The 144179-nt window shown below is 34.0% G+C and overlaps 5 protein-coding genes and 1 long non-coding RNA gene across 16 annotated transcripts in view; 2 read left to right on the top strand and 4 right to left on the bottom strand.

Annotated features, from left to right (window-relative positions):
* The window catches only part of LOC120772533 (kazrin), a 275757-nt gene extending 229886 nt beyond the window's left edge, over positions 1 to 45871 (top strand). For 5 of the 9 annotated variants that reach the window (XM_040101203.1, XM_040101205.1, XM_040101202.1 and 2 more), the window contains 9 exons: positions 18146 to 19051; positions 19116 to 19176; positions 19237 to 19424; positions 19509 to 20021; positions 20233 to 20394; positions 20501 to 20645; positions 33668 to 33779; positions 42456 to 42479; positions 45109 to 45871. In XM_040101203.1, the coding sequence (XP_039957137.1) occupies positions 18146 to 19051; positions 19116 to 19176; positions 19237 to 19424; positions 19509 to 20021; positions 20233 to 20394; positions 20501 to 20645; positions 33668 to 33779; positions 42456 to 42479; positions 45109 to 45759 (2762 nt within the window). In that variant the 3' untranslated portion in view covers positions 45760 to 45871. Of the gene's footprint in view, positions 1 to 18145; positions 19052 to 19115; positions 19177 to 19236; positions 19425 to 19508; positions 20022 to 20232; positions 20395 to 20500; positions 20646 to 23899; positions 26032 to 33667; positions 33780 to 42455; positions 42480 to 45108 lie in introns of those variants that run through there. The other 4 variants (XM_040101207.1, XM_040101208.1, XM_040101209.1 and 1 more) reach the window with 4 other exon arrangements.
* A 10299-nt stretch (positions 45872 to 56170) lies between these two features.
* Positions 56171 to 56692, bottom strand: LOC120771699. Its single transcript, XM_040099835.1, has one exon. The coding sequence runs from the start codon at positions 56606 to 56608 to the stop codon at positions 56444 to 56446; it is 165 nt and encodes a 54-aa protein (XP_039955769.1). The 5' UTR covers positions 56609 to 56692; the 3' UTR covers positions 56171 to 56443.
* A 1332-nt stretch (positions 56693 to 58024) lies between these two features.
* On the bottom strand, positions 58025 to 59349 carry LOC120772654 (uncharacterized protein C16C10.8). The gene has a single exon (XM_040101381.1). The coding sequence runs from the start codon at positions 59251 to 59253 to the stop codon at positions 58117 to 58119; it is 1137 nt and encodes a 378-aa protein (XP_039957315.1). The 5' UTR covers positions 59254 to 59349; the 3' UTR covers positions 58025 to 58116.
* Positions 59350 to 59757: 408 nt separating this feature from the next.
* LOC120772980 (probable hydroxyacid-oxoacid transhydrogenase, mitochondrial) lies at positions 59758 to 61600 on the bottom strand. The gene is made up of 5 exons (XM_040101893.1): positions 61453 to 61600; positions 61300 to 61393; positions 60874 to 61248; positions 60678 to 60819; positions 59758 to 60611 (listed from the first exon to the last, which is right to left on the bottom strand). Exons 1-5 carry the CDS (start codon positions 61500 to 61502, stop codon positions 59869 to 59871), a joined length of 1404 nt encoding a protein of 467 aa, XP_039957827.1. The 5' UTR covers positions 61503 to 61600; the 3' UTR covers positions 59758 to 59868.
* LOC120772981 lies at positions 59783 to 62152 on the top strand. Its single transcript, XR_005705116.1, has 3 exons — positions 59783 to 59862; positions 61780 to 62055; positions 62115 to 62152. It is a non-coding gene; the product is annotated as an uncharacterized LOC120772981 (long non-coding RNA).
* A 3883-nt stretch (positions 62153 to 66035) lies between these two features.
* On the bottom strand, positions 66036 to 114808 carry LOC120772979. 3 transcript variants are annotated; one of them, XM_040101892.1, is made up of 7 exons: positions 114717 to 114808; positions 114280 to 114362; positions 69419 to 69844; positions 69046 to 69304; positions 68432 to 68980; positions 66671 to 68360; positions 66036 to 66580 (listed from the first exon to the last, which is right to left on the bottom strand). In XM_040101892.1, exons 3-7 carry the CDS (start codon positions 69832 to 69834, stop codon positions 66255 to 66257), a joined length of 3240 nt encoding a protein of 1079 aa, XP_039957826.1. In that variant the 5' UTR covers positions 69835 to 69844; positions 114280 to 114362; positions 114717 to 114808; the 3' UTR covers positions 66036 to 66254. The 3 variants fall into 3 exon arrangements, with proteins under 3 accessions (XP_039957826.1, XP_039957825.1, XP_039957824.1); XM_040101891.1 differs by having other exon boundaries at positions 114280 to 114396; positions 114685 to 114794; XM_040101890.1 differs by having other exon boundaries at positions 114685 to 114794.
* Between the last annotated feature and the right edge of the window lie 29371 nt (positions 114809 to 144179).

Here is a 144179-nt window from a genome sequence, read left to right as displayed (position 1 = left end):
GAAAAAATCCCACAAAGCCAAACCTGATGAATACAACCACCGTATCGATGGTATTAATTTTATTTTTTTTTGGTTTCGGCTAATTTTCTTTCCTTGTTTTCATGCCAAACTCATAAATCCATGTCTTATCGGCAGTTATAATGCTCTACATGAATGTGGATTCGGAATTAGCATGATTAAGCATATCCAAAGAGCACTGTTTATGGTAGGTACTCTTTTTGAAAAAAAGAAAAAATAGCTTCATCGGAACGAGTCGAGTAAGAACGCGCTTCATACCAAAAATATCCACCAAAATCAATCGAATAAACTCGCGAGAGATGTCGGGCTCTCTTTCCATCTCTTCAACACTTCCCTGACGATTTTGGATTACCATATGTATTGTTTCAAGTTACAAATCTTAAAACGTCTCCAAGTGTTAAGTTTCATAGAATTTTGCTCAAATATTTTATTTATATTCTTTTATGATAACATATTTTAAATTGCTAAAAAGTATTTAAATACTGATACTTTATCAAAGATTTCAATACCTTGTTTAGATTTTCAATTTCTGACTTTTCAAACATTTTCCATGAATTTAAAATTTTTTTCCATACCGTTACCTTTTTTAACGAGAGTAGTGGCAATATACAATATTTCAGCATTGACAACACAAATGATTTATAAATTAAATTTATTCTAATTGCTGCTGTCACAATTTGAACTTTCCACAATTTGTGGCTAATGGCAGTATTTTAATTAGTTTTCATTTATTTATGATATTTGTGTCATTGAATATCTGCAAAAAAATGCAAATATGACTTGTGTGTGTTATTAGTGCAAAAATGGCAAAACTATCATAAAAGTGTTGAAATGTGTAGACTTTTGATTTAAGTGAAAAGTTAAATATGCATTTGGAAAATGGAAATTGTTTTCAAGTGAATTCGGAAAAGGTGTTAAATTGCCAGTATTAAGCTTGCAAGAGCAAGTTACGTGAAACAAAGTTTGCCAGTATATATGTATATGTATAAATAGTATATATAAATAGTATATATATAGTATATATATAGTATATATATGTACATATGTATATATGTAAATATATATTTGCGCCTACACGTGGCTATTATTCAGTAGTCGCAGTCAATACATACATATTCGTCTGCTTCAGCCGACATTCCTTGCGTGTGTAAAGGCATATTACTTTGCCACATTATTAATGTCACTCATACGTCCCGGTGGTCACATTTAAAATGCTCATCTTACAACCGTATGAACGAATATATGGTATGACCATAAAAATACAGACAAGTTATTATTTTTGAGGCAATTCTTTGTCAACTCACACACACGCGCATCAATATACACACAAGTTTCAACATAAATTATCATTTTGTGCCATATTAGTATTTAGCATCCACATACTTTGCTCACGTTTAACACATATTTATTTGTGGTTGTTGTTGTTTTATCCTTTTCTGTGACAGCAATTTGTTAAGATATGTGACCTATGCGTTTAAATAGGTTTGTTTGAGTTTATAACGCTATGAACTTTTGAGGGTTTTTGCCAATATTTCAACTTTATGTGTTTTTGGCCGGCGGATTACTCACCCTCACCTAACACCTTGTTTATTTATTTATGTAGAGCTATTATATTCAATTTTGTATTTGGAAGTAATATGTATGTAGTGTCATGTAACTATAAATTTAGCTGTTGATTGTATGGTTTTGTAAACTAACGCCATAAGAGCAGTGACAGTTTGTGAATATGGTTGGGAAAATTATACGTAACACCAACTTGTGCTTAGAGTTTTAAAGTTAGAATGTGTTGAAGTAATGAAAACGCTAATATGAACGCAATTTCATCTAAATATTTAAGATGAAAGTATACAACTTCCTAGAAATTATGAACTTAAATTTTCTTACGAAAAATTTACGAACATATTTTGTTGAGAAAGTAAGATCTCAAGATTTTGTGAAGGACGCTTTTTTAAACATATGTATGCCAGTAATAAGTATAACACTTATTATTTGATTCTCAGTTGTTCGAATAAGTTCCAACCGAGAGCTCCAATTTCGACCACTATTTGTAGCAATCTAGGCCGCCGATTATTCTCTTCCAAGCTGTCAATCATATTGAGCTCATCTGCGTAGACAAGGGATCCCAAATCTCTCTCAAAAATCTCCTCTCAAAAAATATTCCAGCCATTTTAAATCGCACGTTTTGTTTGCCACGCCACAGTTCCATGAAGCGAGGTATTGCGCTGACCAAAAGTTATCGAAGAAATTCATTGTTTTGTTGAGTATACTCGTATGACAAACAGCGCAGTCTTATTGTAACGTCGTCCACATCAACATCCTCCCATTTAGGCATGAAGAAGGCATTAATCATGTCTATATCGCGTTCTTCATTCAATATTATGGTCGATTTCATTTAAAAAAATATGGATCAATGATTCCCTCTGTCCATAGAGCACACAAAATAAAAAGCGAGCTTCATCACTAAACAAAATTTTTTTGTGAAAATCGCGATCGGTTACTGAACGTGCGACTCGCTGTTCATTATGAAATTATCAACTAAGTTGAACATAAATCTTAGTTGCTTAGACAAGATTGAAACTCAACTTCATTTCCAAGTTTTAAGACTGAATTTCATCTCAACGAAAAATAGATCAAATCGAAGGGCGTCCATTAAATTGCTCTTATTTTTGTCCAAAATTGTGTCATTTTTAGTCTATCAAAATAAATATAGGTAGATCCTTGTATGGAAAACTATAACACAACATGCAGAAAAAACTTCACAGTTTTCGGATAATTTCTCTCTAAGTAATCGCTATAACCTAAGCGTTGTTTACGCCAATGGAAAAGAAGGACCAGTTTGAGCATTAAAATTTGTGTTAGAATGCCGCTGTTATGATTTCACTCCAATTCAGCAGGCTGGAATTGTGTTCCTTCCATAATTTTAGTATGCTCTAGGCATCAGTCACTGGATCACCTCTGGAGGTTCTAAAAGAGTATTAATCCCACAGTTCTCTTATACCGAGTTGATAGCCGGAGTGGAAGTCGAGTAGAAAATCGTTCGGCCTTATGTGGGAACTGTGGTAAATGTCCAAGGAGCTACTCGTCTCAGTCCTTGTCTCGTCCATCGCATTTCTTGAACGACGGTGATATCAGCCTTTACTCTACCGAGGACATCAACCAGCTGGGCAGCGGCAATTTCCCAATTACGGGACAGGACATTCCATGTGCATTTCCTTAAATCGTAATCCTTAACGTTTGCAGGGGCCGTTATCAAGAGAGGGTCTCTCATCCGAGTTTGTTTTGTTCTTTTTATTGGGACTATTTTTTATGTGGCGTGTTTCACCTTCTCACTATAGCTCGCTTTTAGACGGACCCAGATAATACTTGGTCTAAGATCGGAAGTCGTCAGCTATTTGAGTCATATGTAAAAGAATCGTTTCTGACCACTCCCAGGTGAATGGCGATCAGAGAACTTTCCTCATTAGCGTGAACTCCTGCACATGGCTCCATCCTCCTCAAACTTCCTTTTATTTTCCCACACTCTATGTACTATATATGCAAAAATATTCTTGAAATTTCTTCGTTAGTAAACCAAGATTAAAAGAATGTCTAAAGAAAATAAAGTTTATTAAGTTTCATATATTTAAATAACGTGTGTAAACTGATAGCTCGTTTGTAGCCTGAACGTCAAATAACTTTATGCAATTAACCAAAAATGGCAGACATAAAACCCACACATAGTCAAACACTGAAGAGTACATTTGGGTACAAATATACATATATATGTATATATGTATGTGTAGAAGGACATGTGTGTGTAGCTGCAAAATAAGTTCGTACATACTTTAGTTTTACAAAATCATCGAAGTATGGAATTTCATATTCTCCATTTCCGCAGCAAGGATTGTGAAACATGAGCATATGTATCGCAAGGATTATCACAACGAAATGCAAGCGTCCTTAGGAATGTACGACGTTGCTTGTGTACAATATAGGGATGTAGTGAACGCCGAGGTTATGGAAAATAACAGCAAAATCTACTCAAAGTCCAAGCAGAGAGAGTTTTATGTTTGGCAGCGGAAATAGTCTGAAATGGAAATGTAAATCGGTAATAACGAGGATAATCATTTTTCTGAATGCTGTAAATGGGCGATGTGTTGGTTGCCACCCCTCGCTCCTGCCTGCACTGTAATACAAGAACAGTGATTTCTTCGCAAGAAGACCCAAGGTTGCCTGGGATGCGCATCCATAACTGCATACTCCAAGCGCTGTCAGCCAATTCGGTGGCTTATAATCCCATGCGCCGCACGCCAACAAACAGCCCGCTGTGTGTATGAGACGATAAATGCAAATCACTGCTTGGCCATTTGACTTACAGACGTCTGTCTGCTGTGTTTTGGACACATCGAATGATTTTGTGGTTGCTCTCTACTTATGGGTTGCACAGGGACTGCTACTCTTTCGCTGCAAAAGCAAGTCGTTCGTATTTCGACAACCGTCAGATGCCCTAGGTCTGCACTTCAGTATGTAATATACACGAAGCATGCGTTGAGGCACTTCGCGCCCCACTAATGCACTCTTTTTTGGTAGCCACTGTGCTTTGGTTGTCAGCATAGACAGAAGTCGTTCGCTGCTAAGCATTGTGGTAAGCTGCTATCAGTGGCGGTCCATACGGACTTCAGACATGCCATTTTGATGCTAGTGCTGATGATTCTCCTACATACAATGATGCAAAGGCTTGTTGCCTGCATGGATTTTTAATTTGCATATGTTTGTTAGTCGGTGTGTTGGTGGTAATTTTGATAACTACCCGTAGGAAAGTTTATTGCATTTTCTATCTAGAGTTTGTTAATTCAGGTACTGTATCATTATTGGATAAATATAGGGTAGTCGAAAAAGTCTTTTCTTATTTCTATTCAAAAACTTATTTTTTTTATATTTATAACGAACTTTAATCAGCCAAATATGTCCCATTTTGGTCGACCACTTTTTGCTATTTTCCCGCTAGAGACTTTATTCCATCAGTGTAAAACTTTTCTGGTTTCTCGGCGAAAAACTGCGACTAGTAATTTTCAAAGGCTTCTCTTGAAGCCAACTTTACCCCATTAAGGGAGCTCTGCATTGACCGAAACAAATAATAGTCCGATGGTGCAAGGTCAAGGCTATATGTTGGATACATCAAAACTTCCCAGCCAAGCTCATCCAGTTTTTGCCGAGTCATCAAAGATGTACGTGGTCTAGCGTTGTCTTGATGAAAGACGAAGCCTTTTCTGTTGATCATTTCTGGCTGCTTTTTTCGATTGCTTGCTTCAATCTCATCAGTTGTTGACAGTAAAATGTAGAGTCAATCAGTTCATAGTGAACGATTTCTTTCCAATCCCAACAAACACTCAGCATAACCTTTCGAGGCGTCAATCCGGGCTTTTCGACCATTTGTTGAGCTTTACCAGGCATGGGCCATAATATCTTTCACATATTATTGTCATATTTGATCCACTTTTCGTCGCCTGTTACCATTCGCATCAGAAATGGTTTGATTTCATTTCGTTTCAGCAATGAATCGCAGATGTTAATTCGGTCATTAAATTTTTCACAGACACTTGATGTGGTACCCAAACATGGAGCTTCTTTTTGTTGCCAGCCTTTTTTAAAAGGTTCAAACCCCGTTTGATGATGAATGTTTAACTCTTTAGCAATGTCACGGTTGCTTACGTGACGGTCCTGGTCAATCTTTTCCATAATTTCATCGATTTTTTCAACGATAGTTCGATCAGAGATGGAAGCGAGCGAACCATTGTTGTGCTACACCAACTGATGCAGAACGGCTCCGTCAACTTTATAAATTTCATTGCTGGCTTGCTTGGCATTGCAATTTTAAGAGTCGGTTTGATATTCCATAGTGTTGTTATTTGTCTGTAGCCCTTAAGAAAGAGACCAAAAAAGTTCGAAACTCAAGTGACAGTAATTTTTTTCTATTCCAAATTTCAAAAAGAATAGAAAAGATCTAAACCTTAGGCGACAGCAATATTTTTTTGACTTTGTTGACTTTGAAGTCCAGGCTTATCAAAAAGTTCAAAAGGAATAATATTTCCATAAAATGATCAAACAGAAGTCATATTTTTGTCAACATACATCAAAGTTTATCGTATAACTTCTGCTGCATTAGCTCAACTCATGGTGAAAGAAAAAAAATAGCAAAAAATAAAATAATTTTTTTTTCAAATCCTATAGTTAGGTTTTTCAAAATAGCACAAACTAATTGGTACTATCCATAAAGGGACGGGGAATATAGGATCTCCATTTCCTCAAAAATCAGCCTCTGTTGCTGAGTCAGTATTCCTTTTAGATTATTTTGGTAATAAAACACACATTTGCTGCGACATCAGATTTTATTTATTAACCTAACTAATGATATGTGTTACACTTCTTCTATTGTTTTTAGCAACCAATGCCATTATTATTATTTTTTGACATTTAGCGACCTAAGTAAAGATTTTTGTTAACTGCTTTACTGATTTTCCTAAAATTCCTTTCAACCCGGTTATCAGCAGTATTGAAACAGGTCAATTTACTGTAGGATATATAGTACATATATTTCAAAAAGAGCCCACATGTATGCATGACCTTTTGTGTGCCCACCATTACCGTAATAACAGTGGCCTTACACGGAAAGTAAAGCCTGCCCCATTATGTCGAATGTCCTGCGAATTTAGCTTGCAGACGTATGTGTGTCGGTCTGGCTATGTTGGCTAGCAAAGGCCAACCACTTTCCAATATGGCATTGTTGTTAGCTGATACCCGCACTTTACTTGGCTAAATGAGTGTTTGCCTGTGAGTATGCACATAAATGCATTTTTCGGCCGACACTGAGCGGCTTTGTGTCTTGCACATCAACGCATGCGATAAGACCGGCCAACTCACTATGTATGCAGAGAGCTCAGCGCGCACTCAAGCCTTTGCCAAGCTATTAAATTGGACAGTGCAAGCTGCCTGCAAAGACACACACATGCACTCAAAGCTGCTTGCATTTGAAAATATGCAGGAAATATTTGTTCCCCACAGCCTTACTTCATTCATTTGCCGCTTCAAGTTGTAACCTGCATGGTGTGGTAACGCCTCTACGTCCTGTTTAGACTCATGTCCCCGCTTCCAGTAGAAAATTCAATTTCCAGAAACCCGTACTCCAGCAGCTTTCTTGAGCTGCGTGTTGAGTTGTTGCAAGCCTGCTTTGCTTTTTGCCTGTATTTTCTCTGTATATGTGTGTACGTATGATGCAAATATGTATGGTGGTGCCCTGATTGCTTTGTGGAGGAATTTCTGATAACCCTCAATTGTAACATTGACAACAAGCAGCAATCTGTGTGTTTGCACTCCGTTGGCAACAGTTTTTCCTTACTTTCCTTTTGCTGCTGTTGTTTCTTCTCCGTTTTTTTGGAAATGTGAATTTTTAATTAAACGATTTTATTGCCTGCTATTCATTGAAGTGTGCCTAAGTAACAACAACACAATTTGTTTATGGCGTGATTTGCATGAGAGAAGCTGAGATTTCTTTACACATTCCGAGCCACTTCTGTTCGAAGCATGGTTTTGCCAAAGACACTTCAGATGCTCGCATTTATTTCAATTTTCCGTATACACGCACACGTACACATACATATGTATGTATGTATATTAGTAGATGCGTAGCTGTTCTGCTAATTGTCATTGTGGCGAAAGCGTGTGAGTATGAGGTAACCTATTTAGTTGAAAATATAGACATTGCTTTGTTCCCTGGGTATGTTTTGAAGATTGTTTGTCTAGTTTTGGTTTCATTTTGTGCCTTTCAGTTTTGCGTTTAGCTTTTTGTTTGCATTGCTCTTCAAAAAATGTTAAGCAGAGCAGATTGAATTAAATATATTGTGTTTGGTGGAAGCAAAAAGAGCAACCAAAGGGTTTTCTATTTCTTCTTATTTATAGACAAAGTCTGTCGAAAAAGAAACAGAACTTTTTAAATATAACTGTTTCTGGTGGCGCCACCTATTGGTGGGTATATGAAATAAAAATTTTGATCTCTTGTTGACATTTCGTAAAAGTTTTAAGACAATTGGATAACTACAATCGATGTTATCGATCAAAAAGTGACCGCAGCTTTTGGTCATCGGTCGTAAAATGCAAAGAGCAAATATTAAATTTTGTTTTAAACTTGGGAAAACGTTTACTGAAACATTTCAAATGATGAAAAAAGTGTATGGTGCTCAGTGCCTATTTCGTAGTAATGTGCATGAGTGGTTTAAGCGATTCCAAGAAGGTCGTGAGGACCGAAGCCATCACCGAAAAAAAGTCGTCTTCAGAAGTCAAAAATAAAGACAATGCTGATTTGTTTTTACGATTCCGAGGGTATTGTACACCGAGAGTTCGTCTCACCTGGCCAAACGATTAATGCTGTGTTTTACCCTGGTGTTATGAAGCGTCTTTTGTCACGCATTCATCGCGCTCGACCACAATACCGTGAGGCAGGGTTCTGACGCCTGTTGCACGATAATGCGTCGTGTCATCGGTCGACGCTTGTCACTGATTTTTTGACAAAAAACTACATATTAACCATTAATCACTCACCTTACTCACCTGATCTGGCACCCTGTGATTTTACCTATTTGGAAAACTTCATTTGCCCATGAAAGGACACTGGTTTCAGGACATTTCAGCTATCCAAAAGACCACGACAGATATTCTCAAGAGCATTCCGAAAAATGACCTTAAAAACTCAGTTATCCCAATGAAAATAGGAGAGCGTATTTTATTCGTAACAGTGTATCTTTGTGTCAAAAATAGATAAATTTGAGCGAAAGTTGGGCCTAGCCCCTATATATAACTAATATCAGGATGTTCGAACATCCGGCTGACTTTACTCTATATGAATGGTTTTACACCTTAAAATATTGCCCTGGCTTTGATTCTTGAAAGTTGCAAGAGTATAAAATGTTCGGTTGCAGCCGAATTTAGCCTTCCTTATTTGTTACTAAGTACCACTGTTCTATTTATCGTTACATATGATATTTGTATAACGTTAAAGGCTAAGTAAAGCTGCTATAATATTGAATAAAGATGTAGTTGTTTTGAATTAATTTCTCCTAAATAACATTGCAGTATTTTATTAACAAATAATATAATACTTTCTCCTTATTTTCCTGCTACTACAAAAACCAGTAAAACTTCAACTTTAATCAATAGCTTGAACAATATATTGGTACAACGTGTCGTATGAGCAACATCAAGTTATTATAGCGACTTTACGATTTGCTTTACTACTTTACTATAAGCCAGTAAGCATATATTCGATATTGTACTAAAGTAGAAATTTCTATTAATTTCGTAATTCTATGCCGCCTTTTGATGCATCTATTGTGTGAATTTCATGTCATACTCACGATAAAATCGCATTTTAACTGTAAAACTGTTGGCACTGCACAGGCCACACACACATGCTCAATGTGTAAGTGCGTAAGCATTTTCCAACTAAAAATATTTTCTTTTATACTTTACGCTTAGTTTTAACAACCGCATTGTATGCGGCACGCATAATGGCGCACGTGGCGTATAAGCAACCACATTCTCAAGGAAATATCTTTTTATGCCTTTAAATCTACTTTCAACACATAAATTTCGATATATGTGTGTAAATAATTTATTTTTCTTAGTAGAGCAGCACAAATTGTGCAAATATTACTTTTATCATTCACCGTTATGCATTAAATTGAATAATTTGTGGCTTATAATCATCATAATGAATTTTTCTTGGTACTCAAAGCGAAGGCGCTGAATTGTTTATGGTCCATCATGCGCTGATATTGGTTTTCCTTTGGATGCACAAAGAAATTTCATTTCAATTGAGACTTTAATAACTTTTGACTTTTACATTTGCAATCATGACTCGTGAATTAACCGCAACGCAATTTATTTGTCGGAGAAGAAAAAATGATGGTACATAAAAAATTATATATCTTATTTAATAACTCAGCCATATTTATTGTGCGTATAAGTTGAAATCATATATATTTTTTAATTGCATAAATATGACTTCATATGAGAGAGTGTTTAAGTGTGCTTCGCCTTATTTATGATTCGTGAGCATTTGGGTATAAATATAAATATATTTAAGCGCTCAATTTTTATTGATTTCGTTCGTTTGTATGGCATTTAAATTGGAATTGCAGTCATGCATGTGTGTAAGTGTGTGCAGTGGAGGGGAATATTGTGAAAACTTTATTATCAAAGAACCAGGTTTTTATTTCACTCTAAATTTAACTCAACTCAAATGCGAGTGCATAAAAATGTATGATTTTATTCTTATATTACATTCTCTTTATGAATTCATTAAAGTTTACGCTGTAAAAATATATTACGGTTTTTGCTAGTTTTCAGTTTCGCTGCAGTGTGTAAAAATTTAATGGTGGTATTCTAATTGCTGTTATATAATTTGAAGAATTTATTTCATAATTTAATTCAGCTTCATTTTGCATTGTTGATATTGATTATTTTTTCTGGAAAACAAATTTTCTAAATAAAATGTGGGTTCAGTTGAAACTTTCAGAATTCTTACGGTTTTATACACTAGAAATGCAAAACTGCTAATTAGAAATTTTTCTTCAAAATTAAAAAAAAAAAAATTATTTCAACATTTTTTAATTTTTTTTTGTAATTTTTTTATAAATCTGATTTAAATTTTTAGAAAAGTCTCTCATTTGAAATTATAGAAATAATTCGCCTCGACTGGAATAAATAAATATGTCTGATAGATGGCGCAGGGTGTGAAACATATGTATCTAAAATTTAGTACATAATGGTATGGGTTTAGTTCATACGGTTTAGTATTATTTATTGTATAATTATTGCTTACTTTTTCTGAAGGTCAAATTTTCTATATACAATTCGGGACTATAAATGCAAATCTGCCAATGATATTTTTTTTCAAAAGTTTTTCAAATTCATTTTACAAAATTTTCAAAAATTTTTTTTTTTAATTTTTTTTATATCTGAATTCAATTTTTAGCTTTCGTTTGAAATTATAAAAATAATTCGACACGCTTGGAATAAATATGCCCTATAGATGGCGCTGGGTGCGAAATATATCTCAAATTTACTTCACCACACTATGCCATTATGTATTAGTACTATTTATTGTATAACAATTGATCGACTAATAGACTAAGAAACCAACCTCCGATTTCAATAAATGTTATATGTGAATCTCTATAACACTAGATGCAAAATATTCAGTTCAAAGCCTGCTGTAAAAAAAATTTTATTATTACTTTTTACAAAAGTTTATTTTTGTAAGATACGTAGGTTGCCGTTTATATTTCTTGATCTGGCAAACCCAGAGTTTCAATCTGGCAATTCATAACTTATTCCTGAATTTTGAATGTTATAAATACTCAGAACGTTTTAACATACGAGCGCTATTCATGTTGTTTACAGAAACTTAAAATATTCAGCTCGTCCAAAAATTGAAGTAAATTGCGAACATTGCATTGTCATTATCTCTTACAATTGTCGACTTGAACTAACTTAGGAGCACTTTTTTGATGCACTATCAATAAATTTATTCAATTTTTGCGATGGTATGGTGAATCAAATCTAAGTAGTTGATCACTCCAAGACGGATTTTGCCCGAAAATATGAATTTAAGTGTAGAGCTGTTTAGCTAAAGAGAGCGAAATATCGACTATATCAGTGTTTATGTATGGATCCAATTGAAGTAGGTTGTACAAAATCGCTTGTTGATCCAAAAGCTAGCGCTGCTGTGACCAATATTTGACATTCTTGAGATTGAGATAACTTTAGGGAATAGTGGGACCAGTACACATTCAATATTGTAAGAACATTTGACCGTAAAAAAATATGTTCACGTTGGTCCAACCCAATTTGTTCATCGCTTAAAGAAAAGCTCGTATTGTCTAGAGAAATGTTAAAAAAAAAACTACGACAGCGGTGCTTCGAAACATGGCTACGAGATCGTGTGAGGCGTTGAATCGCGGATTTTCGCGTATGAGTTCGGGAGTAAACTGCAGTCGGCAGTAAGTGTACTTTCAGATGAGCCGAATCGAACAAAAGTTTTATGAGCGCCAAGCACTTCCAAGCAGCATTGATTGATTTTTGTTTTTTAAACTGGACATCTCGCAACCACACCATTAGAGCAACGCAGATCCATAAATCCTATCCTTCACACGGCTGAAGACGGATTACTCTTCACCACGATAATGCGAGCTCTCACACACATCGACTGAAACAATTGGCTTTTGAGCATTTAAAACATCGATTTGATATGTTGTCCACCCTATAGTCCTGACCTGGCACTAAATGACTTCTTTTTAATTCCATGTGTAAAAGTAAACTAAGAGGTAAATGTATTTCAGCATTTGAAGAGGCTAGGCGGTTGATGTGTTCAGATAACATGTTTTGAAAATATCTCAATGAGAGTGACAAAAATGAGTAGTTCTTGATGGAGAATAGTTTGGAAAAGCGATAAAGCGATTTTCGAAGATTACTTTTTCTTGGTTCCCGTTGGAGATGGTCAAAGCTTGCCGCTAAAAGTTCAAAATTAAAATTTTTCAAAACGGGGGCCACAATTTTGGTTTACACATTTTATTCCAGAAATGTATGCTATAGTAAAGGATAATCCATTTCGGGGTTCCTTAATTTTTTTAGTAAAGAAAACTCGATTTTGATCTTGTCATTGTATCTTAGCTTTCAATGTAAACCAGATTCTTATATCATATCTCTAATCGTTTCAGTGCAAAATTGGGAAAATCTTTAGATTTCTATAAACATTATTAATGACTTTTTAAAGTTTTTCATTCTTAAAATTTTTTGATTTAACAAAATATTCTTTTAGTGAATCTGTATTGAAAATAATATTTTGAACATTACATACGCTGTGCAAACACAGAAAATAATTTTTTAATTGTACTGAATTAAACAAATACAACTGTTATTTTTAATTGTAATAAATACTAGTTTTAATTATTACAAATAGATAATTTTAATTGTCAGAAAGAAAAAATATGTCACATATAATAATAAAAATATGCATTAGGGTGTTTTTTTTTGAACTATTAATTTTTTTCAGCCCATTATGAAATTTCCTCGAAAATACCCTAAAAAAATTCCCTGAAAATTTGAGCCCTTATTATTAACATTAAGAACTGGACCAAGGTATGTAAAAATTTTCCATTAAAAATACAGTGCAGTATCTTTAAATTTCTATAGCTCAGAGGCATTTTATAGCACCGCTTTGTCTTTAGACACATATTCCTCAGAATTGAACACTCTATAAAAATGCCCATTGCGACAAAGTCGAAACTCATTCCTGCGAGGTAGTACGGGGCTCTACAAGTTTGTCATGTACATTTCTTCTGTAGCTCTTGTCATTTACGAGATATTGGTTGTCGAAAAAGTGTTGCGGTATTTTCGCTAGTTGGCGCTGAAAGCGCGTAGTTCTAGTTTTATTCGTCGCATCGGGTCATGCTATACCTTCTTGGAAAGCTCATTTCAAACGATAATACGTGTTTGATTGATTATCGTTTCTTTTAAGTCGGACGTGAGTTATAGCGTCGCAAACATAGAGCAAAATAAAGAGAAAATACAGCATATTTCACAGTACTACTTCGATAAAGGCAAAAATGCATCTCAAGCCGCCAATAAAATTTGTGCAGTTTATGGACCCGATACAGTTTCCATTTCCACCGCACAACGATGGTTTCAACGTTTTCGTTCTGGTGTAGAGGTGGTCGAAGATGCGCCACGCTCCAGAAGGAAAATTGCGATAAAATCGCTGATTTGGTCGAAAGAGACCGGCATAGTAGCAGCCGTAGCATCGGTCAAGAGCTGGGCATGAGTCATCAAAAATTCATTTCAATTTCAATAAAAAAAAAAGAAAAATTCAATAAAAATACCGCAAGACTTTTTTGACAACCCATTATATCCAAAAAAAATGCGGATTTCGTCGAAAAATCAGGTTTAGGGCCCCGTACTACCTCGTCGGTGTGAGTTTCGACTTTGTCGCAATGGGCACTTTTGTAGAGTGTTCAATTCTGAGAAATATGTGTCTAAAGTCAAAGCGATGCCATAAAATGCCTCTGAGTTATAGAAATTTAAAGCTAAAAAATCTCGATTGTCGTGTATTTTCAATGGAAAATTTTTACATGCCTTGGTCCACTTCTTAATGTTAATAATAAGGGCTCAAATTTTCAGGGAATTTTTTTTAGGGTATTTTCGAGGAAATTTCATAATGGGGCTGAAATAATTAATAGTTCAAAAAAAAACACCCTAGTATACATACATATATGTATAATAAAGTCAAATGACAATTTTATTGATTATACATTGATGAATAAATTCATTTAATTGTTTACATGCGAAAACATCAATCAAAACTCAATACTCATGTACAAACATCAATAAAATATGATATCATATTTTCATTACGTGAGCAAATTGAAAATTGCATAATTCAAATGATTTATTATAGTTATTATCGCCATCAATCCTACAGATTACTCATTATATTTAAACTAGAATATAAAAAACAACAACAAAAATATTATAATATCAAACGATAATTTTGCCAGCATTATTATCACTGAAAATCATGCAACCTGAGGCTTGAAAAGAGCAAACACCGAAACAATGCGGCGACCTTTGTAGATGAAAAAAAAAAACAAAGTTTATTTGTCAAGAAAAAAATGCATATAAAAAAAGACAAATAAATGAAAGCAAATAAAATATGCAATATTTGACTTGTCCACCAAAGCAAACATCAAACGTTGACATTTGTAAGCCGCCTTTCGCGTTTTGTTAGCTTTGCTCCATTGCCACTCGCCAAAAAAATGCGCTAAAATGAAAATTAAAATGAACGGCGCTCAGAGCTATTCACTTTTTTCTCTGATAGTATGCAAGAAACTGCTTTAAAGATATATATTTATCACCGACACTTTTTCGAAATTTCAACAATATGAATCAATGGTTGATTGAAGTGAAAATTCAGTCTGCGCGGAAAATTCGAAAAACAAAAGAAAAAAAAATAAATAAAACGTCGATAAAAATAATTTGCATATTGCGTTGTCTACGCAGTTGCTAAATTATTGTCAATATCTTCAAGTTTGGTCACTATGACGACAGCGTGGACTCGCACAGACGACGCACTGGAAGTCAACCGATTAGTGAGGTTATAGGGTTCCATTACAGACATTAATATGCACATACAACAATGACAGCCACAACAAGTAATCACCAGCTCTGATTTGAATAGGTAGCTAAGCAGCAATAACAACTACAAAAGTCTATTGCTTCAATAGTTGCGGTGATAATCACACTGACAAGTAAAAGTTCAGTTCAGTGATTCATGCAGGTGAGCGGATTGCAAAATTAATTCAGAAAGCTGCAACCGAAACTTTCACTCAAGGCTAAGCTGCTTCGAACACATATATATAGATGTACATGCATACAGACACGTAAATATATACATACAGCCAAACATTCATTTATAACTACAATTTGCATTTAAACAGAATTTGATAGCGCTCTGTTAATGGAGTCACTAATGCAAGTTACGTATACAAAGAGGCATCCATATATCTTTGCCAGAAACCACTTCATAAAAGAGCTTAACTCGAGAACCAAAAATTGCTAAAATATTTTATCGATGTTCAAAAAACAATCAACGAACCAACCCATTTTTGACCCACAGATATACCACTATTAGGAAAGAATTATCGCTGAATTTCAATGATCTACAATACGCAATTTACCCACACATTCGGTGCCTAGAGGCTTGAGCAGTTTTTTTCAAATCAACAATTTTTAGTCATAAGGGCGCAAGAAAACATCAACCTTGATTGGAGCAATGTAATATTTACAGACGAGTCAACTTATGCATTGTGCAACTCCTTGATGTGAGTTTTGTCCAAAATGCACTTGATTATAGAAGCTTGTCTGTTCATGGATTTGGAGTTTCAAGATGTTTCATGGGATATCTGATCGCCGTTAGAACGGTAAAATTGTATAAAAAGGGCTCATCGAAGTAAGCTTAAATGGTTTATGGATAATATAAACACGATTGTATATTTTAAGAAAACAATGATTCGAAAAATAGGCGTTGGTTCTTTACTCAGTGGCAAAAAACATTAAGCGTAGCTCAGGAAATCATCGATAATTTACCGCATTCGTGTCCTCCATCCATCTCTGTTAATGACGATATTTTGAAGAAGTTGAAGTCATACAGTCGTTTACCACAATGATAGGAGACGATCTCAACACCTCTTATGGATCTACCCAACACTTTTTAGTTAACGTTTTGGGTATGAAGCGTGAAAATTCTAGACTTTTACCAAAATGACTGAATTTCTTGCAAAATCGATGGTCGATAGATGTCGCAATAGAGGTCCTTGAAAATATAGTTGAGAACCCTACATTCATCAAATGCATCATAATTGATGTTTATGAATATGTATGTACATTAAAAATGTCCAACAATCTACCGAATGAGACTTCCAAAAAGAGCCGAATACAAAAAACCTAAAATTCGCTGATAACACTGAAAGCCATCACAACCGAAACTAATAACAAGTGTATGGAAAAGAGGATTAGGGAGTTACATGTGTTCCCTGGGGCCAAAAACCGCCTTTTTGAACAATTTGTTCTCATATAAAAAATTAAATATTTAATTAGAATTCTTTATTACAAATATATAATATTAAAAAAGTAATTCTGAAATTTTTGGAAAGAAATATTTTAAACTCGAACATTACGACGCAATTTCCGGTAAAATTGAATGCGTTTTAGTTAAAATCTTAACTTAAATCTTGGAAGAAGGAAAAAAACTGAAATTTGGATTTTTCGCAGACATTTATACCAAAAAGTTATAATTTCAATGAAAATTTAGCGACATTTTTTTCAAATAGCTGTGATCAACAAAAAATCCTTTGTTCAAGTCTTTAGGAATTGTATCTTAAAGACCTGTTAAAAATTTCATGAAGATCGGTTGTGTAGTTCCCGAAAAATCTTACCAATCGACTTCTAAAAGACAGTTTCGAGAAAAACTCGTTAAGAAATTTTAGTGACAATAAAAGTGGGACACAAGTTATCAAGGCTGTATCTCCAAAACTATTACCAGGATCAACTTGAAAATTTATCAAAATACTTTAGGCGAGTTGTAAAATTTAAAAAGACATTAAAAAATTCGAATGATTTGTAATGAAATAAGAAAGAAATATATTTGCAAGTCTGGGTCAAATTTGATAATTAAATTTAGAGTAAGTAATAATGTTCTTCATCAGCTTCAAGTCTATTGCTACTTAATTTAGAATACAAATATTAGCTCACCAGTTCATTAATAATATATTATTCATATACTAGGATATATGTCTGTATGTATATGCAAATTCAAGTTTGAATATATTTGAATACCTACAACTAATGCAACCTCATTACTGTTTCACTTAAATCCACTTAGTCTCATTATACGCCTTCAGTTACATTGTAAAATAGCAACTCTATTCAATTTAGATATTTGTTTACAAATCATTCATTCCTGGAACATTGTTCCACGCGTTTGCTCTTTGTCGCTGTTGTTCGCTTAATTAGCAGCGTATTTCGAATTAATGCAATTGTTTTAGCACTGTGTTGCGCTAATTTTGTTGATCTTTGCTTTCCCACCACTCAAACAGCTGCTTTCTCGTTTAATATACAGTGCTTTCACTAATTCGTCGCTACCATGGTAATTTCATAGATTTGCTGTTAAGCTGTTTGTCTACTTTGACAACAAAATAATTAAATTTCAATTGCTATAATTAACATAATTATGAGTGATTTGAGGCGCTGAGGGTACAAAGGAATGGCTTCGTGGACAGTGCAAAGGTTCAGAACAATAACTACAATAAGCTAGATCATCAAAAACACTCTGCGAAACAAGTTTTACAATACCAATAAAGCTCAGCAAGAGAATACTAACTTATTAACACAATACTAAGTCTCTATAGCTTCTATATATCATCAAATCCAAAACGGAAAAATATAGTTTTCAGTATGCTTCTTTAATAATTCTCTGAGTGATAAGATTAAATTTTTCGTAAATAAATTTATGACACAGTTTTCATTATTTACCTTCCAGATTCACCCACAAAACTGCGCGAGGAAAACGAACGACTTAGCGCGGAAATACACCGCCTCCGTAAACTATTGGAAAACTCACCAGAGGGCGCTGTTGGCGGTGTCGACCTTTCTGACTCCAATAGCTGTGGCGATGCACATTCAACCGATGGCAGCGGTAGCATGCCACAACAACGCGTCGATCGGTTGGAAGCCGAGCTACGTTCGGCAAAAAGCCAAATAATGACATTACGCATCGAACGTAAAAAATTACGCGCCGACAAAAGTGAACTGCTCGCGCAAGTGAAGCAACTCTGCGCCTCGCTGCAAGACAAGGAACAGGAACTGCGTGATTTTATACGTAATTTTCAAGATCGTGTGCGCGAGACTGAAACGAACAATGCAAAACTGACCGGTGATCGCGAGCGCGAACGTTGGCAATTGCTGAAACAGGCGCGCGATGAGGCCGAACGTTCGTTGGCGTTGGCGCAGCAATTGAATGCACGAGACCTACAGCTGCAACGTTTGCAAGATCAACTACAAGAGGCGCGACGCCAACTAACCGGTTGTTTGTCCGATCAGGAGAGTTTATTGTCGTTCGCGCCATTAACACCGCCATCGGCCGCTTCCGCTATGATCAACCAAATGAACGCAACAGCAACAGCGAACAGTGCAATGCGTAACGACGACAGTGGGCGTGGAAATTCGAATTCACTGTCAGCGTTTAGCAGCAGCTTGAGTGGAGGTTCTGGCGCTACGGCGGGGGATCGTAATTCTTGCTCGAATGACTCGGGTTTAAGAAACAGCAGTGATCGCGAAAGCACTGGTGGCGATTTAAACTTTAGTGATGGTACTTGTGAGAATGGCCCATGTATAACAGTGGATCCGGATAGCATTTCACTGGTCTCTAGCCAAAATATGTATCAATGTAAGTGAGAAGGTGTGCGATAACTGTTTAGCGTTCTATTGCATTGTTAATATTTGCATTACAGATGGCACACCTAAGGAACGTAGTCCAACTTTGTCACCACTTAACTCTGCCGCTTACTCGAGGTACAGTTTCCTTACTAATATCTTTCAAAGTTAATGGAATTTTGCTTCTTTTACCAACAGATCTGTAGAGCAACTCGGCTCGCCCGTAGAGTCGGATGGTCCGGGCGCAGTTGCGCGTAAGTTCACACCAAAAACCGGCACACTAAGTGCACGCAATGGACGCGGCGGTACTTGGGGTAGCATTTCTCGTGTATTTGCACGCTCTCGTAATAAAAATAAAGCTCTCTCAGCAGATGGCACTGTTGAATGTAAGTCGTAAAGTCATTGAATTCATACTTTCATATCAACTAACCCACTAACCGATGCGCGTATCTATTCTTTGTCTATTTTAGTAACTCCCTATCTTTCAGACGCCGACTACTCATGGAGTCCACTCTCTGAAGAGGGTTATGCTGAGAAATTGCGTCTACTGCGTGACGCCGCACAACTGCCAATGGAGCGATGGCGCGCATCACAAGTGCTCGCCTGGCTGGAGGTAGCGCTCGGCATGCCACAATATAGCACGCGTTGTGCGGAGAATGTGAAAAGTGGCAAGGTGTTGCTTGAATTGAACGATGGTGAATTGGAAGCCGGTTTAGGCTTGGTACATCCCATGCATCGTAAAAAGCTACGTTTGGCAATTGAAGAACAACGTCGACCAGAATTGGTACGCTATCCAATGATTACACAGCTGGGACACACTTGGGTGGCTTCCGAATGGCTGCCAGACATCGGTTTACCACAATATGCCGATTCGTTTTTGCATTCGCTGGTTGATGCGCGCATGCTGGACACACTCTCGAAGAAGGAATTGGAGAAGTTTTTGGGTGTGACGCGGAAATTTCATCAAGCGAGTATTGTGCATGGTGAGTCAAGTAGTATGTAAAGTTTTGGATAGGTTGAGGTTATATAAACGTTAGATACTACGGAAAATATAAATGTAATAGTATTTTAGTGATAATTTTTATGTGTAGTTTTAATTCTCGCACAAAGTTAATAAAACCTTATTAGGAATTAATTATAAAAAATTATTTAAATTTCATATTTTCTATAAATTTTGCTATCTTTATATTTCAGGCATCCACGTGCTTCGCATTGTGAAATATGATCGCCAAACACTGGCCATGCGTCGTGTACAATCGGAAAATGTGGACACCGATCCAATTGTGTGGACCAATCAGCGTTTCATACGCTGGGCGAGATCAATTGATTTGGGCGAATATGCAGAGAATTTAAAAGGTAATATATAAATAGTGAATTTCTGGGTTATACTACTATCATTTAACTACCAGATTCTTAAAAAAATTTAAATTTTTAAAAATAAATTTACTTTTCTCCACCACAGACAGCGGCGTACATGGCGGTCTTGTCGTATTGGAACCTTCATTTTCCGGTGACACCATGGCCACAGCACTGGGTATACCACCCTCTAAGAATATCATAAGACGTCATCTCACAACGGAATTCGATGCGCTCATATTGCCCGCAAGGTAAGGCAAATTTATTTCGCATAATTATTCATATCATCTATCGTTGCTACTATCATTATCACCAAAATTTACTCGTATCTCTGTGTGTATGTAGCGTAAGTGTGTAAAGAATTCCTTTTATATTACATAAATGTGTTTGTTATCACTAGTATGTAAACATGCTAGAAAGAAAATTGTTTTAATTTTTCAAATGTTCATAGAAACGATGCCTGCGTTTAAGTTGTAAATTGTTTTTTGCGTACTTTTTCTGTTGTTATTGATTGTTAGTGGAATCTGTGTTTTTAGTTTTTTTCGTTCCATGATTTTTATTTAATTTTTAAGTATATAAGAAATTACATTTGAATTAATTTTTATTGTTATTATTTATTTTTAATTTTGAAAAATATTTTTGTTTACTTTTTTTTGTGTTAGTTCACTTTCACGCACATAGACCCACCAATAGTTTGAAGAAAATAAAATCATCGTTATTTCAAAGAAAATATCATGTATAATCACAAGATGTCTTTCACCGTACCTTAGCGCTCAAATCCCATTATTGCTCGCTTTAAACGCTTGTTAGACTGTAACTTTATTATTTTTATATCAAAATTATATTTAAAATGTACGTATACATACATATATATTTATTTGTATTTATATTTTGTTTTTTTTTTTATTAAAACTTAAAATTTATTTTGGGTTTATTTTTATTTAGAAAATATCATTGATTTCATTATTTTTATATTAATAATATTAATATTAATTAATTATTTTTTATTAATTTTTGTTATTTTATTAATATTTGTTGTTTTATTTTATTTTTTGCGCCTGTTTTATTATAATTATATAGGATGAATATATATATTTTTTTAATAATTATAAATTTTTAAGTAATTCGTTACACAACTACAAATTGGTCATAGAAAACGGATATCTGTCAGTAGCGCTTTCTTTATTTAGCAACTATATACTTGTAGGTATGTAATCGTTAAAGTGCTTATCATGCTGCCAATTTCATATAACTCATCATGCATACAGGCACACATACACATAAAAGAGATATAAGCGCCGCAAGTATAAATTTATTAAATAAGAAAAATTAATTTAATTTAATTTTTGTTGTTTTAATTAAAATATTGACCTGGAAAATATCAAAAAAAATTTATTGCACAAAATGTTTTATTACATTTTTAATTTTTAAGGAAACATTCTATTTTTACTTTTTTAATTAAAAATTTGAAAGACTTTTTTTTTGTTAGAAAATAAATTAATTAATAATTCAACAGTTCGTTTCTTTCAAAAAAGTTCAAAAGGTTTAAATTTGTTTCTTTGTAATAATTACTTTCATTAAAAAAATTGATTAAATAAAATAAAAAAATTACTTTTTTTACAATTATTTTATTATACTTTTTAAGTTCGACAAGAAAATTTTTTTCGTAAAATTTTTCTTTCCAGAAAACAATCTCTTGGATTTGTTCATTAAATTTTGCTGATCGGAAAATTATTTCAAAAATCATTTTTCATACATTTTTTTCTAATTTTGGCCCGAAAACATCTCAAAAATTTTGTATTGCACAAAATCATTTTGGTTAACATTAACAAAATTTTATTTCATATATTTTTTTGCTTAAAATTTGAACCAAAGAAATAATTCAAGAATTCGTTTCTTTCAAAAAAATGTATTCTTTCTTCAAATTTGCAAGACAATTTTTATGTGGTTTTTTTTTGAATTTTGAGAGGGAATCTCAAAAATAGTTTTCTTGCAAGCTATATTAATTTACGTTTTATTATAGACAGAAAATTTTTTTGAATTCATTCTTTCCAAAAACTGTTTTTTGAACTTTTTTCTTTACTTCGAAAACATGTCGAATATTTTTTTTTATTACAGAAAAAATGTTTTTTTTTACATTTTTTATTTTAAACGAAAATTTTTTCTTTATTTTCTTAATTTTGAACAAACGTTTTTTCTAATGGTTTTTACTCGTTTGTTTAAAATTTGAGCGAAAAAAATAATTCAACAATTGGTTCATTCAAAAAAATGTGTTTTTTTTAATTTAACAAAACATTTTCTTCCAATGAACCAAAAAAAATTGTTTTTTTTCAAATTAAATACTTTACTTTTTAATTTTGAAAGATTTTTTTTTTTTGAAACTAACTTTTTTTGGAATTTTTTCTTTAAATTCTCCTCTACAGGAAATTATTTCAAAAATAAGTTATCGAAATAATTTTTTTATCACAATCTTGACTGAAAACATTTAAAAATAAAAAAAAAAAATTAAAAAATCTATTTTCAAAATATTTGTTTTTAAGTTTTGACCCTACAACATCTCAAAAATTTTCTAAAAATTATAAAAAAAAAATAAAGAATTATTGGTATTTTTTAATTAAAATGACAGTCTTCAAAAGCCATAAACATTTTTTTCTTAACATTTTTTCAATAAACCGCCGTTTAGCGCTGCTTTGAATGTTGTAAAAAATTTACTTCACAAACAATTAAAAAAAACAAACTTCAGTCATCCAACCGACAACACTGCCGCTCTTTATTCCATTTCATTTCACTTGCTTTCGCATAAATTCATTCATATCCCTCCACCACTGCCAAGCATCTGTTGCTAACTGTGTATGCCAGTTCCGTTCGCTTTTCAGTTGCTGCATTCATATTCGCATTCGCATTGAAAATCATTTGCATAATTTCCATTACTCATCATTACTCTCTCACCTCATTAACGTCATCATGTCCCACTGCATTCGATAGAACTTCATTAGCAAATTTCTTTTTCTGAAAAAAATAAAAAAAATCGAAAAACAAAACATAAATGTGTTCTCTTTGTATGCATTTACATATGTACTAAGTATGTACTAAGCTGCTGCTAATTACTTGTTCCATTTGTACTGCTCGTAGTTCATTATTATCTTCATGTGTTTGTGAAATCAGAATGATCATACATATTATTTGTAATAAAGAATTCACTTAGATGAAAAGAAAAAAAAGCGAAAAATATTTAAATAAAAAAGCAAGAAAACCAAAACCTAACTAACCATCAACGTTTTCGTCGTTTCTTCCATTTTTCCCTCGTTTATGATGTGTTCTACTCACAAACATGCATACCTCAACCACAACAACAAACTTCATTCACCAAAAAAAAAAAATTTAAAAAAAATATAAAAAAATATTAAAAAATAAAAAAAAATATATTGAAATATTTAAAAAACAAAAACTTACAAAATTCAAAAAAATATTCAAACAAATTCTCAAATAAAAAATAATTCCGCAGATATCTTGTTTATTGTCAAATGGAAGAATTTCAAATGGATAGCACACGACAATTAATTTTAAATCAAAAACAACTGGGCAGATAAACTGTTGTTAAGTTAATGAATTCTTTGCTTTAAGTACCACATAAAGTCATTCTCGATGTTTGTTCTGACGTCAACATTTTAATTACCGCCAAATATTTGCGTACATATGTTTATGTGTGTGTTTGGATAATTTTATATGAAATTTAGATCAATTTGTGTAGCGGACGTTGAACGATACAATAATTAATGTGTAATTTATGAGTAAATATGATATGAATAACGGTCTAGAATTTGGATATCCAGTGTATGTAAATGAAGAAAAATATGTAAATATTGAGCTATGAACTCATATACCTTATGTATATGTAAATAAATAAGAAGCATATAACGTTGTGTAGAAGTTAGTGGTGAAAATAAATAGCGAAGTTGGTGACACTGTTGTTCGTAAATGGGCAAAGAAAGTATTGCTTGATTTATCAAACTTATTTTTGATAATTCATCCCACTTTCAGTAATGGCGAATCGAATGAGCACTTGTTTAAATAAATACAGACAAAGAGTAGGTGACCAAAAATTAAAATAGAAATCGAGTGATACTTACGGTACCCCCTTTCTTTACTAGCTTCGTCTGATACTCAGAGTAAAGGCCTCAGTATACAATTATCCTTTGTTATTAATGAATATAAATATTATATTTTTTTCTTGTAATTTTCACTACTCTCCTTAAAGAGCGCTGCTAATAGCTACAAAAAATGAAACTATGCGCAACACCAACGATAGCACTTAATGTCATTCCTCATATAGTACCTGTGGACGGAAAATGTATGAATTAATAGACTCCTGACACATTAATAGTCCCAGAGAGGGACATTCCGAAATCTCTCTCATCACGAAGCCAACTCTCAGCGTCATCTTCTAGACGCACATATCTCCAAAGGATATATGTGGGTGAGTCGGAGTTACTGGAAAATATGTAGGCGCTATGAACTTTCACACTGATGGATCGAAGCTCAATGAGTAGGTTATTGAGAGCGGGAGAGAAAGCCTTCGGGAGCTCTCGATCAACTCTTTCTTTTTCAGACGGGCAGACCACTATAGTGTGTTTCAAGCAGAAGTGGCAGCCATCAAGCAGTAGCAGATATACTATACTTCTCCCAAGTTGCAGCTGATCTGTTATTCAGGGCCTGAGCTCGCTGACAGTAAGCTGAACTTTAGTCAATTACATCAAGTTACTTCCATATTAAATTTATTTGGTGCCTGGTCACAACGGAAACGCCGAAATCTATAATTTCGATGAGATCGCAAGAAAATGCAGCCTTAATCAAAACCTTTCAGGATGAGAACGATGGGGTGATCGTACGCTTGGGCGTAAGATCTATGGGCTTCGCGCTGGCTCAGTAATCGTTGGTCTGCAATCAGCACTTGTGACTTTATGAAAGATTTCTGGCCCAAAGTGAAACGTAAAAGGTCCATGGAACAAATAGCTTTTATCAAGGTTCAATTGGTCGCAATAATAGCTGCCATAATTGGACACTAAACCATTGGCACTAACGCCTTCAAGCTAAATATTTTACATTATGCAACTTTTCAAAGTTGAAGGGAGGAAGATGAGGTAGAAATATATAGTTTCTCCTTCACTGTCAACCTTTCGCCAAACTAAACATCTTGCTTGTCACACTTTCTACGAACCCGGAAAATTAGTTGGAGTAGATATGTACTAACCGTCTAAATAAAGTTGTGGCTAACTTTGGGCGCTTTGTAGATAAGCGATGGTCATTTTGATCCGTACTGAGGAATTCTGGGCATCACAACGGACTATCTCTCGCTATCCAAATGAGATTATTCGTGGCCTTCCAAAAAATCAGTCTATATACCTAACCTAAACTAACTTACACCAAATTTAGCGATATCTCTTTTGAGTTTTTTTTTTACAAATTTTTGGAAAGTAATAGGATTGAGTCGATTTAAAAAAATTTATTCAACCAATTCTGTAAAAATTTTCAAAATGAGCTCCTTTTGCGTCGAAGCAGCTCCGCCAGCGCGATTTCCAAGCATTGAAGGCGTCACGGAAGGCATTCTCTGTCGTCTCAAAATGCTTGCCTTTCGGCCTTTTCAGGCAAGGAAACAAAAAAAGTTCGAGAGGGGCCACATCTGGGCTGTAGGACGGCTGCGGAAGCGTTGGGCCTTGGTTAGACCTTCATTAGGTAGCTATTCACAAGAAAGGCGGTGTGAGCTATGCCGTTGTCGTGGTGCAACTTCCAATCGGCTGCGATGTCTTGTCGGACCCGAGTAAACATTTATTCTTTGAACTTCAACCCAACAGTGTTACAACCAACTACGAATTTTCACATTCAATAAGGAATAGAAATGCAGTGTGATGAAAGTTTAAAACAAATAAAACATTTAGTATATTTTAATTAAATATTTAAAAAAGTAGCAAAAGCCAACAATGCGCTAGTATAGAACAAATGTATTTATTAAGTAATTCATAAGTGAAACGTGTGAGGAAATGGTATGGACTAAATACCATATTAATCTAGCTTGTTGATGAAAGTGAATAACTCAGCAGTGTATACATACATAATTATTGCACAAAGACTCTCCATGCTAAAATTTTTCTACTGAACGTGTTTAATTAACATTATTTAATTTTTAAGCTAGATATTATTCAAAAAAAATAAACATTTTTGGTGTTGCATTTTAAATAAAAAAAAATGTATAGGTATATATAGACTCATATATTACTGATAATAATATTTTAATTTATTTATTTGGGTGGATAAGAAAAAGAAATATTTTTTTGCTGGGTGCTCAGAAATATTGGTTGATAGACAACTCTAAAAAGGCTTTCCAGGTATGAGCTGGGTCTGCCGTGGTTTGACATGACCGAACATTTTTCTTTGACTTCACAAAATTTCATCGATTTATTCCAGTAGTTTATGAGAAAATAATTTTACAATTTTATCGTGCTCTAAATTTCAACCTTCAATAACTTTAACAAAAAAAGAATTTTGATGAAATATTTATATCACGGGGTATGCGTCTGGTCCCCTTCTTAATGAACTGCTAATTTTCAAAATCGGAGATTTTTCGAAATTTTGATGGACCACTTGACGTGATTTGACCCAGCTCTTAATTGTAAGGGGAAGGTCCTCCACCTATCTTTTCGATATTTTCTTATTACTAGTTAAACAAATTTTTGTCAAGCTTTCGACTATTCGAACAAATATTTTGTCTGATTGGTTTTATATGAAAATAAATGTTCTATTAAATGTTCTTCAACGTTTTTTCGTATATTTAACCGTTTCAAATATACCAACGGTTGAAATTTGACTATTTTAAGGCACAGGAAATTTTCTGCTCCACAAAAGTCGTCTAAATAATTTTTCGAGTCAGTTAAGCATTTAAAAGACATTCATCATCAAAAATCAACGAAAAAATAAATAAAAAATAATTATAACAAAATTTTAAAACAAATTCGAAATTTCTTAAAAAACATGGAAGTTTTGAGTCATAATAATTAATTTTTATTTCGTAGATTCATAAGAAACAAATTTTATATGAAATAATACAATTTTAACTGCTAATATCCCTAAAACGGTTAGCTCTACGAATAAAACTTCGTGCATCTTTTTTGAATAGCATTAAATTTCCTATCAAATCCACAAATTCATATATTTTCCCAAGGAGCCGGAAGTGAGGTACACATTTTCTTTCTGTTATTAAGAGAAAATAGAAAACCTTTAGGCGAAGGTTCCTCCCTACAAATTAAAAGCTCGCACTTGGCGTGCCTTTCTCAGAGGTGACTATCAACCAATTTTAATAATTTCAACGGTACGATGCGAAAACAAAAACATTAACCACCCTGGTATATATGTTACTAGTTAAAATAAATACGAACTTGAGTAGCTACACAATGGAAAAAATTATATCAATGAAATACTTTAAAGCGTAACAAAAGGGAAGCAAATAACGACAACAAAGAAACGATATTCTACGATGCATTTTTCAAATAGTTTTAATTTACAGCAAAAAATCCAAGAAGCGCTGAGATGCCAGTCTAAGCAAACTACTTAGTATATAAAATTTAAATAAACTAAGCTTATTTATAAACAATTCAAATCAAATGAAATCAAATCAAACAAATCGAAATAGAAGACTTTAACGTAATTAAAAGTAGGGAAATTTTAAATAAAAATAATAAAAAGTAAATTTGAATAATGAAATAAATGAAATACCGATAGCAACAATTCAACACTAATTTAAGCAAACAAAAACAACACACACTGGACAGCTTACCAAATATACAAACTCATATTGAATAAAATGTAGAGACGCCGAAAATATTTCGTTTCAACGCACATAATACTTTAGCAACGTACAAAATTTTTATGTATTATACACGCCCCTAAAGTTAAGTCGTAACGAAAACATAACTCAAATACGCTATATAAGTATATAAACTAGTGAACACAGCTCAAATCAAATGCTTTAGATACAATTCATTAGTTCAAAATAGAGTTAAAATCAAAAAGCGCATGAAGCGCCGCACATTTCCACAAATTAAAAGGCGAAAATCAAATGAAAATAATAAAAAAATATTAACTAAAATTAATATGCAGCGCGCAACGCCATTTGTTTGCATATACACAACTACACACACGCCGAACGCCAATAAATCGATACACAAGCAGCCATGTTGTCGTTACAACAGAAACTTACTTACTTACATATACGTACAAGCTCACTAAGGAGCGCTAGAGCTCGTGCGCTTATGCATAGTTATTCAATATAGATGTGCTCGTGTGATAGCTGTAAAACATACTCGTATAATACTTGTGCATAATAATAACAATAACAATAATAAAATAGGAAATGTATTAAATACACAATAGTTCCGGAATTCTATGCTTGCCACGTGCAACCATGCAACCGTGCAACAGAAACTCTTTTATATGCTAAGCGCCACTGTATGCAAGCATACCTGCAAATATACATATTGGTGGCAGTATGTATGGTGTGTTTGTGCGCGCTCAGTTGTCGTTGTTTAACAAACCTTTCATTTCCTTTGCAATTTTTCATTTTGCCAATAGCATAAGAAGCTTACAGTAGCTTAAAATGAGGTACTCGTTATATTGTGTATTTGAAATGTTGTTTGCTTGCTTTGGAAATTCCAACTCTCTTCTTTTATTGCAAAATTTACCATGCGCTAGTATTTATTATTTTTTCAATGTGATTAAATAATTTTTAAGCTTTATGTGGATTGCAGGTTTTAATGTAAGCCGTTTTAATGTAAACTAAGATTTAATGGTAACAATAGCCAATTGTAGATCATAGAAATCGATGAAATAAATTAAAATAATTAAAATTATGAAAATATTAGTACGAAATTTATTTTTGAAAGTAATTTGCATTAATTCACGTTAATGGATTTATGGTTAGCTACTTGGTAGGTGAGTAGCGATGATGAAATTGAATAGGTAGGGGAGTTGAAAATGTAAAAATTGAGTCCAGTGAGGTTTTAACGCTATAATCAAAAGCTTTTAATATAGTTAATGTATTTTGAAAAGATTTTTTTAGGTTATAATATTGAATCATATACAAAAAATGTTTAGTTGTGGTAAAATAAATATATTAAGACGCCGAATTCTTGCAATAAATATATTTTTTAAGGATTTTATTAAATATATCAAACTAACAGGCTTATTAATAGATGAATTAATAAGCTTCAAAAAACCTCTTCTCAGTTTACTGTTTATCACAAAATAGCACTACGCAGCTAATCTTAAAAAGCTATTTTTTTTAATATTTTTGCAAATTTTAAAATTTAACTATAACTTTTAATCATAAAAATATATTTAAAATTTTTAAGCACCAAAAATATTACCACCAATGTCAATTGTATCAAAATACTTAGTTTAGAAAACCATTTTTTATAAATTTTTTAATATTTTCGCAAAATTTATTAAACGCAAGACATTTCAAAGCAAAATGCTGTACAGTGCGTATGAGTAACTGTAACTACAATTTTTAATAATAAACATTTTAATATAATATTTATAAAATTCTTTTAGCATCTAAAAATATCACATGAATTCAAAATACTTCAAACGTGTCCAGTGCGTATGAGCAACCAACTTACTGTTTACATCATGCATGAGTTGTGTGTGGTCATGGCGTATGAGTAATTTAAATTTTGCACTTTACAATATATTGCCATAGGCTTAATATAATACAAATCTGACATATTAAAAATTAATAATTTGAATTGCTAAAATTAATTTATTAAATTTTAACATAAAAGCGCAAACAAATTGGCAGTTATTAATAATGTTACTCATACGCAGTGTGTCAGCTGCAGGGGTTATAGTATGGTATGATACAATACAAGCCGATTATAGTAATTTTTAATTTAAATAAAAAATATAATAGTATATTGAGAGCTGATAATTAACGGTAAAAGTTGAAATCAATAATTTTCATTTGTTAAACAGAGTTTTTTTATATTGTTATATGTGTTTTCGAAAAAAAAAATTTTTTTTAATCATTATTTTGGAAAAAAATATAAAAACAGACTTAATTCTTCGAATAAGGATTAGAAAAAATATTTATTAATATTCAAATTAAAAAAGTTTTGAAGTTAGCTAACTGAATTTGACGCTGGTGATGAGATCATAAGATATTAATAGATCAAATCGTATTATTTTCCACCTTTTAGCTGGGGTTCAAATGACTATGAATTATATCAATATATTTTCTATAGAATATAAATATTTTTATTGTAAACATTAAACAGAAATAAGTTAAGTACCTATTTAGTTTTAGAATTTGGACTCAAAACCTTTTAACGCCAAATTATAAAGAGTTTGAAATTTTGTGAAAGCTTTTAAGAGGTTACATGGGTTTCCTCGGGTAAAAACAGAAATCTTGCCAACCGACTTCAAAAACACAGTTTCGAGAAAAACATGTTTAAAGACGGCGCATTTGGCCTAGAGCGCACAAGTTCTCATATAGTTTCTCCGAAACTATTACTCGGATAAACTTGAAAATTTAGAACAATAATCTAGAAGTTTAATAAGATATAGATAGATAATAGAAGGTAATAAGATAATAAAATTAGATTTTTTTTAAATCCGTAAACCCCTTAAGCTTTTTAAGTCGTTATGCTGATTGGTGATCAAAGCAAAAATATATTTGGTAATAATTTCGATTTTTTAAGCCACGCTGAAGTGTCAATTTTTTTTTTAAGGAACGTCTTTTATTTTAGTAAACACCATTTTGTCAACAATCAAAATTTTTAGCAGGTCCTTGATCATTACCTTATTGGTTTTTTTGGATTTGAGATGCTTTTATGCAGAAAAATGTTTCTCAACTCCAGTTGCCAAAACTTTAACTAACCTTTCGATCATTACCTTATTCATCTGTAGGAATCACACATTTTTGGGTTTTTGGATATAAGATGATTTTAGTTAGAGAAATTTTTCTTTACAGAAGATACCTTTTTTCTGAGGTAGGCCTGAAGAATGAATACGGCGTGAAGCGGAATTCAATATTTTTTCAAAATAACTGCCTGATTATTCAATTACATTAAATTCTGTAATAATTTTGGACAATTTTTTTTTGGTTTATCAAATTAAATTAAATGCCTTTCAATTCAAGAATTCTAAAAAAAATATATTTTCTGACATGCAGCTGGTAGTTAAGGAAACGTTATTAATTTACATTTATCATTAAAATATACATTAACAAACAAAGAATAATAAGCATAAGATAACAATGTTATTATTATATTAATAAATCACAGCAAATAGCTTTAGTTGAAGTGTAATTTTTATATTTTAATTTTATAATATGATAATGTTAAAAATTATCCTTATACGCGAATATATTACGAAAAATTTACACTTACTAACGAGTTCACTTACTATATCAGGTACCTTTCGGTTAAAAGAAAATATAAATAAAAATATATATTTACTTGTTATCTTTAAATAGCTGTGTCTCTTCTTAGTACTTATACATTTATTTTCATCTTGTTTGTGCGCGTCACTTTTTAGTAAGCATATTTTACCGTTACAATTACAAATATGTCTGTTATTTAAAGTTTATGAACTCTTCTTAAAAATATATATTTATCTCACTTCTTTTCTCATGCTAAGTAGGCCAGCATTGAACTGCTCGCTTCATGCCACATAAACATACAAAGCGGTAACAGCTACCTATGTACACACTTATGCGCTGCACTGCTTCAATTAGGTTAACGCTCAAAGCCATTACATACTATTTTTCTATTTTGAACTCGTTCACATCGCTTTCTGCGTCTACAAATGCATTTGCAACACAACTTTCGCAATCAATACTATTTGGCGCTAAGTTTGCAGAACTTGCTTTCAGACCAAAACAACAACTTTATTTCTCCATTTACTTGCTTACTACTATTTATTTAAGTTACTTTTAACTCTATAATAAATAAAGACATTTGCAATTACTTGTTTGTTTGTTCGTATGTATGTGTGTGTATACACCAAGTTCCATATGTATTTGTGCTTATTCTAGGTATCTTTATTTGTCTTCTTCTTATTTTTGAACTAATTCTTTTTCACATATATTTTCTTCTTCTTCTATGTTTTTTCTTATTTCTCGTGCAATATAATACTCGTATGTATATATATGTATGTCTGTATGTCTGTATGTATTTGTGATTTGTTCTTCATTTGTTTGGTACAACTTTGACGTTGGCGTTGCCTTGTGCTATTTAATCTTTATCAATGCAACTGTTACGTGCACACACTCACACGCAACACACACACGTGTACATACATACAAATGGGTATATTTCGTATATCTCTATTGAAAACAAATAACTTTTTGAAACTTATTTATATGTATTTGCATTTTGTTTTGTTTATTTTCGCTACTACAAATTTCTTTTTCAACTTGTTGCTGTCATTGCTGTCTGTACAACCACAACAACAACAACTAAAAATCAACAACAAATAAATACCAAAAACCACAATAATCATTAAAACTGTGCCTCACCAACACCACTGCAAATAATACCAACGCTGATGAAATCGAAAAAAATATGAAAATCGAAAACATCAACAACCAATCAATCAACCGTTACCGAAACGAAATGAAATAACACAAACATTACATTTGTACATACACACTCACAACCAAATGCCACATACAACGACAAAACCAACTGACAACACACACACACATGCATAAACCCACAACTGAACACATATGTACATACCATACACACAAATATACGTATGCCTGTGCCGAATGCTGGCTATGCCATTTGCCGTGTATGTGTTTGCATCATTGTTGTGTATGTTTGTATGTGTGTATTTATGTATATATACATATATGTGTGTGCTTATCACTGTGAAATCAATACTCATACAAAACAAAATATATGCTGACAAAAACTTACAATTCAATTACGTACCAACCGAACACAATTTTGCTAACAAAATCACACTCAAACACACATGCTCACCATACATGCAAAAAAACCCAATGAACATCGTTACCAAAATGATGCAAACAAATTAAACCAAAAACAAACTGAAATCAATAACACACACAAATACCGTGTAACACAAAACATTGAACAACAACAATTAAAACAAAAAAAAAAAAAACACAACAACCACAAACAATGGACAACATGTATTTTTCGTATGGCTGTAACGAATGTGTCACGCACTGTTGTTGTACTGTTGTGTTTAGAGCAACCTTGGGCCAAGGCATACGTTCCGGTTGCGGCATAGTACCGATTACGGGACCGGGCGGCTTACAGCACTATGCCACAACTGATCGCCGCTCCAATGGCGCATTGCGGGTAAGTCCACCAGCTACTTAATTACTTAATTGCCTTCATTTTCTAACCTAACTAACCTATTCATCTGACTTACAACCATACACTATATATTCATAAACAATATAATCATTCTTTAACGCTTTTATTTTATTAAGAATTTATTTATTTTCTCTTAAATACACCGTTATACACTTGCCTTGAACTATTCATAATTGTGTAAATGTTAAAATTTTATGTAAAATAATGTAGATATTTTTTGGTATATTCTCGTTTACTGCTGATTTTCAGACTTTTTCTAAATCTATCCCAAAATTAGCGTGTTTTGCTGTGCTGCTTTTGTCGTCTTTAACGTTTTGAAAGCATTCATACAAACATAAATTATAAAGAAACTTCAGTTTTGGTTTAAAATAAAAGAAATTTTTTTAATAATTAAAGAAAAATTTACATTAAATAGGAAAACATTAAAACCCATAAAAAACAATAATAAAATATAATTAAATTAAAAGTGTAACTTTGTTGATAAATAAACTTAACAAGTCGTCAAAAGTTATTATTTATTTCTGTAAAAAGTACATTTGATGCCATTATTATATGGAACTCCATTTCTTTGGCATGGCCACCAGGTACCGCTTGCAGAAGTCCAGATGCTGAACCCAATTTTCGAGGGGTTTCAAGCATAAATCGGTCGATACTTCTAAAAATTCACGTTCGATATTCGTACGAAGTTCAGGCGGCCAATTGACTGAGTCATTTTGTGAGATAACACGTTCACCAAACTTGCTTTTCAATAAATCGATTGTGACATTCGCTGTGCGGCTTGTGGCATCATCCTGTTGCAATCACATATTCTCCAAGTTCATATCATTCAATTTGGGCCAAAAAAAAGTTATCATTGAGCGGTAGCGATTCCCATTCACAGTAATGTGCCGGTCTTGATCATCACGGTAGAAGTACGGCCGAATGACGTCGCCGACCCATAAATCGCACCAAACCGTAATTTTTTCGGAATGAAGTGTTGACTTATGGAATACGTGTTGATTGCTGCCTCACTAATTATGGATATTTTGCTTATTGATGAAGCCATTCGATCAGAAATGTGGGATGAACCTGAAGATGATTTTCTTTTGAAAATCCGGATAATTTTCAAGTTTTTGCTCATCCCAATTCACAAACATACGACAATTTTGGTGGTCAAACATCTTCAGTTCTTGCGCCAGTTTGATCTTGTAAGAATGTAGGCCAAGATCTTATTGCAAAATTTGACACAACGACGTCAAAGAGATGCCGAACGCTTGAGAACGACGTGTGAGAGACTGATTTGGGTCTTCCTCAATTGATGCGCTAGCACCAATATTCTCAACTGAATTCTCAAGAGAAATGTCAAAAGAGCGGGAAGAAATATGGCGTCGTTTGCTATCTCAATTGGTCTACTTTTTCAGAGACCCTATTGGAAAACTCGTTACAAAGGATTCCTTAAAACACTTAATTTTGACCGGTTTGTTTATGTGGCAGCTACATATCTACCGTAGTGCACCGATCTGAACAATTTCTTCGGAAATTGCACTGTTGCTTGATATACGTACAATAACTCCTGCCAAATTTCTTGAAGATAACTCCTCGAATGAAAAAATTTCCCTACAAACACTTGATATCAATCAATCAGTTTATTTGACTGCTAGATGTTACAGTAAACCGATCTAAACAATTCTTTCAGAAATTGCACTGATGACTTGGGAATAAATTCTGGCTAAATTACCTGAATATATTTCGTCATATACAAAACGTTTCCATATAAGCGCTTGATTCCGATCGTTCAGTTTATATGACTACTCTATGTGCCATATGCGATAAAATGGTCCGATATGGATGGTTCCGAAAAATGAGCAGTTACTAGGGGAGAAAATGCCTTGTGCAAGATTAATATAACGATTTTTCAAAAACCGAAGGACTAGTTCGAAAATATACATATAGATGAACGAACAAACAGACAGACACGGCTAAAATTATTCAGCTCACAACGCTGATCATTAATATTTATATTTTATAGGGCGTTCCGACGTATCCTGCTGGGTATTACAAACTTCGTGGCAAACTTAATATAACCTGTTCAGGGTATACAAATTAAAAATAAAATATAAATATATATAAAAACCTAACGTAAATAAATTAAATTACAAAAATTTTATTATCAAAAAAAAAAACAATGAAACTTTAACAAACCACTTGCAACTTTCCATCACATATTACACCATCTGCCTAAAAGCTACAAAAATTACGTTAGGAACTCTTTCACAGCTTTTCCGTTCACTAAGCCTATTTCAAAATAAATAACCATAAAAACGATATAAATAAATTGTTCCTACTCGCATCTTCTACTCGCTACAGCACCAGCTACTTTATTCATACTCGATAGCCTCAATCCGTTGCCTACAAATGTATTCTAATTTTCACTAATTTTTCTTTAAATACTCCTTAAATGCTCTGAATATTTCTACATGTATTGCAATGTGTTTACTCTCAGCATTTACCAACACTCTATTTGTACGACTACATACTTAAACTCTCTGGCTTATGTTTACTTATGGAAATTGATTTGTTAACTAGACGCATTATTCGTTGTCATTCAGATGTTGCATGTTGTAGGTTGAGAAAAAAATGTTGGAAAAGTAGTAGTGATCTAAATATACACAAACAACCAACGTACACACAGACATCTTTCTAAATAAAACTCGTCTATATAACTGTACGCGAACAAGAGGCGAGCAAAGTTTTGCTGGAATAGCAACTTGCAATATTCACCTGCCAACTTGCCAATCAATTCAAATCAAGATTGATTACACTTTGAAAAAGTTATGTCCTTAAGACGGCTAATAACAGCTAAACAAAACTCGAAGAATGTCGTTATATTTTATTATTTTCATTTTACTTTGTGGCAACCACTTAAATTTAAGGTGGGTTCCTATTAGGTACGAAAAAGTAAATATTAAAAAATTTGAGTGGAGAAATGTGCTTAGCACTGTATTTAGGTACCATATAGTATGTATGGTATACAGGTTTTGTCCGGAAAGTAATAAGACTGAGTCGATTTCAAATAATTTATTGAACCAATCATTACAATTCTTTAAAAACTTTCAAAGTAGGCTCCTTTTGCGTTGATGCAGCGCTGCCAGCGCGATTTCCAAGCATTGAAGGCGTCACGGAAGGCATTCTCTGCTTGTCTTTTCGGGCAAGGTAATAAAAAAAGTCCACGGAGCCACATCTGGGATGTATCTCTTGGGATACGTGTCTAGGTTAGGTAGCTGTTCACAAGAAAGGCGGTGTGAGACGGGCGTTGCCATGGTGTTACTTCCAATCGGCTGCAATGTCATAGAGCATTTTTGGAACCATCTTCGCGCACACATTGCGCGTGTTCATGTGCTCCATTACAATGACATGAACCACAGATTTTGGTAAATTTAACATCTGGGCAATTAGCGAATACTTAATGGATGGTCTGAATTCAAAACTTTGCGCCCACGAGTTACTTGTCGATGTTTGTCGAAGTCGTAGGTCTCCCAGCACTGTCTTCATCACGCTTTCAGCACGCTCCAAAGTACAGTCGCGGCGGAAGAAAATCAGTCCTATTATTTCCGGACAAACCCTGTATAGACATGTCTATTTTTTTAAAGAAAACACACAGAAACTTCAAATTTTAAAGAAAAATGTCGCTTATCTCTTTAAAATATTGGCCGCGGCTACGTCTCAGTTGGTCCATATGTAGAGTTCAATTTTCGATGGGTATTTCGACTGATAACTGGTGGCATGATGTTTTCATCCAAGGCCTGAATCGAAGCGGGATTGCCCGCATAGACTTTAGACTTTACATATCCCCACAGGAAAAAGTCTAGCAGTGCCATACGATCTTGGTGATCGATCGACCGGCCCAAAACGTGAAAGTACACCAAAGTGTTCTTTCAATAAATACGATCTTTGATGTGATATGTGGGAAATGAAATGTTGAAACCAAATGTCGACGAGATCGCGAGCTTCAATTTCAGGCATCAAATAATCGGTTATCATGGCGCGATAACGGTCGTCATTGACTGTTACGATCTCACCGGCATCATTTTTGAAGAAATATGGACCGATGATTCCACCGGCCCACAAACCACACTAAACCGTTGTTTATTATTGATGAAATGTCAGCTGTTGAATCTCTATCTATTTTCTCGAAAACGTCGGATCACTTTAGAACTTTTTAAGAGCCCAAAGAGCGAAGCGATGTCGATGGGGAAGGTCGGGCGGCTTCAGTTCTTGAAAAAGCTGTATTTTGCACGCTTTCAATTTAAGATCTCTACGTAAAATGCGCCAAGTCGTTCCATGCGTTAGTCCGAGTTGCTGCGAACTGCACCGTACCGGCTCTCCAAGGTCTTCGTGTACACTCTCAGCTGCGGCTGATATATTTTCTTCACTGCGTGCTGGACGTGGTCTATTCGGTCGAATATTATCCATGTTGACCGTTAGTTGTGAAAATCCGTAATAAAGTTGTTAGTTAGGCAGGAAGTTATGGTATATACAACATACGACAATACTCGACTCTCTTCTGAGTCAAAACAGCAGATAACAATTTCCAACAATAATTTCTTAAAGGGTGAACTATTCAAAAGTTTAGTACAAAATTTTGAATTTCTCATATATTTAGAAACTTGAGTCTTTGAATGCAGATTTATTTCTGATTTTTTTCTGAAATAATAGTACTGTTTTTACCAAACTATTAATAATATTTAAAGACTGTCGATAACTAAATACTCACTTAAAAATATAATAACTAGTGAAAAGTATTCGAATTGTCCAATTTGTTAGCCTTCCATGTACTTAGTATGAAAATGATGTCTCTTTTTAGAGCAGTTTCCATAAAGTCTTTCAAAACTTGTGGTTGTAGCGTTCGAATTTCTGCACCAATGTTTGCCTTGAGTTCAAGGATTGTCTCTGGCTTGTTCACATACACTCGCTCCTTTAAATAACCCCAAAGAAAATAGTCGGGTGCTGTCAAATCTGGCGATCGCGCTGGCCAAATAATTTCCGAAATTCTAGAAATTATTCGCCCTCCAAAAATTTGACTTAAAGTACCATTGTGTTTCGGATAGTATGGGCAGTAGCTCCGTCCTGCTGAAACCACATACCAGGTCTGTTTTCAAGAGCAGGACGTAAAAAATTTTCTATCATAAACCGATACCGCTCTCCATTTAATAATTTTCCATTTCAATAAAAAAATTAATAAACGAAAAAGTTATTAAACTTTTACACCCCTTGGTTTCTTTTGGCCCACCCTGTACTTTTTTAGAAATTGTTACTTTCCTCAAATATTTTTGAAGATTTTAAAGCTAAATAATTTTTTTTTTGATTTTTAAAATAGCAAAATTAATAATATCTAGATTTTTTGCTTATTAAATAATTAAATAGATGCTACAAAAAGGCACCTTAAAATAAATATTAGACATTAATATTATGCATTCAATTTAAAAACGCACAAAAAACAGCATATTTATTTATATAATGCTGTGTAAATACAAAGGATTATTTTACGTAGGTAAAACGCTTTTGCCTGCTGTGCGATACATTTAAAAATCAAAAGCATAAATACAATAATGAATAATAACTGAAAAGAAAAAATAGTGATTAAAGCTGCTCGGTTGGATTAAAATTATATGGAATTATTAACACCACACATACTCGTGCAATACAAATACATGTAGGAGAATAGCTTAGTAAGCGCATGCCAAGAAAATTAAAAATAACAAAACGAGAAATTAAAAAAAAAAAATACAGTCGTTGCTACCAAACTTTGCGAAGGAAGATAATAATTATGAAACTATTAATTATAAAAAATAACTTATATTTAAGAAAAACAGAATCGAAGTGAGATGAAAGTTTGGAGAAAACAACAAGCCATAATTTACAGTAAGAAGACAATTATAATTATATGCAGCTGTATAATTGCAATAAATTAACGATAAGAAAATAAAGCATAATGAGCTTTAATAAATCGCTGCTAAGTAATTCAATATTGTTCTTGGAAGGCCTGAGTGTGTAGATGGTACCGTAATGTAGTAAAGAGGCAATATAAGTACGTAATATGTAGCGAAGTGATAGCATAAGCAGTCAGCTATAAAAGCAAAGGTACAGATATATAATTGTTAACTAAAAAAGATGCAATTTTCTCACTGGAACTTTTAGTATTATATAATAAAGTATTCGGAAATTGCAAATAAAACGCAAAATATTTATTTTTCATCAATATTTATTTTGTCGCCTTCAAATAATCCCCACCAGATGTAATACACTCATGCCAATGATTTTTTCAGTCCTCGAAACACTTTTCATAACCACTTTTTGGGATGGCCTTCAGTTCCTTCAGCGAATTTTGTTTTATGTCTTCAATCGACTAAAGATGCGGTCCACGGAGCGCCAATTTCAGTTTGGCGAACAAGAAAAAATCACACGGAGCTAAGTCGGGTGAATACGGTGGTTGATCGATAATATCCATTGCGTTTTTGGCTATAAATTCATTACCATTGTGTAAAATCCAATAATTATTTTTAACTCCTTAAAACTACTTATTGACCGTCTGTCCTTTTGGAACAAATTCATGATGCACCAAACCACGAATATCGAAAATAGCAATGAGCATCACCTTCATGTTTTCAACGGTCTCTCGGCCGTTTTTGAAGGTTTGGTACCACACGAAGGCTTGTGTTTTTGATAAAACTGTAAACAACATTCGCAACGATACCACACACGAAATTTGGCTAGATATACAGAATTTGAGGCAAATTCCTTTTTCGATATTTTTATCAAATGCAATAATCGCAATGCACTACTGAGGTGTACCGACTTCAGCAACTGCTGTAAACAAACTGGAAGACAGATCGCGCTCATATTTGGCTAACTAATTAAGGATAGTTCTACTAACTTAGCAAAATACATTGTTTTGAAATAGAATTTACCCGGTGAATTTAAACTACAATTTCCGGGCGCTTTTTTTGTCAAAGTGTACAATAGACTTATTTTTTTTTTATTTTTTTTTGTAAATTTTTAAGGAATTTTTTTTTTTCATTTTAACACGGAGGTGTTCATCGATTATCCATAATTGGTAAAACATCAAAAAAAGATTAAAAAAAATATTATAGCAAATAAAAAAATATAGCCAAGAATTACATACAAATTTTTTTGACTCACTGTTAGCGCGCGCAATCGTCCAATAACACTTCATTAGCTGCTGGTACACCAATTATAATTGCCTTAACATACACACATATATATACAAGTACTTGTATATACGCTAAGTGTTCAGCTGACTGCTACCGCATAAACATACAAACATACATATTTACATGTCTGTAAATATTACAACGAAATAACAACGCTATTAAATTAACAGTTAATTGTGGATGATTGCATGAAATCAAACGTTAAATGACAACAGAACGTACACAGCATAGTTACACGCATAAGAATGGGTATTCAAAAAATGTAAAATGCAAAAATATTTTAAATATTTGTACACATCTGGGCAAGGGTAGCCGCTGGCACAGCTGCAGCATGCCTGTGTGTACACACTGCTTCGCTTTAATGAGCGCAACATAAATAGGTCATTAATTAAAAGAGTTTAAAATTGGTTAAAAATTGGTCGACCGCATAATGGTCTTACCGCCTACATGGCGTATACGTAATTGTGCTGGCAAATTATGTAGAAATTGAACATAATAGTGACGAATGGCAGCTGAAGCCCTTATGCAAATAAGAGGGGGTGTCAGTGGCGATGCTTATTGGGTACGAAGAATGCTACTTAAAAAACACATTTTTCAGGATAAAAAACCATTGAAATAAGGGAATTTTAATTGAGTATTAATGTCAAGAGAGTAGTTCGTGGAAGCAGCGACTTTATGGCTGTTTTACTGAAAGTGTGTCATTGTATCAGTATTTATATCGCTTTGGGCGGTTTATTCGTCAATATGAGGTTATTTTTATCTGGGCTATAATTTTTATTAATTTTTCCGAGAGTCACTTTCCCGATTATTCAATAAAAACTTTAACTACGTTTTTGGTGAGGACAAATTTTACTATTACTTACTCCAGACTGAAAACAAATACTTTATAAATCACTTGCTACATACATTTCACGACTTTCTCTTACTTCTTTGTAACTGTGCCTCAAATATATTATTTGAAAATAATATAATTCGAAGCCAATTAGCAATATGAATATAAAAGCAGCCGCACCCGTAATCTCAAAAATTGCCGAAAATATTAATTTTGCATTCCTTTTATAGCAGCAACTGCATTAAAATGTAAGAAGAAATAAATGTAGAGAAATACAGCCAGATTGAAAATTTTCTACTGTGCTTTTTGCACCCATATATAAGCTATATTCATTTATTGTTTTTTATTTCCTCTGCGTGCATAAATTAAAGTGCACGTAATTGGCTACGGCAGCGTTGAAATTATGCAAAAGCGTTGCCGTATATTTGATGAGTTTATAATTAATTGCTTTTACTCAATTATTATTCTCCGTTTTCTGTTGATTTTTTGTTTTGTTTTTTTGTTCGTATTCATTGTCTTTATTTTATTTACACCACGGTTAAAAAAAATCTTATTTAAATACTTGTATGTATGTATGCATTCTCGTTTCTCTTCCCATTCTTCTATGCTCAGCAGATATCGGCATGGAAAGGATCACAGGTGAGTTGTGAAATATTTGTTCTACATGGAGTTTTTAGCTTTTTGCTTTATCTTTTAGAAGTGATATCTGCCTGATTTCAACTATAATTTGTGCCTAAATTTTTATTTAAATTTATAGCTTTCTTAAAAAAAATTTTTTTGGTAGCTTGAGAATTTTTTCAGAATTGAATTGCTAATTTATGTTTGTTTAAAAATCTTTATCCAAGTCTACATAGTTACTTTTAAGTTTCTATCGATCTGTCACAAAGGTTTATAAAGAACCGAAAAAGTTATTATTGCTCAAAATATTAAAAAAAATATCGTTAAAAAAAAATAACAAATTATTCAGATATAAACTCATGTTTGAGTAAATAAGCGCTTTTCGGAAAGTATAAAGCTGTGGACAGTTCGAAAATTATGCAGAAACATCTCGACATCTGATCTAGATCTATTAAAATGAAGGTTAAAATTTTCTTTCCTAACGATTTTCAATATTAGTCTTGCTAACGCCGATTTTAAGAGAACAAGATGTTTAGAGACTCGAAAAAAATTAAAAAATTTCTGTTATACTTTTGAAAGCTTGTTTAATTATTGATAATCTTTTGTTAATAATTTTATGACAACCTTTACGGTTAGACCAGTTTGGTTCTTTGCGATACCAAATGGAGTTCACTTGCTAAGTCCAAGAGGAGTAGTCATCGGTTAGGGTGCCTGCACTTGAAGCGTATTATTATAGACTCTGCGGCCTCACTGTCGATACCTCTTGAAGTGTACTCGTATTATACTGCTTACAGCGTAGTTTTGCCGATGCGAGACAAGTGCACAAGATATTTGGTTTCCCTGGTGCGTTACTCTAGACATTTCATGTGGTCTTCTCGATCTGTCAGCCCCATTATGCGGGCGAGTGTCGCCACCAGACAGTGACCAGCTAGTATTCATGGTCCTGAAATTTCTTCTATCGAGTGCCGATAGGAATTTTGGGTACTTTCGCTCTACCGATCATGACTTTTGCCGTCTTGCACTCTGGTAGCCAGGTAGGTCCATCGAGTTTTACCAGCCCTCTTTTTTATGTTTACTTTGAGCCTTCTTTCCCAGTTAAAAAGTGGGAACTTGTAGTTGGTATTTGCCTAGCCGCCTTTACCCACCGAGCTATGCCCGAAAGTTCTATAAGTAAATTCCCCTGCAGCCAGTAGTCGTCACGCGGAGTTTGCTGCGCAGTTTTCAGCGAAGAAGTCTATAGGTCGCAGTTTTAATACCAGTTCAAGAGTTCAGTTTCTCAAACTCCCGTTATGCACACCGCAGCAAACCTCTGAACCTTTCCCATTGGTTTCTGGTAGGTGGATTTCCGTACGTCTGTCCGCCATACTACTCCACCGTAGAGCAGAATTGGTATTACAATCGCTGTGTAGCACTAGTGCATGAGAGTATCTGCCTACACGCATATAAAGCATTGCTGGCTTTCCTCACTCTTTCTCTCACGTTGTGCTTCCACATCAGTTTGCTGTCCAAGGCTACCTCAATGTACTTGGTGCTGTTTTTGAGAGAGAGAGTTGTGTCACATTTATAGAAGGGAACCTCCATTGAGGAATTTTAAGTTTTTGGTGGAAACCAGTATAACCGTTTTCTCCAGGTTCAACTCCATACCAGCTTGTGATGCCCAGTTTTGAACTGTATTGAGAGTGGTGATAGACACCTTCCCATTATTTAGATGGCAATGCCGTCCGCATATGCCACTATCTTAGGTGCTTCCAAGTTTCTTAGCAGTTTATTCACCACTAATGTCCATAAAAGCGGAGATTGCACTCCACATTGGGGAGTATTTCTACAGACTTTCTTGGTCATTTTAGCGTCGTTCCATTCTGCTTTTCTCCGTCCAAAGGGCTTCTTATCCAGCGTTGTATAGCAGGATCAAAACCTATTGACTGGATATTGTTCAGAATAGTGACGTTGTTGAACGCTTCAGAAATGTTCAGAAATGCTCCAAGAACCTATTGTTTATACATTTATTTAATATATTTCGTTAATATATGTATTTTCCTTGTTTTTTTGTAACAAATCGTGCAGAATTAAATCAACTACCGACTTATGTATTTACTTTGAAATGGTGTTCTGGCCGAATTTTCTTTTTAAATTTTGCCACGCAAAATACATATGTCAAACTTGTAAATGCAAAATTAAAAAGAAAAAATATTTAAAAAGAGTTTAAAAAATAATAATTTGTATGGCTTTGCTAGTCAAATACATTTTTAAGCCATTCATATTCAAAATAATACCTACTTTTATACCAATTTTTCCAAATAATGTAAGCATGCTCAATATCAGATCAGTCACTAAACTAATATTTTTCATATCCTATGAATGTTAAATTTTCTTTTTTCATATTTTTCTTTCATTGTAAACTACTTTCCTTAAAAATCCAACGATAAACCACAAATAAATATTTAAACATTTCATCATCCACCTGTAAAAACCGCATTCATTTCCGCACTTAACAACTCAGTATGCATTTTCGCACTAAAATCCAATTTCTGTTTTCTTTCTTAACATTTAGCGGTTTTCAACCAACTACAAAGAAATATTTTACTTATAATAACGAAATACTTTCGCTTCTCTTTTTTCCCGCTACGCAAACATGCACGCGCACATGCAGAGTTCTCTCTCTAAAGCCTTCCGTTTCAATACAAAATCATCACGCAGCGGAAGCTCCATTGGGGATCGTTCATCCTTCGGCAACTCCACCTCTCCCACACCATCGTATAGTAGCTCCGAAGGTGGTGGAGGAATTTACGCCACTATAGGCGGCCATCCACCACACTCCGCACCATTCTACTCCACCAGCACACATCACTTCCCGCCACCGACAACAGCACCACCACCACCACCACCCTCAACATCAGCGCCCGGTCTTGGAGCACATATAGGCGGCGGCGGTGGCGGCGGTAATATCTTCAACTATGCACCGCCGGGACATCGTGTGAGCGCACCACCGGTGAGCAGCAGCAGCACAGCCGAATCAATGACAGATCCAAATGCTTTGTACGAACAGCATCGACGTGTGAAAAGCATCAGCGATATTGGCATGTCGGCCGGCATCGCTGGTAGTGTGGGCGGCGCTGGTATGGGTGCAACGGCAGCAACGACGACGTCCACCACAGGTGGCACGACAGCATCGCTCAAAAGCGCCGGCAGCATGGGTAGTAGTAGTGGCGGCGGTTTGGGCAGTCGTAGCGACAGCATCGGTGGCGGTGGCAGTGGTAGCGCTGGCGGTTGTGCTTCTGGCTCTTCCGGCTCACCTGTATGAGAATCAGTTATCATGTAAGGCGCGTCGAATGCGCACTTACATACCGATATGCATGCATGCAAACATACACACTAAGTAACTAGCTAAATAAAAGAGAGATACAAATATGAAATTATGAATTGCAGTGGAACAATAGCGCAGAGCAATAGAGTTTATTATAAAAAAGTAGCTATTTGTGGTACATATTTGTGAAATAACGAAAATTGGAGAAGCATTGTTAAACGCTCCAGCATTTAATTTACGTGAGTATGTATTAGTAATACGTAATTCAGTGGCATAACGTAAGCTCATCAATGTGGGCCACACAAACACAAATACAATCGCATAAAGGCTTAGCTATAATATACATAAAAATTGTTGTGACATTGGAAACCCATTAAAAATATATAATTTTTACTTATTATTTTATCTAAAGCTTTATATACAGCAACCAATTCATAAATTAGTGGCAAAGCGTAATTGAAAAATATCAATCCCTTTGATTATGTAATATTTTTCTCTTAACGGACTAATTTATTACCCAACTGGAAAATGTTTCCATTGAAAGCAAACCAAAGGAGCTGCTTTAGTATAATACTTTCAATTTTATATGAGAGAGCTTTAATAAGTCTCTTGGATCATATAATGGGCTACAATTTTGCTGATCCCATAATATGATTCAAATCAACGCAAAGTTGAAACCTCGCAAAAGCCGAATATTGTTTCCGATTATTTCTCTCCCAACAAAATTTTCACATAATAAAAGTACAAACCTCTTCTTCCACATTATTCATAACCTCACTTAAGTAATATAAGGAACCAAGTTTCCGAAAGTAATCTAAATAATCCAAATCTTCATGGCAGACATCATAATTGTGGCAGCTGAGAGAGATACCGCTTTAGAAATTATCAAGATCGAAGCATGACAGACTCTCTCTGATTCAATAACCTTGCTTCTGTTATTAAATTAATCATAAATGAACCATGTCTTCGCAAGCAATCTAAATAATCCAAATCTTCATTGTAGAATTCATATTTTCTTCAGCTGAGAGAGTTACAGCTTTAGAACTTATCGAGACTGTGTTTTTGGATCTAAATGCTTTATTCTGTACTGTTAGCACTGAAATTCACAGTGACTTCGAAAATGTTTACCACAATATTTAGACCCAAACATTTTCGATTTCGAAAAAATGTTCCTTAAACCTGTGTTCACGTACATATATACATAAATGTTTTACTCTTAGCGTTGCGATTCGGAAAGACATCGAAATTCTACGACAATATGTATTCAGACCCGAACATTTTCGATTTCGAAAAATTTTACTCTAAATTTCTGTTCACGAAATTAAATGTTTTCGCAGATATTGATATTTTGCTGTTAGCATTGAGATTCACAGTGACTTCGAAAACTATTTTCTACAACAACACTTAGACCCAAACATTTTCGATTTCGAAAAATTTTACTCTAAATTTCTATTCGCGAATCTAAAAGTTTTACTGTTAACATTGCGGTTCGCAAATACTTCGAAAATTATTTTTTTAGCGATTTAAGGTCTTGAGCTCCAACTTCTTTTATTCTCTTGGTCCAAAATCCACTAACTGTAGCTCCAAAACTATTTCATTTAGACATTTAATTTACCGCACCCTATAGAACACTTATTCTCTTAATTTCTAAACTCCACTCTATTCGAATAATTCTTTGCAAATGCTGTACAATTCACTGATTCACAGCGCTGCCAGCTGCAAACGCATTTGTTTATGATATTCTATATTTATTATTTATTTTGTGGCTTTATTTACCACAGACTGCATTCAATTGGAAAAATTAATTTCGAATTTTGTGTTGTGAATTAGCCAACTATGTTAAGGTTACATAAAATATTTTCCCTCAGCAAATGCTCTTCTACATATGGTACTTACAATTACTTACATTACATAACAATGCGTTATTGCTTACCATTCATTATGCAGTAATAATTATGAACATTTAGTCAAAGCCACAGCTTCATTATTGATACATTAATATATCTATATGCACAGACACACACACACATTTGTAGCGGTAATTGTGTATTGAAGTGATTATGGCTGCAGCATTTGTAATTACAATCATTTGCACAAATGTAAACACGACCTGCTGGGAAATCGACCGATTTCTAGAAAACTAACCCATTTATGGCTTTGCTGCCTTTTAAACAACTGCGTTCCATTTCTGTGGAAATGCCAGTGGGGAATCTGTGGTTTAAGTTATCTATTTTAGGTAATTTGAAGCCAGTTCTCAACCGCAAACTTATATTCGTAATGCATTTGCCTGGAGCATATTATATTTTAATACTTTTTGGCAATTAAGTGTAAGTTTTATGCAGTTGGTTGACTTTTGTGGCATTACTTTCACTCAATTATGTGACTTATAAATTCATATTAAATATCTGGATAATAAGTACTAATATATTATGTTACTATGACAGCAGCTAAGAAGCTTGAGCTGAGAGTGTTGAGATTCACAGTCGCGTTGTTCGGTGTTGAAACTCTGATAGATGAAAATTTATTCTCAGCAAATAATGATACACCTTTAGACATTTGTTAAAAGAAGCTTTAAAAGAACAACTGAAAACAATTCCGTTTTCATTTACTAGAAGGTTGAGCTGGAAAACTTGACTGCCAAGCTTATGTATACCGAAAAAAAATTCATAAATATGATACTGGTGCTGTGGAATATTAAATTTTCCCGGATATTTTTTTTTTGGATTGAGTCAGCAAATATTCTTTTCGACTCAATTAACAATCGATGGGCTTCGGATGCCGAAAAAACACTTCTGTGTCTATTCAATGTGAGCCGGACACAAATTACCCAATTTACATTGGAATGTCAGTGGCACCATCTGTAGAGAATTGGTCGTACCGACTCATAAACCTTCCTTGGCTCATGCACAACAACTTTGCTAAAGACCATAACATGGTCAGATGCATGGTTTACGACTTTATAAAGGACATATATTGTCTCATTTTATATGTTCAGGAGATCTAATCTAAACAAAATTAAAATAAACCTCTGTAAAGCGGTTCATTAATCTTGACTGCTTAGCAACAATGAGCGACAAACTTTTTGAAAAATTTTAGTTTGAAATCTCACAAACATTCTGGAACAAGACAAGTTAGTTTCCAATGCCAGTAAGTTCAATGGTAAGCTTGCTAATATATTCACCATAGAGTCGTCTTCATTCGCATCATGCTTCAATACCGTTATGACGTTTTAATATGCGTGAAATAAAAAATATTCAAAATCTCAACCTTTATTGCTGCTTTTCTGATTTCTTACTTATTTTTGGTAATAGCTCAACATTATATTATACATACATACATATTTATTGTATATAATAAGTTATACAGAATTTATCTTTAAATATCTCTCTCTTTTAAATTTTAAACCTTGAGCAATCACTACAGACCCACCTCATCCAAAAAATCAACCCACTTGCAAAAACTGTATGCATAAATTTGCAGTAAATTTGAAAATAAAATAATCATTTGTCATGTTATAATTGTAAATATATGTATGTATGTACGTAGTAGACTAATGAAACTAATTAATTACAATATTTAAGCAATAAATTTAATAAATTTCCTATAATGAGCAAATACGTTTTTTGTCGGAAAAAATGCGTGAAAACCAAATTTGAAAATAAAACTAAATAAATGCAGTTCCAAACAAAAAAAGAAGGGCAAAGTTCATGTGCAACCGAACATTTTATACTCTTGCAACTTGCAAAAATCAAAACCAAGAAAATACCTTAATGCGTCAACCAGAGGATCGAAATCCAAGCAAGTAGATATACAGTTGAACTTCCCTAACTTACCATAATCCATAAAAAAACTTACGAGATATGAATAAAAATTTTTATGAAGTTTGACTTATAGTATCAATTCAAGGGTTCGAATTATACATATGTATATACTATACAACTCACTGGTTCACACATAAGATTTGTTAGAAAAACAAAAATCATTGTACTATAGATAAGTAGTATATGGGAGTTGAGTGTAGTATCGACCCAATTTTATTTATTTTTGCCAATATTTGACTACTAATATGCCACGTACTAATTAAATGTTCCTTGTGATTCATTAAGGTACCCCACATTTCATCACCAATTATCCGGAGTAAAATCAGCCGGATATTTGAAAATCCTGATATTAGTTATATGGGGAATAAGACAAGTTTCGCCTAATTTTAGCCATTTTAGGCACAAAGATACAATATTATCAGCAAAACGAGTTCCTTCAATTTCATTGAGATAACTCACATATGTGGTTTTAAGTCGAAGTTCGAAAACCTTTATATTAGGTATAGGGGGCTAGAGGAAGTATTGACCCGATTCAATATATTTTTGATATATAGACATACCATTACCTGGAACGGATTCTTTCTCTCTTTCAATCATTTATTTCATACAATGACCGATATTTTCTGGCAAAAGTCAACAATAATTACTGGGTTCAATATATTCGGTACCTAGGGGCTTGAACAGTTTTTGTTGGGTTTGAACCATTTTTTGTTATAATGTGGCATATCTGAAAGACATTATTTGTGCATAAAACTTTGCTCGTTATTTTGATTGATTCTTGTTTTGTACACTGGAAAGAGAAAGAATGAGGTGGAATTTGAAATAGTGTTATATAGGAAGTAGGCGTGGTTGCAGTCCGATTTTGTCCATTTTGGCACCGTTATATAGGAATGTAAATAGAATGTCACGTACCGAATTTGGTTGAAATCGTTATATCAGGATCCGAGTTATGTAATTTCAACTAAAAGTGAGCGGTGCCACGCCCAACGTCCAGAGTCTCATATCATCTCGAGAGTAATAATTTTATGTCTCTGGCGTGCTTAGTTATTGATTTACGAATTTTTAGTAGTTTTTAACAGTATCGTTATATGGGGAGGAGCGGGGTTATGGTCCGATTTCATTCATTTTCCAACTGTCGGTACAAGTTCTTATACGATATGTTTTTTGCGAATTTAACTATCGTACTTCAGCTTAGGTCTAGGAGATATTTACATTAAACCTATTAGAAGTCGGGGCTACGCCTACTTTTTCAAGTTTTTAGCTTACAGGTGCCCCTTGCTACTGCAATCCTCTGAACCAAATTACAGCTCTATAACTTAATTAAGGGCTTAGCTATGACACCTTATAGGGTTTCGGTTAATTGCGGTTCGTGGGCGTGGCAGCAATCTGATTACGAAACATATATATCAGATTTAATTACGATATCTAAATTTTTACCCAAGTTACAGCTCGCACGGACGGACGGATGGACAGCCAGACAGTCACTCGGATTGCAACTTGTGAACAAAACTAGTATACCCTGTAGCAACATGTTGCAAGAGTATAAAAAAGTCATACATACATACATACAGACATTATTGTAATACATACAACTGCGATTAGATGAAGTCGTGTGATTTAGATGTACACCTACATACATATATGTGTATTTTTATACATAATGTACATGTATGTATGTATGTATGTACAGGCACGTGCTAATGCTATTATTAGAAACACAATTATAATGCGATTTAAATTGAAAGCCAATTAAGTCCCACGAATCGATGAACATTTTGCGATAATATTAAACTAAATCAAGCACGACAACATTGCAAAAAATAAATAAATGAAAGATAATAATAATTATAAAAAATCAAAAAATATCAAACACATGTCGACAGCTAATTAATGCGATTAAGCATTCAAGAAGGCAAATGAAAAATTTCAATGAGTACGCGTGTAATTAGCAGGCAGGCGACAAGTGTAAGTGTGTGTGTGTGCAAGCAGCGAAATCAAATCAAATACATACTAACAGTAGTGGCTCATTAGCATAATTAAGTACGAATGACTAATGGTAATTGCAAGTATAAAAAAATATGGAGAACCGGCTATAAATATAATACCAAAATTAAACAATTGAAAACCAACAAAAACTGCAAATACGGTACTCAATAATAATAAAAAAGTTGCAACAAATTTGAATGATGGTGCAAGAAAAAACAGGCAAATAAAATACAGCACTTAAGCACACAAAACTATTAATTCACACATACATATATGCGTGTTTATAAGTAAATTGAGTGTTAATCAAATTTACACCACACAATTAAGAAGACTTTTTGTAGTTAAACGGAATTAAATTTGTTAGTGTTGTCAGGCAGACATAAATACTCGAAAACAACAACATATAGTGCATACTCATGTTTATCTATGTATGTAAGTATTTATATAAAAATAGTTAAGTAATTGTCATTTAATTGTATTCAATTAACTTACATTTTTTTACGTTAACTTTAAATTAATTTGTATTTAATTAAAGTAAGAAAAGTGTAATAGAAATATTAATATTAAACAAACTAAAGTAAAGATTAAAGAATTTACTATGAAAAATAAAAACTAATATATACATATATATACATATGTATGTTTATGTATAAATGTGTGCATTGAAATGAGCTAAGCGAAAATTATTGAAATCTAATGAATAAAAAATAAAGATATTGATGAAAAGTGAACATCACCGTTATTTGTGTCACATAATCTTTCTTTAAGCCTAACTACTCAAGTTACATTTTGATAAACAGCTGATCTTATAAAGAACCGGGTACGTCGTTTAAAACCATTAATAAACTTCTTATTTTACCGATTATCGGGAAATTAGTCAATTTCTGATGGAATTAACCTAATTTTTTTGGATCGAAGTTTGATAAATTTTAAGCATAAATAATTTGTTCTAAAAATTTCTCCGAAATAACTAGACCGACTGCCTTAAAATTTCCACCCGAATTTCTTAGATATGCCTGACATTGAAGCTCGTGATCTCGGCGACATTTGGATTCAACAAGACAGCGAAACTCACATATCGCATCAACCAATAGAGTTATTGAGAGAACACTTCGGTAAGCAGATAATTTCACGTCTTGGGCCGGTCGATTGGCCACCAAGATCGTGTGATATCCACCGTTAGTCTTTTTCTGACTTGAATGTGAGATATGTAAAGTCTAAAGTCTATGCGGACAATCACACTTCGATTCAGGCTTTGGAGCAAAACATCACGCGTATCATTCGCCAGCTACCAGTTGAAATGCTCGAACGAGGCATCGAAAAATGGACGCAACGGATGGACCATCTAAGACGTAGTCGCGGCAAAAAATTGAAAGAGATAATCTTCCAAAGTAAATACCAAAGAATGTTCTTTCGAATGATAATAAATATTCCTCACTAGAAGTTTCTGTGTGTTTAAGTAGGGAACCTCGAAATGGATAACCCTTTTAAAGCAATTTTCTTTGTGATGGCGTCATCTTATCAGAATTCAAAACTCTTACTTGTCCTTTTATAATTACTTGTATAGATGTACGGACCCTACATTAATAATATATTTTTTTGTCTTTCAATTTGAGATCAATTTAAGCCAAAAATCTTTCTCACCACCATACATATTTTTTCAGAGGTCCTTCTAGAGATCTACTAAGGGAGCAAGGTAATAGAAAAATGTTCAAAATGAATGACCGATTATTATATAGTATTTCCTTTCATTCCGGTAGGAGCATTAAGGCAAAAATAAGGCGTTCAATTCGTTCCGAGTTTTTGGGAGATAACGTAAACTATACCAGTTATTATGAGAGTCTTTCAAGTCAGCATCTACTATATTAATGTCGCCAAGAAATTTTCGGACGTTCGCAATTTCTAGACCCACGTAGGTTCCAATAAAGAGTAGTTCTGCAAACCTCACCAATAATTTTGTGTAGTGTATGTCCTAGCCAAATCATCCACGTGATGGTTAGCTCAAGCGATTGTGGTGCATATTTACGAGAAGCTTCGCGCAAACGATGCATTACCTTCAAATAGTATTCCTTGTTGACAGTTTGGCCAAGTTTGGAATTCGGAATGTACCACACCTCGATATTCATCAGTTGATGTTGATGGTCGTCTGGGACGTGGTTCGTCGTCAACGCGTTCTCAACCCTCTTTGAATAATTTGTAGCAATAAACCGCGATAAACAATTATCACCGAAGTCCTTTTCCTACATTCTGAACGTTTCGGTACCAGATATTTCATTCCGCACACAAAATTTAATGGAACTCCTTTGTTGAATAATTTCACTCATCGTAGAAATCGCCGAATGCGCTTTATGTACTTCAGACAGAAAAGGGTATACTAAACATCAATGATTATTTGGATGTGAAATTTGACATAGACATCACTGATAATCATACCAACTTAGAAAAAAATATTGCGACGAATGGGGTTTCGCACGAAATTTAAATTACAAAGTCTTACTATTTTTTGCCCACAGTTCCGGATATGACGGCGGTTTATACTACCAAAAGCGGTGTTGAAGTCTACAAAACATATGTAGATATTCACTTTCCACACGTTGATTTGTTCCAATAAGACGAGAATTGTGACAATAGGATATGATTTTCTTTGCGAAAGCCTGCTTTCTCAACGAACCTTAAGAATAGGCCTGCATTCGGTTTAGAAGAAGTTTGAGGAGAATTTTTATGGGAGGCTGATCAATGTGATATCTCTATAGTTTTTATTTATGGATAGATCGCCGTTTTTGGAAACATCGCGAGTATGCCTTTTAACCAAACAATTTAAATGTAAATATTTTATATTATTAAATAAAATATTTTTGTCTTATTTTTCTGACTTACAAGTGTATATAACCCATTGACATTCAATTCGCAAACGTATAAGTATATGGCTCCTGTTGGTCTTAAGTGCTTACATTCTTAAATGTCTGCCAAAAATCCAATTTTCAGTTATTTTTTCCTTCGTCCAAGTTCTAAATTAAGAATTTAAATTAAACACGTATTTTTCACTTCCCTATAAGGAGTTATCGTGCCAACTCGGGCTCAGTTTTTTCTGTTCAGTTTAAAATATGTTTTCCCAAAAATTTAGCAAATTTCTTTTTCAAAAATGTGTGTGTTTGTAAGAATAAAAAATTCTAATAAAATATTTAGTTATTTAAACGAAAATTTTGTTTGAAAAAATGGTGTTTTTTACCCGAGGAAACCCATGTAACCCCTTAATATACCCAAAAAAATTTAGTTTTTCCAACCAAATTCTCTTTTTAATTTTTTTTTTGCGTTTGGGCAAGCCTTCAGCACATTTTTCTCTAATGGATTTGTTATACATTAGAAGATTTAAATTCATTAATATTAATTGTTCAGAGTTTAACAGATAATAAATTTAGGTAAAACGCCAACTGCAATGCTTTAAAACGTTTTCAAATGAATATCCATTGTATTAACCGTAAACGTTCAATATTCCTTTTTGAAACTTTAAAAGAAACTCAAACACATTTGGCGAACTTCTGACAAATCAATTTACGTCTCAATTCTCTCCGCTAATTGACCTCTTTAGACGCAATATAACTGGTTTAAATATTTAATTTCGATATTTTATTATTCCATTTATTTTAAACACATATTCCATAACACATAACACAAATCATTGACCACATTTAACAATTATAAAAATATCCTTGTTTTCCTTAGCCGCATTTTTTGCCACCACCGCCAGTGCTCTTCTTGCCATAACCACCGCCGATTTTCTTTGTTCCGGCCACCACCGGCAATTGGCTGCAGCTCCAGCACAACAACAATAAAATTGGCAACAGGAAAACTGCAAAACGCATTTCGAATATGTCAGTATTAGCAATATTATTAATGATTCGAGTCCACTCGTCAGTTACTTTATGCCAGCAAGTAATGCGTTTTCCCTTGCTGAATTCCTTTTTATAGGCTTTCGGATAATTATTGCAATAATCATGTGTGTTGTAGTGAGGTGTTGGAATTTTTTGTACAATTGTTTAATCTGTCACGCCTATGCAGATTTACATTCGCGCTTAAAAAGATGAAATATTAATATTTCTGATAAGAGTAATTGGCTTTGAACAGGCACGCGAAGGAATTGACTATATTACTACAATTTATTTTTGGGATTCACCCAAGGTTTTCCCATATTTTCCCTGTATGATTCATTAAATTAGCAATTATAACCGTTCATTGATCATTTCGTTACGCTCAAACTAATACATTTCATTTGAATTTCAATTAGGTTATAATTTTAGTTAATTATGAATTAATTAATATCCATCTGTGCGGCGCCAGGGACAGTGATTTGAATTGCGCTCTGCTACTGATGCAAGGTTTGGTTATTCTCACGAATAATATCTCAATAAAAGTTATCACATGATCAACGATGTAAAGTCAGACGTACACATCAAATGATACTTTCAATGATAAGAGTTGTAAAAGAATATAGGAAAATTGAGATTTGTTATCTAGGCATGTAGTAATAACTCATATATTAATTTCAAATTATTTACACACATTTTTATTAGTTTTGAAAAACAAAATTATTTATTCAACAATTGAAGTATTAAATTTTGGGTTAGTAATTAAATGAAAACTCGATAACAAATAATTGTATGCACCTTATTGCCAATCTTGTGTTTACCTTACACTCAAACAAATATAATTTCAACATATTGCAATTTTTCTTCACCATAACATTGTACTACAATTTTACGTCGATCCTTCTTCAACGGTGTTGAACATTTCATGGGTTTGGGTTTATACTGCTCCTTACTATTCCAGTACTCCGCACTCGCTGCTGCCTCACTGTCCCCTGATTCCTCCGGCAGCTAGCGGCGCACACCAGCGTCATTGGTGTCGGTAGTGGGTGGGCGACGTGTAGTGGTTGGCGGACGTCCACGCGGCTCAGGAAAGGGCTTGGCGTTGGCTAACGTACCCATGCTGCCGATCACAGCGAGCAAGCCGAAAACGAAGAACAACGATAACCACTTCATTGTTTTAGACTTCGGGAGTTTTTCTTTACGCACTCAAAAGTGTATAGTTTCGCAACTTTTGTCTGACTAACAATGTCTTGAGACCAGCAGAAACCTTTTATACTTAATCACAACTTAGCATTGTAATAAGCGCGAGCTATAGCTATTGTTATAACTACTTAGGCAGATGTCACAAGCATAAATTGCTGCTGATAAGATCTTAGTGTCGTTAGCGAATATCTTTTGGGTGGTTGCTTTCATACTTACTACTAATCGGAATAAATGTCAGATGCGTTTAGGCATCAAATGCAAAGAGAAGCCGGTTTTGTTTATGTTCTAGAGATTGTTATGATCGATTAGCCGTTAATTGAGTTGTAAATCTTGTAAGAAAATGGGCGGAAAATCAGCCGAGCATTTAAGTTTTTATGGCGGAGATTTGCTGATTGTCGAACTCTGGGAGAAAAAGTTAATAGCAATACAATGTGTAGAATATCTATATGTATATATGCATGTAAGTCCAGTTTTATATTCATCGGTGTAGGTGTCGCAACCTTTAAATGTTTTTAGAACTGGATTTCCAAGTTTTTGAGTTTTCGAATTTTCAATGAACCTTTATTACAAGCCAAATAAGTTGATTAATAATAACAATATTTTTCAATATTATTTCCTCAAATATGCTGTGAGGCGTGGTTATACTGGTAAAAATTGTTTTGACATCCCTTCAAGCTAAATTCTTCCACTGTCCAATTAGCACTACTGTTGCATCTAATGAAGATGATGATGCCCCAGCACAACAGGATGTGATACAACAATTGGATGTGACACAACCACTGGATGTGACACGACCACTGGACGGGCGACCACTACTGGACGGGCCACCACTACTGGATGCACCACTTTCGGCTTGACAACCACAACAGGGTGCTCCACAACCACAACATGAGAACTAGGATGATGTAAAATACCAGGTGCGGCCTCCACGAAAAGTGGTAAATTAGATGTTATGTAAAGGATGATGGAAAATATGCAGACTGCGAATTTAAGGAAATACATTTTGTTCGCTAACAAATATTAACTTAGTTGATGGTATAAACTGCAACTGAATTGATTCGGAAATGCAGTTGAGTTTTATAGTTTGAAAGAAAAATCGAAGTTTTTAGCAAACTCATACTTCATATTTGTTTTTTTATTGGTCATTATGGCAATGACCGCAAAAATGCAGATGGATAATAGTTGCATGGTAAGAATGACGGCTAACCACATATTAATTGCTTACCAATATTTTTTATGTATCAATGCAAAAATAATTATCAGTATATTCGGCTTTTGTATATAACATAAATATGTTTAATAAACATAATTGCATTATACATATGTACATATACATATTTTGCATATTTTACAAGTACATATTATTTATTTGCTAGTGTGTAAAAGTAGAAACTATGTCAAGTTCTTAAATATTATACAAAATCTTATAGAAACTTAGGCAATTTATAAGTAACTACATTTATTACAATTCGCGAACGTCAACACGCTTTTACAACTTCGCCTATCACCTGCACCGCTGTGCACTTCTTTAAGTTCTTGGAGAATTTCTTTTCAAATTTCTTTTGCTGCTTCTCTGTTAATTCTTCAGCACCAATTTTAGCGGCATATTTTTTCAAGACACGTTTTTTAAGCTTTTCCATGGCAATACCGTCATCACTCTTTCGTACAATTTTATCTAACACCACACTCCATTCGAAATCATCACTAGCTTCACCGTTCGCTTCTAATGTTGTATCATTGGCAACAATTTCGGCGATATCTGCCTCTTGGACACCATTCTTTTGCTTCTTTGACTTCTTTTTGGTAAGTCCATTTGATTCAGCTGTTATAGCGGTTTCTTCAGCGATTTCTGCCTCGTGGACATCATTCTTTTGCTTTTTTGACTTCTTTTTGGCGGGTTCATCGGTTCCATTTGATTCAGCTGTTATTGCAGTTGCATCGTCAACTCCCAGCTTCTTTGATTTCTTCTTTTTTGTTTTAACAGTTTCAGCGCTTTCGCTTTCCTCTTCTTGTGGCTTGCCATTTTCTGTTTTGTTCTTTTTGGGTTTTTTCTTTACCGGCTCATCGCTTACAGCTTCCTCAGTTGCTTCTCGTTTTACACCATTCTGATTAGAAGTGTCTTCTTTCTTCGCTGCTGCCGCGGCATTTTCTTGTTGCTTCGCCAGTTTCATCTTTTCCAGTTCTTTTTCAAGCACATCCCAAACTTCTGCCGCCAACCGCACGGGCATATGCAAACCATTTTTTGCAAAGTTTTGGAATTTTGCCTTTTTTCTCGGCACATTGTCGAAACTTTGTAAGCGTTCAAATGCATCACGAGCCAGACCGCTTAGCTTGTAATCGTTCGAATCAAGTATAGCGCGTATGATGTCCATCCAACCTTCTTGCTTTTTAGCACCACTGTTCTTGGCTTCTTTATGTACATAATCTTTTCCGGAATATTTTTGTAATTCTGTAATACATTTGGTGTGTGCCACATACTCTTGTCCATGAAAATCTTTGAGGCAATCCATACATGAAACATTCTTCATGGCACCCCGGCATTTTGTACTGTAGTGTTTCTCCACAGCTGGTTTTTTTACGGATTCACCGCAGTGATTGCAAGTAAAGAAGACCATTGTGATTTTTGACGTTTAACTTATTATATTTGTATTAAAAAGTAAGAAAATATATAAAAGTTTCACACCGGTACAAGAATCTGGAAAATAATGAGCCCAAACAAATCACACGTGCTGAACTTCACGCGTTGCCATATCGTGCATTAGAAACAGCTGTTCAATATATTGCAACAAAACCTACAGTGGATGCCAAACTGTTTTATCAGGTTTCAAAGGCAGTGTGTTTTTCACAGCTTAACCCGAACGTGATGAAATTCAATTAAAATATTGTAAAGAACAAAGTATTTTTCAGTACATTTTTAAAATGTTCTTTTTATAGGAATCTATTTGTAATAAAGAATAACTTTAAAATTTAATTCGGTTTGCAACACAATTAGTGCACATTGTCTTTTACAATATTCCAATTAGAATTGGGACTTACAGCCAGTTGGTAGCCTTTGCCTCTGCATGTGAAAAGTACCGTTGTGAAATTTTATGTTTTTAAAAATTATAAAAGGTGTCAAATAGATTTAAATAGTGTAATTTTTGTGAACTGTTTATTGTTAAAAGTGATAAATATATAAAACTACATATACATATTATTTAAAGCGACCTAAAATTTGGTAAGATGTAAGTTTAATAAACTACCATAGAGTTTTCAAAAAGTTTTGCCAAGTCTTCTTTACTTTGCTCCCGCGGTGCTAATTTCGTTATACGTTCCTGCGGCAAAGTGCCCTCCACCAATGCTGGAATGTCATCACCACTAAATCCTAAAGCTTTCAACCCATTTTCAATACCTGCACGTTGCATAAACGTCCGTACGGTATCTGCTAAAATATTTCCGGCATCTGCTAATTTTGCATTGTTAGTATGGCCGCCAAGTATTTGCGCCGCTTCTAAATGACGTTCTGGACATGCAGACGCGGTAAACTGAAATACAGCTGGTGCGCTGATGACAACTGATAACCCATGTGGAACAATTGCATGAGAATCGGCGTAACCTTCAGGTCGAAACTGGCGTACATTTCCCGATATGGGATAAGATAAGCCATGACAAAGATGTACACCAGCGTTGCCGAAACCTACACCAGCCATTGTGGATGCTAGATGCATGCGAGAACGAGCTTCTAAATTATCGGGCTGATAAATAGCGTCTATGAAATTTTCACGTATTATTTGTAGCGCATAGCGCGCCCAAACATCAGAGATAGGGTTACGGCCTTGATAGGGTGGTCGTAAGCTAGGGTCAGCAGGCGCCGGGCCACGTTCACGATAATCAACGGCGGTAAAACTTTCGAGGGCATGACAAAAAACGTCGAACCCACAAAAAGCTGTGACGCGTTCTGGTTGCGTTAGAGTATGTAGCGGGTCGATTAAAGCTTTAGTGAAAAAAAACGTAGAATAAATTAATTAGAAATGCTTGTGAAATCTAATGCGTTACACACCTAATTTGGGTTTAAGAAATTTACTTGAAATTCCCGTTTTAGCGTGCAACTTTTTATAATCGAAAATAGCTACACCGGTAGTCTCTGAACCGGTGCCCGAAGTTGTCGGTAACGCGATCAACGGTTTCAAGTTAACATTAATCTGTTGAAAATTTTAAATTAATTTATAACTTTTAAGAAATACCTTCGATATTACCTCTTTGCCTCGACCAATCGGCTTATTCACATAATCCAAAAATTCTGCGTCTTTATCACAAGAAAATAAATTGGCCACTTTGCAAGTATCAATTGCAGAGCCACCGCCTATTGCTACAAACGCATCAAATTCTTTTCCCCTTGCGAAGGTCGCAGCATCCCATAAACTAGCATCAGTGGGTTCAACGCGTGTTTTGTCATACACTTCAAATTGTATGCCATGACGACTGAGCGAATCGAAGGCTGTGCGTACACTAGATAATTTAGCAACATTAACATCGGTAACCAAACAAACAGACTTTGCACCCCAGTTGCGCAGATCTGCACCAAGTTCGGCTGAAACACCTGGTCCAAAACGCACCGTTGATGATGACATCTGCAAGTAGAAAGTGATCGTATACTATTTTAATTTTTTTTGAATCTTCACCTCAAAAGCGTATTCCATTTTGCCGGTTTGAGTGCCAGCTGCCACTTGCAGCGCGCCCGAACTATATCCATGAGAATGTGCCGGGCAGCTACAACTAAATAAATTTTATTTAATTAAAAATTTAAGTAGTTTAGTATTTTTGAAAATACTTACGATTTGCTAGTTATAGCGTGCATTAAATTAATTGCATTTTTTCGCGACATTTTTCCTCGCCGAAATTGAAAAATACTTGTTAACTAAATAAGCGATCAGCTGCTCAGTGATACTGATAAGATACTCAATTGACGTGCGCCCGAAGGCTGCGGTGGGGTTGGTTCTGCGGTCTCAATGATAGCGCCCACTTATTTATACTATTAAACTTATACATATAAATATATACATATACAGAAAACAAATTGTTTGAGATCGCTTGCGAGAGTTTCTGAATGCAGTTCTTGTATTTACTCTTCTCAGTACATGTCTACATTGTTTAATTTTCAGCACATTATCATCATGGAGAATATGGAGCTCTCGTTTACTTTTGACGAGTTCAATTATGAGCGTGATTTCACTGCCGATAACTATGAATTTGAATGTTTATGGGTCGAGTATGCCGAAGAGATGCAGCGGGTTGATGAATTCGCAGACTTAGAGCAAAAATTTGTCAAACAGTTGACAATAGCGGACACATCTTAAATAATCATGCTTTATGGGCTCATATGTTGATGTCTTACGCATTTTAAGGGTTACATTTACAGCATGTTTTGCAGAGCAAAGGTATTTAGTTAATTTTTCTAATATATTATAGTTTCTTGATTCATCTTTATATATTTTAGCAAGTGCTTACGTTAATAAATATCAAATCACCTCGATATTCATATCGATCCTATCGATATTTATGGCTTCAATTTCTATGAAAAGTATATTTCTTCAAAAAATCTTATTGGTTTTTCCTTTGGGTACCAAATGCATCGCATAAATGCATTTATGACATTTAAACATGTTTTGCAATATTTTTTTTGGAATTTTAAATGTAAATACCTATGTCGGTATATGTGTATTGACTCTACAAAAAGCACTTGGGACATTTAAATTATTTTATGCACGTCCTTGTAAAAAATTATTAGTGAAAACCCGTATTTATACGTTTTAACGTTTAATTAATTTTTAAACAAATATTTTACATTTTCGTTATATTAACCAACTTTTTTTTTATATGCTTTAAAGTTTTATTCAATACTTTTCACCTTTTCATATGTGCACTACACTACCAATTGTTTTATTAGAAGTTTTTACAACTTCTCGTGCATAAGAAATGCTTCTTATACTGTATATGATTACATTTTAAAAGTAATTTAATATTTTCAAATACAAAAATGACATGTCTACAAATAGCATCATTATTGTATAAATTTTTTGTAAAATTTTCGAAATCGGAACATATGTATGTACATGTCTACATTTAAACGAACATCATGCATACATATATTTACCTCCCTTTTATTTGAGTTACTAATTAATCTTTATAACCGTAATTAATTCTTAATACCATTTTCTATCTTCTAGAAGAGACGCGTTTGGGGGAAATATTAAGTGTGAAGAGAATCGTTGAAAATGTCTCTCGTGAAAATTGAGTTTTCGATTAAAAGTACATTCAGTAATATAAATCTTCAAAAGTAAATTTATAATCTAAAATTAGAAAGTATTACATTCTATTTAAAAAAATTATTTTGTACCGTGTTTTTTAGAAAGTATTATAGTTGGGATAATTGTTCAAATAATAGACTATATTAATTCAATAGGCAATTAGTAAGTCGATACTAACACTAGGCGAAATTATTAGGTACCTTAACCTCAAAATACAGTCCAGGAGTATAAAAAAACTACACCCATCTACATATATTTATTGTAAATATATTATACAGCACAGTTTGTCTTTTGTGAGCATGCTAGCTCTTTTTTATTATCTTGCTGTTCTTTTATAGTTAAATAAATTAAATTGATTTTATAAACTTTGTAAAAATATTTTACTCCTTTAATAAATATTAAAAAAATATAAAAATCCAGATTTTTTTGTTATTAATTTTTTTATTGTTTCCCGTTTTATGTTTGTAAATGTTTCATAAAAAATTCACTATATTTTGAATTTTATTCACAAAAATATGACAGTGTTCTCGTTGTTGTTGTTGTTGCGGAAGAAAACATTCCTGAAGAAATTTCGATGAATGATGCCGAGTTGACCGTGCTTGCCCGGATATAAATCCGATTTAGATCCGGTTACTTAGACCCGACTGTCGCGGGATATGACAGTGTTTCAAGGTTGTTTTCTTCTAAAGAAATAACAAAAGCAAAAGATATATTGTATATATATTGGTGTACTTGGAGTCAAACCGAATCCCATTGCAGGCGAAGAGCTCGAGTTGCCGCGAGAATGTAGAGTGACCCTTGCGTAGCTTCGTTTTGGATACTGTATCAGGTTAAGGGGTCAGTAGGGTAATCTCTTTAAAATTTTTTTGTTTGCATTTTCTGTTCCCTTATATCCCTAGAATTAATTTAGAAACACACTTTACCATTGGAAGTCAACGTTTATGTCCATCTTTGTATGCTTTTTTAGTACCTCAAACTTTAAACGCGTTCTTCTCAAAACACACTTTTTTAAATTGGCAGACATGATTCCGTTCGAACTACTCAACCGATTTGCTTAATTTTTTTTTAATGTTCACAAAACGCCTGGCTATCGTCCCTACTAAATTCATAATTTTGTATAATTTATTGACAATGTTATGACAAAATTTATGTAAAAAAAAACATAGGGAAAGTTAAAAAATATCATGATTCTAGTAGGGATGATAACCATTCACGTACTTTTGGGTTTTTGAGTTTCAGATGATCCAAACAAGAGAAATCGTGGCCGCCAACGAAAAAACCCATCTCATTCACCCAGCCATTTCTCCGACAAATGTCACCAAAAAATTCCGAAAAAATTCGTTTATACACTCCGCGATATACATACCTCATGATATGTGAAAAAAGTTCTATTTTAGAATACAAATTTCTATGAAAAAAATGTCAAAAACAGGCAAGATTACCCTACTGACCCCTTAAACTCCTACATATCAAACATATGTCTAGCTTGTAACAAATCCCCGCATGACACTAACCACCCTTTTGTATGCCCTGCTAATCCTATACATCTGACACCCCTCTCCCTATGGGTCGACTCCGTCGAAACAGCACGTTTCCTGGGCCTACCATTGGATGACTTCGATGACAACTTATCTAATCCTTACCACCCTAAGGAGATTAGATAGCCGTTACAACAACAAGAACAATATTGAACATCAGATGTTAGAACATTTTTGCTCCCTGTTTGCCATGATTTCCGTTGGATTGAAACCAATAACTCGGGTCCATTGCGAAACATTAATAAGTGCATCAATTATTCACTCATAGTCTTCTTCTTCTTCTTTATTGGCGTAGACAACGCTTACGTAGTTAAAGCCCCTCAAAATACTCTCCGCAAATAAAATAGCATTGTATATTGTACTTTTTCTCGAAAATCGTAGTTTTTATTAAAATTCTTCGCTAGTTAACTGTACTATATAAAATGTCTGCTTCGTTTGTTATTAACTTAATTGGTACACGCGAACATGAATCTCGAGAAAAGTTTTATATAAATTTTCTTTGTGTGTAAATTATATTTATTTGTAAAATTAACCAATTTAATTTACTCCGAATTTATTAAAAAAAAAAATAATTTAATTTCTTTCACTTAAGCAATGCCTGGATAGCATTGCTTATGCGCAGGAAAATACATTATATAGCAAAGAACTTAATTGTATATATATACATATGTATGTGTGTATGTAAGTATGCATACATATACATATAAACTAATGTAAAAAAAATATTGTGGAAGAATTTGTAGTATAAATGTTCCTTTCAGATAGTAAAAAGCTTCAAAGTGTTGTTTGTATGTATATAAGAATTCACTTAAACATATATTACAGAAAACATTTAACGTATTTATAGTTAATATGTGTGTATGTATATATTAATTTTATATAGTGTATATAGTAAAATTTATGTTTAATCATTCACCAAAATGCAGTTTAAGTTTTATGTCTTTTTAATTTTTTTTCTACTATATATGTATATAAAAACGCCAGCTTCTGGATATTGGTATTATGTGCTTTTTAGGACTGTGTTAAAATTTTGAAAAAAAAATCTTTATGATTCCAAAAATGTTCCAACGATGGCACTAAGTTTTTAGTTTTTATTTGCACATAAGCTTTACACCAGGACGAATTGTTATATTGAGGCGTTATTTTTTTTTTATTAAATTATTAGTAATTCTTTTAATTTTACAGTTTAATTGAAATGCATACCGTTGCTTTGTTAAAGTAAATTATAATTATTTCTTCTTTGTTCACTCTCTTCCATTGCTCGTTTTGTTGTTAGTTGTTGTTAGCTGTTAGTCATGTTTGGGAACCGGAAAGAAATATGTATGTAGCCAACCAACAACTGTTTTCAGTTGTTCTATATCCCGTATTTAAGCTTAGTTAAGTACTATTATTTAGCAAAGTAGCATATTTTATTTGTATTTTTAAGTTTAATTCGGTATTAATACTTTGTTCCCGCCTTCTTACGAATTTCACATGATTTTTTTTATTTTATTTTAATTTTTGTTTATATTTTTCGTTTATTGTGATTTGTGTGTGTGTGTCTCTGTTTTACTTGTGTTTTGCATTTTACTATTTTTCATGTTTTTTAAATATATTTTTATTTTTTTTTTGCTTAAAATTAAAACATTTTAATAACAAGTGATTGTGTTGTTGAGTCTGTTTCAACTGCCATTCCCATTTCACACCCATACAAACATACCCAACAGCTAATCGCTGCGAGTCTGTGCGTCACTCCCAATACACATACAGGCGTATGTATGTGCGCGCGTGCTTGTGCTCGACTTTATTGTCTTAGACCTGATTGATGGGCGCATAACGATGCACCTTGGGTATCTTCGGCTCCTTCACTTTCGGTTTGATTTCTTCCGAGAGCTTCTGATAGACAATCGAATTGTTTGAGGAAGCCAACAATGCCATGCGATAACGTTCGCCGCGCTTGCGCAAGACAATTGACACAATCTTGACGAGTACGAGCACGAGTATAAGCAGACATGTGATGATCACAATAATGGGTATGAGGAATTTATAGCCCTCGTAGTAGATGCGTCCACGCTCAATAATGATTTCCTCTTCGGGATCATTTTCACTTGAGTCGTCGCCGTTCATTAAGAATTTGTCTATAAGAAAAGAGAGAAAAAATATGTGTTATTACCAAAAGCCGATTATCAGAATTCGTTTCATTAAAACTTCGTAATATGATTACTTACTCAACAGGAATTGATCTTTAGTTTCCTTGCTTAGGTCCACCTCTTCTACATGTACGCCAAAGTCGTGCAACTTCGTAATGTCAATCTTCTTTTCGCTCTCATCCTTGTTGTGCTTCTTACCCTTAGCATTTCCATCATCACCATCATCATCATCGTCATCCTCATCGTCTTCATCCTCATCATACTCGCTATCGTTTTCATCAGCTTCGTCCTCTTCATCCTTGTCTTCTTCGGCTGTGTTCTCATCCTCTTCAGCGCTGTCATCATCTAAATTGCCTGCAATCACAACATCACTCTTCTCTGTGTCCTTAAGTATTTTATGTTTGTAAGTTTTGGTATTCTCCACAATCTTCCACAAACTCTTTGCATCGCTGTCTAGCTCTTTGTCTGCTTGTTCGATACGTTTTTCCAAGCTCTTCTGCGTTGGTTTGGTGATTGTGCCCTCTTCTTGATGACGGCATACCTCATGCGCCAACGCGGCCCAGTCGGCATGTGGCTGGTATTCGACAAGGCTCGCGTCACCAACCTCAAGTTCAGCATGTGTCGGCAATTTGTTGGGTCCCAGGTAGGGTCTAAGTGATACATAGCTTATGAAGTCTTGGAAGTCTTCGCTACACTTGAGTGGATTGTGTGCAATGTCCAAAGTGTGTAGATTCTTGAAGCTGCGCACATCACCGGACGATATACGTTTGATTTGATTGGATGATGCATTGAAGCTGCGTAGAGTCTCGTAGAATTTATATTTACGTCCCATGCCATACTGATTCTCAGATAGTAGTGAAGATAGCTCACAATCGCTGACATCCAATTCTTGTAGTTTCGCCAGCGGCATGAATAGACGCACCGACAATTTGCGTATTGGATTACCAGCCAGATTCAACTTCGTCAATTCATTGTTATTCATGAAGAGCAATTCATCGAGGCGTGCAATGAGATTGTTGCTCAAATCCAGTTCGGTCAACTTGTTGAGGCTGATGAAAGTGTCACGCTCCAAGTTATTAATATTGTTCCAGGCAAGTTTCAGCGTAGCCAAATGTGGCATTGTGGAGAATGTCTTGTGGCCGAGTGCGCCAATAGCGCAATTGGAGATGTCCAAGAAGTAAACGGTGAATAGACCGTTGTAACTGAGGAAACCGTCGGTGGGTAGTTGGCTAAGACGTGGGTTGTCATTCAAACGTATGACATCCAGTTCGGAATTCTTGTAGAAAATCATGCTAGATACTTGATCCAAGTCGTTGATGGACAAATCAATGTGACGCAAACGCTTCAGCGCCAAGAAAGAGTCCGCTTGAATCTTCGTAATACCATTACCCTTGAGATTGAGATTGGTTAGGCCAGTCATGCGGTCGAACATGCCGTGGTGTACGTGTTTGATGTTGTTGAAGCTCAAATCGAGTTGCTGCAGATCATCGTTGCCGAAGTGCAAGTCACCGGTAATGGAGTTATATTTAAGATGCAAAATAGCGAGCGTTGTGCGATTGAAGACGTTGGCCGGTAGTGTTTTCAAAGCATTGTATGACAAATCCAATTCTTCAATGGTCTCTACAGAGTCAAAGACATGATCGGGTATCTTCTCCAAATTGTTCTGCGATAGATTAATATAGACGACATTGTAGAGTTTCGAAAACGCTTGTGGATGCAATTCCATCAGATTGTTACGTGACAAATCCAGCTCCTCAATGCTCGAGGACTGTAAAAAGCAGACAGAAGAGTACATGTAAATTATGTGGACTATAAATGCTATGTGCTACTTTTACTTACATTCAATAGGAAATGTACGTTAGACATAACGCTCAAGTCATTGCCTGAGATGGTCAACAAACGCAATTTCTTATTCTTAGAGAAAGTATTTGGATTGATGACTGTCAAGCCGACATTTGTCAAATTCACCGAGTACAGCTCGTCCAAACCATGGAAGGCATCGGAATGCAAAAATTCAATGGTGCAATTGGAGATTTTAATGGATGATACATATTTCAGACCCATCTGCAGGAAGAATTCCGGGCCCAACAATATGGGATATTTCGGACCGACATCGGTCACAATCAAATCGGTAATGTCCGAACCGAATTTCTGTGTTTCGGGATCAAAACGACTGCAAGTCGCTACCAGATAGCTATTGACATTGCGTGCGCAAACGCAATATCTCGGGCAGGGCACATTCTGATTGTAAACGATCTCTTCCTCATCGTTAATATCATCCTCATCGTCCTCGTCGTAGTCATCTTCGTCTAAATCTTCGATTTTCTTTGCACTCTGCTGTTGTTTGTTGTCGACAATTTGTGTGTCGTCTTTAAGCTTGGAAGATGACTACGCAAATTTTTGAGGTTAGCTATGCGTTGGAAAGCCCTTACAAATGCATTACTGCAACTTACCGTTTTTTCTTCCTTAATCGGTTTCATTTCCACTTTCTTGCTGTTCTTTGCTGCCGTATTGACGGCTCTGTTAGGTTTCACGGTTGTGCTGCTACCGCTCTTCACCTTCTGCGTGGACTCTGTGGCGGCAACTTCATCATCATAGTTGTAATCATCATCATAGTCATCGGTATCATAATCATAATAGTTCTCCTCACTCTTATTGCTCGTGGCGGTGGCATTCTCCGTCTTCAATTTATGAGGCAACATTTTGTTGAATCTGTATATGTATTCACAATCAAATTAAAGTGCGGTCAAGTGCGTTCAATTTACTCGCTATTAACTACAGCTTAAAACAACAAAAAAATATATAAAAAGTATTCGGCTTGCTTACCTTGGATCATCGGCAAGTGCTACGCTATGTTTTGATGCCTCGATCAGATCGTTAAGCGTCTCATCGCTCATCTGCTGCTGCTCGGCCGATTCATTATCTTCGTAGAGCGCGTTATTTAGCTCACCGCCAAGCTCTTGATGCTGTGTGGTTGCTGCCAACTTCTTAGCTTGCTTTGTTGTTTCTGTCGTTGTTGTTGTTGTGGAGGTGATTGGTATCTCCTTAATCTTAGGTGTGGAGATTTTAATGCCATGCTCTTTGGAATGCGTCCACTTTGATGCCTCCTCCTTGTCCATATCACCCAAGAGATTGTACTTCGCTTCCGTCAAATCGGCCGCGTGCAGGGAGCTGGTAAATGTCTGCTGGACGGCGCCTAGCGCGAGTAGCACTAGTAACACCAGTGCATGCTGGTTGCCCATCGTGTGTACACTGCAAGTAAATAGCAGAATTTCCCGAATTATATTCAGTATTTAGGTAGGCGTAATTAAATTTCTTCTCAACTAATAATCTAATAATAGCAGCTAAAATTATTAACATTTATGGTTTTGCGTGAATTGCAAACATTTAAACGCCATTAAGCAGCGATATAAGTAAAATGCCGAAATCAATTAAAATACCAAGCAATTAATATGTTTATTTGCTAAATACCTCTTCTGTAATTATTTGTTTTCACTCGAGTCTATAAATATTTTATCAGCTGAATATTTGTTGTTTTGTTTGCTACGCGCCCTTGTTTTTGTAGGCGTTTTTCGTTTTGCGGCCGGATTAATTCTATTCCCACCCCTCCGTCACCGAAATTCTGGATTCACCCCTGTTATCAACGAATATATGTATGTATATGTAGCTGTGTGTGTTTATGTATGTGTGTGTTTAGAAGTACATGCATTTTTGCATGTTTCTTTTGTCTAATTTTTCCAAAACTTGTTTATGAAGTCGGCGCACGTATCTCGCTATCTACGCGAGATTACTACTGTCAAAAGCTCGGATGTTTGTCTCTAGAAGTTGTTTATATTTGTATTCATTTGCTTCAGTTGTGTCTCCGCTACACATGCTAAAGATTTGTCAATAGAAAACCTGAATAGAATTTGCTTAAAATGCTAATTAAGATTTCTCTATTAATGTGCTGGGGAGTAGACTGCAAAAATCGACTTGTGCCGAGCAAAAAGTATAAAATGTTTGAATTCTATTTATAATAAATATTTTTTTATATTACATAATCATTTCTTTATTTTACAAAAATATTATTTCTATTATAGCATCTGATCAAATTCGACCCGGACTGCCAACAAAATGTTTAAGGGTTTATACATAAGTTTAAGATTTTCAAAAAATTTTTTATTGTCTTATTAAATTCTACAACACCTTTAGAATATTGTCCTAAATTTTGATCCGAGTAATTGTTTTGGAGATACAGCCTTGAGAACTTGTGCGCTCGAGGCTAGTCTGGCTAAGTGCGCCGTCTTTAAACGCGTTTTTCTCGAAACTGTGTTCTTGAAGTCAGTTGGCAAAATTTCTCGAGAACTACTCGACCGATCTTAATGAAATTTTATACAGGTTTTTGAGATAAAATTCTTAAAGAAGATTACAACTATTTGAAAAACAATGTCGCGAAATTTTGACTGAAATTTAAATTTTTTTTGCAAAAATCCAATTTTAATTTTTTTCCATTGTCCAAGTTCTATGTTAAGGCTTTAGCTAAAACACATATTTTTTCACTTTCGATGATCCTGTAAAGAGTTATCCTGCCGAGCGGGGCGCATCTTTTTTCCGAGGGGCCACCGGAAATGGCGTCGCAATGGCCGAGTTTAAAATATTTTTTTTTTTCAAAAATTTCAGAAATTCTTTCTTAATAAAAAAATTCTATTAAAGTAATTAATTTTTTATTTGAGAAAAAATTGTTGAAAAAGGGCTGTTTTTTACCCGAGGAAACCCCTTAATCCAAATTTCCATCCTCTTGTCTCAGCATGGCTAACTGTGCTTTCATTGAATTTTGCCTCGCCGCCGGTTTTTTCAAAAAATTCAGCTCTTTTGCTACGAGTCTATCATTGACATGTTTCATACCCAAAGCATTAACCAAACTTTCTTGAATCGATCAATAAAAGATTTTGTGATCCTCCACTTTGTCGATTTTTCGATCAGCACGACGAGTTTTAGCCATTTCCGATTTGAAATCTTACAGACGTGCTTTTCTCCCCAAAAGGGACGAGATATCTTCAAGAAATTTGGCTTGTATTATTATTGCATACGTTCTAATTGCTTAGATCGAATCACTATAGCATATACATAGTTGTCATAAAAACTGAACTTTCGGAATAAAGTGTTTGTACGGATAATTTTTTTTCTAACGTGGTAATGAATCACAATAGCCTATACATGTCAAACAAACCCTCCGATCTTACCGATCAACATATATTTCGAATTGATTTGTTACTACAATTCTGTAAACCATATTCATGTCAAATTTTCAACCAGCCTTTTACATTGTAATCTATATTTAATTTCCGTCATAAAAATTGTTTGTCTCGTCAAGCTGTTGTCAACCTCATAAGGCAATTTCCACTTTTAAATAAACAATTTTATGCTCGGTACAAAATTATGTGCATAAATGCTTAACAAATTGAGTAACCTGTTTATTTAAAATGTTGTTATTTTTGTTTTTACTTTATATTTTTACTTTTTTAAGAGTGTTTCCTTAATTGCTTGAAGTTGTATTTAAGAAATGTGTCTTAAAGAGAAAAAAATAAAACATTTTTTAAATATATCTTGTTATTTTTGCACTATGAAACTTTTCGCAAATCGTATTGGATTGGGTGGCAAACCTTTGAATGAAGCATTCGTGTCGATTTCGTTTAAAAAGTGCAGGCAATCTGTTTTAAATCTTTTAACCCCATCACTTTCTTAAGCTGGTTTTGGATATAATTTATTTTTCAATTGAAATATGAAACACAAATTTCACTGAAAGGCGTGTGCTTCTAATCTAGGATTCCGATGCTTCTGGTGTGTGTTTTAGATGGTTAGACTTTGGACTTTGTTGTATGGATCTTTAAGTAATTCATTTAGATATAATGCTTTCATTCATATTATCATTAATTAACATGTACAGGTCTAGAATTCACACCTTACATTTTTGTCGACATGTGCATATACTTATGTCTATCTACATATCACATACATGTATGTATGTATATGTTTATAATTGTGCAATTATTGTGACTGTTGGCATTATTATTTCTATTTGGCGGTGTGATGCCAAGTTAAGTGAGGGGCTTAAAGGAGTTGCTACGCATTTGTGCGGACATACATAGATACATATGTATATACTTACGTGCATATATGTATATTTGATATATGTATATTACAAACTATATGCATTAGGGTGGGACGAAAAATTTCGAAAGTTTAATATTCTTTCTAGATACCGTAAAAATATCGTTCGAAATGCCGAAAAAATATTCTAGTAATGATTTTTAAATTTTTGTATATTACTTGACCAAAAAAGGCCTCCAATTTGTAAAAAAATTGTAATATTTTTTTTTTTTAATTTAATGACTTTTGAATCAGTTAACTTAGAAAAAAACATGTAAAACATGTTTTTAGATCCTCAATCTTACAAGAATAATTTTGACTATACAAAAATTTCTTCAAAAGCTTTAAACATCCAAATAAACTAAAAAAATATTCCGATATTATCTATGTATAAGCAAAATTAAGAATCACAATGCTCCACCTCTTATTGTTAATATTAAAAGCTCAGACTTTAACAGATAGATTTGTTTGCAATTTTGAACAATATTTTCACCGTACTTCAGAAAAAATTAAAAAAAAAAAATTTAATCTAAAAAAAACTTTGTCCCACTCTAGTATATGTACATACATATATACACAATGCATTTTTATTGTTTTCACACTGTAATAAAGACTCTTAATCACGATAAGTGTATACAGTTATAAGTGTTGCATTTGTGAGTGCAATATCCATATACACACACTATACAAACATACGGACATGTGATGCTGATTATTGTATAAATTGTATGCAAATAAATGCATTTCACACCTACGCAAATTGAACGTCGCGCCAGCGTGTTTAAATTCATTTCAACCCATTTCGTTTGAGTTCGACTTTTTGCTGCCTTTAAGTAACGACATTGGATTAGCGCCTTGTCATAGCCTGGCTAGCACGACTGGCGGTGCGCCGACAAAGGTGTCTGCCATTAAAACAGACAAGAGAGTTCAACGTTGTTGTCATACAAAATTGTCTATAAAATGTCTGTATGTTCCTGCTTTTAGTTGACTGACAAATATTCGAGTATTGCACAAACATTTCGTCTGTATGCAAATTCGTGATGATTATATTTATATACGTACTTGTATGTATGTACATATGTATGTATGCTTTCGTGTACTATACACACATATTCATAAGTTTATGCATATTGGCTTTGGAGACGGTCGGCGCCATATTTAACTACGCAATTCCTGTGATCACTGCATGCACTGATGTACTTATATACTTATCTAATATGTTTGTAAATTAGGAGTGGGGAAGAAAATATTTGAAGCAGATTTTCTCTGTTCAGTCTATACGATTATAGTCGAACTTAATACATAGGTACAAATTTGGAGCCTGGTTGGTCTTATGGCTGTATGGATAGTAATTGTTTTTTTTTTTTCAGTTTGCCTATAGAAGTACCAATTATGGATTGAGAAAAACAATAATTAAATACAAATAAATAATTTTTTTTTATAATTATTTTGATTCTGCGAAAAATTCAGTTTACAGTTTTTTTTCCTTCGTCCAAGTTTTAAGTTAAGATTTTAACTAAAACACATATTTTTTCACTTTGGATGATCCTGTAAGGAGTTATCCGGCCAAAGCGAGCGCATCTTTTTTCCGAGGGACCACCGGAATGGCATCGCAATGGCCGAGTTTAACATACTTTTTCCAAAAATTTTAGGGTATCTTTGTTAATAGTGTATGTTTATAACAATAAAAAACTCTAAAAAAAATATTTAATTTTTTATATGAGAAAAAAATTGTTGAGAAAAGGCTGTTTTTTTTTTTACCGAGGGAACCCATATAACCCCTTCCAATCGAAATCGTAATTCAAAATTCACAGATATTTACGTAGTGCTTTGGAATAAGAGGCAAAACACTGAAAAAATCTGGTTCATTTGATTTATTAAGGACCACGCTAATTGGCTTTAAAGTAACTACCTCCATTTTTATAATGTCAAAAATACTGTGAATAGCAGAAAATGGTCGCGTAAATTTGTGCTATTGAAAAATAATAATAATACTTACTAAAATATATTTAACTACATACATGTACATAAATGTATGTATGTATTTATATAAACAGTATTTGGTTTGCCTTTGTATAAATTTTAAATTGATTGAGCTATTAAATGGAGAGCAGCAATATTTATTTTATATAATTTACTCTTAATAGTTTTCTTATTATTGTTGTTGTACAAAGGTATACATATGCACATACATACTTATAATTTCTTAAGTTTATTTGTACACATGACCACTAAGTACTTCGATTCGTGTGTGGGTGTTTTTACTTGAATTTTTGTTCACCAATTTTTTCCCTATTTTTTGCACAAATATTGATTTTTATGGTCAACTACATATTATTAATCGTACGTGTTATTTAAGTTAAAAATGTGTTAAATAAAAATTCGAAAAATGTATGGGTATGTGCTGGCATCTTAAAAAGCTCATTTCTATACCCGGCATACAGACAGTTTGTGGTCCGTTGAGTAATTTGTAGTATCGGTTGGCGTCCATTATTCAATATAAAAAATGCATGCGCAGTAATTTTAGTTGCAAAATACAATTTGTATTTCAAGTTCATTTTTATATATTACAAAAAAAAAAAAGTGCATAAAAAGGTGATGCAATTTTGTGTCCGAAAAGGTGTTTTGACTCTGTTATCTGTCATTTAGATATTTGCCAAATTTTGGTGTCTTTTCTCTAAAACATAAAGTTGGTTTTTGCGATATTTTATTTAAATTAATTCTATTTCGCATAAAATCGATTACCAAGTGCGCACACACACGTTCTTTTTGTACTAGTACTCATCTGGCACTAGTCCTTTTATGAGACAACTGCAAATTTAACGGCACACACTTACCATCACACATGTTATTGAGAGTACATACATATGGATGTATGTTCAAGTTATGTGCAGTTACGTGACTTGAAATTTTCAATCATTAGCTTAAAATTATTATTGACAAAAGCAATATTTATTTTCAATTATTACTTCATTGTTAATTTATGATTGTCTTTAGTTAACTAAAAGGTGCACTGCTAAAGTTTGTGAGTCGCTACATATTATGTACCGTACATGTATGTATGTGCGTACATTTTTATTTTCGTACGTTTTAATTAATTCTTAGGCAGCTTATGCAATATCTTAAGTATTTTCCTCAGTAGTATTGTCTATTCTCAAATTCTCGTAACTATTGCCATATTAAAGGCAAATTAAGTTTTCTTGGGGTTTTGTAATTTGATATCTTTATACATATTAATATTTCTTTTAGTTTTATTAAGACTATAAGAAAACTATTTTAATAAAGATATATAAAAATAATATTTTACTAAAAATATATACAATTTTAGAATTTCTTCGTTGATAGTGTATGCTCGTAAAGATAAAAACTTCTAATAAAATACTTCATATTTTTATGAGAAAAAAAATGTTGAAAAAAGGCTGTACCCGAGGGAGCCCAAGTAACCCCTGAAAAGCTTCCAATCGAAACCGTAATATATAATTCACACATTTTTACGTAGTGCTATGGATTAAGGGCAAAACACTAAAAAATCATTCATTTCATTTTATTCATTAAGGACCACCCTAATTGGCTCTAAAGTAACTACATCCGTTTTTATAGTGACAGTACTGGTTCTGATCTTTAGTACAAAATTTGTGAAAGCAACGTCAACCCATATAAAGCACAAACATATTACTTAAGACCTTAAAAATATGTTATGAAAGTCTTATAAGGCTGAGGCTCTGTATTTTGCCTCACGATTTAGTCACTAAGTGAGTCTAATTCTACCTATTTGATATCGCAATGAAATTTATACACACACATCTTCTTTGATGTAACATATTGCCTTAACTTTGACTCTTATCAAATTTTAAGACCGAAAAAATTTCGTAATTTCGAAAAGTGTCTCTCTGCAACTTATCAATCAAATGAGTGATTGATGACATCTTTGTTGAAATTTGATGCCGGTTGGATCGAATAGAAATTTCCAACTAAATAAAAATTATAAATTTATTTCCTACCTATGTATGTATGTACTACATACAAATTTCGTAATATGTATGTATATGTTCATAAATACATTCGTTTCCAAAATGTAAAATATTTTTAAGCAGCAAACAAGACTAAGATATGATAAATTTGTATGTAGCATTTCAACTACACTTGCAGTGTACGTGCATACATATATGCAAGTTTTTTATACATTTGCGCATGCGCAGTCCCCTTCAAGTTATTTGCCGGCTCGCATTCATCACTCAGCGCACTCATGTCTTCATGATCATCTCTACCTTGGCTAATAGCCTCAGCATTTCTTTGATTATCTTGTACCAACTTGTTAATGTAACTCTTTTGCTTGCACATACATATTTACATACAACATGTCTATATATTATACATACATATAGTATTAACATTCGTCTGCATTTTGTCTTTTGTGTCGCTGGATCTTGTCATCACTTTTTAATGTCGCTTTGCATTTAGTGTCTGTAGACATTGTGATTACTGTCAGCGCCGACAATTGCATCATCAACTTAACGTTTTTCAGAGTCGCGTATTAAGTGCTTATACATTCATACGTGTAAACACTTAGATTTATATAAATGTCTGTGTTGTTCAGTGAATGTCTTTATTTAGTGGGTGTGCCATCAATCACATGCAAATATTTGACTGAAAGCTGAGTTTTTTTGCTCAGATTTTAATTTGTAACGATTATGGCTTGCCCTTACAGTTTCTATTTATTTAAAACATTTGTAATAATTTCAAATATGAGCCTTAAGTGGTTATAAATTATCAAAATATTTGTTGCGCTAGTAAATAAATGACAGATCGTCGCTTGGTAACCTTAATCGGCGATTTTGGGTTAGTAATACTTTGCTTTGATCACTTTCTTTTCGTTGCGTTAGGTGTAAGATTGCGCTAAAAATATGAATATGCGCCTAAATGTAGGCAATCATAATATTTTTTTCGTTTTCAGTGTTCGTTTTCAATATAGTTGAAGATTGCCAGAACTCACCGCATTAATTCTAGTACATTGATTTGATATTCACTTCCAGGTCAGAAAAATCGTTTTTTCAGATTTTTTTTTTTTGACAGCTTGTCGCGTCAGTTTAATGCTTGTTTTAAAAAAAAATATATAGAAAAAATATATTATAGAACCTTACTATTTCTCTATATTTTCAAAGCTGACGTTATAAAACGTTTATTCCTGTCATGTAAATTCCAAAGCCTGTTATATGTTGTTGACAGATCGTGTTGCTTGTATCGCAAAATATTTGCATTTAACACATTTTTCTACTTGTCTAATGTACGTGAAAGTATTTGTAGAAATGATTTAATTAAGTAGCTCGGCATATTCATGCGATTTACATTTAAGTTGCAAATCGTTGTTATACGAAGTTACACAACAACAATGTGAGAGGAAAACCCTTATGTACATAATTTAGTCCTATGCGCCAATACACTACATACCATAGCTGTCTGTATGTACTCTTAAAAAGCAGTAGTTGTTTACTTCTCTTCTAAAGCAGAAACGGAAGTTGTACGTACTTTTACCTCAAGAGCCTTTAATTTACGAAATTCACATGCATTTTCTCAAAAGTAATTTTCAAATATGTACCTGTAAACCAATTTATGTTTTCTAGCTCATTATCGCAAAGCAAACGAGTTCAAAGCCTTTACTGCGTTATCTTATCGCAAGTAACTTAAAAGAGTAAATATCCAGGAGTACTAGTAACAGTAAAGCGCGATAAAAGCTGCTTGTTGGTAAATGTTGTGTTTCGAATGGAACCTTATTATTGCTGTTCTTTATTTTAAATCGTGAGCAGAAATGGTGGAGGTGAAAGCATGTGTTTTTAATTTTCACACATTTGATTAAATTATTTAAGGTTTCTTAGTAGTTACTTCGCCTTATTTTCATGGCAAGAATTTTTAAATGATTTCAGTATCTGGAGAAGATGTGTTGCGACGATTCCAAAAATCGTTATTTTTTTCCAAAATAATTTTTCTTCCAACAAAAGTTTAGTAATAATTTTCGAAAATATTTTTTGTTGAAATTTTTTGTTTTATTTTTTCAAATTTATTTATTTTTTATAAGTTTTTTTTGTTTCTAAAATTATTGATTGCAAATTATAATTTTTTTAACTTATTATTTTCAATACTTTTTTTCGGAATTACTTTTTTGAAAACTATTTTTTGCTTTCAACCATTATTTTTGCTCTCCAAAAATTATTATTATTTTTTTTAAGCTTTTGTTTTATTATTTTTCCAAAACAATTTTTGTTTATTATTTTTTCGAAAATATATTTTTGTCGAAATTTTTTATATTATTTTTTTTAATTTATTGTTTTTTTTATATAATTTTTTCAAATTTATTGTTTTTTAATAAGTTTATTGTTTCTTAAATTATTATTTCCTAAACAATTTTTTGTTTCTGAAATTACTAATTTTCAAAAATTTCATAAATATTTTTTTGCGAAATTTAAAGTTTTTTTTTTCAAATATGAGAAATATGTTATATATTCTTTCGAGATACAAAATTTCAAACAAAAAAGTTTTCAAAAGTATAAATCTGAGTGGACAAAACTAAAGCACCCCCTGATATTTGTTAGGAAAAATAGTACCACGCTACTTTAAAAGTACGTTATTCGTTGAAGACGTTAGCAATAAACCGTTACAAATATTATTGAGATATTTTGTAAAGAGATTTTTGCCGTCGTCACTGTTCAGTTGCGATTTAGAGTTTATATTCAAATATTTTTTTGTATTATTTTTTTAAAATATTTAATTTTATTGTTTTCAAAATCATTTTGTTTTTTCAAAAAAGATGGTATTAATCCAAAAGTATTTATTTATTTATTTTTAAATATGTTTTTTTTCAAAATTATTTTTTTTTTATTTTTTCACAAATTATGTATTTTTTTTTTAATTTGTTTGTTTCTAATATTAGTTTGAATTTCAAAAGTGATGGTTATTAATCTAAAAGTTTCGTTTTTCAAAATTATTTATATATTTTTTTTTCACAAATAATTTTTTTGTTTCTAAAATTATTATTATTTTTTTTAATTTTGTTTATTTTTCCAAAAATAGTAATTTTTCCGAATATGAGTTCATCTATTCAATTATGTTTACTCGAATATTCTCATATAACAGTGTTAACATTCCTAGAAATGTCTGCTGCACTGCTCTATTTGATCAAATAGTTAGCGTTATGTGTACTTAGAAAATATCTAAACTCTTCAGATAACTTAGTTTATGAGGCAATAGCGCCTAAAGTGTTAATTGATAAGTAAATTTAGGAAAGGGGAATTTAGTAGAGTTTCTTTCCAAAGAAAATACAAATTTGTGAATATACCTAAACATATTTGCATTATTAATGACATAGTAAAAGTAAAATATCATGAGAGTAATTTATAGAAACTAGTATGGGAAATAAAAAATATATATTTTGGTTTATACATTTATTATGCATACATTTAAGTTAGAAACAGGTGCCATAAAAATTTAAAGTAAAAATTACTTGAATTAAACGGTAAAAGTTGCAAACTATTATTACACTGCAAGCAACTCAACGAACGACCTTTCACAACAAATTTCTTATCTATTGTCTAGTAGAAAGGTCTGTTTTTATTTACATACTATTAATTCAATTCAAGCCCAACTAGTGCTAATTTATTTGCAATTCAGTTTTCCATTATAATCGTTGTAAAAACAAGGTAACATTCTACGCTTATAATTAGAGCCAACACAACGTTCAATTATGATTGAGAAAGACAATAACAACATTAATTAATAATAAATTAACCAGCTAGCTACATTAGTTCTAATACAAATATATGAATGTATGTACATATGTACATTGTATGTGATTAATTGCATTTAAAAGCTGATAATAGCCAAGGCAATTAAGCAGACGCCCCTAAAAAAACAAAAAGACAAAATTACAGCTCATTTGCTTTCTTTAAATGCTTATTAGTTTCATGTAACAACAAATATTTAGTTCGAAAAGTCAATTAGCGCCTACATATCATCACATTGGGTCGAAGACGCACGCACCCGGTGTCAGGTGTCATGCTGTGAGCATAAGAATTGTTCTTTGGATAGTCTAGATTGTTGTGGGCAGTCAAAGATTGTAAGAGAATGAGACTCAAAAGAAAGCTTATGCAAATTACGGTTCGTTTATTTTATTTCACTTTTTTCTTAATATAATATTTGTGTATGTTTTCAAGTCTGCGTAAAAGCAAAGACAGTCTCAACTTGTTTTTTTTTTTTAATTTTTTTCATCTCATCTTGTTTATTTTTTTGTATATTTTTTATATTAAATTATGCATTTTTTTCATTTCGAATGTTTTACTAGTGACTCAGTGTGGCTTTGTTGTTTTTTTTTCTCCAGTTAAATAAATTTACGAAATTTGAGTATTTTTATGTGTAAAAAGATTTTGTTGTATTCATAAAATCTAGCAATTTATGTCTTTAAATTTATTCGTGACATTTGTCGATAGTTAAAGAAATTTAAGTAATTTAAAGCGCTTTAAAAACTGAAATCTAAACTCACAAAAATATAAAGCTACCCACACGCTCGCATTGCAGTAGGGTGTGTCAAGAACAGGTGTAGGTTTGTTTATAAAATTGTTACAGGCACATTCAATGAGATTTTTATCTTCAATTTTGTGTTATAAAATCTATATAGTGACTGTTGCGACATTTAAATTACATTAGGGTGTTTCAAAAAAGCAGTCTAAAGTTGACTTTATTAATTAAATAGAGCACTTCTTACCAGTGAAAACTTTCCAATTCATAAGATCAACAACAAATCTCCAAACGAGGTCTTATAACATATTCTGAAACCACCTACATACTCATACTCATAGTGATATTCACATGCAACTACCGCTCTACAATATACCTAATGTCATTTAACGCTGTGTGTGTCCACTTAAATGCTATTGAATTTGTTGCCCCGTTTTATTTGAATGAACTCGAAGATACGAGGAAAGAAGAAACTAAGACAAAAAACGAAAACACAAAAAATAATAATATTAAATAAAAGACCCGCGCCGGCATATGGCGTTGTTGTTGTGCAACCAGTTGGCGGCAGTTGGTTAAGCTACAGCCGAGACTACCTCAGCGATCAACAAAAGCTCAATATCCATAGCACTGCATTTGATCGATGCACAATTGGCTTATAAAGAAAAAAGTAAATAAACTTGAATGGAAATTTTATAGCAACACACAACGAAGTGGCATATATTAAACAAATTAGGGTGGCACTTAAATTTTGGAAAAATATTTGACATACCAAACTCGATATTATTAAAATTCATACGATTCGTCACACGATTTAAAGTCTCGATTTTGTATTGAGAAAAAATTTCAAAATCTTCAAACTGTAAAACGAACTTTGACAGCTGTCAATCAGGGCAATAATTCTTAGTACAATATCTTTAATCGTAGTACTACTAAGTAAAGTGCTAAATTTTTAAAAAATTTTAATTAAATTTTTTACGAATTGCCTTTAGATACTTCAAAATTTAACTAAATTATAAAGTTACTTCAAATTTTTCTATATAAAACATATACATATGAATGTATTTGGCTATAGTTTTAAGCACTTGTTATTTATTATCTTGTTCCGGCATTAGTATTACTCGTTTTATCTTTATTCGAAAACTTATTCTTTATTCGTCGATTTCGATTTTCGTTTTGCATATAATACCCAATCAGACACAGTCGTTGTTTGTCGGCATCTACATACTATACACCGCTTCACAGGTCACTCTGCGTTCCCCCACAATGTCATACTGAACAACCAAGCTTTTCTCTCCTCGTTCGCTTTGTTTGATTTCTTGTGACATCATTTTCACTTTTGTACGACTGTGTCATACAGTTACTAATGAGTGCACAGATCACTCGAAGTAGCGGAAAAAGAGTGTGTGAGATAAAGATCATGATTTAGGTTTAGTTACACAGTTGGTTTCCAATGCCCAGAATTAGATGCCGATAGAAATAAAAAATTATAATTTTCGAATTTAGTTTAGAGAAGTATGGTAACATATATTGTGACAAAAGAGTACCCGGAAATTGTAAAAAAAACGAACATTTTTATGTATTCATCAGTATTTATTTTCAAAGTAATCCCCGCCAGATGTAATATACTTATGCCAACTATTTTTCCAGTCCTCGAAACATTTTTCATAAGCACTTTTTGTGATGGCCTTGAGCTACTTCAGCAAATTTTTGTTCCAAGGAGTTTGGGAAACAAGAAAAAATCCCACGGCGACAAATGCGGTGGTATTTATTGTGTTTTTGGTCTTAAATTTGGTCACAATCGTGACTTGATGGAATGGTGCGTTATCATAGTGTAAAATCCATGAAATGTTCTTCCACAATTCCGACCGTTTTCAACGGATGTTCTCACGTAAACGCCTTAATACGGCCAATTAAAACTGCTTATTGACTGTCTGTCTCGGGAAAAGAATCATGGTGCACAAAACCATGAATATCGAAAGTAAAAATGAGCAGCACCTCGATTTTTAAGCGGCTTTGGTTTGGCTTTTTCCCCTCCATTCCGATGATTTTTGATTTGTTTGCATGTCAAACTTATAAACCGATGTCTTCTTGGTAGTTACGTATATAATGCTCTTCATGAATGTGGGATCGGAATTCGCACGATCAAACATGTCCAAAGAGACCTGTTTATGATACGCTTTTTGAAGAAAATTCAGTTTTACTGGGACGAGTCGAGAAAAAACTCATTTCATACTAAAAAAATCCACCAAAATCATTCGAACGGAGTCGCGAGAGAAGTTGAGCTCTCTTGCCATCTCTCTAAAATTTGATTGACGATTTGCAAGCACCTTATCCTTCACTTTTTTAATATTTTCAAGAGTTGAAGAGGTCGAAGGTCGTTCAGAACGAGTCTTTGAAGGCTTTGTACCACTCATAGGCTGAATCACCATAAACCTTTTCCAACATTCGCAACTATTCCGCACACGAAATTTGTTTATAAATACAAAATTTGGTACAAATTCTTTCTTTCATATTTTTATCCATTGTAAAAATCGCAACGCTTATACGAAATATTATTTACCCGGGGAATTCAAACTACAATTTCCGGGTACTTTTTTGTCAGAATGTATATATGTAAAGTATTTACTATCTTTTAAAAATAATATAAACAAGCATAACTAATAATTATTTGAAAAAAAATGTCCACCTAATTCAAAAATCGCGCTGATGCAGACCCTCCACATACGCGTTTAGTAGTATTTGTTATTTCGTTACCCCTGCGCTTGAACTAAAACAATGAAGTCACCACTATACGAAACATTTTTGAAAATAGGTGTGCCTTTATTTGTTTTTGTCGGCTTTACATGTTTGAATATATTTTTTCGCTTTGAATATTTATCAATCGCCATCGATTATATATAGTTGTAAATGCATGAGTAATGCTTTAGTTAGTGCTTGCCTATGAATAACTCATGCGTTTTGGGTTCGTTGCGCATGCGCAACTCTGTCCGTTCGTTCACAGTTGAAACAAGGTCAATCACAGCGCTTGTCATAGACACACTTAGGGCTTCTTATAACAGCTGTGTTTTCTATATAAGTTTTTAATCCATTTTTTGTTTTTGTTTAAATTTTTTGTTTTTGTTTCCATTTTTTGTTTCACCCAATAGTTTTCACTAGTTTTTAATTTTGTTTTGCACTGCCTATAAGCCACAAAGTCTAATGACCGCTAAATTAGTAAAAACGGAAAAAGATATTAGTCTTAAATATGGCAAGTTTGGTATGAAATTGTTGTATTTTAACTGTTTACTGCGTCTTTAGCTTCGTTTCCCAGCTACAAGTTTAACGCCTTTGAGATGAAATCACCTTGACTTTGGCTTAAAATTGTGCTTGTGCTTGTGGTTACTAAGAGCATCGTTGTGCATTTAAGGGTATAATTATGCGGATTACACAATCTTAATTTTAATTAACGAAAAAATATATATAAGTAAACCTTTAATTGCTGGTATAAATATTTACATATATGGCTGGAAGATCTCTTTACACCTTCACGCTGTAGTTACTTAACTTGAGGAAATATTTCATGTTTGTGTTTATTTCTTTCGCTTAAGAACATTATTTTACTTTTATCTTTGCCGATAACCAAAGCAGGAAGCACACTTAATGTATTTGTCAGCGTGAAAAGTAAAAACCAAGCATATGCCTCACTTATGTCTGTATGTACATTTATATCAAGTATGCTTGTATACTTGTATATCAAGTATGTTGTTTTCTTGTCGTCATGTGCCACTGTATTGTTGCTTGCCAAATACCAGCTGCCTTATAAGGATATTCATCAGGCTCCATGCGTTGACTTATAAGGAAACTGTTGCTAATGGAAGCTGCATGACTAACTTGATGAGATGCGACATGATTTTCGCTCTTCAAAATTGACATGAGTGTATTTTTGACAATAGCAAATGTACGCTTTTGGAAAATGCTGCATTAAAACTGTAATATTTCGATTTTGTTGACAGTACTGAAGAAGATTGCACATATTTTGTGATCCCAAAAACATTTCCAATTTAGAGAGTTGGGTTTTTTTTTATATATTTTTTAAGTTGGTGCCCTGAAAAAAGGCTTCAAATTCAATTACCCTACCAAAACTGGAAGAATACTATTTTTTATGAAAGCCTAACAAGATATACATATTTAGTTAGTGTTAGTTTTGCCTAAATAACATACCAGCTGATCAAATTGACCCAACAGTTCCGTTCAGAAACTAAATTGAATCAATTTTTTTTTCCAGCTTATTCCAACCTTTATTCTTTTCTATTCAGGTTTGTTCTTAGTTTTTCCAAATTTCCAGAAGACACTTTTTATTTAGAGATGAAGATCTTTGTACTCATTTGAAGTTGAGAATCCAGTATGGTTACCTTCAGGAGATCACAATAGACCCTATATCGCGGTGCAATCCTCACTTACTTATCTAAACTACCTTCATTTCTAAATAAAAAGCCACTTCTGGAACATTTCATAGTAGGTGTAGGTGTTTGTTTGTTTTTTTCGATTCTATCAAACACGGAGACTTGCCATTCATGAAATTGAGAAATTTTTGTGTACAAAAGTTATGCACTTAAGTCAAATTTCCAAATAAAAGTTAACGGTTCACTGATCTTCAAACGCAATTTAATATTCATTCTTCTTTAAACTTAGCCTATAGAATAGCAAAGTACTTACATATGTACTTATTTATATGTACATAAGTCCATATATATGTTAATATATATTTACATTCTGTAAAATGTTTACTTTTCGTAGATTATTAAGCTCAGCGATCTATATTATATATTTTTATCAACAATCGTTGGCAATTATCGAGCACACGCGATCGAAATAAACACTTAAAAGCGATCAGGCAATGTAGGTGAGTTAGATTTCGAAATCGGACCCAATCGAACAATGAACTACGAATCAGAAGAGACTTTTTTAGTATATATTACTACATATATTTATACATTTATACCCTTAACTGGGTATATCATCACCTAAAATGAAAAACAACGTATCATCAAAACAAAAAAATTAAAATCGTGTTCAGATATAATAACCACATATGTATAACGGTTATAACCAATATATAACGGTTATTATATCTGAAAGCGATTTAAAATTTTTTTTGATGATTTGCGCACGTCCTCCTCATTTGTCGGATCCGACAAATCAGATCGATTTTTATCTATCCAAATTAAGTGCTTGTAACTTTTCTATTTGGTAAAAATTATTACCCAAATACAAATACGTTCCATTTTTCAGATCGGTATACTATGACATATAACTGTCATATAGCTGACCAATTGAAATACAAATAACGATTTTGTATATCCTTCTTTGCTAGCAATGCACTCCTGAAGGGTATCAAAGCTTCGGTGCAGCCGAAGTTAACGTTTTTTCTTGTTTTGTAAACAAAAAACTCTACAGCCGTTGAATATAGCAGGTTGTGCAAATAAATACAACTAAGCACATATAAACATAACTACCATAATATCACTTTAACAGTGAAAAAAAAACAAAAAAAATTGAGCGATATTAAAAACTACAAACAATAATTTATTGCTTTCAAAGCTCATTTGTAAATAAAGAGACAAAACGTAAAAAAATTCAATAGATACTATAGACACATGTACTCATTTTATAGATAAAAAGTAAGCTGTAAGTTTAACTGTGTCACAACTGCATTGCCGACTGCTATTTTAAGCCCTATTAATCACATTTCAGTTAAAACTTGACGATAAAATGATAGGCATAACAATTGGGAACAATAAAATGGCTGTGTTGGAGAGGTGGAGTAATGCAGCGGAAGAGCGGGGCGTTTTATAATTAACTGCAAACATATGTACATATATATTCGTGTATATCTGTATATACTGCTCGCTTTGTCAACAGCTCCGAGCTTCTCGCCTGACCCATGAGCGCCTTCATACATGACTACCTTAAATTTTTTTGTCTCTAAACGGGAAGCATAAAAAAATTACAATTAAATAACCGTCTTATAACTTCCTTCCCTTTCCAGCAACAGAAAAAATTCGCAGACTTGCACATATGTATGTGCATACGTATGTTTGGTTGTATATTATGTATAGGCATTAAAATTTGCAGCTGCTTCTTTGCCGGCTGTTGCGTAGTTAATCGGCTTGACGAACTTGGCTGCCAAGCGGACTCTTCTCTTTATAGCTTGGTACTTTTTGCTGCAATTTTTGCTACAACAGTGTATTCATGTTGTTAAAACAAGTGCACGGGTAGCATGTTGAGAGCAACGAACCCTTTTATTAAATTTCGCACTTCTGGTATTTGCCTTCTTTTTTACAAAGAAATATACTTCCAGGAGAGTTTAAGCAGACGCACAGCTGTTTCAAAAATATTTTTCATTTTTTGACGTAAGAATATAATATATATTTTTTTAAAGAAGGCGCTTTGTGGATTTTTTTTTATCATGTTTATTAATATGAATCAGTATTTATTTAAGGACAGCGTCGAATAAAATTGTCCGTTACGATAATGAAAAAAAACTTTAAAACCAGTAGTCCGATTTTTATAAACTGAAATATCTTATTAAAAAAATTTATTTAAAATTTGAAAAACGGGAGAAGAACCTAGTCCTTAATCCAATTATAGAAATTATTTTTCGACCACGGACTTTTGGTTTGATAAAAAAGAACTCGTCGTTTGACCTATAAATTTTAAAATATATTCTACATACCCACCCAACAAATATTTAAGGTCTACTAAAATGATACATTTGCCTCTGGAATTATAGAAATTACAAATCCAAACGTTATAAAAAAGGTTCTTCAGTCAGAAAACTTCATTCCTTTAACAAATAAGTTTAAAGTGGTGAAATTCTTTCTTAATCACTTAGGTGCTTTCCGAGGAACTTTCTTTTTATTTCGCACTTTTTCTCTGATTTGTTAACAGACATTGACTCCATATCTTTGGAATCGGGTTACTTCATGATTATATTCCTTAGGATGCCTAGGCATAGCGGAATTGAAGTAAACTGTAAGGCTCATGTGCTTGCTTGGACAGGTACTTTTGTCTTACTTTCCACTTGCATCACTATTGAATGGTTGAACATCAGGCGAGCTCGGCTGGTCAGATACTATCTACTGTACAGTATAAATCGCAAGCAGTCTATTGAGATCTTTACCCTCAGCAAAGCTCATTTATCAATAGTTAGAGGAGTTCTAACAAGATCCTGCCGGGTTGGGATTCTTGCAGTAAGATAGAACCTTTTACCGGATGCCAGTTGTAAAGCTGCTTGGAAGAGGATAGATAGAAACATGTCAATACCGGTTTTGCCAGATTAAGGCAAAAATACCTGAATTTCACTCCTTTCGATATGAAACAGCGGAAATAGAATAAAATATCTGAGCAGATTTGTGATAAGTTCTATGCGCTTTTTCGAGAATTAATATCAAATTGCAGGAGTTTTTATCTGGATTCACAAAGGATTGTACTTAGCAATCTAAGTGTGACCCTCCGTAATCCTGGCGGATCAACCACCTAATATAATCTAACCTAGCAGGCCTATGAAGATTTTTTTCGCTGGGTAACCTTTTTATATCCTTCCGCAACAATATAAAATTGCTTTCATTTAAAAGAGTACAAAACTCACAGCTCCTTCAACATATTTAAAATTAACTTTTAATTTGGAAAAAAAGCAAAAAACATGCGTTTAAAGACATAAGTGTTATATTTAACATACTCATACTCCTCATTCAAAGCGTGGTATTATTAAAGTACATCCTCACGTTTCCAATTTTAAAATGTTAATGTAAAGCATTACGCCGACTTCGCACGGACTTTCCCACATAAAGTAATTTTTCTGGGTGTGTTGGGATTTTATTAAAATAAAATTCGGTTGCGATTTCCGATCAAGTTCTGGGTGCTTATGAAATACTCTTTAAATATTTAAATAAACAACAAACTGTGCAGCAATTTAGTATTATATATTATATTAATCTCTCTGTGAACATATACTCGTATGGCAAAAGATCGGTCAACTCTGCTAAAATTTCACTGAAGCAACACAGGAAACAGCCCAGCTATAAGAATTGTTTTGTTATTTCTTAAAACCTCACTGAACTAGGAAGAATTTCCATTATCTTGCGACCCTACTTAAGCAAACATTCCTATGTCGCTCGCTTATAAGATAAACCGCATATATTATGCCATGAAACGTAAAAAAATCAATAAAGATCTGATTGTAGGAAGCATAATTGCTTGCTACGTTTAAAATTGGTTTGTAAATATGTATGTATGCATAAATAACCGAGTTTGCTAATGCAAATGAGCGTTTATTATAAACAAATTTTCAATCACATGTGAATATATGTACGTATTATCTCAGCTGTTGCAAATGCGAAAAAATACAAACAACGTGAAAACAATGAAGGCTAAATTCAGCTACTTGAAAATTATAACAACAACAAAAGCTATAACGTCAAGTACAATAATGTGACAACAAACAAATCAATGCTAATTCAGTTTCACTCAACAGGAAATACGAGTAACACGGCATTTGGAAGTTTCACAAAGCAGAGCGTAGCAGCTTGTCATGGCCTGTCTTGGTCTGAGCAGTTGGCTTACAGAGAACCGGCTCACCGCCAAGTAACTAATCATTTGACAGCACGCTTAAACCAGTTTCCTACCTCCCACTGTATGGTTTCCGCTACTTCTAAGCTATATTTAGAGTGATTTGCGCAAATATTAAAAGTTATGTTACATAATTAAGTTCAACCAAAGCTGAATTTTACTACTCCGATATATGTACATATGTATATTTGTACATGTGTGTATCTGATGTAAAATAACAACATATAATGGGATGAGAACTCGTTGTTGGGTACTGCTTACTGAAATACAAGTATGCAATGTAATGATGTTGTTGCTCGATCAGTGTCATTATCGTTCAATTTCTATGACAGATATATGCTATAGTGGTCCGATCTGAACATTTTCTATGGAGTTTGTACCATTGCTTTGGATAATAAGCCGTGCCAAGTTTCGTGAATATATATATGTAAAGTAAAAAAAGTTTTGCTACAATCTGTATGACAACCGAAAAACGAGTTGTTTCTGGAGACAAAAAGGCCTGTACAAAATTTCGGATCGATACCTCGAAAACTGAAAAACTAGTTCGCATACAGGGTTTGTCCGGAGCATTATAGAACTTCCGACTGGATTTGGTAGAGGGCGTTTCTAGCTAACGAACGAGCGACTGGTCAGTTGTCTCCGAGGACTTGGAGAGTCAGGATAAACATTTTTGCGCGATGTGTTTCTGTGAGCGGTGCAAGCCGAAAATGCAGCGTTCATTAGAGCAGAGAAACTCGGTAGGCTTACCCAGATGTTGCTTTAGCAAGAAGTGGTGTGTTTCGGTAGGACCAGGCCTTTTTCGAGGGCCGGAAAGAGGTCGCTGATGAAGACCGTGCTGGGAGACCTGCGACTTCGACAAACACCTACAATGTGACACGTCTGCGCAAAGTTTTGAACTCAGACCGTCGACTAATGAATTTGTTCCTCCTATACAAAACGTCAACGCCAAGTTTTACGTGGAAGTCCTCAAGAGACTCAAATGAAGTCAATCGGGTACGACAAGACATCGCTGTCGATTGGAAGTTGCACCATGACCACGCCTCGGCTCACACCGCCTTTCTTGAGAACAACTACCTAACTAAGACCGGCATCCCAACGCTTCCGCAGCCGCCATACAGCCTAGATGTAGCCCCGGACTGTTTTTTGTTTCCTTGCTTTAAAAAGCCGGTAAAAGGAAAGCATTTCGAAACGACAGAGGGCATCCTCCTCTCGGCTCTCAAAGCTATTCTGGAGAATGCCTTAAGCGACGCCTTCACCGCTTGGAAATCACGCTGGCAGCGCTACATCGGCGCAAAAGGAGCCTGTTTTGAAAGTTTTTATAGAATTGTAACGATTGGTTCCATAATTTGTTTTAAATCGGCTCAGTCTTATTACATTCCGGACAAACCCTGTATACACAGACGGTTGGCCATTCCAAAACCGACTCAGCTCGCCATGTATGTATATGTGTATTTATGGGGTCTGTAACAATTTCTTCTGGGTGTTACAAACTTCGTGGCAAGCTTAATATGAAGATCGTCTTCAGGGTATAAACATCTTTCGAGATTATTAAAGAATCTTCCCGCTTGCCGCTTGTCCACGGTACTAAGGGTTACCTAATATAACGAATATTTGGAAAGGTCACAAGCTTAAACCTTTTTGCAATTCCTTTGTTTGGAAAGGACTGTACCCATTTGCTCGTACATGTTCTATGAAGTGAACAATTTTGTCACCGAAAACAGCAACAATACCCGACTTTAAATTAAAAAAGGTTACGAAACATCAAAATACAAGATAAAGATACGTAAATTTTTCAGCCAAGATAGGGTTGAGTATCCATGAAAGTTTATATGCAAACAGCTTTGTTTACAGCTTTTTACTTTAAACCGTTGAAATATAGTATGACACATTAATATGCACAAATATGAGTACGTACGAAACAAAGAAACAGCAGCAGAAGCAAAAAATGTCTACTGTCAACACTGAGTCCACGTACATTGACATGAAAAGTCCACATCAAGTATTTATGCCGTCTCAAGTGATCGCCTAGGTATTTTGCTTATACGTGCAAAAATACAGTATTTCATCACATCTACACTTATACATAGTTAGATTGGAGCAAATGTGCTGCATGTTCAGTATCACAATTAATACAAAATATGGATACATATGTTGAAAATATATATATAACAGTATTAACTGGTATTTATTTACCAGATGTCAAATACCCCAGCGTGTCATGAGTAACATTGCTAAAGCTACCGCCTTTCACATTGCAATCGTTGAAAGCGCTGCAATCTTTATTGTTTATGCACCTGATACGGATATTTTTTTACAAAAAGAGATAAATTTCCTTTCTTTTGCAAATCAATTTCCATGTACTTAAAAAAAAATTTCCTTTGTTGCCAGCAAAACCCCCTCAAATAACTAATTTTATAGACAACGGTTAATTGAATTTCGGCACGTAACACTTGCAACTGACTTGCCACCTCGATGTATGTTTGTGTAGGTACACGTGTTTCTGGCAACACGTCAGGGTTTCTAATAACTATTAAAATCGCAGTTTTGTTTTATTTTTTGCTGACAACACTTTTATACACTTGCTATTTTGTTGTAAGTGTTGTGCACACCGCACTCAAAACGCGCAGTAATTTGCCTTGAATGACAGGGATTTAATTAAATAACTTGACAACTCGAATGTTGTTGCTAGTCACTATAGTAAGTCCTCCACTGTTTTCTGTGTTTATCATTTGTTTGTACTTCATTAAATTAGGCCCACTTAGTTATTGATATGTTTATGAGCGCCTATTATTGGTTTCATTTATTTATCTGCGTTCGTTTTGTTGTTTTTTTATACCCTGAACAGGGTATATTAAGTTCGTCACGATATTTGTAACACCCAGAAAGAAGCGTCGGAGACCCTATAAAGTATATACATATATATAAATGATCAGTATGTTGAGCTGAGTCGATTTAACCATGTCCGTCTGTATATATACGAACTAGTCCCTCAGTTTTTAAGATATCCTTTTGAAATTTTGCAAACGTCATTTTCTCTTCAAGAAGCTGCTCATTTGTCGGAACGGCCGATATCGGACCACTATAACATACAGCTACCATACAAACTGAACGATCGGAATCAAGTTCTTGTATGGAAAACTTTCACATTTGACAATGTATCTTCACCAAATTTGGTATAGATTATTTCCTAAGGCAACAATGTAATTTGCGAAAAAATTGTTCAGATCGGATTACTATATGTAGCATATAGCTTCCATACAAACTGAACACATAGTTACTAAAAGAAATGCACCTGTGAAGGGTATATTAGCTTCGGTGCAGTCGAAGTTAACGTTTTTTCTTGTTTTTAATTTTTTTTGGTGAAATTTGCTTACGACCCTTTGGAAGCGTTGATGTGTTTGATTGAGAGGTGCTTATGTGATTTGCATTTCTTTGCCGGCTGTTTGTGCTGATAACTTTTACAGTGATACTTCTTTTAAATATTTTTTAGTTAAAAATATATGATGGGTTCGATACATACATATATGTACTTATCATCCGGAAAATGTGGTTCACCCTGTTGAACATTTAGCTTTCGGATCGAAAATTTCGTTCATTGTTGAAAATTTCTCAACATTCCCGGCAAATAGTTTAAATGGGCTTTGAAGTAGTATTCTATTTACAAATTTAAAAAAAAAAAAATATTTTGAAATATGAAATGCTTCAAAACAGTAAGTTTAAGTGTTAGTTAAAGAATTTGCACTTTTTTGTTGGTTTTTTTACAAGACTTGATGTCCAATGGAAGGTGGGAGCTTTATGTTGTAATCCCGCTCTAAGCAGAAAGAGTTTAGGAAAAGGCTTGATTCCGTTAAAATATATTCGGGCTTTTACAAATGAGTGCCGAGTAATAGCCGTCATATAAAAAAATATTTCCTGTTACTAGTGAAGGGCCTGAATCCACGTTCTTCTGCATGCTCGTACAAGTCATCCCATTCTATCGGGAGATGTTTAAGTGCCTTCCAGATAAACATATTAGTCTTAAAGTTGTATAATAAGTCTTTTTATGAGCCAAAAGCTATCGCGTTATTTTATTATATTCCAAGAGTAAGGGTTGAATACTAGAGGACTTTAGAAATTTCTGTCATTTCCGATTGGTTTTTTTATAAGTATACTAAGGAATCCGGCCACACGTTGCTGTGGTCTACATTTTATACTATTATTCATATAAAAAAACTAGTCAATACAGTGGAAATTTTATTTGCCAATAAAGGCGAAAACGTTTTTGTCGGTAAAGGAATCCAAGGGATTGACTTAAAGTTTAATTTTAAATATGTTCATACAAATAAATTTTATTGGGAAAAATAACGAATTTAAGTCTGCTTTCTCAATGTCTGGTTACCAGCCTTTCTGTCCAGTTTATAAAGTTTTCCGCTTAATAGACTGTACTTAATAAACATCAACAATGTGCATAGTTAATGGAGATGACCGCTTAATAGAGCGTCCATTTATAAGAACTTTCACTCTATGGATTGCTTTTACTATCCTATCTTCTAAGTTGGTTCGAACTGGACACAGTGTGCTAAATTTTATTAAAATCGGTTCAGTAGTTTAGGCGTCCATCGCGGACAAACGACGTGACACGTTATTTTTATTTATAAAGATAAAGATTTAGCTAAACAAAGAGTAAGTTTGAGATCTACTTGATCAAGTTTCATATACTATAATTTATAATCGGTCAGTCTTATAGACGACGCTTAAAGTTTATTGTAAAAGAGTCTAATGATTGTTTTCGTGATCTTCTATGAAAATGTTTTGCAAAATACTGCAGAAAATAGGTATTGAATTTGAGTCTCTTCAAAATTTTATTCTATTTTGGTAGGATTTTCGAATAAAGACACTCAAAATTTTTGAGGTTATGTTGTCTAAACATCCAACTTACAAGTTGTACTTACTTAAGTTACAAACTCTTTCTAAACGGCATAGAGAGCACCTCACTTCACACAACCTGATTGATTGCTGTCAATTCGTTCCAATGATTAAAGTAACTAAAGGGATCAGTATGATAACTGATTTAGCCCAAATTATTCGACTCAACCATAATACTTAAAAATTGTGCAATAAAAATTACTAGGTCAAGAGTAGTTAAAAACATTTTCACTATTTTTATATATATAGTAGTTAGTTATATCGAGAACATACTCCACATTAAACCGAATGAAATTACATGCAAATCTCCGAGTTATCGCTGAGTGTAATTTTATACCACCGATGAGCTACAAATATTCGTTTGACACTGCAATTTCGTTGGAAATGTTTTCAAAACAAAGCTATTCACTGCCCAGCGAGCGCTCATAACTTTAATGAGACGGTCAATCCAGTTAACTGTAACAGCTATATTACCTTATGTGGTATTAAATATACATACAAGTATAGGCGTGCATACATACATATATATAGGTGTGAGTGATGAGTATATAGCATATGTAGGCAACATAGTTGCACGGGCGTCTATGTATTTACGCCAGTGTTGGAAATATGCGGCCGACAGCAACATGGTCAATTGACACAGCAATGCAAAGAATGAAAACGAAACGTTTGAGGGACGTTAATGGCGCCTTGACGTCAACACACATACATACTCGTAGGCATCAATACATATGGTACATTTGTATATAAAAACCGAGTGCCTACTTGTAACATAACTTGGCATACGCCGAGTTACTTTTTAAAACTCATTTAGGTGAGCAAACACATTTATCTTCTTTTACGCCTTTTATTTACTATTTTGCTTTTGTAACTTTATCACCTTTGTCGACAATTTCTTCATAAAATTTATGTTTGGCGATCTTACACTGTCACAACAAATCATATGTGTACATACTTATCTATGTCTACGATAGTGTTGCGCGTTATGTGGTGAAATTGTGAAATATTTATGGTGTGTTGGGGTTGCTCCGCTAGGTGAGTAACGCTGCTTTATTCGAGTGTGCGTGGTGTCATGTCGGCGGTTTGTTAATGAGATTTTTTTGTGTTCGTGACTGGGACAAAGTCAAAAGTGCCAATTATATTGCGAGTTGTTATTGGTTTTGTTGTTCACTCAATTAAATGTCATTTTCCATGTCTTCGCGACAGCCAAGTCACTTGACTTTTGGTATCGATGACGTGACAGTATTGTTGTAGTTCCTATAGCTTGTAAGCGGCCACATGCGCATAAAATCACGCGTGAGTTCTTAACCCATGTGTGCTCATCACTTGATCGTTGCTCGCTTTCCGGCGGACATATGTACATATTTTGACTTTTATTGTTTTAATATAATTCATTAGCTGGATTTGTGTGCTAATAAAAATATTGGATTTTTATTCGCCACTTCATTTACATAAATCAATTAGAGAAGTTTTTATTAACTTAATTGAGGAAATTTTTATTTTCCAAATCTTTTCTTCGAATATTTTGTTTTTATTAAATACTTGCGCTTGTTGCTTTTGGTTTGTGTTGTAATTTTGACGCGCCACGAAAGCGAAAGTGCATTCACTGCATTGAGCATGTAATGGCAATAACAACAATAACCAACAATAACAATAGTTTAGAGCTCGGGTATTGAGTGCATGACATAAATAAATTATACGCCAATGCTTGGCTTAATCAGTCAGTCAACGGCGAAAGCAGAACGGATGTGCTTTAGTGGGGTGCGTCGGCTGACGCGCGCGCCGACGTTTGTCATCTATTTGACATTTATGGTTTTTCGGAATTTTAAATGCATTCTAAAAAGATTTTCGAGTATTATGATTTGCCATGTGACGCGGGTCTATGTACTCGTCCAAAGCGGCGGCATATGCGGGCACCACTTACATGCCACTATTTTATACATATGTGGCATATACATATGTTATGGGTTTTGTGGTTGTTGCAGCCAATTGACATTTGAAATTTTCTTAATGCACTTGAGTTGTCAGTAAGTAGCTCGAACAACGGCGCATTGCATGCGTCAATGCAATTTATGCCTCTTGATTGAATTATCATTTCAACTGTGGATATTGCTTTGTTTAGTTGGCAATCGAAAAAAGATATGGAGTGTGAACTCGTCAGTCTGAATATGTGGTTTTGTGTACAACAACTTGTTTATGGCTTGGAAATGAAAATTTGGGAAAAAATTGTGTAGTCGAAAAAGTCTTTTCGTATTTCTAACCAAACTTCAACTTATGTTTTTCACACAAAATCCCAATTTGGATAGACATTGGGACATTGTTATGTTATAGTGATCTGATCTGAACAATTTCTTCGGAGTTTGCTTCACTGCCCTAGGCAGCAACACATGTCGAATTTGGTGAAGATATCTCGTTAAATGAAAAAGTTTTACTTACAAGAACTTTATTCTGATCGATAAGTTTGTATGATAGCTACATATATGTATGCTAGAATAGTCCGATATCGGTGGTTTCAAAAAAGTTGTAGCTTCTTGCGAAATTTTAGTTCGATATCTAAAAAAACTGAGGAATTACTTCGAAGAAAGAAATCTAGCTCTACAGTCGCTTCATTGGCGTCATTTTTCATTTATTATTCAAAGTCGGTCCATAAAGTATTATATCATAAAGTATTAGACCATACATCAAAGTTTTTGTTTCGAGAAAATTTTTTAAAGATCATTATTGTTCAAGAAATCATTAACCTCAAGTACTCCATTGGTGTTCTAACACATAAAAATTCAGTCATTTCATATGCACTGAATTATTTCGATGGACCCAGTAGATCTATTTGAAAATCACTTGAAATCAATAAGTGAATAGCCCAAAATTACTGCTAGATGTAAGATATTTTTCTATCAGTATACTATTTTGCCAACTCTTTCAAACGACAGCAAGCCATCAATTTCACTGTTTCACAATTTGTTTACCACACAATAAATCGTTTGCGTGGATTTAGATAAAAAAGAAAATATCTACGACTCACTTTATTTATCGCAAATGAAAATCTCAAATCGAAAACTCAATAAATTTACATAAGTTATTAATGCTCATTGATTTATTTGATTAATCCCGGAATTTTTTGACACAATCTACAACTACACAGCCACATATGCATATACTTATAACTGTGTGTGTGTGTTTATGCATAATTCCCGTCTGTGAACTCCATAAAATACTACCAAATTGAATGCCAACATTTTCTGTGAATTGTTTTGCTTTGTTGGCAGCACAGTGTCACACAGTATGCCACAGCACCGTGTAGGCGCATACAAAAATGCATAAAAGGTGCAGACGCAGAGCGGAAAGCCACAAAACATGCCTTAAATCGTGTCTTTCTAGGTGAGAGCTTGTGGCGAGAAGAAAGGCGTGCTGTCATTCCTTTGACTTTGGCCATCGCACAAGCACCTATACATACATACATATGCACAACGGTGATCACTCACAAACTTTGTTGAAAAAAATATATATAATAGCTTGTGAGTTGGACGCAAATTCGTTTGAAGGTGTTGTAGGCATATACTTTACTGGCGCTGGCAGCGTAGAAAGTGTGTGACGTGCAACAGTGCGTTTGCATTTGCCACGCTGCAGAAATGCAATAAAAATTTATGCATACGAATCCGCTTACAGTAATGCAAATGAATAAATGAATGTACATATGTATATGTATTAGGGTGTGTCATGTCTAGGCAACTTTGTTTAAAACGAAAAAAAGCAAAATTGCCGCATTTGGGACAAAGAGCAATCTGAAGAGTTGCAAGAGCTGCCATTTTATTCAGGAAAAATAACGGTTTGGTGTAGTTTGTAGAACGGTGGAATCATCGGTCAGATCGTGGGATATCACACCGTTAGACTTTTTCCTCTGGTTACATGTAAAGTCTAAAGTCTATGCAGACAATTCCGCTTCAATTCCGGCATTAGAGCAAAACATTAAGCGTGTCATTCGCCAGTTGTAAGCCTTAATGCTCCAACGCGCCATTGAAAATTGGACTAATAGGATGGATAATCTGAGACGTAGTCGCGGCCAACATTTAAAAGAGATAATCTTCAAAAAATAAATGCCAAAGAATGTTCTTTGGAATGATTATAAACATTCTCCACACATTTGAAGTTTCTGTATTTTTTCTTTAAAAAAGAAGGAAACCTCGAATCAATCATTCATATCGAACTATTAGTTTCTATGTATATCTTCAGAGTGGTTCTCTGTATGAGAAAATGTAACATAGTTGCAAAAAGCAAACAACAGACTTTTCTAAGTTTATTGGCATCTGTTTATTAACATTTAGGAAAAGTTCAAAATTTGAAAGAATTTTAGTTGCAAAAAGTTGACCAAAACTGACACACCCTAATATACGGATATACATGCGTTTAAAGTTAATGTGAAGTATGCATTTCTACAATCAGTCTTTTCCCTTTATGCTTGCCAAGAGATTTGCCTGCGAAAGCAGAACATAGTGTTATGTTTATTGACAAAAAATACATTATATGGAAACCCCTTAATTTGTTTGTTTCGCTAATTCAGACTTACTTGCCCGTCGTTAACGAAGTTTTTTAGAAAATAATTTAATATATTCATTTATTTTGTTTTTGATTGCTCAAACCTTGGCTTGCTCAACGGCAAATGTAATAATTTCTTTTTAAAATGCAACCATGTGCAAAAATATTTCCATCCTTGGATGACCATGAGGTCATTGCGATACTTAATTTCTTAGATTTATGGGCAAAAATTAAACGAAATCGTCATGCCAACAAGCATTTCAAAAATTTCTCAATTATTATTTGCTGTTGACCACCAGATTTGGTGGTCCTCAAGATTTTCTTCAATAATAACAAAAAGTGGTATATTACGTAGCCAACCAGTCTCTGCTCCATTATCTTAAGTTTTATTGTTGAAAACAGCTCTAGACCGTGATATCGTTGGAACACGTAACATTCTAATAACTGAGTTTACTTTGTTTCACTATCTTGGCTGGAAACAATGATGGTTTACTTTGACCCCTCTCTTTTCAATGTGTTAGGTTTGTGACTGCGCTAAATATATGAATACCACTCATATTGAAATAAAATTTGAGGTTTGGTTATAAAGTGGTTATATATTGGTTATAAAGTGGTTATGTATTGGTTATAACGTGGTTATGTATTGGTTATATATTGGTTATATCTGACAGCGGAAGTAAAACATTTTATGCTACATATACATATGTAACCCAATTTCGATTTTTTTGATGATACTTTGTTTTGGAATTTGGGTGACGATATGTAGATTTGATATACATATGTATGTGTGTGTGCCTTTTTGAAATTCACAAGTGGATATTACCACTTAAGAGCAGATTTTATGATAGCAATAACAAGCTAAAGCTATATACATAAGTTATATCATTTATTATATTAAAACATTGGTATATAGAGCATATACATTCCTTATTAACTACCTTGACAAATCGGTATCAGTAACATTTTTCCAATTACAAATATTTGCCATAAATAAGCTGAACTTGAGATCTCAAATGCTTCACAAAACTAACAGCTCTTGATTGAAGGTGACTTTTATGGCAAAAATAAACAGTTCATTTATTGTAAATTTCAAGATCATTGCGCCTGCTCTGCTCAAGCGCTGTTGCATGCAGTCGAAGTCTTTGAAACAATGGTGAACGGCTGATGCGGCACACCGAATTTAGACTTGTCAGGCGGTTTGTGCCATTCATGCGTATACTAGAACAATAGATTCACCTAAACGTACTTTATTCATATTAATTGCAATGCACGTAACGCTCAATTGAGCAACGGCAAAGCAGCTATACAATAAATTGTTTTAATTTCTGCTGAACGCCGGAAAGGCGCTTGCAACGGGCAATTAGTGTTTTCGAGAAAAATAAATAAAGTAATCCATATGCGCGCGCATGTACGTATCTAAATGCATTGAAAATTCGTTAATTCAACGCGTTGCCATTTATGAAACATTTCGCATTCTTAATGATACTGAGGTGACGCAAACAATTTGCATTCGCCAAGCCAGCGAGGCAAACGAATTTATTAAGTGGAGTATTGGGAAAATACGTCATAAAGCTGCATAGCTATTAAAAACCTGGCATAATTACACACTTTAGTTGCTAACATTTTTTAGAATTTTTGTATGTGTCTGTGTATATTTGAATGTATGCATATATGTATGTAGCATAAGCTAAAAAACCAGTTAATACTAAATGTGCGTTTTCCAAAAATCCCAACAAGTCAAAATTAAACATAACTTCTAAAAATAACAACAACATAAACTGCATTCAATTCTCGCGTAAAAAGCATTTGCAAAAACAATTAACTCGCGCACAAATCGTTTTTCATAAGTAATGGTAATAGCGCGAATAAATAACGCGTTTGCGGCGAGCGCTTATTAAACGGCCAACGGTAAGCATTTACCTATAGCTGACGGCCATTGGCGTTCACTTCGTTGAAGGCAAAAAAAAAAAAAACTAGTAAAAATGTATAACTTCAGCTGCGCTGAAGCTTTAATACCCTGCACAAATAAAAATAATTTGATTTTGATCATCCATTTTCAATGGCAGCTATATGCTATAGTGATTCGATTTGAATTATTTCTTCGGATATTCCACCATTGCCTTAGGCAATAAGCCATGCTGATTTACGTAAAGATATTTCGTCAAATGAAAAAGTTTTCCATACAAGTACTTGAGTTCGATCGTTCGTTTTGTATGGCAGCTATATGCTATAGTGAACTGATCTGAATTATTTCTTCGCAGATTTCACTATTGCTTTAGACAATAACGCATGCTGGATTTCGAGAAGATATCTCGAGAAATGAAAAAGTTTTACATACAAGTGCTTGAGTTCGATCGTTCGTTTTGTATGGCAGCTATATGCTGTAGCTATCCGATCTGAACTATTTCTTCGGAGATTTGACTATTGCCTTAGACAATAACGTATGCCGAATTTCGAGAAGATATCTCGTGAAATAAAAAAGCTTTCCATACAAGAGATCGGCGGTCCCGACAAGTAAGCTGCTTTTTTAGGAAAAAGAATATGCCCAATATTTCAGATCAATAACTCAAAAATTGAGGGAGTAGTTCGCGGCTAGTTGGCTAAGTAAACTCAGCCCGTCACACTGATAATTTCTTACTGGGTGTTACACGGTTCGTGACAAGCTTGTATACTCGGTACAGGGTATTAAGCTACAATAAAATGTTTGAAAAAAGACACTTTAAGCGCTTTGCTTTCGGCTTGCAACTTAATGACATCATATGTTCATATACATACATATTTATATGTACCATGTACATATATTTATGTAACATGCATGTATGTGTGCACATATACCCACACATCTGACTTTGGCATTAAATGTTTTTGCTAATCACTGAGTGCAGCACAAAAACTCTCTTAAGCCGTATTTTCCAAAGCGCTGTCGAAGCGCAACTTCAACCGAAAACTAAGCCAAAGCGTTAGCTTATTTATTTACTTTTTGCTATGCTTCTCTTTTGACATTTACTAAATTTTCTGCAGCAAATTTAAACTTGATTTGCGCTACGTGCGCCGACGTTTGACCAACCATCGACCAGAGTCAGAGGCGTGTCGGCAACATTGTCGACATACATATGTTTTACCAATGTTTTCTTTTATATTTGCGATTCCGTTGAAGAATTGCTGTGCGCATTGCTATTTTTAGTGCGCTTGCGCAGATTTATGTGTGTCTTGGCTAAGCTGCAATACTTGCCTTTAAATATATGTATGTATGTGTGTGTGATGTTAGAAAAGTTGCCAGTGTTGACATTTGATGGTGTAAATAGTTTATAGACATGCTCTATAATTAACTTAAGCAAGTTTTTTTTGTTTAATTTTCATTAGCAGTGACATGAGTTAGAAATATTGATTACTGGTTAATGTAAAAGTAATATCAGGTTACAGGTGCAGCGGTTTTTCCATTTTATATTTATGTGAATTAATATTATTATTTTTCTTTGATTTTCAATCAGTCGCTCCTCAATGCAACTCACACCGTTTCATTATCTGGTTTTTCCTAGCGAGCACGAATTTTGAACCTGTACTTGTTTTAGATTTTCCAAATAAAATTGTTTTTACTATCTATTTATATGACGTCATACTGCGTTAAAATATTTTGTTTTCGTCGAAATGAAAAACATCTAACAACTGCTTCAACGCTATGACACATTCATCAAAACTATGAACACGTTTATCCATTCCCACAGATAACGAGCGTAGATAAGATAAAAGTCGATAAAAAAATGTAAGTTAGAAAAAAGCACTAAAACAATAAGCAATCCAGCTCTAATATTCTATGCGGTTTTGTTTTAGAGACTGTAGAGCTTCTCTTTAAAATTTAAAACAAAATAGCCGTTACTTGCGGCTGCAGGGAAGTATAAAACCCTTCACCAATGCATTTCTTGTTGCATAAATGGGTCTTTTCTCGATTTTGTTTAGGCAGTTTGTATGACAGCCATGTGCTATGGTAGTATAATCTGAAATTTTTTTGTCGAATATTGTAGCGATGACCTAGATAATTATCTGTGCCAAATTTCGTGCAAATATCTTGTAAAACAAAAAAGTTTTTCATACAAATTTGAATTTCGTTCGATCATTTTGTATGACAGCTGTATGCTATAGTGATCAGATATCGATGGTTCCGATAAATGAGCGGCTTCTTAGAGAGACCAAGATATGTAAAAAATTTCAGATGGATAACTCTAAAACTCGCGTGCATTCAGGTAGACATACATGACTAAATCGACTCAGTTCCTTAAGTTGATCATTTATACTTGACAGAGTTTGCTTCTTTGTGTTAGAAACTTATAATTATAATGCAGTTACTAAAACTATAAAAACAATATTATAAAACAGTTATAACGGATCCATTTCAAAACTCATAAACTTGACAACTCTGTCAGCGCATGTATTCTAGTACCGTTTAGAGGTTTGATAACTACTAACTACGTAAACTATTTTCCTATTTCGTGGCTAATATTTAATAGCATATTCTGCAGACATATTTTTTCATTAAAAATATATTTATTACCATTTTATTGACCATAAAAACGGCACTCGTGTTTTATAATGACTATTTAATATGCATTTTTCAAATTTCAAAAACGTTCACGTGGTCCATTTTATTCATTTACGCTACCGCAGCGCAATAAAAATGCATTTTTTATCACCTCCTGGAGCCAATATCATCAGCAGTCTTTAGAAAGCCAATTCAAAAGAGGAAATTAAAAAAATATAGCATCCAAGCGATTGAACGGTTTGAAATATTCAAATTATAAAGCGCTCGTTTGCAGCCAAACACTGTGATAGAGTTGTGACATAAGAGGGTTTGTATAAGCGAATTTAAACGAGTGATTTGTATATATGTACATAGATTTGTATACGTACATACATATGGTGTGCATACGAACATGCAATTCAGATTATTACAATATAATAATTATAAATAATGCTTTTTCGCCCAAGAGCTAAGTGATCAGGACTTTGCTCTTCAGAAATTTTGTGCTCTAAGTTAAAATTTGTCTTCAGATCGAGATAATATTTTTCTAAAGAAAAAATCTGGCAAATTTGTGCTTGAAGTTGAAACCTGTTAATAAAAATGACTTGAGTTTTCTAACTTTTTTATCGAAAACATAATCATAATTTGATACACACTTTTGCCAGATATTTTCAAATCTTCAGCTTCTGCGGTGTCCATTTTTAAACCTCTTCCGGAAAGTTGATAGGTTTTCATGAGCAAACAGCTCTTTTTAGTCGAAAAAAGTCTGTACAGCGTCAAAAATGTAGCCATATAATAAGTTTTGGGTTCCATTGACTTTCGAAAATGTGGTCCAAGAGGATTATTTCTTCACACTATAATAGTTTTATGATGATTGGAATTTTGCCGAAACTATAGCTTGTTGTAGCTACAAAAAACACGTTTCATAATGATTCCTCTCTCTGGCCGAAATGCCATTTGTAGCAGCGTTTTCAAGAAAAATTGCCCTCTGTCGTCAATACATAATGTGTCGTATCAATGTGATGAAAAAAAACCCGGCTTCATATTCGACATCGAAATTCTTTTTGATTATTGCGCCTAAATATGGTCGGGCAATAACAACAATAAAAAAATTAGAAAAAAGTTATCCCACTGCAAACTCAACATCAAACTCATTTCTCACATTCTCAGAATTCTTCAGGCTCGTTTTTGCCATCTATAAATGCCGAGTCTGTACCGAGATGATGATGCTTCATCAGAGAACTTTATTTTTATGTGAAAATTCACAGCAGCAAATAACTGTCAATGTCAAAATAAGATATGACAAAAACACCATTAGGACCACCCTGCTGTTGGTGAGTATGTACATACTTATGTATGTATGTATTTTTGTATGCCGCCGATAGCCGAACACTTCAAAGTGGTCAAACGCGCTTTTCAGCATAATTTTTTCACCACATACTATACTTCAATCGCATTTTTATTTGCGACTAACAAATATTTCCAATAGAATTGTGCAAACGCTCAACATACGACTGCCAACTATTATTGAAATAAAAAAACAAAAATAACAACAACAACAGATGCTCTTTGCTTGCGTGCATTCAAGCGGCAAAGTGTTTGCTAAAATTGATGATCTGCCAAAGATAATGAAGTAGATAATGATGCTGGGGACGACGTAGACGCAGACGTAGACGACAATGGAGGCGACAACAATGATGATGTTTAGTTAAAGTCATTACAGTTAGACTGTGCGATGTTGGAGCATCAACAGCGATAGCAAGTCAAACTCGCTTTGGGCCAGCAGCAGATGGCTGTGATGCTACCAACTCCATATAAGTATGTACATATGTATATAAATGTGTTTATGTATCAAATTTATGTTTGTGTGTGTATGTTTTCAATTTATGCATGTATTAAATTTATGCATGTACATATGTATGTATTGAGCCAGCATGATTTTCCAATGTGCCTGCTTGTGACTTGTTCATTTGCTAAACTTGCTATTAAAGCTTAGCTGTATTGTTATACTAATGTATAGTATTTTGTTGTTATTGTTGTTGGCAGTTCACACACTGCTCACTTTGCTGGACATGTGAGTCGCTCAAACGAGTCAGTTGACTCTTGTGTAAATTTAATGAAGCTGCCATACGATACTTTTGCTGTGCATACGTATTTGCATATACATTTGCATATATGTATGTATTTATGCTTATTTATATGTATACATACACACATAGCTATCTATAAGTTAGAAAAGTTATATTTGTCGTATAAACTAAACAATATGGGTATTTTTTCTTAATAGTTTAGTAAACTTATCTAAAGTGCGATCGGTGATCATGACTTGATCTTCTCGTTATTTACAATTCAAATTCAATAAGCGATATTTAGAGAAATGTAAACAATAATAATTTAATGAAGAAAATAAATATATTCGTATGTTAGTTCATAAATATCATTAAAAAGGAGATTTACGAAAAATTAATGCGACACTTTTCTAACCTTGAATCAAACAAATTTTCTTTCAAGAAATTTTCACATTTTTTTAAAATACTTAGTATTATCAGAAAAAATTTTTCATTATAATCTATGAAGAAAAGACAAAGGGAAAAGAAAAAAATTAACTTCGACTGCACCGAAGCTCCAACAACCCGTACAGTTTCATTTCCTATATCATTAAATAGTATAAAATGATCTTTATATTTATTATGATTGGTCACTTTGTATGACAGCTATATGCTATAGTGTTCCGATGTGTGTAATATGCTCGAAGATTAAACAGTTATCTTGGGCGATAATCTATGCCAAATTTCTTGTTGATATTTTGACGATTAAAAAAGTTTTTCTAACAAGTACTTTTTTTGGGTCGATCAGTTTACATGATAAGAAGGAGAAGAAGAAGTTTTTATGACAGTTATATACTATAGAAGTCCGATATGAACTATATGTTCGAAGATTATAAGATATGCCAAATTTCCTGTCGATATTTTTTCAAATAAAAAAGTTAACCGTACAAGAACTTTATTGGGCCGTTCATTTTGTACAGTAACTATATGCTATAGTCGTCCTATATCTATGGTTCCGAAAAATGGGTAGGTTATTGAAAAGAAAATTACGTACACAAAATTTTAGATCGATATCTGAGACATACAGACTGACGAATAGATGCAAGTGGCTAATTCGACTCAGATCTTCATATATGGACTTTATAGGGTATCCAACGTTTTCTTCACGGGTGTTACATACTTACTTCCTAGCAAACTTAACACACCCTCTTCTGGGTATAAATGTTTCGTAATCTCAAATTCACCAATAGCATAAATTTGCTTTATTAGTTTATATACCATATAGTCTAAAAAGTTCTAAAAACTAATAGAATATAATTTTCAGTATAATTTGCAAAAAAATTACATTTTGAGGGATCTCGTATCGTTTTAAGGAAAAACAAATCTTATTTTGCAAATTTTTGGTTTTATTGTATTTTTCATGGCTTTTAGGCTAGGTATTATCCTGTTACGTACCTCGAAATGTACTAAAACGAGGTTAAACAACAGTAATAATATATTGAAACTATTTCGCTCACTTTTTATATTTTATATAATAAGTTCCCAACCAACTTATAATATTTTTAATCATTTCTATTTTTGCTATAAATTACTTTGAAAACGCATTTGTAGCTAAAAATTTTAGCAATTTCAAGAGTGAATTTGTTTTTGTTATCTTTTTCCAGTCTTTATTTTTTAAGCTTTTTTTTGTATGTCGGCATGGTGAAAATGAGTCACACACGTTAGCTGTCAGAGCCATATTTAGCGATACCGGTTGTGTTTTGTATTTACAAACAAAAGTAAGCAAATATAAATAAATCAAATCGAATAAATCTGACAAGTAATTTATTTAATTGAACGATTTATAATAAAAAAATAATGAAATAAAAAATTCAACAATTTAATTGATTTAATCGGTTGAAGCATTTTATTTTTATATGAAATTTATTAATAAATTAACTAATAAGTTGAACGAAATTAGAAAATAAATTAAATTAAAAATTTAAAAAAATATAAAAATAAAAACAAAAAAAAAAATTTCAAAGTAAAAAATAAAATTAATAAAAAGTTTGAATACTTTTTTAGTATAATTTCCTCTAAGTAGAAAACAAATAAAATTAAATATTACAAAAAATTTGAACAAAGTGGAAAATAAAATTTATAAAAATTAGAAAACATTTTTTTAGTATAATTTTTTTTTTAGTTTTATAATATATAGTAATTATGAATCAATGCTAACATTGCTGAAACTGAATTTTATTAATTTATTTTGAATAAAACAAATAAAAAAAGAATATCATATAATATTTCTTTAACCAATTCATTCCTTCAAATATCTTTTTCCCGTACCTTCCTTTGACACTGCATTCGGAAACTGATATGACTTAATGCTATATACAGTATATAAATATCTGTATATATGTAAGTATATATACATATTTGTATCTGTAAATCAAAGCATTTTGTTTGTGCGTCTGAGCATTTCCAGTAACACATTATGATTCCTTTGACGGGAATGTTTTGTGTGGGCCGCTAACTGCATGCTGCTGCAGCTGCAATTTTCGGAACATAGCACCACAAACAAACATAAGCAAAAAATTATTTATGCATTAACCAAATAAAAAACTGGTTTTGCGAGAAATTCGTTTGTATGCTTGTAAGAGAGTAGCTTGACAGTCCCTAAACGTCAGCCCAGAAAATTCAAACATTTTGGAAAGATAAAAGTCGTCTCTCTACTGCTTAAAAGCTAAAATTACAAACTAGAACATAGCACAAACAAAGTCTGCACAGATTTCTTGACTTAAAATTGCTGCTTGCTTGGGTCTACCTATCTTCTTACATATGTATATACATAAGTACATATTTTATACTACGCATGCGTATGTAAAAACCGTTCATTCGCTGCCTGAGGTGAATATTTAAAACGGTCCGTTCTGACTTGTTGCTTATTTTTGGCCTTTTCTCTTCTGCATCAGCAGTTACACCGCGTGACGAAAGTACGAGCTCAGCATATTTGCTCGCTTAGCAATCGAGGCACGCACACAGACATACTATGTGACTATATGTAGGTGTGTGGTGAATTGCTCTCGTGTGCAACCGTGCGCCTGCGTAAAATGTGCTACGCTTGCAATTTTACTGATTGTCTCGCATTGCAATGCGTTTTTCTTATGGGCACACAGCTGCTGACATACATAGAAAAAAATGTGTAAATATGCGCATTGCACGAGTTGAGTACCTTCGTACCTCAGCTCTCACGTTGGCCTGTCCGATTTGCAAATGTGTGTCCCTCATTTCCTCAAGCCGCTTCCAACTGCGCAATAGGTAGGTAAAAGGCGGCAGATCGGTTCATACATACAAACATATGTATTTGTATATGGGTATATGTATGTACGTGTATAGGTATACTTGTGTAGTAGGTATGCTAAATACATATATCTATTTAGGACCGGCTTTTGCCAGACTCGTACTGCAAGTATTTATATCTAGTTCCACTTATTCTTATCTTTCGCATTTCATACACTACAAAGGTATTTGCGGAAATCTGTCTGTATGTACATACATACATACATACATACTACATATGTAGCGGTATGCGCCTACACTGTTGGACTTTTGCTTGCAGCTGTTTTCCAACGCTTTGCTACCAGTTTTACCATCAGGAAGGTATTTTTTTGTTTACGTCATTGTCGTTGGTGTCTAGTCGCGTTATTCCCTAGTTTTACACACCTACATATACCTGCATATGTGTTGGTGCACATATGCATGTATGTTGCTGTGTTTTTTCTTATTTATATTTCAAATTCTTGCCGATAAGGAACCGTTAACCTTTCACTCCGCGCTTGCGCCATCAGAAATTTCCATCCCACCGATTGTTTGCCATATGTGCCATGAATTTATACATACATACTTACATACATATGTATATGTCTTGTATTATCTGTATGCGATCGTAAGTACGTCTGGCTTATGGCTAATCTCGCTACTAATCTGCACCGCTAGTCGCGGTACTAAAGTTCTTTTGATTCCAAAAAGTAATAAAATCATTGTTTACATAATAAGCGGTGGCTTAATGAAGTCATTATTTTTTGTCATAAATAAAAAATTTGAAGAAATCACGACACTTGAACTTGTGCCGGCTAAATAAATTTTATTATTTGAAGATAAGGCATAGGAAGTCTACGTATGCAACAATATGCGTGTTTGTTGGGCAATCAATGCCACTTATCCAACGTTTTCTTCATACAAGAAATTTGGTTTTTTTATTAAAATAAATGACTATTTTTATATAAAATAGCTGAGTGGCTTGTAGATTGTCTCAAAAAACGCATAAATTTAAATTATTACTCCTCAGAGTATAAAACATCTCATGTCTCATTTTTTTTTTTTTTTTGAAATAGTACTCTGGAGAATTCCAAAGTATTGTATTATTAATACCGTATGTATATATTTAAAATTTTTGTACACAAACAAATATTTAAAAAATGAATCCAAACAAAGCAATTTAAATTGTTTTCAAGCTTATACTGATCTTTTCCGAGGCTTAGCTTTGATTTACCCAAAGTTCTTAATTCATAATTATTGAATATTGAATTATGAATTTAATTGGTTTATAAATAAACAAATTAAAATGTTGTCTAAATTAATATTGGCATTTAAAAAAATATTTTTTTTTTCAAGTTTGTTCGTTTATTCTTGTTTATTGATACTTTTAAATATATACGAAATTAACATAGTCCCGAATGATAAGCCCTTCAAGGTTGTCTTTATTTTTGGAAATGGGAAAAAGTCGCATTCGCAGTGTCAAAAATATAAACTTTACGAGGTGTGTTCAATAAATAACGGTATTTTTTGTTAAACAAAAAAAGTATTTATAAACATTTATTTATTTCCACTTTAATGTTGTCGCCTTTAATATAGTTCCCATTCGATATTATGCACTTATGCCAGCGCTTCTACGAATAGTCCAAACGGTCCTCAAACTCAATATTTGGGAAAGTCTTCAGCTCTTTCAGTGATTTTCATCTATCTTCTTAAATGATAAGCCCTTTAAGGTTCTCTTCATTTTTGGAAATAAGAAAAAGTTACACGGAGCAAAGTGGCCGAGGCTGGGGCATGATTACAGTATTACTTTTGGCGCAAAGTTCACGAACAAATTCTTTGACCAATTTCCTTTAACAAACGAGAATCGCCAAACTCATAAAAATATGTCTATTCTTACTGCCTGCTACAGACAAAGTAAGCAATTACCATAGCTGAAAATTGTTTCTTAATTAGGGGCATGTTCCATGGTTGCCTTTTATATTTCGGGATTTGGCAACACTAGTGTTGCAATCTGGAAATTCACAATTGTATCGTAACGTTTGACATTTTTGATGTTGTACATACTCAGAACGTTTTGACAAAGCGCTCTTTGTGTTGTTTACAGTAACTTAAAATATTCTTTTAGACCAAAAATATGGAATTGAATTGAATGAGTGGAATTTTCGCGGGATTACTTACAACTTGTGATGTTGATTAACTCATCAAGAGTGCTATAGATGAACTTAATTCAAGTTTTGACGATGAAGTTCCATCAAGGACCAATGTTTATCGATGGTATGGTTCAATTGAGGTCGTAGATCCCTCAAGTATGAATTTCAGGAAGATCGTCCAAAATCATTTGAACTTAATAAAATTTTGGCTATGAAGCTCTATCAAAGACCAGTTTTCATTGATGGTATGAGGAATTCAATCCTGTTCGTTATTGATATTGGAAGATGAGCATTAGTGGGACTACCATACATTCAGTATTGCATGAACATTTTACTGTAAAAAAACATTGTTTCGCCTTGGATCCCACACAATTTGTCAATCGTTCAAAAAAAGGCTCGTGTAGATTGGTCGAGTGATATGTTAATATTCCCTTAAATGAATAATAGTATGGTGTACTGAAAAAATATATTCAAAATATTGATGCAATTTGCAGAAGAAACATATGGCAACGTTTTAACTTGATTGATTTTTGAACATTTTTATCCGATAAGTATTAAATTTAGTTTCTATATGATGAAAACTGTTCGAAAAGTGATTTTAGTAAGTAGTATTTTCTTCGTTTTCTTCATTTCTCTTCTTTAATGTTGCTTTAAATTTACTGGGAGTAGTTTCTTAAAACAAATTTGATCAACTTAAAAGCTGTTCTAAGTGCTTTCAGATATACTATGTTTTACTTATCGCAGCTAAACCACAAGCCTCTAAGCAATGAAACATTTTTATCAAATTTTAGTGGAACTTTTGGGTGTTTGATTTACAGTATATCAACAAGGGGTCTCACGAAGTCAGTAGTTTATAAAATCACGAAATTTTTATAATTAAAAAAGACCTTGTAAGTTAGGCTTCTGTTAAACTATCTTCCATTAAAAATTTTTTATATATTATTTGGACTGTAATTCGGTTATGGTTAGACTGTAATAGTATTCAAAAAGTATTTTTAAAAATGTAAAGTCATATACTATAAATAAAATAGATATACTTGAATATTAAGTTCTTAATACGCGATTTGTACTTATATTTGATTGATGCCTCTCTCCATTCGAAATATTTGCTGTTCTCCAAACATGTTTCACATGTTCAAAACATTTCACCAGTTTAGCAAAACCGCAAAGTTTATTACCCAGCTTAATTGATGTACATAAAGAAAAGTACTTTAAGCAAGTTTCTCTGGTAAATGTAAATTTTATGCCATAATAATTATTAATATATTGTAGTTGAAAGCTTTTTGCATTTACTTTACATTTTATTATATACTTTTACATCATGAATTTTCATTAGAAATTAATATTTTTAATAGAACGCAATATATTCTGAAATATCCATTTTATTATAATAGTGAAAGGTGTTTCACAATTCACGATAATTGCTTCTGAGAAATGAATGAAGTAGACCTTAACCCTCGTAACTGAATGATTATTTTTATCACGCGGAGAAACTACAAAGTATGCGTAGATTTTTTTTTTTTTGCTCAGTAAAATACTTTAGAGTGGAAAGTAGTACATAGTAAATGAATAAAATTTTTTTCAGATTGCATCATATTCAGAATATCATGCTAGCAATATCAGAGAATTATTATTATTATTATTTTTTCCATACATTGAGAAAAATATATGCATTTTTTTCATACACTCAGAAAAATAGTGAGAAAAATTTGTATATCATCAATACTCCTTATGCATACAGCGAATGAAGTCATCAAATTTCAGTGATTTGGTTTCGATTTAGTAGAATATTTAATTCGAAATTGCCATTTCTTTATTGCTCAAACTCAAACTTTGTTTCGGCACCTTTCGCGATGGCTTACAACATCCCAACTCTATCATAAATACCCAAAACTGTTCATGTAACGCTTGACGCTTCGCTTGTGTAGTGTGGCAGCGTAAACACCTTTAGCAAATATCGCTAATAACGAGCTTAATATTGACTTAATATTGCATTAATAAGCTATTGAAACAGTTGCGTTATTAAATTTGGTTTTGTAACAAAAAAATTGCGACTTAAAACTTTCAAATGCGTTGCGTTGCGCCCACATGTGGCAAGCCGAGAGCACATGAACGCTCGTAAAATGCAGTTAGAAGTGGAAAGAATACAATAATGTTGACAACTACTAAATACAGCCGCATTATTTTACTTGTGTGTGTGTCTGTGTGATGAAATGGTGAAGGTGGGCTGAGGTGGTTCGACGTGAGGGCGGAAGCGCCAGTCAGTTGTATGTGAAAGCGTTAAAGGTAGAGTTCTATTTTGAGATATCGCCATGTCGCCAGCGACAGCGATCACTGCACACGACTGGAAAAAACGGTAACAAACGAGCGGCCAAAGCAAAATGACGACAAACAAAGGTAGCGACAAAAGCGAACGAGCAGGGAAAAACGTAATACGAAAGATAAAAAAAAATAATGAAAATGATGAAAATAAAACGGAAGAATATGTACAAAGAGTTGTGCGGCGGTGAAAAGGAGCGTAGTAAGTAGTTTATGGCAGTAGGCAAAATGCTGTGGTGGTAGTGATTTGTCATACCAATCTGCTGAGCAAAGTGGTAGGAAACGTGTTAAACGCGCTGGTATGATGCTAGAGAGAGTTAACACTATCCGATTGCTCTACGGAGCTGATGCCATGTCGCGCTGCTCTAACATCAGACCATCTACCAACTAACTAACCAACCAAACAGTCAGCCAGCCAGCCAGCTCGCTTAACGACGACAACGACGACGATTTTATGACTTTTTATTTTATGGGTAGTTATTTATTATATTTTTTATTTTACGTAAAAAACAATGCACGTACATATGTATGTACATATGTGGGCAGGTAGTTAGGTACTCGTTCATCGAGTTTAACTCAATTATATCATCAAAATGGAGCGTAAGTACGTGCATATATATGGGCAGTAATGTGTGCAAATGATTCTTAATTATTCTAAGAAACGTAACTCACCTTGAAATATATATTCGCTGCTACGTTGAGTAGTTAGATATATCCTTTGATAATTATCTGATTATAATCCACAAATGTTTTCTCTGAAAATGCAAGCACAATAAAGGTACAGAAAACCTGTTACCGTTAACAGCAAAACAACAACAAAAAGCGACTTTGAGAGAAAAAATCACCACAAAGATCAAATGAATTTGTAGCTCAACTTTCTCGCAGTTATGCACTTAAAAAACAACTCTACTTTCAAAACTGTTTTTGAAAATCTTCAAAAATATTTTCATTGAAATTTCAAACAATTGCAAAAAAAAATCACAAATAAATCATCACTGTTTTTATATGCTTCAGTTCGTTATTGTAATGCGTATATATATTATTTGCACCTATGTACATCTGTATGTATGTATGTACCTATTGCTTTGTAATTGAATTTGCTTTTTTACCGATTTGTCTTTCGCAAGCCGCTGTACGTTTTTAGACACGTTTTTAACACCTGTTGGTGCTCGATACAACTGAACGCTCTGGAAATTGAAACTCAGCTAATAACCAACTGGCGAACGTCTACAGTCCGATTGCCGAGCGCATAGCGGCGTCTAACCAAGTGTGGTGAGTTGACGCACACACATTCAGGCCGCTTGTGCTTGTGTGTTGCTGTTTGTTGTCTCACTGGAAGCGCGCACAGATAAGCACTAATACAGTTGCGCTTCTTTGACTAGGCACACAGATACATGCTGATGGGTTTGTGTGCGTGTGTGCGCGCTGCAGATGCGCTTGTCGGTGCAGTTGGAGAAAAACGCCCACAAATTTCGTGGAATTGTGTGCGCGTTTGGTGGTTTTTCGTATGCTTGGAGATATTTCGGAGTTGTTAATACAGTGACTGCAAAATGTAGTACTTTTAACAGTTTGGTTGACAATTGCATGTTTAGATACATTTGTTGATTTCGAATGAAATATTTTAATTTTCCATGATTTTTACATGGAAGTATTTTAGGTTTAAATGAAATATTTTAAGTTATTTTAGGTTTATGCGCATAATTCTATGTTTTGTTTAAGTTTTATTATATTTGATTTGAAAATTAGCTTTAATATTAACTTTTTTTTATTAAATTCGTTTTCCTTTTAATTTGTAATGTTTTATTTTTCAGAATGCGGATAACACTGAATCCTGTACTTTACATTTACATACATAAGAAACTCAAGTAAGTTTTTAAACATATACATACATATACCACGATTTAAAAATTTACAGTGTGCTTTGATTTTGGTTTATTTTTCTTTTGTTTAAATTATAATACATATATACAAATTTCTCTTACAAAATATTTGCTGGCTTATTTCCCAAACCAGTATTTTTCCTAGCATTTCAGCTTAATGCACATGCGTGTGACGATTTTCAATTATGTGCGCCTAAAATTATGCCAGCTAATGTGTAAAAAATACTGTTTAAATACTAGTAGGAATTTCTCTGTTTAATATCATTTATGCTTAAAAATATCTGTGTAAAATATGTGATTTAACATTTAGTTATAATTTTTTTTTTTTAAATATCGTACAAAAGAGTTCAAGAAAAAAAGTCAAAATTAGTCCTTAAAAGATCGAGGGTGCTCTGTTATACACACATCTGATCAAATTGGAGGCTGATCCATTTAAACTGCGCGCGAAAACAAGAAGTTATATATTTTATTCTTAAGGGATCGTCTCAGTGTGACCCTCCGAAAAATCACTGATTTTCGCAATTTTTTTTTTAATGATGAATTAACTAAATAGTCCGATTTTTTTTATAAATAAAAACATTCATGACGAATTATACATAAATTGTTGAAATGACACTTAAAAAAAGTTCCTGTACGATGTCCACGATTGCGGCCACAACTTTATTCTAAAACAAAAATTTCAAAAATATTATTAATCTGTACGAAAGTCGTTACGGATGCTTTTTTGGTTTCGGCATCGAATTTAGCGAAAATAAGAGCTTCCATAGCGCGATAGCGAATGATGTTAAAAATGTTCTCTCCAAATTGGAACTAGATATATTCAAAATTCTTCCTTTGAGAGTAGAAACCGTTTTGAAAAACACTATTCTGAGGAAAACGCGTTCAAAGATTGGAGTCGCTATGTTCCCCACTCTGTAACGCGATGCGAAAAGTTTGTTGCCATGGAAAATCCTGAACAACCAGTTTTTCGTTCCAAATTCATTCTTCATTACAAACAAAAGAATTTAAGTCTGTGGGAGATTCAGTTCTGTTACTGACAAAAAATCGAAAAAGTTAAAGAAAGAGTGCACACAACTTAGGTTTGGCAGCAGAGAGATAGCAGAGATCTCAACATCTCTTATGGATCGATTTGATCGACTCACCACATTTTGGTTAATGGTTGGGGTATGCAGTGTGTCACTAGACTTGTACCAAAAGACCTGAATCTTCTGCATAAACGCATCATTATTGGTGACGAGACGTAGGTATGACAATCTAGTGAATGGCGCTCCAAAAATGACCAAAAACCCAAAATTCTCTAAAGACATTAAAAGCATCAATGGCGTTGCCACGCTTGTATTGCCTTAAAAGATTCCCAATTTGAAAGCGATCAGAAAGAGTTGTATTAAAATACGTAAAAATGTAGATTTTTTTTGTAAGTCCGGGTCAAATTTGATCAGGTTTAATAAATAATTTTTCCCAAAAGAGTTTACAAAATGGCTTTATTCAGAGACAAAAATAACTTATTGCATAATTTTTGACTAAAATAATCATTATGTGGGTAGGTGGCATATATAAGTAATAGAACATTTTGTTTTTTCGGAGAGCTATATAAATTATCAGAAATCTGATGATGTGTTGTCAAGAGAAAGTTCTTGCTATAAATAGGTGTGTGGAAATATATCTCCAACGCAACTATCGCTATGAAATACCGTCATACTCAGCGATAGTGAAGTGCCGCTTCTGCGACATGAAGCCGGAAATTCCTGATCTCATGATTCTAGACTGCACGGCAGTCTTTGGACGCAGAAACAAGGCCCTTGAATCTAGATATCGCAATAAGCGTCGCATCGTCTGAATAGCACTTGGTCTATGTGATTCGTTCTGACAGAGCAGAGGGTGCAATAGACCTTAGTCGTGTAAGACTCAATTTATAATACCATATATTTGTATATCTTTCTATCCCTTTTTTAATTTCTTTAAAATTACCATATACTCGTACTACAGTTTTTCATTCTTGAACAAATTTGATATCAAATAAAGAATTTGTGACGATTAATTTTAAATTTTATAAGGGCGCTCGCTCATCCTATGTTATAAGCGTATGTGGTAATTGCACTACGATTTATAACCTCGTGGAACTCAAAGTTTCGAACATTTGGCATTTTATAACTTCTACTTTAAACGTAAATGATGCACTTTTAATATTTATTTATTAAAGTTTTATTTGTTTCTTAACATTATACATTTGTACTGACAAATGCACAACTATCAAAGGCCAACTGGTAACTTTTATGCATTGCACAGTGACCTCGCACTGCCAAATATGCACACATTATGCGAATATTCATTACAATTGACAATTCCATGCTAATCCAGCGTGTGCAACACTACATATTTGAACAAAACAACTCATCCAACAAATTTACATGCAAAGCGTTTATTTTCTACTAATTCCCGATGACTGTGACTGTTGCTGCAGTTTATCAGTCAGTTAATTAATGTGACAATTTGTCGCTCAACACTTTCCATATTTTACATAAAACAAAATATTCGAAGCAACACGAAATAACTAACAATGACCCTACCAACTCACTGAATTTCTTCAAAGCGGTCAAAAGTGAATAAAAAAGCACTGAATCCATAGAAAAGGCATAAATCAAGTTAATAAAAAATAAAGGAAAGCGTTTAACCAAATGCGGCAACTAGTCAGTTCAACGAGGGAGCTAAGTTGCCTCGGCGAGTAATGTGGAATAAATTGCTGTATTTTTATTTTTGAATATGAAAAATGATTGGAGCGACAAGAAAAATATCACTAGTAGCTAAAATATAATCAAATATCTGTTTATTATTGCACTTAAATGCGGCGTTTGTTGCAACTGCTGCGGCTCGAACAACCAAATTTGGCTAAAATAGCCAAGGCTTCACTCTTCGTAGGCAGCAACAACTTTACAATACATTACTCCTGAAGCGCTAATTGTTGTTATTGTACTGTTGTTTGCTTTCTTCTGTACGGGGATGGCTTGATAAGTCACTTTTTAAATTATGTAATTGAAATAATTTTGATCAATATATTAAGATCAATAATTTTTTCTAGCCAACTGCCTTATTTATTTTTAATTTTTTTTTGTAAAAATTTGTTTTTAAATTATTTATTTTTTTTTGTTAAACTTTGATTTTATTATTATAAAAACACTGACTTATCTCACTACTCTCCTATTTGGGTGCTCTAAACTGCCCAACTTACATATATGGCCAACAAAATTGTGGTGACATTTTTTTACGAACTCATCACCTCTAAGTATTCGCTTTTGATGTCACTCAATGACGACAACAACAGGCCGCTAATGTCAGCGTTGCCGCGTTGATGTTTACTATTGGAGCTTATGACATTGTTAAAATGTTGGGGACAGTGGGTAAACGATGATGATAATGATGGCGATGATGTACGAGCGCATACGAATTTGGTAAAATATGCGATTGAATGAAATTAAATGGGTAATCACATGAGACTTGAGACTTTACTTGCTGTCTGCGCATGTGCAAAAGCACTTCGGTTAGTTTCACACTAAGCTACTGAAGCGGATGGCTTGGGAAGTTGATTTGTTGAGTAAGAAAAGATTTGAAAGAAAAATTTATTTGATGAATTTTTGATTCAAAAACTCATTTTTTTTCTGTTATACTGCTTAATTGATTTCATGTACAAAATGTCATATCTAAATAAAGGTGCTGATGAATTTGTTATACCCGTTCATACCAGTATTTCCGACTAATTTCTCTCAAACTTTATTCAAATGAACTGGACAGCTTCTCACCTTTTCGTTCAATTCGACATAATATTTGATATTTATGTGGCTTTCGGTACACTCGATAACATGGTTTTAAGTTTTTTTTTGGTCAAAGTTTTATAAGTTATAGATGATCATTACGACAAGTATGTATGTTTGTGCGATGGAAGAGTTTAGTGATCGCCACTGGGTTTCCTCACAGAAAGACCTGTTAGGGTGCTAAAAAATAATTCAATTGTTATAAAACGGCGGCTTCATCTCTGCGATCTATTGACGAAAGAGTTATCGGTGGGAAGAAACCATTGGAGGAGAGGGGCAGTGAGCTTATTTACGGATTTGGATCAAAGCTTGCGAGGAAGGTTGGTGAAGGGGTTTACTATCAGGAGCTCTCTATCAACTCCAGCTTTAGACTTTTTGACTATTGCAGTGTCTTCCGATCCGAGGTTGCCATTAAGCCATTAAGGTAGCAGTAGATCTGCTGCTCAGGAGTGCAACCTCCTTCAGAGAAGTGACCATTCACTCAGCTACGAGCGCCTTGAACATTTACATTGCGTTCGCGATTGGTCGCTATCAACAGCATCGAGTGTCTTTATGATAAGAATATGGGTGCCATAACGGAATCGCAGGAAATTGTAGAACTAATGAGCTGGCAAGGAAAGACACCCTAGAGGCGCCATCGGTGGAGTGGAATGGGATCGGGTCGGTGCTCCCGCATCCTCTTGTGTACTACTACTAGATAGCTGGTCTTCGTGGAAGCGTGGCCACCATATGTAAATGCGTTGTCTCAAAAGCCTTTTGGTCCAAAATTGATCGCAGGAGATATAGTAATCTCTTTGCCCTCAGTAAAGATAGTCTCTCCCTAGTTGTGACGATTTTAACAGACCATTGCTCTATTGGCGTCCATGTTGTAAGGTTGGGGCTCTTACCAGACGCCATTTTCAGAAGCTGTATGGAAGGAGATGATGTGCAAACAACTCAACACTTCCTTCTTGACTGTCTCGCGTTTCGGATTTGAAATTAAACGCCTGTGCAAACTTTATTAGCTACTTATTTATAAGTTCGAACACAGGAGTTCTTCTTTACTATGGCTTCACGAAGGACTACATATACCAGTCCACGTGCGATTTTCGATCAGCCATCTAACCTATAATATTGAAAGAATTTTTCACTGTGCAATACGCAGTAATTTCGAATCCGGAAGGTCCGTCAGCTCAGCACGCAAATCTTTACGAGTAAAAACTCTTTCCTCGGAGTTTTAGTTTTCAAATCAGATGACAATAGTGCTGTAGTTTCCGTAGTCTTTTGTAATGATTTTCGTCTTCCCAAATTAAAGTTTTATCCATTAGCACCCAGAAGATGTTGATTTAAGCACTTCCGTTAGTCCGCCTTATTTGTTGAGATATCGGTCTGACATCCGGACACACTCTTTTCTTCCTAATATTTTGTTCATCAAAACAAATATTATTATAAAATACCTATTTTCCTTATTAAGTAAAACTAAATGGTGGCGGCGTACCTATAAATCATTGGCTATTGCACACCCTAGTGCCCCATATCCTAAATTATTCAAAAGCAAATTGATAGCTATTATAATTACTGTTGTTTAAACTGACACCTTAATTAAATCAACAAAATTAATGAACAACTAATTTTAATGTAATTTATATTTGACCCTTCTCGATATCTCCCAGTTCACATTCCTTTGAATTACAATTTAATTAAACCAAATGATTAAATCGTCACCAGAAAAAGGGGACCGCAGAAACATAACAAATTAGATCAACAAAATTATAAAAAATCACAAGTGCAGACATATCCATATGTGTATGTATGAGTGTAGTCGTAAATGCCTGGTAATAAATATGACCACAAACTCGTGCACCAATCTAAATATACACACATGAGGGTGTACTTAAAGTCTAATAATTCACGACAATAATTTGTGACGCCCAAACTCCCTGAAGGCGGTACAATTGATTTTAATTGCGTGCACTTGAGTCGAAATGTGCGCTGGGGTCACTGGAGCACACACACATATAGCCACATAAGTTGCGCTATGAAAGTGCAGAACAATTGCAAGTGATAAAACAACAACATCGACGATAATGAGCAGGCAACCACACAACAACTACAATTGCGGGAGTGCTGAGCGAAAAACAAAACACCGGTAAGAGCTGACTGTGTGGGCCACACTTTACTGTTGTTGTAACAAATTAAAAATTACAAAGCGAACAACGTCAGCACAAAGAAAGCACAACAAAGCGCGAGACTATAAAGGGGTAATAAAAAAGGTGATTAACGAACAGACGACCTGATGAAATGCACTGCATATGTACACATGTTTGTGTGCGCTTTAATGAGATTTAAATAAACACTCGACACTAAAGAACTCACTGAGTTATTTTGAAGGCCGTTCTTGTGTACCCGGTAGACTTGACAGCGCCACGACTGTAATATTCATTGAATAACCACAACGACCAACCATTCGCCGTTGCGTAGAAAGCGTTTAACCACCATTTGATACACACTGCATACAAACAGACAACACTCAAAGTTGTTGTAAGCAATCAGACAAAGTCATCAGACAGCCGGTGTGCCGGTCAAAGAGTCATCGACACCCACCCACCGCTGAGCACTTAATAGCCGCCATACCACAGTTCCCGGCAAAGTGGAAATCCCTCCACGCTTATGGACGACGTATACTCGGTTGCGCACACAGAACACACCCAAAAAGCGGCGTCACTTCATTAGTAATAACAACAACAGCATCCGCACCGGTACAGAACAGTGGATCGATAGCACGAAAACATAGTATAGTTGGACCTCGTTAGCTCGATAGTTTTAAATGAAGTTCTTACATGCAGTAAACTGCATGCCAACTGATTTCGGTGGATTTGGAATCTCAAGTAGCAATATTTACTAATCCTAAACATTTGTGAAATGGAAAAAGTTTGCATTGAGGCTCATTAGCTGATCGGCGTTCTGTCTGTTGGCCCCCATGTCGCCGTTACAGTCATAACTTCCAAGTTGTAGATAATTTCATCTATCTTGGAACCAGTATTAACACAAACTACAACGTGAGCCTCGAAATCCAACGCAGAATAACGCTTGCCAACAGGTGCTACTTCGGACTGAGTAGGCAATTGAGAAGTAAAGTCCTCTCTCGACGAACAAAAACCAAATTATTCAAGCCATTCACCATTCCCGCCCTGCTGCATGGTGCAGAGGCATGAACGATGACAACATCTGATAAGTAACGAGTTTTCGAGAGAAAGGTTCTGCAGAAGATTTATGGTCGTTTGCGCATTGGCACCGGCGAATACCGAAATCAATGGAACGGTGAGTTATACGAGATATACGACGAGATATACGACGAGATATACGACTTTTTCTTGATTTTGTAGCATTTGATTCAATTTTATTTTGTTGTCCATTGGTTTCATTTAAAAGCAATAAGAGACTCTTACGCCTACCATAGAGGAATTCTGTTGTAGACGATATAGCTTAGAACGCCGAAAAAATGGCCAATGATACTTGATCCGAAATATTTATTTTTTTTAAATATGGTCAGTGTTAGTCCTAGTGAAAGAGAAAAAATATGTTTGAAAGGTCGGAATTCTGCTCAACTTTCATATGAATCAACAGCGACAGCCGTCATCAAGTCGAAAACATTACCTGTTTTGTAGTCTTCCATGGAACCTCTTTCTTTCATGTAGTAACTTATAAATTTTGATTGCTTCCCATCATTGTGAGAGATCCTTATAACTTTGTAATGCTTAACTGTTATGCTTAATCCTGGTTCTTACGGAAAAAATTCTAGTTTTGGATACAACATTAAGTCAAGTCTTTTTTAGTTCAAATTTAAATAAATTTCATTTCATTTCGGTGAGGCACGTGAACACTGTGCAACACAGCCTCCGATATCTCGGCTAACATCCATGAACATCGCACACCCAAAGGCGCAATGTACACAAAAAATTTAATTGAATATTTTCGCTTTTATTGAGATTAATGGAAGCTGGAATCTTATGGTCGGTCGGCCGTTTGGCTTGCTGCTCTGTATTGGCGCTATTTTCACTCGTTGCTCGCTTGTTTCTTTGGCTTTGTGCGGCCGCTGAGGATTTCAATAGAAAAGTGAGTTAATTTTCTGCTCGTTTACTTTATTTCCACACATTTGTTGGTACATACTTAGCCACCTATTTGCAAATGCAAATTTTGTTTTGTTTTTTTTTTTTCTTTTTCTTGCAAATATTTCAATTATGAATATTTGCGCATGAAAGATTTGTATATACACTTGGTAAATGGGGCGACGCGTAGAGTGTTTGAACTTGAAATTTTTCACCTTGCACAATTGGCTTTTGTGCGCAGTTACTGCTTCCTTTCCTAACTCTCAGGTAGGCAGGGTGGGTGCAGTGTTCTTTATTGGGTTAGTTTGAAAATATATGCATATATGTATATATACATGTATATATTTCTAATATGTTTATTTTCGGCATTGGCGTCATCATTTGCGCTTTTTGCGGTGGCTCTCTCTTTGTGTAGTTTATGCGGTCAACCTTTAAGTGATCAAGCTAAGTCGGAGCTAAATGTTAAATTGAACATTTAAAATCATTGTACTGTATACTAAGATTGTTCTTTCTTGAACCCCATTTAAATCTAAATCATCATTTTCTCCTCAGCTTGGGTTGATGTCTGACTAAGCATTCAAATTCATCCATCATTTTCCCATTGTTTGTTTAAAAAGCTTCCAAAACATTTATTTCGAAATAATAGAAAACATCGTCAACTATAAAATGTATACAAATGTGCTTTGAGGGTTTGATCTTACTACAAAACATTTTCATTTATTTCTAGTAACCTACTATCGTATACATTATACTAAAATTTTAGCCTACAAAAGAAAAATGAATAGCTTGAGACATTTGCCTGTCATTCAGCGACTAGTAAGTATATTTTGTTTTTTTTTGCAATAATTAATTCAATGAAAATACTTGTCTCAAACGTCTATTCATCGTACTTTCTTCTGTGTTCTAGCCGTCCATTCATGCGTAATATTTGTTTGCCGTGTAATCGGTTGAGAATTTCAAACAATGGTTAGAATTGTGTGAGTTAATCTAATCATTTATATATACATATGTATATAAATGCATATTATCTATATATTTGTACATACAAGTACCAGAACAATGCGGTAGTACTCATAGATTACCCAATACGCATACCAATTAGGCTGACATTGCGTCTACATAGTAATTTATTAATTATGAACGAAAATGTTGGAGAAAAGGAAGAAGTATAATAAATACGCACATCTTTTTTATAAGGATTATTGATAAATACAGGTTTTTTAATAAAAGCGATTTCTCTTCTTAAAAAAGAAATATACTATATGTTAAGGAAACTCAAATGTTTTTTATTTAATGTGAAGCTTAATTGATACAGCATTTAGTTCTGAATATGAACATTTGAATGGCTTCCTCGACTTCTTTTGCAGGAATGAATTCGATGAACTCATTTTTTTTTTGGTATTTTTCACTAAATAAAATCTTATGTCATGAATAGCATGTTCAATATTGACTTTTAAAAATTGATAAGAGTCTGGTTTATTGTTAAAAACCAATGAATTCAAATAACATTTAAAGAAATAGTCTAATGGTGTTAAATCGCGACTTCCTGGACGCCTTTCAATGTCACAATTTCTTAAAATAATTGAGTCCCCAAACTTTTCTTGTAATAATTCGGTTGTTTCACGTGCTGCGTGTTTATTTAGAAACAGATTTTGTCAACATCATCTTCTTCCAATTGCGCCCATAAAAAGTTGGTTATCATCGGTCTATACCTCTCTCCATTGACAGTGTGCAACCAGCTTCATTTCGAAAGAAGTTCGGACTGATGATTCCACCAGACCCAAAGCCACATCAAACTTTCAATTTAGGTGAATCCGATGGTTGTTCATAAATAATTTGTGTATATTTTTCGCCCCAAATTCGACAATTTTGTTTATTTACCCCTCAACTCAGATAAAAGCGAGCCTCATCGGAGAAGATGATTGTTGTTCTTGCATATATCTTTTTATGATGAAATTGTAAACATTACTGAATACAATGAAAAAAATTAATTAATATGGTCGTAACGATACTTAGAAATCACATCCTCAATATTGGAAAACCCGGTATACGCAACAGGTGTAATAACAAAGGGATTAACAAATTCTGATGAACGTATTCCCAGAAAGCAACAAGTTCAGTGAGAGTATCCAGGAGGAGTTTACAAACTCCGAGTTCTATGATAATAAATCTATTGTAACTCTATAGAAGATAAAAAAGAGTACACACAAGTATCAGTTCACTATATATTTTCTTTGAGTACATATTTGGAACATATCTTTATCATAAGCAACTTCAGTTGCACCGAAACTATATATACACCTATTCAAAAATACAAAAAATTCGTTACAACAAGTAGATTGTGATTCTGATCGCCCAGTTTGTATGGCAGCTATTAGTAATCCGATCTACATTATTGCCTTAGATAATAATCCATGCCAAATTTTGTGAAGATATCTTGTTAAATGAAAAAGTTTTCCATACAAAGATTTTATCCTAATTGATCAGTTGGAATGGCAACTATAGATGTCTCATATCAGTGGTTCCGACAAAGGAGCAGTTTTTTAGGTAGAGAGGAACGTCTGCAAAATTTTAGATGTATATCTCAAAACCTTAAAGACTAGATTGCTTATATACTGACAGACATATAGATGAACAGACAAACAGACGGGCATGTCTAAATCGACTCAGCTCGTCACGCTGAACTTTTAGATAATAGGGTCTCCGATGTTTCCTTCTGGGTGTCACAAATATTGTGGTAAACTTAATATATCCTGTTCAGGTTATAAAAATAGAGTATGAGACCCAAACCCTTTCCGACAGATTTTCTGAACGATACCCCGAAAAAGTTAAAGAAGTAGGGCTTGAAAATGCATCAGCACTGCTGGTCGAGATGTGCTTTTATGAATATAAGTCGAAGCTGTTCAACAATCTAGCGAATGGCGCTCAAAAATAAGCTGTTAGCGAAAAATTCAAAATTCGCTGAAGTCACTGAAGAACATCCCAGCCAGGGCGAATATACAAAAATTAAAATTACATTAAACGGTGCATTGCTTGTATTGGCTCGGGGCCTATTTTGATGTCGATCAGAAAGATTTGTTTTAAAATACGTGATTTTTTTTTATCAGTTCGGGCAAATTTGGTTGTTTCTAATTGGATCTCATTTCTCTATCATATGAAATAAAATATGCCGATTAAAAACAATGTGCCTTTCTCTTGGTTAGCATTAGCATTATTACTAACAAAATTTCGAAAAACGTGAATTTATTAAAAATAATTGTAAAATATTATCATAAATTGTTGCTTAAAAAACTCGTAAGCTTGATTTATTTTCGCCTTCTTAATTGACGACATGCAAATCGGCACTACTTAGTACATACAGACGACGCTTGCAAAGCAAAGGAAAGCTATGCAAATCGCATTTATTTATGCATGCAACGAGTTGAATTGTCGCAACAGTTGAGTCGCTTTGAATGACCTTAAAAGGGCAAAGCAGGAATCTTTTGTTGTGACACTACAACGGTGTTTCTGCGCTTTTGTGGAGTGCTTGCGCAAAACGACACCACATAAGGTCATTGACAATGCGCCCAAAGCAAAACAAAGCAAGCCACGCAAAACGATCAGCAGTGAAATTGATTACAGCGCAAGTGCAACATTTATTTTTATTATTTTTATTTCTGTTTTATTACAACAAAAAACTCTTAATTGACCACATTCGATTTGTGTAGTTTTTATTTCCACTTTGCGGTTCGGATTTTTGGCACTTTCGGTGCCGCATTTGGCTTAGTGTTTCGTCGTCATCGTGCTCGCACTGATTGACGGCGTCCAACGAACGGTGCAGTGACACACTTTTGATGGGTTCGCTGGTCAAAATTTGGCGATTGTCGTTACGATAAAAAACCAAACAATCAAAAAAAAAAGAAAAACCGCCAAATATTTATGTACCGAATTCGGCACTATTTTGTTTTTTAGAAGTACTCGTGCTTATGGAAATGCAACAAAGCTTAAATTCTAATTGATTGGCCGGATGGACAACGGATTTTTGACATTAAAACGCTTTTCAATGCATGAATACTTTACACGAATGGTAAAATAAAGTTAAATTATATATGCTGACTTTATATTATGCATAGTGAGTCAAGCCTCTGTGTGTGCTTCTTTCTTTTAATATTCTTATAATTTCTACTTTTCTTCCAATTTTTATTGTAATACTGCGTCGTTAAAATTTCTAATTATGTAACGTTATAACCGCGCTCACTTTTACTGCTCTATTGTGTATCATAAGCTTTGTCGTCAACTCTTGTCTCAGAACTGATTATGGGAGCATATCTGCCAGTCATAGAAATTTAATTAAAACTCATAGACATATACTGCAAATATTAAAGATAACTAGGTTCGCGGAGTCCAATAAGAAAAAATTAAGTCAACATTTTTATTAAAAAACATTAAAATAAGAGGAAACGATAATCTAATAGTAGTAATACCCTTTATCGGTGTAAGGTGGTCTGAAATAATTTTTGAGCGTAGTGGGCGAATATCGGCAGCTTCTTGGGTAGAAAAAGACGTTTGCAAATTTCCAGGTCGATATCTCAACACTAATAAACTAGTTCGCGTGTATACAAGCGGACAGACGGAGAGACGGGCATGGTTAGATCGACTTGGCCTTATTATTTACATAGTACATATTATGTAGTCGAAAAAGTCTTTTCGTATTTTGTCAATAGATGTTGTTGCAGTCCTATATCCCCAATGCTACCAATCACATTGTATCATTTAACCCTCATCGAGACCCTCGGGTCTGGCCAGGCATAATTTGTTTTTAAATGTTATTTAAAAATATTTAGAGTTTAGCAAACGACTTGCGCTTCCAGGTAGCTTCCTAGAATTTTATTGTCTATAGAATTCAGAAAAAAAAATTCAAGGATATCGTATCGAAAAGGACGAAAAAAGGATATTATAATATTACACCTTAGTGCACCAATGGTGCTTGGCTAGACCCCATATATTTTGTATGAAAATATATGAACTTTGGTATGTTTCTATCACTTCGCACGGTTGATTTATCTGTTTTTGTTTTTCATGCTCGTTACATGTCCAAATTGGTTTGTATGTTTACATATCTAGGTCAAATACTTTAGCCGCTAGAGCGTTTTAAAGGTTAAGAAAAATGTAATTTTTCTCAAAATATTACATTTTTTGTGAACGCTATTGCCACGCCAAGCTTGAACAAGGCAGTCAATTTGATTTCAACCAAATCGAGAGGTAAGAAATTTCAAAAATGTATCTATTTTGTACATATATGAGTGTAAATACAACACTTATTTCCATAAAAATGTATGTAAACACCATTTGGCCTAGCCAAGCACCATTGGTCTCGACTAAGTGTATCAGACCGTTGGTCTCGACCAGAGTTAATAAAAAAAAAAAAAAATTCGGGGAAGTTGAAAAAAAAGTTACAGCTGTTTACGGAGACGACGTTGTATCAGTTCGTATATCACAACAATGGTTCGATCGCTTCCGAAAAAGTCGATGAAATTATGGAAAAGATTGATCAGGACCGTCACATAAGCAGCCATGACATTGCTAAGGAACTTAACATCTGCTCGATGTTTGAGTACCACATGAATTGTCTGTGAGTTGTTGAACTTTAAACGCGTTTTTCTCAAAATATTGTTTTTCTGGTCGGTCCGGGTCCTAACTTTCTTTCTACTTAACCGATGTTTCAAATTTTAACAGGCTGTTCTACACGCTTATAGTCACGCTTTTTTTCAACCCTAACTTTTTATTTTACAACCCTTTCTTTGCTAAAATAAAAGGACTTTTTTCAAAGTCCGCCATATTGTTATTTACCCTTGAAATTTTACTTCATTAATTCCGACCAGAATTACTTGTCTATAGATTAAGAATAATCAAGAATATTTGATTTCAGATAACATCACGGGCCAAAATCACCCGTGCCACCCACGTGCATTTTTTTTTGAGGTTCCAAATTCGAGTGACAATAATAATAGTAATATCGTATTAAATTTTTTTAAATAAATTTTTTATTTTTTTTTCAATATGTAGATAAAAACACTCTAAATATTCAAGATAATTCATTTTTATTTTCCTATAAAAAACCACCCTCCATAGAAGTCATGAAAATAGGTTACCAGACTACTAACTTAAGTCGGTACACCTCAGAAGTGCCTTGCGATTTTTACAATGGAGAAAAATATCGAACAAAGAATTTGTCTCAAGTTTTGTATTTCTAACCAAATTTCGTGTGCGGAATCGTTGCAAATGTGTGAAAAGGCTTACGGTGATTCAGTTTTATCAAAAACACCAGCCTAGGAGTGGTACAAAGCCTTCAAAGACGTCGAGAGATCGCTGAAGACATCTCTCGTTCTTAAAAAGGTAAAAGATATGATGCTTGATAATCGTCAGGCAAGCGTTAGAGAGATGGCAAGAGAGCTCGACATCTCTCGAGAGTTCGTTCGAATGATTTGGGTGGATATTTTGGATATGAAATGCGTTCTTTCTCTACTCGTCCCGATAAAGCGGAATTGTTTTCAATAAGATTACGATTGTGACCGTATCTAAGGCAAAAACGCAATTAATACTGATTTTTTCTTGTTCCCTAAACTGAAATTACCGTTCCGTGGAACTCGTTTTCAGTTGATCGAAGATATAAAAAAAAAATTGCTTATTTTGGAACAGAAGACCATCTCAAAAAGTGCTTTTGAAAAGTGTTTCGAGGGTTGGAAAAATCGGTGTCATAAGAGTATTACAACTGGGGGGAATTACTTTGAAGGCGAAAAAATAAATATTGATGAATAGTTAAATATTATTAACAATTTGTCCTAATGTGTAAATATATTTCATTTTATTAAATTCCATTCCAAAAGTTTATTTACAAAATCTCCTTACATACTTTCAGATAAATAAATAATAAACCATGGAATGTGCGATGAACGGTATTCGAGAAATGAATGTAAGTTCGAAAAGTTGTATTCTATTATATGTATTTCCAAATTTATACAAAAGTAAACCATAAAATATGCAACAATCGTTGCTTTTAGGTAAATGTTTATTTGATCTCTATTTCCTACCGTACTTTCGTAGCAATCAAACAATTTTGTATGCACAACTCTTCGCGAATGTACATATATATAGTATTTTTTTTTTTTTATAGTAGGGGGAAGCAACCTACTCCCAACTCATGGCTCTCCCACGGAACCACCGATTAAGTATTACTTCGTGAATATATATATGCATAATTTTTCAGGAAAATTAATTTACATATATGTGCCCATGATTTTGAAAGTGGTATAAGTCATATTTTTTTTGTTTCGAGATATTTAGAGTTTTGCATTTTAAAGGATTAAAAAATATTCTTGCATTATGGATTATGATTTTTCGACAGTAAAGTAGTCCCAACAAACAAGTATTTATTATGATTGTGAAATTTATAGCCATTTTTAAAAGAAAATGTGGTTTTGAAAGGTTTAAATGACTTGTACCACTTTCAAAATTAACTGCATGACTTTATAAATGACTTATACAACCAAGGATGGCCGGATACCATAAATTTATGATCAATTGTTTCAACATTATTATCAGATGACTGAACAATTTTTAACCATATTAAAGCTCTGTCAATGTTTCGATTTTGTCCTGAGCAGGCATCACTGTAAGCTATTATATGCTTTTGAATGGTAATGCCCCGAATGTGCTTTAAGATGCAGGACGCAACTTCTTGTGATCCTCTTGAGGCGATTGTTTCATCCCATGCATACATTTTAGCATTTCCGTTGTTGAAATAATGAAACCCTAAATTGTATATGTACATACATGTTGCGCTTATAGTAAGCTACCGAAACAGAAAGTATTGGATAAGGAAGCGCTTTGTATAGCTCAAATGTGAATCCGTAATTTTCACTCGGGTTATCTTTTGTTTTTTTGTATGTGATCTGTTCAACTTTTTCTAGCCCGTTCGGTACTTTTAAGATGTGAATCATGAATTTCCATAAGATGCAACTTCTCTTCTTCATTACTGGATGCTTCAATTTTTAGTTTTATCGAATCACACTTTTGTCACGTGTCTTTACGAGTATGAAAATTTAGGTTGAACTCAGTATTAAATATTTTTCCATAAGTCCACTCCTTTAAAGATGATGTATTATTTTCGTCACATTTTTCCCACATATACCCCATACATTTTTCGAATATCTAAGTCAGCACTTAGATACTTTCGACCTGAAGTGTGATGTGATCGCGTGCTGAAAAACTCGGAATATGATCTCGTACTACTTTAATTTTTTCTTCATCTGTTTTTCTAGATGAACTAGCCATTTTGCCACGACCATCCATTCTAGGTGTTTCAGAATTTAAGGCACGGCTTAATCTTCCGTTAGATATTTTGAAAGTATCCAAAAAAAAGTTTTGCAAACAGAAACTTCCGAACTCATACATACATATAGATGAAACTTAAGACTCCATTTTCTCATATATCCTTTGTGATTTCTGGAGCGTTTTTGTTTTATTGATTGTTTTCTAATCAAACGATACAGAAACATATTCTGTTTTTCGAAACTTGCTAAATTCCAAAAATATTCAAAATTAGCTTTTCTGTGTTCATATCCGATTCCATTTAAACACTTTTTGGAACAAAGACAATCTATATTTTCGAAAAGTTTAGCACTCACGGGCTGACAGTTCTTTGTTTCATATTCCTCTGCACGATATCTTGTGCATCATTCTGTTGATTGCGTGTTCTCTTTCTTGATTTCATTTTGTTTTTTTCCATTTGTAAGGGTTCCGAATTCACTTTTAAACTATGAGCTAATTCATCAGAAGACGATATCATTCTTATTCGTTTCCATTTCTTGGGAGCATTACTTATATTTATTCGCCGTAAAATGTCTACAATTAACTTTAAATAGTATGTAGGTTTTTATATTAAAAGTTTTACTTCATCATACCTGAACCACTATCTGAAGACATGACAAAATTACTTTGTGAACACACCGACTTATACCACTATCAAAACGAACAATATCTGTATTTCATTTAACAACTAAAAAATAAACACATTTTAAAGAGTTAATTTGCATGGCGTGCTGCTAATCTCTTCAGATTACGTTATTTTATTAAGATTTGATAAGTAATTGCTGATAAAATAGATTTTCAAAATTTTTGACTTATACCACTTTCAAAATCAAGGGCTCATATACATATTATCGACAAATATTTCTACTATTTTCCTGCAGTTTTCCTAAAGCTACACTTTTTTCATAAATGCCCACAGTTTAGCTCTCCAAACGCACATCCACTATATTGCACATTAATGTGTCATAAAGATTCCAATAAATTTGAAAATGAACTACTTCAATCGCTCAGCTTTTGCTGTTCGTATGTATAGTAGTAATTGAAAATGAAACTCGTTACTTTTTACTTTATTCACTTACATTTCTCTGCGATGCTATCATGCAAATTCACAATAAACCCGTAACCTATTTTTAAGCTTAGTTCCCCTAACGTACTTCGAAGTCATTCAACCAGCTCCAACATTGTCTTTGCATGCCCAAAGAGCAGACGCATTGAACCGGAAGCGGCGGTCGTCCGACGGCTAATATTTCAAGCGTAAAATTAACCAACTAGCCCAGCAATGTGCACACACACCACAAGTCAAATTTAGTTATATAGTATACGTATATATGTGTATAAAATATAAGTAAAGTACTACTTCAAAGTGCTTCCTAATAGTTGACAGTTTTGATAAATTTCTATGTCATAAATAAATGTATGTATATATGTATGTATGTGGTTGAGCATTCATTTTTGGTGCGACAATTTATTTTAACCAGCTATTAAGTACCGTTTTGTTTTGTTTCCTGTAAGAACATTATATTTATTGCTTATTATTACTGTAATTGATTTTTGTATTTAATTACATTAAATTAATGGAAAATTAGTTAGGCAATTTAATTTGCATTTTTCGCACTTTTCATTCAAAATATAGTCTGTATTTATTTAATTAAATTTAATAACTGCAAAATTATTATCTGAAATGTGTTGGAATATATTAATATCAACACCACATCTTTCGTGATTAAACTATAAATCTTTAATAAAAACCTAATGCCTATAAAAACCTGATTAATTAAACCCAAACACAAGCTTTAAGAAAATGCGGAATATTATTATTCAACTTTTAGATATAAAGTGAGATAATAGAGAGTGAAAAATTTCTGTTTTTGCTGGTTCAATTTAAAATACGCTAACACCCATCGGAACTCACTATAGTGGCATTTTGGTTTTCTGAGAGTACACTACTACAAGAAATAGTAAGACTTTGCTCATAATTTGAACATTCCTAATTTATTCTTCAAGATCTATGTCGTCCCCCCTCAAAAAATCCCTCTTGGCCTCAATCCTCCTTTGCCAACGTTTTTTCGAAACCTCGAAACAGTTGTTAAAGTCAATTTCCGGAATAGTCTTCAAAGCGCGTGGTGATTCACGTTTATTCACGTCTTCAATTGCTTAAAACGGTTACCTCGGAGTAGTCGGCTGAGTGAATATGGTAGTTAAGGCACGATATTGGTTGAAAATTCGACGAAAAACTCACCAAAAATCAATGCAGTATGCGACGGTGTATTATAATGATGCAAAAATCAAGCGTTGTCGGGCCATAATTCCGGCATTTTTTACGAAAATCTTCACACAAACGACGCATAATACTCAAATAGTATTCCTTGTTAATAGTTTGGTCGGTCGGATGGAATTCGGAGTGCGCCACACCTCAATAATCGAACAAAACTGTGAACATAACTTTGATTTTCCACGATATTCGGTCGATTGATCGTCTGTTTCCGAATTGTAAGCATAGCTCCAAGACTCGTGGCCAGTAATATTATGTTCCATGACATTCTGGTAGTCGGAAAGTATTGTTTCACAGATGCTAACGTGACGCTGTTTTTCGAAAAAATTTAGTGATTCTAGAACCATTAATGCTTTCCCTTTTCTTAGGTCCAAATGATTTTACAAATTGGTTTTCACTGATCCTCCCTATACTCCAACGCTGCCAATAAGATCTCTGACTGTTAATCGTCGATTCTCAATTTTAAAATAAAGGAATTGGTTCTATCATCAGTTGATGTTGATGGCCGTTCTGGATGTGCTTGGTTATCAACGCGTTCTCGATCCTGTTGGAATAATTTGTACCAAGCAAAAACACTTGCTCGCGAAAAACAATTATTACCGAAGGCCGCCAGAAATTTTATTCCGCGTACATAATTTAAGGGAACCTCTTTGTTGAATAATTTCACTCATAGTAAAATTCACCGAATGTACCTTATGTACTTCAGAAAGACAAGACCATATCTACTGAACACTCATGATTATTTTGATGTGACATTTGGCAAAGATTTCACTTACAGTCATAACAACCTAAAAAAAAATTCGACGAATGGCTATTTGCGCCAAATTTACATTTAAAAGTCTTACTATTTTTCGCCCACTGTGGCATTTTCTCGTCAATAGACAATTACACTGGTAAACAAAAACCCACTTGTTTTCTGTGACATGAACAGAACAAAATGTTTATTATGTAACTGTAGCTGCCACAAATGCAGAAAATAGCTACAGATTTCTTCTATTACCCATAAGTTTTTTTTGCTAGGAGGGTTTTTGTTAAAAAAAAAAAACAGCGGTAGATATATTATTTTTATATTATTTTATTAACATAACATAACATGTTACTGTCGATGTTTTTCGGCGATATTTTGTTTTTCGAGTATCCCTTAAACTTGCACTTCACTAGTCAGGGTACCGTGTCTCCATAGCAGAAATGTCTTGTCTCTAGTGTTCCCCATGTTCGTCACTAACGGCCCCTAAATTTTCGGGGAAAAATCCAGATGGGAGTCCAGAAAGTGAATTTTAAGAGACATGTTGCAACCCATATTTTATAGGCAGTAAGTAGATCTTTGTTATTGTCAGCATTCACATTTCCAAGAAAATTTTTAACAACGCTTTTAAAGGCACTCCGGGCTCGTATTTCAGTTTCATTGAGTATTTCATCAAATTTCATTAGTTCATTTGCGGATCCACAAATATGCCCTTCTTACTTTTTGCTTCACTGACTCTTGGAAATTATTGTTTCAGATACAAGAACCCTCTTCCATTAACATTTTCGGTGTTCCAGAACTTTTTTTTTGAACTTTAATCACACTTTAGATTTGTCGTGGACTCGTGTACTATATTAACAAGACCCAAAAAATTCAAATCTTTCTGCCGATTAGATTGCTTGTTCTGACAGTCCTCCATACCTTCAATATACGCAGTATCCATTCTTCGTAGATTGTATCTAAAAAAAAAGTTCTCTTGAAGATTAAAAAAATTACGGTGTTTTAAAAATATATTAATTTTATACAAAATTTCGGATTTGAAAAAGAAACTAGTAGCTCATTGTATAATATTTTTTGTTATTATATCATAACTTACAATCCTTTAAGGTTTTTAAAATCCATAAATAAATATCTAACTTTTATAGACACAAAAAATATTTTCTTTCGCCGCAAAACTCGTTTCACTTTCTCAACGCTTATCTAAAATTTATTACTTAAATACATACATACATACCGAAGCTTCGCCCAGACGTCGCTAGTCGAAGGTGTCAACTGAGGTGTCCACGGTGATGTCTCCACTTTCCGGTGTTGCGTGCGTTGTTGGAAAATACCGTAAATCGTCGATTGAATGTGCAGGGTGCGACCACCGAATGACCCGGCCAGCATAGTTGACCTTGTGCAACAATCGGCAAATAACTGTAAAGTCTGGTTTACCACACCGTTGTCGCGCCAACAACAAGACATACGAAACACCTTCGTTGCAATAAAACGTATCTACATTGAAACACAAATTCACACAATTTGTTTATGCAGCAACAACAACAACAAACTATCCAATCCGCAATCAATAGAAGCAGCATTAAAATCTGCGTTTGCGGCTGGTCACCAGAAATGGACAAATGTCCCATGTCCTCGCATGCAGCTGCAAGTGCTGTCCGCAAACAGTTAGCTACTATTGTTGTTGCTGTTATCGCTTATTGGCACTTTAGTGATGCTTTTCCAGCTCATTGTCATTTGTTTGCCATGACGCCATGTCACCACCGAAGTACAACGCACAACTTAGCTACTATCGGTTGGTGAGGTTGTTCAGTATACACTCTGTGTAATAAGTATTCGAATTAGGTATACATATATTTTAGGTTGTCAAATATCCCCTTCCGCTTTTTTGCTCTTTATTCAATGTTTTATAAAAAGTGTTACAGTGATCGGATTTAGTTCAAATATGTGCCGTTTCTTTCGATAATCTGCTCCATCTAGACGGCAACTTCATAATACCCCCCTCGTAGAAGCCACCGCCTTATTTGCGAAGAACTTGGACAGCCGATTTTCAGAAGCCTCTTTTGAGTTCAACTTTACACCAACTGGGCATTCGCCACAGGTGGTAATCACTTGGAGCTATGTCCGGGCTATATGGTGATTGCGATAAAACCTCCCATCCGTGCTCCCGTAGCTTCTTACCAGATATCAACGAAGTGTGTGGTCTGGCATTGTCCTGGTGGAACACTACACCCTTCCTGTTGGCCAACTCTGTATGCTTCTGGTCGATCGCCTGCTTCAAGCGGTCCATTTGTTCACAGTAGATGGTAGAATTAGGCGTCTGACCATATAGAAGCAGCTCATAGTGGATGATTCCCTTTCAAACCCACCAAACACACAGCAAAACCTTCCTGGCCGTCAGTCCCGGCTTGGCCACTGTTTGGGACGATTCACCGGCCTTCGACCACGACCATTTTCGCTTGAGATTGTCGTATGTGATCCATTTTTCATTGCCAGTCACCACCCGTTTCAAAAATGGGTCGAGCTCGTTCCGTTTCAGCAGCATATCGCAGGCGTTGATTCGGTCCAGAAGGTTTTTTTGCGACAAATCATGCGGCACCCAAACGTGAAAGTTTTTTGTGTATCCAGCTTTCTGCAGATGGCTTAAAATGGAAATGCCACATGCCGGTCTAACTCGATGTTTTCCATGATTTGATCAGTGTTCGTCGTCACAAGCCTTCCGCCGGCTGGCTTATCCATGGTGTCGTTTTCACCCGCTCTGAATCGTCGAAACCATTCCTCCGCAGTTCGAAGTGATAGAGTACCATCCCCCAAAATACCATTAATCTCACGGAATGATTCTCTAGTCATCTATATCAGTAATTTAAACCTTACCAAAAAGTATCCATCTGTTTTAAGGAAGTAACTTTATTTTATTTAAATGACGAAAGCAAGAATGAACAGGTTATATTAGGTTTGCCGAAAAGGAAATGTCGGAAGCCCTATGAAACCCGTCCCTCAATATATATGCTAATTAGTCTCTCAGTTTTTGAGATATTAATCTGAAATTTTTCACCCGTCCTTTTCTCTCAAAGAAATTTAATCAGATGGTGTACTTGCTTGGAGCTTATTGAGCAGACTGTATCTCAATATGTATTGAGCGAACACATTTCTATGCAACAGCTAGAGGTTCAAACATCTAAGTGTTAGACTTTAGCCACCGGACAGCTACATCAATGAGTAAACAATGCCAGCCGGGCCGTGCGAAGAGTCGTACATTTCTCTGTGGCATTAAGGATGCCAGGCAAATATGAGGCTAACTAACTTGGGATTTGTTTGAAGTTTTTCACTCATTTTTACTTTTTTCGTTGCCTGGTGGCAGTAATTTTGTTGCAGATGATCTTGTCTGGCCTGTTGCAAAGCATTTTGTTCACCTCCTCACCGCTTTGCACTCACCAACATCAAATGCAGACTAGACCACCGGCAAATGTGGTTAAAATGGCAAATATGCAAGCGTTGGAGCTGCCAATGGACGCACGTCAGTTTTACTATATGCGACTCACATTTCAGGCAGCACTTTGTTGCTAGAAATGGATTGCTTTTCACAATATTTAACCGTATATTTGCTAGAAAATTATTTACTTAGTTGAGCCGTCGTTCTTAAGCATTTCTTTTTGTTATAATGTTTATTTTCTTTTCACGGTGGCAATGTTGTCTAATCAATGCCACCGAAAATTGATGACTTTACTCCCACATCGCTTGGTTGTTTCGGAAAATATGATGTATTGTTAGAAGTTTTTTTGTCTAGAGCTTCGTATATTTGGGACAGAGAATCTTGGAGCATACTTTTTAGTAATAAAACTGCGAGATGCATGATCAAATCGTTGAATTACTTCAGTCACTGATGAAAATGAGAGAGTTTAGTGTTGTGCTATGATTACATCCCTTTGGCTTAGGGTGAAATGCAGGAGTCTTTTAAACTACTTGTCTTTGGTAAAGTTCGTCTTAGGGTTTGCAAGACTGAGGTTGAATCAGAAACTGACATTTGTCTTGTGCCAAATAAACTCTAAAATTGAGAGCATTACCACGAGGTCACCCTACCAACCGTATTGACTAAGTCTTCCTATGTTTTATAGTTGCATCACTGGGATTTCCAGATCATTAATGAGATGACCTAAGTCACAGTTATGCAATAAATCATTTTTGCGCAATTTTTTGAATCCCAATATGCCTTATAGAAGCACCAGCTCTAAAAAACGTCAAAATTCCGAATTGAAATAAAAAGTGAGTTCTCAAAACATGAGATGAAACCTCTTTCTTGCTGTATAAAGTAAAGATTAGTGTGCTCTGCCTGGTTTACTGGAATCTTTTTTTTTTCAAAATTTACACGCTTATGCTCAAATTAAGCTTTGATATTTTCTTATTTTTCGGGCCAATTTAGGTATTCACCAAGAATTAATAAGAGCCAATTTTTGATACCCTGTTCTGATGTGTACCCTATTTGTGTGAGGGCGTTTTGCATCCACCGGAATAAATAGCAGTCAGGAATGATTAAGTCTGTAAGGCGGGCAAAACACTTTCCAGTCATGGTCAAGTGGTCGATTGCCTTGTGTCTAGTCGCGAGTTCCCGTAATCGCTCACTTAAATTTATTAATTCTACGTTTTTACGTTCTTAACACTTCTGGCGTAAAATACTCGCACTTATTGCAGTTTCTTCGAAGAAGTCACAATTTCTGCCATGTGCTAATCATAAAAACTTACATAACACCAATTTGCTTTTATACAATTTTTCGTCAACCATGCAGTCAATATTTATTGACTTTGCAAATCAAGCTTAATTTGCAGTGGAATCTTTATAAATGAAAAAATAATAATATACGAGTATGTACGTATATGTATACTACGGTGGGTAAAAAGTAAGACTTTTTAATTTAAATTTCGCGCGAAAATTCGTTCGTCGAAATATTTCTTTTTCAAGGTTTGGATGAATATCAGTGACATCTGTGCTAAATTTAACATTATTAACAACTAACACATCAAGTGAAATTATTCAGCAAAGAAGTTCCATTAAATTTGGTGTGCGAATCCATATTTCTGGTGTCGAAACGTTTAGAATGTTGGAAAAGGCCTTGAAAGACCAAATTATTCAAAGGGGGTCGAGAACGCGTTGTTGAATGCGGCCATCAACATCAACTGATGATCAACCCGTCAATAAAATAAAGAAAGTATTGCTTGTGAATCGACGATTAACAGTCAGAGATCTTAATGGCATCATTGTAATAATGGAAGGAATAGGGAAAACTATTTTTAAAGATTATGTGGACCTATGAAAAGTAAAGCACGATTGGTTCCAAAATCACTAAATTTTTTCGAAAAACAGCGTCGCGTTAGCATCTGTGAAACAATACTTTCCGACTGCCAAAATGTCATGAAACATAATACTACTGGCGATGAGTCTTGGAGCTGTGCTTACAACTCGGAAACAGACGATCAATCGGCCGAATATCGTGGCTAAGGTGAGTCGAAGCCGAAAAACCACGTCAAAGTAGGTAAAAAAATCAAGTTTTCTTCGATTACTGAGGTGTGATGCACTCCGAATTCCCTCCGTTCGGCCAAACTGTCAACAGGGAATACTATATGAGTGTTATACGTTGTTTGCGCAAAGCTAGTTGTAAAAAGAGGCCGGAATAATTGGCCGACAACTCTTGGCTTTTGCTCCACAATAAAGCACCGCCACATACAGCATTGATTCTTCGTGAGTTTTTCGACACATTTTCAACTAATATCGTGCCGCAACCACCGTATTCGTCTGATTTTGCTTCGTGTGACTTTTGGCTATTCAGCAAACGACCGTTCCATAATTATGAACAAAGTCTTACTATTTTTTGCTCGTGGCCAATTTGTATCGAAAACTGTACACGAAATATGTGGTTGTCAACCACAACAATGAGTTACGTCATATTGGCGCAAATAAAAGTTGAAATCGAAATTGAAAAGAAATTCACGAAATTCGTAAACCCATCAATTTCATTTAAAGCACTTCAACTGTCTTAAAGTCCATTATTTCGTACGCTCAAATTTAAGACCTAAATACTGTGACAACCGCGTTTCTTTTGATTTATGTCTTTTGAGATTTTAAGTGGTTAGCCCTACATACACGCGCACATATGTAATTTGAACTTGAACTGAATATTTATTGGCACTCGATCGCCATAACTCAGAAAGTGCGCGTGCAACGACCGGGAGTGGTGGAATTAGATATGTATGATGGTTCTATGTACTTATGAACAAATTTGTGTGCATGTATGCGTATGTGTTATGCACATGTGATTATGTATACCCTAAATATATCGAATAACTGAAAAGTGAAGTTGCTGGTTTGTTGACTTTTCGTAATGCAAAACGTTGCGCCAAACTTGATTTAATACCAGCAACTTTTTCGTACAGAATTTTTCTCAGCAATTTGTTAAATTAATATGCTTTCATAGCAGTTCGTTGACTTGAGTTGGAATCAGCTGATTTCCTGGCAGGTTTCTTAACTGATTTTAAACCGTTACTCGTGGCAGTAGTTTATCTAACGAAATTTATGTATGTCTGTATATTTATATATACGAAAATTAACAAATGAATTTAATTTTTTTTATGTATTTACAATAATTTAGTAGCAGCGCATGATGTGTCAGCTGTGGCATTAACAAGTCTTATTTACTTTTATAAATGATAAAATTGACACTTTTGTATTTTTTCTGCCTTTCTTCTGGTGTTCCATCGATTAAAGTTGGTATATATTTGAGGAAATAATTTGTGTTTACTTTCAAATTGATAGAAATTGATGACATAAGTTGTTATCTACACGTAAATGGTTAGCAACAAACTTAAAAAATAATAATATCGAAATAAATAAAACAAATATTTGTGCTCGCTTGTGAGAACAACCTTGAGTGGCTATGACATATGCGAATGTTATATAATTGTTGGGAGAATCTTCAAAAGCACAAAGCCTGCGAATTTTGTCAGCTGTTATTGTGGAAAATATGATATTTAGATAAAGAATAAAAATAGATAAAAAATCAAAATACATGTCTATTTCTCAAAGCAAAAATGGTTTATTTGTTAATTACGACAAAAAAAAGCTTTTTCTTTAACAGATATTTTCTTGTCATGGCTTGGTGAGATGATCAGGCACGTCTCTGGGTTTGCCTCCTTTTCACAATCAAAACTGGAATATATGGCTGATATGTATTAGGTATTTCCGCTAAAACTTATTTAAAATTCCTCAGATTATATGTATGTATATGCCTAAAATAGCATAGTTTAGAAAACGAATTTGAAATTATCTTTGCTTCAATAAAAGTAATTTCCTTATTTTTGCTATAAATTGAAGATTTTATAATCATTATTAAAATAATTCGATTTAGGTCAAATATTAACCATTTTATTCAAACAAATTTTGCCATTTCGAAGGTAACTTCATAATGGCCGCTTCTCAGCAATTGTTTTCTTCAAAGAGTCCAATTGTCGACAGTGCAAGCCACCACCCTTTTCGCTTGATATTGTTTTAAGTGATCACGGTACATCATCATGAAGAAACAATAGATTTTTTTTTATACTCTCGCAACAAAGTTGCTAAGGAGAGTATTATAGTTTTGTTCACATAACGGTGGTTTGTAAGTCCTAAAACTAAAGGAGTCAGATATAGGGTTATATATACCAGAGTGATCAGGGTGACGAGTATAGTTTAAATCCGGATGTTTGTCTGTTTGTCTGTCCGTCCGTCTGTCCGTCCGTCCGTCCGTGCAAGCTGTAACTTGAGTAAAAATTGAGATACCATAATGAAACTTGGTACACGTATGTCTTGACTCCATAAGAAAGTTAAGTTCGAAGATGGGCAAAATCGGCCCACTGCCACGCCCACAAAATGGCGAAAACCGAAAACCTATAAAGTGTCATAACTAAGCCATAAATAAAGATATTCAAGTGAAATTTGGCACAAAGGATCGCATTAGGGAGGGACATATTTGGACGTAATTTTTTTGGAAAAGTGGACGTGGCCCCGCCCCCTACAAAGTTTTTTGTACATATCTCGGAAACTACTATAGCTATGTCAACCAAACTCTGTAGAATCGTTTCCTTCAGGCATTTCGGATAATAACCACGCCCACATCCCATCCAAAGGTTATGTTGAAAATCACTAAAAGTGCGTTAACCGACTAACAAAAAACGTCAGAAACACTAAATTTTACGGAAGAAATGGCAGAAGGAAGCTGCACCCAGGCTTTTTTTTTAAATTGAAAATGGGCGTGGCGTCGCCCACTTATGGACCAAAAACCATATCTCAGGAACTACTACACCGATTTCAATAAAATTCGGTATATAATATTTTCTTGACACCCTGATGACATGTACGAAATATGGGTGAAATCGGTTCACAACCACGCCTTCTTCCAATATAACGCTATTTTGAATTCCATCTGATGCCTTCTCTGTATAATATATATGTACATACATTAGGAACCAATGATGATAGCGGAATAAAACTTTACACAAATACGGTATTTGAAAAATATGTAAATGACGGATAATGAAATCTCGATTATCACTTTATCATGCGAGAGTATAAAATGTTCGGTGACACCCGAACTTAGCTCTTCCTTACTTGTTATAGAGGGGAATGTTTCGAAAGCCGGAGTGCAGAACCTTAATTCGCTAAACCCAACCTATTCCCAACTCAAGACTCCCCCACGGAACCACTAGATAAGATGTTACTTCGTGGGCGTGACAAGACATTTTTCGTCTCCTCTGTAGCACGAACGGACTGACGCCTATTCTGCTGCAATTGTCTTAATTTTGTCGTTGCCGCTTCTCGAACAGCTTTCCACTTCTCAGGGGACTAACACATAAGTGCAGTAATATTTTTCCACCGTTAAGCTACATTAGAGTTATTTTTTCCAATATTGTTGGTGCCTATGAGCAATACTTCTGTTTTGTGCTCAGCCAGTTTTAAACTCATCAAATAAAACCTATGACGTCTTACTTTTATTTTGGAGGTCATTAAGTTGTTTATTTACACCTACCACTATAAGGTCGTCCACGTATGCGATTAGCTTAATCTTAATCTTAGCACCACATCCTACATAAGATTCCATAAAAGAGGGCCTACTACTGAACTTTGTGGTACTCGCCTTGAAATAGAGTAGCTTTTGGTGCCTTTGTTGGTGACGTAGATCACCCTTCTATTTTCAAAATAACTCATAACAATATTTATGAGGTATTGAGGGCGGTTTGTTCCTATAGAGCTTCGAATATACATATTTGTCCATTTAGCAGAGTTGAATGCATTCTTCACATCCAGGGTAATCAACGCACAGTATTTTTTCTTTTTACTAGACCTCATATAAGTAGTATAGTTTTAGTAGTATAGTAAAGTTTTATATTCTAATATTCTTTTAAAAAAAG

Source organism: Bactrocera tryoni, chromosome 3, assembly GCF_016617805.1.
Source record: "Bactrocera tryoni isolate S06 chromosome 3, CSIRO_BtryS06_freeze2, whole genome shotgun sequence".
NCBI lineage: Eukaryota > Metazoa > Arthropoda > Insecta > Diptera > Tephritidae > Bactrocera > Bactrocera tryoni.
The sequence above is the reverse complement of the archived record's forward strand: the minus strand, read 5'-3'. Positions and strand labels throughout refer to the sequence as shown.

What these genes read in the sequence shown, in the direction of transcription:
- LOC120771699 (XM_040099835.1), bottom strand. Translation starts at nt 56,608, where the DNA reads ATGAAGTGGTTATCGTTGTTCTTCGTTTTCGGCTTGCTCGCTGTGATC.
- LOC120772654 (XM_040101381.1), bottom strand. Translation starts at nt 59,253, where the DNA reads ATGGTCTTCTTTACTTGCAATCACTGCGGTGAATCCGTAAAAAAACCA.
- LOC120772980 (XM_040101893.1), bottom strand. Translation starts at nt 61,502, where the DNA reads ATGTCGCGAAAAAATGCAATTAATTTAATGCACGCTATAACTAGCAAA. An exon ending in CGATTGGTCGAGGCAAAGAG is followed by an intron (nt 60,820 to 60,873) that starts GTAATATCGAAG and finishes AATTTTCAACAG; the next exon opens with ATTAATGTTAACTTGAAACC. An exon ending in ATTTCTTAAACCCAAATTAG is followed by an intron (nt 60,612 to 60,677) that starts GTGTGTAACGCA and finishes TTTTCACTAAAG; the next exon opens with CTTTAATCGACCCGCTACAT.
- LOC120772979 (XM_040101892.1), bottom strand. Translation starts at nt 69,834, where the DNA reads ATGGGCAACCAGCATGCACTGGTGTTACTAGTGCTACTCGCGCTAGGC. An exon ending in CGATTAAGGAAGAAAAAACG is followed by an intron (nt 68,981 to 69,045) that starts GTAAGTTGCAGT and finishes AAATTTGCGTAG; the next exon opens with TCATCTTCCAAGCTTAAAGA. An exon ending in TAAAGATCAATTCCTGTTGA is followed by an intron (nt 66,581 to 66,670) that starts GTAAGTAATCAT and finishes CTTTTCTTATAG; the next exon opens with ACAAATTCTTAATGAACGGC.